General features: G+C 51.0%; 1 protein-coding gene across 3 annotated transcripts; it reads left to right on the forward strand.

The window, feature by feature from the left end:
* Positions 1–46,031: 46,031 nt before the first annotated feature.
* On the forward strand, positions 46,032–107,871 carry KIF3C (kinesin family member 3C). Of its 3 annotated transcripts, XM_083178905.1 has the most exons (9): positions 46,036–46,515; positions 46,599–48,075; positions 94,862–94,963; positions 100,535–100,657; positions 103,768–103,886; positions 104,310–104,426; positions 104,624–104,735; positions 104,925–105,100; positions 105,380–107,871. In XM_083178905.1, the coding sequence occupies exons 2-9, from the start codon at positions 46,663–46,665 to the stop codon at positions 105,471–105,473; spliced, it is 2,256 nt and encodes a 751-aa protein (XP_083035031.1). In that variant the 5' UTR covers positions 46,036–46,515; positions 46,599–46,662; the 3' UTR covers positions 105,474–107,871. The 3 variants fall into 3 exon arrangements, with proteins under 3 accessions (XP_083035032.1, XP_083035031.1, XP_083035030.1); XM_083178906.1 differs by having other exon boundaries at positions 46,032–48,075; positions 104,627–104,735; XM_083178904.1 differs by having other exon boundaries at positions 46,037–48,075.
* Positions 107,872–144,179: the final 36,308 nt, after the last annotated feature.

Here is a 144,179-nt window from a genome sequence, read left to right on the forward strand (position 1 = left end):
ATATATTGTTGGATAGCCTGGTTGTAGCTATGCAGGGTGTAATATATTGTTGGTAACTCCGGTTGTAGCTATTTAGGGTGTAATATATTGTTGGTTAGTCCGGTTGTAGCTATGCAGGGTGTATTATATTGTTAGATAGCCCGGTTGTAGCTATGCAGTGTGTTATATATTGTGGGTTACTCCGGTTGTAGCTATGCAGGGTGTAATATATTGTTGGTTAGCCCGGTTGTAGCTATGCAGGGTGTAATATATTGTTGGTTACTCCAGTTGTAGCTATACAGGGTGTAATATATTGTTGGTTAGCCCGGTTGTAGCTATGTAGGGTGTAATATATTGTTGGTTAGTCCGGTTGTAGCTATGCAGGGTGTAATATATTGTTGGTTACCTCGGTTGTAGCTATGTAGGGTGTAATATATTGTTGGCTAGCCCGGTTGTAGCTATGCAGGGTGTAATATATTGTTGGATAGCCTGGTTGTAGCTATGCAGGGTGTAATATATTGTTGGTAACTCCGGTTGTAGCTATTTAGGGTGTAATATATTGTTGGTTAGTCCGGTTGTAGCTATGCAGGGTGTAATATATTGTTGGTTAGTCCCGTTGTAGCTATGCAGGGTGTAATATATTGTTGGTTAGCCCAGTTGTAGCTATGTAGGGTGTAATATATTGTTGGTTAGCCCAGTTGTAGCTATGCAGGGTGTAATATATTGTTGGTTAGTCCCGTTGTAGCTATGCAGGGTGTAATATATTGTTGGTTACTCCGGTTGTAGCTATGCAGGGTGTAATATATTGTTGGTTACTCCGGATGTAGCTATGCTGGGTGTAATATATTGTTGGATACCCCGGTTGTAGGGTGTAATATACTGTTGGTTACTCCGGTTGTAGCCATGCAGGGTGTAATATATTGTTGGTTACTCCAGTTGTAGCTATGCAGGGTGTAATATATTGTTAATTAGCCCGGTTGTATCTATGTAGGGTGTAATATATTGTTGGTTAGCCCGGTTGTAGCTATGTAGGGTGTAATATATTGTTGGATAGCCCGGTTGTAGCTATGCAGGGTGTAATATATTGTTGGTTAGCCTGGTAGTAGCTATGTAGGGTGTAATATATTGTTGGATAGCCTGGTTGTAGCTATGCAGGGTGTAATATATTGTTGGATAGCCCGGTTGTAGCTATGTAGGGTGTAATATATTGTTGGATAGCCCGGTTGTAGCTCTGTAGGGTGTAATATATTGTTGGTTAGTGCTGTTGTAGCTATGCAGGGTGTAATATATTGTTGTTTACTCCGGTTGTAGCTATGCAGGGTGTAATATATTGTTGGTTACCCCGGTTGTAGCTATGCAGGGTGTAATATATTGTTGGATAGCCCGGTTGTAGCTATGTAGGGTGTAATATATTGTTGGTTACTCCGGTTGTAGCTATGTAGGGTGTAATATATTGTTGGTTAGTGCGGTTGTAGCTATGCAGGGTGTAATATATTGTTGGATAGCCCGGTTGTAGCTATGCAGGGTGTAATATATTGTTGGATAGCCCAGTTGTAGCTATGTTGGTGTAATATATTGTTGGTTACTCCGGTTGTAGCTATGTAGGGTGTAATATATTGTTGGTTACTCCGGTTGTAGCTATGTAGGGTGTAATATATTGTTGGTTAGCCCGGTTGTAGCTATGCAGGGTGTAATATATTGTTGGATAGCCCAATTGTAGCTATGCAGGGTGTAATATATTGTTGGATAGCCCGGTTGTAGCTATGTTGGTGTAATATATTGTTGGTTACTCCGGTTGTAGCTATGTAGGGTGTAATATATTGTTGGTTACTCCGGTTGTAGCTATGCAGGGTGTAATATATTGTTGGTTACCCCGGTTGTAGCTATGCAGGGTGCAATATATTGTTAGTTACTCCGGTTGTAGCTATGTAGGGTGTAATATATTGTTGGTTACTCCAGTTGTAGCAATGTAGGGTGTAATATATTGTTGGATAGCCCAGTTGTAGCTATGCAGGGTGTAATATATTGTTGGTTTCTCCGGTTGTAGCTATGCAGGGTGTAATATATTGTTTGTTACTCCGGTTGTAGCTATGCAGGGTGTAATATATTGTTGGTTACTCCGGTTGTAGCTATGCAGGGTGTAATATATTGTTGGTTACCCCGGTTGTAGCTATGTAGGGTGTACTATATTGTTGGTTACTCAGGTTGTAGCTATGCAGGGTGTAATATATTGTTGGTTTCTCCAGTTGTAGCTATGCAGGGTGTAATATATTGTTGGTTATTCCGGTTGTAGCTATGCAGGGTGTAATATATTGTTGGTTAGCCCGGTTGTAGCTATGCAGGGTGTAATATATTGTTGGTTACTCCGGTTGTAGCTATGCAGGGTGTAATATATTGTTTGTTACTCCGGTTGTAGCTATGCAGGGAGTAATATATTGTTGGTTACTCCAGTTGTAGCTATGCAGGGTGTAATATATTGTTGGTTACCCCGGTTGTAGCTATGCAGGGTGTAATATATTGTTGGATAGCCCGGTTGTAGCTATGCAGGGTGTAATATATTGTTGGTTACTCCGGTTGTAGCTATACAGGGTGTAATATATTGTTGGTTAGCCCGGTTGTAGCTATGTAGGGTGTAATATATTGTTGGTTAGCCCAGTTGTAGCTATGTAGGGTGTGATATATTGTTGGTTAGTCCGGTTGTAGCTATGTAGGGTGTAATATATTGTTGGTTAGTCCGGTTGTAGCTATGTAGGGTGTAATATATTGTTGGTTAGCCCAGTTGTAGCTATGTAGGGTGTAATATATTGTTGGTTAGTCCGGTTGTAGCTATGTAGGGTGTAATATATTGTTGGTTAGTCCGGTTGTAGCTATGTAGGGTGTAATATATTGTTGGTAACTCCTGTTGTAGCTATGTAGGGTGTAATATATTGTTGGTTAGCCCAGTTGTAGCTATGTAGGGTGTAATATATTGTTGGATAGCCCGGTTGTAGCTATGCAGGGTGTAATATATTGTTGGTCACTCCGGTTGTAGCTATGCAGGGTGTAATATATTTTTGGTTACTCCAATTGTAGCTATGCTGGGTGTAATATATTGTTGGATAGCCTGGTTGTAGGGTGTAATATATTGTTGGTTACTCCAGTTGTAGCTATGCAGGGTGTAATATATTGTTGGTTAGCCCGGTTGTATCTATGTAGGGTGTAATATATTGTTGGTTAGCCCGGTTGTAGCTATGCAGGGTGTAATATATTGTTGGATAGCCCGGTTGTAGCTATGCTGGGTGTAATATATTTTTGGATAGCCCGGTTGTAGCTATGCAGGGTGTAATATATTGTTGGTTATTCCGGTTGTAGCAATGTCGGGTGTAATATATTGTTGGATAGCCTGGTTGTAGCTATGCAGGGTGTAATATATTGTTGGATAGCCCGGTTGTAGCTATGTAGGGTGTAATATATTGTTGGATAGCCCGGTTGTAGCTATGCAGGGTGTAATATATTGTTGGTTACTCCGGTTGTAGCTCTGTAGGGTGTAATATATTTTTGGATAGCCCGGTTGTAGCTATGCAGGGTGTAATATATTGTTGGTTAGTCCGGTTGTAGCTATGCAGGGTGTAATGTATTGTTGGTTACCCCGGTTGTAGCTATGCAGGGTGTAATATATTGTTGGTTACTCCGGTTGTAGCTATGTAGGGTGTAATATATTGTTGGATAGCCCGGTTGTAGCTATGTAGGGTGTAATATATTGTTGGATAGCCCGGTTGTAGCTATGCAGGGTGTAATATATTGTTGGATAGCCCGGTTGTAGCTATGCAGGGTGTAATATATTGTTGGTTAGCCCGGTTGTAGCTATGCAGGGTGTAATATATTTTTGGTTACTCCAATTGTAGCTATGCTGGGTGTAATATATTGTTGGATAGCCTGGTTGTAGGGTGTAATATATTGTTGGTTACTCCAGTTGTAGCTATGCAGGGTGTAATATATTGTTGGTTAGCCCGGTTGTATCTATGTAGGGTGTAATATATTGTTGGTTAGCCCGGTTGTAGCTATGCAGGGTGTAATATATTGTTGGATAGCCCGGTTGTAGCTATGCTGGGTGTAATATATTTTTGGATAGCCCGGTTGTAGCTATGCAGGGTGTAATATATTGTTGGTTATTCCGGTTGTAGCAATGTCGGGTGTAATATATTGTTGGATAGCCCGGTTGTAGCTATGTAGGGTGTAATATATTGTTGGATAGCCCGGTTGTAGCTATGCAGGGTGTAATATATTGTTGGATAGCCCGGTTGTAGCTATGCAGGGTGTAATATATTGTTGGTTAGCCCGGTTGTAGCTATGTAGGGTGTAATATATTGTTGGTTATTCCGGTTGTAGCTATGCAAGGTGTAATATATTGTTGGTTACTCCGGTTGTAGCTATGCAGGGTGTAATATATTGTTGGTTATTCCGGTTGTAGCTATGTAGGGTGTAATATATTGTTGGTTACTCTGGTTGTAGCTATGCAGGGTGTAATATATTGTTGGTTACCCCGGTTGTAGCTATGCAGGGTGTAATATATTGTTGGTTACTCCGGTTGTAGCTATGCAGGGTGTAATATATTGTTGGTTACTCCGGTTGTAGCTATGCAGGGTGTAATATATTGTTGGATAGCCCAGTTGTAGCTATGCAGGGTGTAATATATAGTTGGATAGCCCAGTTGTAGCTATGCAGGGTGTAATATATTGTTTGTTACTCCGGTTGTAGCTATACAGGATGTAATATTATGACTGTGCTATTAGCTTCATGGTGATTGAATACAGCACTGTGTATAATTTATAATAAAATAAAAGGCTTGTCCAGACCTGTGAAAGGTGTGGGCGCTCCCTGATGGTAATTTGTCCCATTGATGATGGATTCTTCCCCGGAGCGGAGTATGAATGTTATCTTAGCTCTCTTGTTAATGTCTGCTTTCTGTATATTACATGGCAATGTAAGAACTACTGAGAGAACAGCAGTAAGCTGAGAGCACACACATCTATCGCTTCTCCCCAGATTTCACACTTATTCCATCACATTCTCTACCTGGATGACCCAACATTACCTGCAGCTCAGTTTTTCCAAACAGAGAGATAGTAACTAGGTGGTGGCGGCTTACAACATGAGTTAAAGATAAAGCATCGATAACTCTGAAAGTGTACAGAAAATGTACCTTCAGCTAATTTTGGGACGTTGTCTTATATAAACCAAGTACAGACACGAGAAGCAGGGAGGTAGCACCTGTGACTTAAAACGTCATTACACAGGAAGACTATGGGGCGCATTTATCATTCTATAGCGATCCCGGCGTGATGACAACGCCGGGCATCACTTTGCGGTATCATGTGTTACCGCAAGAATTTATCATTCTGGGGGCGCAGGGACAGGGCTCCGATAGGAGCCGTTCCCTGCGAAGCCCTAACCCGGAAGCCGGGGAGTCAGCGCATGCGCGGTTATGCCATAGGCTACAATGGGCTATCGCCACATTAGAATGGCGATAGCCCAGGGGTGCGATACCGGGCTGCCCGATGTTGATACATCGGGCAGCTTCGCATCCCCCATAGAAACCTATGGGGGATGCGGCCCGCGGCGCTGCAGGGAGGATCGCAGCAGGGATCGGAGATTCCTGCTGCGGTCCCCTTTAATACATTTCAGGGATACATAATATTTGCGGTTAACCCCCGAAAACGGGTGTTTTCGGGGGTTTAGCCGCAAATCTTACTTGATAAATGGGCCCCTATGGGTCTAATTCAGAGCGCACATAATGTCTGGCGTAGTGGGGAGATTGTTGGCCACTGGGCATGCATAAGAGCCATGATGACGGTGGATGTAGAGACCGATTGTGGGAGGTAACATGGGGGGGGAGAACAGGCGTGTTGCCGCTGTTTACTAGGCGAATTTGCCATTGTATTGGCCCTGGCATCCTATTAGAGAGAGATGTCCAGAGACGCCCTAGGGTTACTTGTAATATCGATGGTGGGACCGATTGTGCATCTTTTGTATGTAAGTGGCAGATCTGAGATGCCATAGGAGGGTGCCCTACATCCAAACTATATGACAACAGAAATATGAACAGAGGTGAATCAGTGCCACGCTGGTGGTGCCAGGGTATCATTGGCTGCCTGCTCCAGGCCCTGTAAAAGGGGCGAAACCCTTCAGGGGCACAAGCTCCCGCAGCTAACACAATGTCCAGATATACACCTCTGAATCAAGCGCTCAGGGCATATACAATTGTGCGATCATATTTATAAGAAAAAAGAGAAAAATCATCGGGACCTGTTCTGGCAAACCCGTAATAATCCAACATTCGGCACAAGGCTTTTCAACAGGTGAAACAGTCTGTATGAAGTCCTACTACTCGCACCTTACATGTATCCACCCTCACACCTTACATGTATCCACCCTCACACCTTACATGTATCCACCCTCGCTGCTCACACCTTACATGTATCCACCCTCACACCTTACATGTATCCACCCTCACTGCTCACACCTTACATGTATCCACCCTCACACCTTACATGAATCCACCCTCGCTACTCGCACCTTACATGTATCCACCCTCGCTGCTCACACCTTACATGTATCCACCCTCGCTACTCACACCTTACATGTATCGACCCTCACACCTTACATGTATCCACCCTCGCTGCTCACACCTTACATGTATCCACCCTCACACCTTACATGTATCCACCCTCACTGCTCACACCTTACATGTATCCACCCTCACACCTTACATGAATCCACCCTCGCTACTCGCACCTTACATGTATCCACCCTCGCTGCTCACACCTTACATGAATCCACCCTCGCTACTCGCACCTTACATGTATCCACCCTCGCTGCTCACACCTTACATGTATCGACCCTCACACCTTACATGTATCCACCCTCGCTGCTCACACCTTACATGTATCCACCCTCAGGATAATGAGTGGTAAAATAAGAAATATTTATTTTTGAATGTTACAATAAAGAGCGGGTGTTCCGCTGGAGCTGGTGTCGACACAGTCAAAAGAGCGGTGTCGATGAATGTCGATACACACCTTACTGTCCCTATAGGAGCCCTTGTGGGGATTGGGATGCCAACAGGTTCCCTTTTACCATATGTCCTAAGGGGACATATGTCTCCTATTGAGATACAGTGGGGTGTGGAGTCTCTATGATAATTGACAGCGTGCTGATGGTGAGGAGTCCCTTGGGAATCAGGGTGCCAACAGGTACCTTTATACCATAAGTCCAGCGGACTTATGTCTCCTATAGTGTTTGTGTGCTGTTCAATTGAAAGTCTGTTGGTGCAAAAACAGTTCTGCAGGGATGAAAGCAGGCAAGTAGCGGCGTCCCGCACCTTGCTCCTTACCCTGTTTGCTGTCGTTGTGCGGACGTCCTGGGCTCACTGGGAGTGCCGCTGGGTCCTGTGGATAGTGCGGCTGATGCGGCGTTTGTGTGCGGTCTTTCTCCGCTCCTAGCGGGTACCGGGTTGCCGGTCTGTCGGACGCGGCGTGTCCCGGCGCGCTGTTGTGACGTCAACGTATCGTGCTGACACGGAGGATACGGAGGTTGATAAAGATGTGTGTGGTAGGCAGCAAAGCCTGTTGATGCTGTGTTGGTCCAACGCGTTTCAGCTGTGAGACAGCCTTTGTCAAGGATAATTCTTGGAGATGTTGAATGGGTTTAAATAGGGTGTGGGGGTGGGTCCAGTCCTTGGCGCTAGTGGGAGTGTCTCCCGTCTTGCGTGCTGTCATGGTGATAACGTAGCTGGTCGGTTAAAGATCAGTGGTACAGTCTAATGGTCTAGGGGATCATAGTATTCTACTGTTTGGAGGGTAAGGATGTCGACATAGGGTTCAATTGAATAATGTCAGCGGATGGTGTCATTACTGAGGGGTTATAAAAAAAAGGTTGAGTGTCATTTGCGGTGTATCAGGGGTTAGTGAACACTGTCCGGGCATATTTAAGGGGGGTCATGGTTGGGTCGTCCATTATAAAATATCTAATGGGAAAGGGGGTTCTGAGATAGGGACGGGGGGAGTATAGATGGATGGGGTAGATGGGAATGGGGAAAAGAGGATGGGGTGGAATTGGGTGGGGAACCAGGTGATGAGTACGATAAGTTTCGATTATCTAAGTGATGCTGCTGATATTGAACTCTATGTTGTGTCCTTTAGGTTGCATTGTTTTTAAGGTATAAATCCATTTCATTTCCTCCTTGTTAATTTTCTTATTGAAGTCACCCCCTCGCCAGTTGGGGGTTACCTGTTTGATTCCTATGTAAGTCATGAGTGCTGGATTTTTATTGTGTTTTTCTTTGAAGTGTTGTGACACACTATGTTGCTCGTATCCAATTCTAATGTTACGTATATGTTCGTAGATGCGGTTTTTGAGTGGTCTGATAGTCCTCCCTATATATTGAGTGCCACAGGGGCATGCAATCAAATATATAATCCCCTTGGTGTGGCAGGTGATCTCTTCCTTGATTGTATAGGTTTGGCCTGTGGTGTGTGAACTGAAGGTTTTCTTGGTTTTGTTTCCCCTATTTGAGACTTTACAGCCCATGCATGTGCCACAATGGTGAAACCCTGGGTTAAGTGTACTGCCATCAATTTTGCGTTGTATTTTTTGTGTTGGGGGGATGTGGTTACATACTAACTGTTTTTTAATGTCAGGTGCTTTTCTAAAAAACACTTTTGGTTGTGGAGGTAAAATGTCCGTTAATGTATCGTCTTCCAGGAGGATGTGCCAGTGTTTTTTGACTATGTGTTTGATTTGGTTTGCTGAATTGTTGTATTGTGTGATGAAGTAGGGGCCATCCTTATTCTCTTTGGTGTCGGTATTTTTGTTCATTAGTAGTGTGTCCCTATCAGTCTCTTGTATTCTGTCATATGCGTCATCCACTGTTTTTGTGTTGTAGTTCTTTTCTCTGAATTTTTGTTTGAGGTCTTGTCCTTGTGTTTGGTAGTCTTTTATCGTGGTGCAATTTCTCCTAATTCTGGTGAATTTCCCTAGTGGAATGCTTTTAATCCAGTTGGGGTGGTGACTGCTGGTGGATAGAATGTAGCTGTTTATGTCAACGGGTTTATGGAAAGTACGGGTGTTGAGTTGGTTATTCTCTATGTATATTTCCAAATCTAGGAATTCTACTTTTTCTGTGCTGTAATTTGTGGTGAATTTGAGGTTGCGGTTGTTGGAGTTAATGTGAGAGAGGAATTGTGTGAGTGTTGATTCAGGTCCTTCCCATATGAATAGGATATCGTCAATGTATCTCCGCCAGAGGACCAGGTTCGCCCCAAAGCCATGCCCCCCCCATATGTTCTCTCTCTCCCAGTTACTCATAAAGAGATTTGCATAGCTTGGGGCGAACCTCGTCCCCATGGCGGTACCTGTTGTCTGTAAATAGAACTGATCTTGAAACCAGGTGTAATTATGTTCCAAAATGTACTGAATTGAGTCTATGATGAAGGTGGCCTGTGTGGGTTGCATGTCCAAGAAACACTACAGAGACATCTCGACAGAGGCTTAGAACTGTGCATTCTCAACAAACAGGAACACGAATACATATCACCAAAGAACCCTGTCATAACAGTTTTTTGCCAATTACCTAAAGTACACAAGGACACCACCAACCCACCAGTCAGACCAATCATTTCCGGCATAGACTCAATCTCATCCAATTTATCACGGTACATAGATCATTTCCTGCAAAAATACGTCACCACACAAAAATCCTTTCTCAGAGACACCACATCATTAATCACCAACACGGGTTAGACAGCATCAAACACTATCTAGAAACTGACCCAGACATGCAACCCACACAGGCCACCTTCATCATAGACTCAATTCAGTACATTTTGGAACATAATTACACCTGGTTTCAAGATCAGTTCTATTTACAGACAACAGGTACCGCCATGGGGACGAGGTTCGCCCCAAGCTATGCAAATCTCTTTATGAGCAACTGGGAGAGAGAGAACATATGGGAGGGGCATGGCTTTGGGGCGAACCTGGTCCTCTGGCGGAGATACATTGACGATATCCTATTCATATGGGAAGGACCTGAATCAACACTCACACAATTCCTCTCTCACATTAACTCCAACAACCGCAACCTCAAATTCACCACAAATTACAGCACAGAAAAAGTAGAATTCCTAGATTTGGAAATATACATAGAGAATAACCAACTCAACACCCGTACTTTCCATAAACCCGTTGACATAAACAGCTACATTCTATCCACCAGCAGTCACCACCCCAACTGGATTAAAAGCATTCCACTAGGGAAATTCACCAGAATTAGGAGAAATTGCACCACGATAAAAGACTACCAAACACAAGGACAAGACCTCAAACAAAAATTCAGAGAAAAGAACTACAACACAAAAACAGTGGATGACGCATATGACAGAATACAAGAGACTGATAGGGACACACTACTAATGAACAAAAATACCGACACCAAAGAGAATAAGGATGGCCCCTACTTCATCACACAATACAACAATTCAGCAAACCAAATCAAACACATAGTCAAAAAACACTGGCACATCCTCCTGGAAGACGATACATTAACGGACATTTTACCTCCACAACCAAAAGTGGTTTATAGAAAAGCACCTGACATTAAAAAACAGTTAGTATGTAACCACATCCCCCCAACACAAAAAATACAACGCAAAATTGATGGCAGTACACTTAACCCAGGGTTTTACCATTGTGGCACATGCATGGACTGTAAAGTCTCAAATAGGGGAAACAAAACCAAGAAAACCTTCAGTTCACACACCACAGGCCAAACCTATACAATCAAGGAAGAGATCACCTGCCACACCAAGGGGATTATATATTTGATTGCATGCCCCTGTGGCACTCAATATATAGGGAGGACTATCAGACCACTCAAAAACCGCATCTACGAACATATACGTAACATTAGAATTGGATACGAGCAACATAGTGTGTCACAACACTTCAAAGAAACACACAATAAAAATCCAGCACTCATGACTTACATAGGAATCAAACAGGTAACCCCCAACTGGCGAGGGGGTGACTTCAATGAGAAAATTAACAAGGAGGAAATGAAATGGATTTATACCTTAAAAACAATGCAACCTAAAGGACACAACATAGAGTTCAATATCAGCAGCATCACTTAGATAATCGAAACTTATCGTACTCATCACCTGGTTCCCCACCCAATTCCACCCCATCCTCTTTTCCCCATTCCCATCTACCCCATCCATCTATACTCCCCCCGTCCCTATCTCAGAACCCCCATTCCCCCCCTTTCCCATTAGATATTTTATAATGGACGACCCAACCATGACCCCCCTTAAATATGCCCGGACAGTGTTCACTAACCCCTGATACACCGCAAATGACACTCAAACTTTTTTTCATAACCCCTCAGTAATGACACCATCCGCTGACATTATTCAATTGAACCCTATGTCGACATCCTTACCCTCCAAACAGTAGAATACTATGATCCCCTAGACCATTAGACTGTACCACTGATCTTTAACCGACCAGCTACGTTATCACCATGACAGCACGCAAGACGGGAGACACTCCCACTAGCGCCAAGGACTGGACCCACCCCCACACCCTATTTAAACCCATTCAACATCTCCAAGAATTATCCTTGACAAAGGCTGTCTCACAGCTGAAACGCGTTGGACCAACACAGCATCAACAGGCTTTGCTGCCTACCACACACATCTTTATCAACCTCCGTATCCTCCGTGTCAGCACGATACGCTGACGTCACAACAGCGCGCTGGGACACGCCGCGTCCGACAGACCGGCAACCCGGTACCCGCTAGGAGCGGAGAAAGACCGCACACAAACGCCGCATCAGCCGCACTATCCACAGGACCCAGCGGCACTCCCAGTGAGCCCAGGACGTCCGCACAACGACAGCAAACAGGGTAAGGAGCAAGGTGCGGGACGCCGCTACTTGCCTGCTTTCATCCCTGCAGAACTGTTTTTGCACCAACAGACTTTCAATTGAACAGCACACAAACACTATAGGAGACATAAGTCCGCTGGACTTATGGTATAAAGGTACCTGTTGGCACCCTGATTCCCAAGGGACTCCTCACCATCAGCACGCTGTCAATTATCATAGAGACTCCACACCCCACTGTATCTCAATAGGAGACATATGTCCCCTTAGGACATATGGTAAAAGGGAACCTGTTGGCATCCCAATCCCCACAAGGGCTCCTATAGGGACAGTAAGGTGTGTATCGACATTCATCGACACCGCTCTTTTGACTGTGTCGACACCAGCTCCAGCGGAACACCCGCTCTTTATTGTAACATTCAAAAATAAATATTTCTTATTTTACCACTCATTATCCTGACTGTTATTTAGAGATCATTACCACCCACCCTGCACCTCTCCACCACCCAGTCCCTACCCTCCCTCCTCCTGTCTCCCAATCCCCACCCCCCTCCCACCCTCCCTTCCTTCCCTCCAACTGATTCGCCATACATATCACACATAGAGTGCGCTATCCATCCATCTAACCAATCTGTACTTAAGGGGTTCTGGACAACCCCTAGGATTAGCAGCACCACGCACACTAAGTAGGTAGAGCGCAATATACCCCCACTTCTGCATGTATCCACCCTCGCTACTCGCACCTTACATGTATCCACCCTCGCTACTCGCACCTTACATGTATCCACCCTCGCTGCTCACACCTTACATGTATCCACCCTCGCTACTCACACCTTACATGTATCCACCCTCACACCTTACATGTATCCACCCTCACACCTTACATGTATCCACCCTCGCTACTCGCACCTTACATGTATCCACCCTCACACCTTACATGTATCCACCCTCACACCTTACATGTATCCACCCTCACACCTTACATGTATCCACCCTCACACCTTACATGTATCCACCCTCACACCTTACATGTATCCACCCTCACATGTATCCACCCTTGCTACTCGCACCTTACATGTATCCACCCTCACACCTTACATGTATCCACCCTCACACCTGACATGTATCCACCCTCACACCTTACATGTATCCACCCTCACACCTTACATGTATCCACCCTCACACCTTACATGTATCCACCCTCGCTGCTCACACCTTACATGTATCCACCCTCACACCTTACATGTATCCACCCTCACACCTTACATGTATCCACCCTCACACCTTACATGTATCCACCCTCGCTGCTCACACCTTACATGTATCCACCCTCACACCTTACATGTATCCACCCTCACACCTCCTCTCCGTGACGGACGGATCCACCTCCTCTTCGTGACTGACGGCCGGATCCACCTCCTCTCCGTGACTGACGGCCGGATCCACCTCCTCTCCGTGACTGATGGCCGGATCTACCTCCTCTCCATGACTGACCCCTGGATCCACCTCCTCCCCATGACTGACGCCTGGATCCACCACCCCCCCATGACAGACAGCCGGATACGCCTCCTCCCCATGACTGCCGACTGGATACGTCTCCTCAGCCTGACAGGCCGGATCCACCTCCTCTCCGTGACTGATGGCCGGATCCACCTCCTCTCTATCACTGACGGCCGGATCCACCTCCTCTCCGTGACTGACGGCCGAATCCACCTCCTCTCCGAGACTGACGGCCGGATCCACCTCCTCTCCGTGACTGACGCCTAGATCCACCTCCTCTCCGTGACTGACGGCCGGATCCACCTCCTCTCCGTGACTGACGGCCGGATCCACCTCCTCTCCGTGACTGACCCCTGGATCCACCTCCTCCCCGTGACTGACGCCTGGATCCACCTCCTCTCAGTGACTGACGGCCGGATCCACCTCCTCTCCGTGACTGACGCCTAGATCCACCTCCTCTCCGTGACTGACGCCTAGATCCACCTCCTCCCTGTGACTGACGGCCGGATCCACCTCCTCCCCGTGACTGACGGCCGGATCCACCTCCTCCCCGTGACTGACGTCCGGATCCACCTCCTCTCCGTGACTGACGGCCGGATCCACCTCCTCCCCGTGACTGATGGCCGGATCCACCTCCTCTCCGTGACTGACGGCCGGATCCACCTCCTCTCTATGACTGACGGATCCACCTCCTCTCCGTGACTGACGGCCGGATCCACCTCTTCCCCGTGACTGACCCCTGGATCCACCTCCTCTCCGTGACTGACGCCTAGATCCACCTCCTCTCCGTGACTGACGGCCATATCCACTTCCTCTCCGTGACTGATGGCCGGATCCACCTCCTCTCCGTGACTGACGGCCGGATCCACCTCCTCTCCGTGACTGACGGCCGTATCCACCTCCTCTCCGTGACTGACGGCCGGATCCACCTCCTCTCCGTGACTGACGGCCGGATCCACCACCCCCCCCATGACAGACAGCCGGATACGCCTCCTCCCCATGACTGCCGACTGGATACGTCTCCTCAGCCTGACAGACAGCTAGGGATGGACATCGGAAGCCCACCATCAAATGATGGCTGGGCTTCCACCATCAAATCTTTCGACGCAATTGTAACTCGGCATTGCATCAAAAAAATTTGAATAAAAAAAAAACAAGCATTTATTTGATTTGCACATGACCAAAAAAAAAAAGTTGTGGATGAGCAAAGCATCTGAGCATGGTCACCTTCAGGTGGACTGAGGGGGCGGGACCCAGTATAACCAGTGCAACGCCACCGAATGATAACCGTTCACAATGGTGGCGAACAACAGAATGCCACCATCAAATGGTAAAAACACTACCATCAGTTCAACAATATCGATGTTTGGGAAACATTGTGTTGTGATGTCAATCCTTACAGACGTCCCGGTCGGAACCGCCGCCACACCCTGACGCCTGGATCCACCTCCTCTCCATGACTGACGGACGGAAACGTCTCCTCAGCCTAACTCACGCCCGAATCATGTGCCTATTCACATTGGACCAGATGTACTGTGCCTTTTAATGTGATAAAATGGAGAGATAACGCAGCAGCAAACATAGCCTGCAACAGCTTGTGACTGGCTATTACTTTATCTCTCTCCGCATGCATTATCTCTCTGCAATGCATATATAAACCATACAGACGCCCGGATCCGCCTCCTCACTCTGACAGACGGCCGGACGCCCTCCCCCGGCATCGCTGCACATGGTACGATCCGCCCGATGGGATGGGCGGCTGTGTCACTGATCGGGCGAGAGCGCGCGCGAAGGGCGGGGATGTGACGCCGCGGCGCATGGTGACATGGTGGATTCGGCCGCGAGTGGACGTTACGTGACGTCACGTAGGACGCTCACTGCACGCAGCGTCCCCAGTTGTAACGCCGCTCCGTGTTAGGCGGGGCAGCCAGGTGAAAGCTGCACTTCTGGTTCTGTGCGCTGCGTGACATAATGCTGAAGTAGTCTGGTAACATGTAATGTAAAGGCGATATTCTGCGAGTACAATGTCCTCCTCTTATATACAGGGGCAGGAGGGTCTCTGAGGACTATAATGGGGCATGGAGGTGTCTGAGGCATATAATGGGACATGGAAGTGTCTGAGGCATATAATGGGGCATGGAGGTGTCTGAGGCATATAATGGGGCATGGAGGTCTCTGAGGACTATAACGGGACATGGAGGTCTCTGAGGCATATAATGGGGCATGGAGGTGTCTGAGGCATATAATGGGACATGGAGGTGTCTGAGGCATATAATGGGGCATGGAGGTCTCTGAGGACTATAACGGGACATGGAGGTCTCTGAGGCATATAATGGGGCATGGAGGTGTCTGAGGCATATAATGGGTCATGGAGGTGTCTGAGGCATATAATGGGGCATGGAGGTGTCTGAGGCATATAATGGGGCATGGAGGTGTCTGAGGACTATAATGGGGCATGGAGGTGTCTGAGGCATATAATGGGGCATGGAGGTGTCTGAGGCATATAATGGGGCATGGAGGTGTCTGAGGCATATAATGGGGCATGGAGGTGTCTGAGGCATATAATGCGGCATGGAGGTGTCTGAGGCATATAATGTGGCATGGAGGTGTCTGAGGCATATAATGGGGCATGGAGGTGTCTGAGGACTATAATGGGGCATGGAGGTGTCTGAGGCATATAATGGGACATGGAGGTGTCTGAGGCATATAATGGGGCATGGAGGTGTCTGAGGCATATAATGGGACATGGAGGTGTCTGAGGATTATAATGGGGCATGGAGGTCTCTGAGGCATATAATGGGGCATGGAGGTCTCTGAGGCATATAATGGGGCATGGAGGTCTCTGAGGCATATAATGGGACATGGAGGTGTCTGAGGCATATAATGGGGCGTGGAGGTCTCTGAGGCATATAATGGGGCGTGGAGGTGTCTGAGGCATATAATGGGACGTGGAGGTGTCTGAGGCATATAATGGGGCGTGGAGGTGTTAGGCATATAATGGGGCATGGAGGTGTCTGGCATATAATGGGGCATGGAGGTGTCTGAGGACTATAATGGGGCATGGAGGTGTCTGAGGACTATAATGGGGCATGGAGGTCTCTGAGGCATATAATGGGGCATGGAGGTCTCTGAGGCATATAATGGGACATGGAGGTGCCTGAGGCATATAATGGGGCATGGAGGTCTCTGAGGACTATAATGGGGCATGGAGGTGTCTGAGGCCTATAATGGGACATGGAGGTGTCTGAGGCATATAATGGGACATGGAGGTGTCTGAGGCATATAATGGGGCATGGAGGTGTCTGAGGCATATAATGGGGCATGGAGGTCTCTGAGGCATATAATGGGACATGGAGGTCTCTGAGGACTATAATGGGGCATGGAGGTCTCTGAGGCATATAATGGGGCATGGAGGTCTCTGAGGCATATAATGGGACATGGAGGTGTCTGAGGCATATAATGGGACATGGAGGTGCCTGAGGCATATAATGGGGCATGGAGGTCTCTGAGGACTATAATGGGGCATGGAGGTGTCTGAGGCATATAATGGGACATGGAGGTGTCTGAGGCATATAATGGGACATGGAGGTGTCTGAGGCATATAATGGGGCATGGAGGTGTCTGAGGACTATAATGGGGCATGGAGGTGTCTGAGGACTATAATGGGGCATGGAGGTGTCTGAGGCATATAATGGGGCATGGAGGTGTCTGAGGCATATAATGTGGCATGGAGGTGTCTGAGGACTATAATGGGGCATGGAGGTGTCTGAGGCATATAATGGGGCATGGAGGTGTCTGAGGACTATAATGGGGCATGGAGGTGTCTGAGGCATATAATGGGACATGGAGGTGTCTGAGGCATATAATGGGGCATGGAGGTGTCTGAGGCATATAATGGGACATGGAGGTGTCTGAGGATTATAATGGGGCATGGAGGTCTCTGAGGCATATAATGGGGCATGGAGGTCTCTGAGGCATATAATGGGGCATGGAGGTGTCTGAGGCATATAATGGGACATGGAGGTGTCTGAGGCATATACAGGGGCAGGAGGGTCTCTGAGGCATATAATGGGACATGGAGGTGTCTGAGGCATATAATGGGGCATGGAGGTGTCTGAGGACTATAATGGGGCATGGAGGTGTCTGAGGACTATAATGGGGCATGGAGGTGTCTGAGGCATATAATGGGACATGGAGGTGTCTGAGGCATATAATGGGGCATGGAGGTGTCTGAGGCATATAATGGGGCATGGAGGTGTCTGAGGCATATAATGGGGCATGGAGGTGTCTGAGGCATATAATGGGGCATGGAGGTGTCTGAGGACTATAATGGGGCATGGAGGTGTCTGAGGCATATAATGGGACATGGAGGTGTCTGAGGCATATAATGGGGCATGGAGGTGTCTGAGGCATATAATGGGGCATGGAGGTGTCTGAGGACTATAATGGGGCATGGAGGTCTCTGAGGACTATAATTGGGCATGGAGGTGTCTGAGGCATATAATGGGACATGGAGGTACCTGAGGCATATAATGGGGCGTGGAGGTCTCTGAGGCATATAATGGGGCGTGGAGGTCTCTGAGGCATATAATGGGACGTGGAGGTGTCTGAGGCATATAATGGGCAATGGAGGTGTCTGAGGCATATAATGGGGCATGGAGGTGTCTGAGGCATATAATGGGGCATGGAGGTGTCTGAGGACTATAATGGGGCATGGAGGTGTCTGAGGCATATAATGGGACATGGAGGTGTCTGAGGCATATAATGGGGCATGGAGGTGTCAGGCATATAATGGGGCATGGAGGTGTCTGAGGACTATAATGGGGCATGGAGGTGTCTGAGGCATATAATGGGACATGGAGGTGTCTGAGGCATATAATGGGGCATGGAGGTGTCTGAGGCATATAATGGGGCGTGGAGGTCTCTGAGGCATATAATGGGGCGTGGAGGTCTCTGAGGCATATAATGGGACGTGGAGGTGTCTGAGGCATATAATGGGACGTGGAGGTGTCAGGCATATAATGGGGCGTGGAGGTGTCTGAGGCATATAATGGGGCGTGGAGGTGTCTGAGGACTATAATGGGGCATGGAGGTGTCTGAGGCATATAATGGGACATGGAGGTGTCTGAGGCATATAATGGGGCATGGAGGTGTCAGGCATATAATGGGGCATGGAGGTGTCTGAGGACTATAATGGGGCATGGAGGTCTCTGAGGCATATAATGGGGCATGAAGGTCTCTGAGGACTATAATGGGGCATGGAGGTCTCTGAGGCATATAATGGGGCATGGAGGTCTCAGGCATATAATGGGGAATGGAGGTCTCTGAGGCATATAATGGGACATGGAGGTCTCTGAGGCATATAATGGGGCATGGAGGTCTCTGAGGCATATTATGGGGCATGGAGGTCTCTGAGGCATATACAGGCACAGGAGGGTCTCTGAGGACTATAATAGGGCAGGAGGGTCTCTGAGGCATATACTGGGGCATGGAGGTGTCTGAGGCATATAATGGGGCATGGAGGTCTCTGAGGCATATAATGGGGCGTGGAGGTCTCTGAGGCATATAATGGGGCATGGAGGTGTCTGAGGCATATAATGGGGCATGGAGGTGTCTGAGGCATTTAATGGGGCATGGAGGTCTCTGAGGCATATAATGGGGCATGGAGGTCTCTGAGGACTATAATGGGGCATGGAGGTCTCTGAGGCATATAATGGGGCATGGAGGTGTCTGAGGCATATAATGGGGCATGGAGGTGTCTGAGGCATATAATGGGGCATGGAGGTCTCTGAGGCATATAATGGGGCATGGAGGTCTCTGAGGACTATAATGGGGCGTGGAGGTGTCTGAGGACTATAATGGGGCGTGTAGGTGTCTGAGGACTATAATGGGGCATGGAGGTCTCTGAGGCATATAATGGGGCATGGAGGGGTCTGAGGCATATAATGGGGCATGGAGGTGTCTGAGGACTATAATGGGGCATGGAGGGTCTCTGAGGCATAAAATGGGGCATGGAGGTCTCTGAGGACTATAATGGGGCATGGAGGTCTCTGAGGCATATAATGGGGCATGGAGGTCTCTGAGGACTATAATGGGGCATGGAGGTCTCTGAGGACTATAATGGGGCGTGGAGGTGTCTGAGGACTATAATGGGGCATGGAGGTGTCTGAGGACTATAATGGGGCATGGAGGTCTCTGAGGCATATAATGGGTCATGGAGGTGTCTGAGGCATATAATGGGGCATGGAGGTGTCTGAGGCATATAATGGGGCATGGAGGTGTCTGAGGCATATAATGGGTCATGGAGGTGTCTGAGGCATATAATGGGGCATGGAGGTGTCTGAGGACTATAATGGGGCATGGAGGGTCTCTGAGGCATATAATGGGGCATGGAGGTCTCTGAGGACTATAATGGGGCATGGAGGTCTCTGAGGACTATAATGGGGCATGGTGGTCTCTGAGGCATATAATGGGGTGTGAAGGTCTCTGAGGCATATAATGGGGTGTGAAGGTCTCAGGCATATAATGGGGCGTGGGGGTCTCAGGCATATAATGGGGTGTGAAGGTCTCTGAGGCATATAATGGGGCGTGAAGGTCTCTGAGGCATATAATGGGGCGTGGAGGTCTCTGAGGCATATAATGGGGCGTGGAGGTCTCTGAGGCATATAATGGGGCATGGAGGTCTCTGAGGCATATAATGGGGCATGGAGGTCTCTGAGGCATATAATGGGGCATGGAGGTCTCTGAGGCATATAATGGGACAGGAGGGTCTCTGAGGCATATAATGGGACAGGAGGGTCTCTGAGGCATATAATGGGGCGTGGAGGTCTCTGAGGCATATAATGGGACGTGGAGGTCTCAGCATATAATGGGGTGTGAAGGTCTCTGAGGCATATAATGGGGTGTGAAGGTCTCTGAAGCATATAATGGGGTGTGAAGGTCTCTGAAGCATATAATGGGGGCGTGAAGGTTCTCTGAGGCATATAATGGGACGTGAAGGTCTCTGAGACATATAATGGGGCGTAAAGGTCTCTGAGGCATATAATGGGGTGTGGAGGTCTCTGAGGCATATAATGGGGCATGGAGGTGTCTGAGAACTATAATGGGGCAGGAGGGTCTCTGAGGCATATAATGGGACATGGAGGTGTCTGAGGCATATAATGGGGCATGGAGGTCTCTGAGGCATATAATGGGGCGTGGAGGTCTCTGAGGCATATAATGGGGCATGGAGGTCTCTGAGGCATATAATGGGGCATGGAGGTCTCTGAGGCATATAATGGGGCATGGAGGTCTCTGAGGCATATAATGGGACAGGAGGGTCTCTGAGGCATATAATGGGACAGGAGGGTCTCTGAGGCATATAATGGGGCGTGGAGGTCTCTGAGGCATATAATGGGACGTGGAGGTCTCAGCATATAATGGGGTGTGAAGGTCTCTGAGGCATATAATGGGGTGTGAAGGTCTCTGAAGCATATAATGGGGTGTGAAGGTCTCTGAAGCATATAATGGGGGCGTGAAGGTTCTCTGAGGCATATAATGGGACGTGAAGGTCTCTGAGACATATAATGGGGCGTAAAGGTCTCTGAGGCATATAATGGGGTGTGGAGGTCTCTGAGGCATATAATGGGGCATGGAGGTGTCTGAGAACTATAATGGGGCAGGAGGGTCTCTGAGGCATATAATGGGACATGGAGGTGTCTGAGGCATATAATGGGGCATGGAGGTCTCTGAGGCATATAATGGGGCGTGGAGGTCTCTGAGGCATATAATGGGGCATGGAGGTCTCTGAGGCATATAATGGGGCATGGAGGTCTCTGAGGCATATAATGGGACAGGAGGGTCTCTGAGGCATATAATGGGACAGGAGGGTCTCTGAGGCATATAATGGGACAGGAGGGTCTCTGAGGCATATAATGGGGCGTGGAGGTCTCTGAGGCATATAATGGGACGTGGAGGTCTCAGCATATAATGGGGTGTGAAGGTCTCTGAGGCATATAATGGGGCATGGAGGTGTCTGAGGACTATAATGGGGCATGGAGGTGTCTGAGGCATATAATGGGACATGGAGGTGTCTGAGGCATATAATGGGGCATGGAGGTGTCTGAGGCATATAATGGGACATGGAGGTGTCTGAGGATTATAATGGGGCATGGAGGTCTCTGAGGCATATAATGGGGCATGGAGGTCTCTGAAGCATATAATGGGGGCGTGAAGGTTCTCTGAGGCATATAATGGGACGTGAAGGTCTCTGAGACATATAATGGGGCGTAAAGGTCTCTGAGGCATATAATGGGGTGTGGAGGTCTCTGAGGCATATAATGGGACAGGAGGGTCTCTGAGGCATATAATGGGACAGGAGGGTCTCTGAGGCATATAATGGGGCGTGGAGGTCTCTGAGGCATATAATGGGACGTGGAGGTCTCAGCATATAATGGGGTGTGAAGGTCTCTGAGGCATATAATGGGGTGTGAAGGTCTCTGAAGCATATAATGGGGTGTGAAGGTCTCTGAAGCATATAATGGGGGCGTGAAGGTTCTCTGAGGCATATAATGGGACGTGAAGGTCTCTGAGACATATAATGGGGCGTAAAGGTCTCTGAGGCATATAATGGGGTGTGGAGGTCTCTGAGGCATATAATGGGGCATGGAGGTGTCTGAGAACTATAATGGGGCAGGAGGGTCTCTGAGGCATATAATGGGACATGGAGGTGTCTGAGGCATATAATGGGGCATGGAGGTCTCTGAGGCATATAATGGGGCGTGGAGGTCTCTGAGGCATATAATGGGGCATGGAGGTCTCTGAGGCATATAATGGGGCATGGAGGTCTCTGAGGCATATAATGGGACAGGAGGGTCTCTGAGGCATATAATGGGACAGGAGGGTCTCTGAGGCATATAATGGGACAGGAGGGTCTCTGAGGCATATAATGGGGCGTGGAGGTCTCTGAGGCATATAATGGGACGTGGAGGTCTCAGCATATAATGGGGTGTGAAGGTCTCTGAGGCATATAATGGGGCATGGAGGTGTCTGAGGACTATAATGGGGCATGGAGGTGTCTGAGGCATATAATGGGACATGGAGGTGTCTGAGGCATATAATGGGGCATGGAGGTGTCTGAGGCATATAATGGGACATGGAGGTGTCTGAGGCATATAATGGGACATGGAGGTGTCTGAGGATTATAATGGGGCATGGAGGTCTCTGAGGCATATAATGGGGCATGGAGGTCTCTGAGGCATATAATGGGGCATGGAGGTCTCTGAGGCATATAATGGGACATGGAGGTGTCTGAGGCATATACAGGGGCAGGAGGGTCTCTGAGGCATATAATGGGACATGGAGGTGTCTGAGGCATATAATGGGGCATGGAGGTGTCTGAGGACTATAATGGGGCATGGAGGTGTCTGAGGACTATAATGGGGCATGGAGGTGTCTGAGGACTATAATGGGGCATGGAGGTGTCTGAGGCATATAATGGGACATGGAGGTGTCTGAGGCATATAATGGGACATGGAGGTGTCTGAGGCATATAATGGGGCATGGAGGTGTATGAGGCATATAATGGGGCATGGAGGTGTCTGAGGCATATAATGGGGCATGGAGGTGTCTGAGGCATATAATGGGGCATGGAGGTGTCTGAGGACTATAATGGGGCATGGAGGTGTCTGAGGCATATAATGGGACATGGAGGTGTCTGAGGCATATAATGGGGCATGGAGGTGTCTGAGGCATATAATGGGGCATGGAGGTCTCTGAGGACTATAATTGGGCATGGAGGTCTCTGAGGACTATAATTGGGCATGGAGGTCTCTGAGGCATATAATGGGGCATGGAGGTCTCTGAGGACTATAATGGGGATGGAGGTCTCTGAGGCATATAATGGGGCATAGAGGTCTCAGGCATATAATGGAGAATGGAGGTCTCTGAGGCATATAATGGGACATGGAGGTGTCTGAGGCATATAATGGGGCGTGGAGGTCTCTGAGGCATATAATGGGGCGTGGAGGTCTCTGAGGCATATAATGGGACATGGAGGTGTCTGAGGCATATAATGGGGCGTGGAGGTCTCTGAGGCATATAATGGGGCATGGAGGTGTCTGAGGCATATAATGGGGCATGGAGGTGTCTGAGGCATATAATGGGGCATGGAGGTGTCTGAGGCATATAATGGAAATGGAGGTGTCTGAGGACTATAATGGGGCATGGAGGTGTCTGAGGCATATAATGGGACATGGAGGTGTCTGAGGCATATAATGGGGCATGGAGGTGTCAGGCATATAATGGGGCATGGAGGTGTCTGAGGACTATAATGGGGCATGGAGGTGTCTGAGGCATATAATGGGACATGGAGGTGTCTGAGGCATATAATGGGGCATGGAGGTGTCTGAGGCATATAATGGGGCGTGGAGGTCTCTGAGGCATATAATGGGGCGTGGAGGTCTCTGAGGCATATAATGGGACGTGGAGGTGTCTGAGGCATATAATGGGACATGGAGGTGTCAGGCATATAATGGGGCATGGAGGTGTCTGAGGCATATAATGGGGCATGGAGGTGTCTGAGGACTATAATGGGGCATGGAGGTGTCTGAGGCATATAATGGGACATGGAGGTGTCAGGCATATAATGGGGCATGGAGGTGTCTGAGGACTATAATGGGGCATGGAGGTCTCTGAGGCATATAATGGGGCATGGAGGTCTCTGAGGACTATAATGGGGATGGAGGTCTCTGAGGCATATAATGGGGCATGGAGGTCTCAGGCATATAATGGAGAATGGAGGTCTCTGAGGCATATAATGGGGCATGGAGGTCTCTGAGGCATATAATGGGGCATGGAGGTCTCTGAGGCATATTATGGGGCATGGAGGTCTCTGAGGCATATACAGGCACAGGAGGGTCTCTGAGGACTATAATTGGGCAGGAGGGTCTCTGAGGCATATACAGGGGCATGGAGGTGTCTGAGGCATATAATGGGGCATGGAGGTCTCTGAGGCATATAATGGGGCGTGGAGGTCTCTGAGGCATATAATGGGGCATGGAGGTGTCTGAGGACTATAATGGGGCATGGAGGTCTCAGGCATATAATGGGGCATGGAGGTCTCTGAGGCATTTAATGGGGCATGGAGGTCTCTGAGGCATATAATGGGGCGTGGAGGTCTCTGAGGCATATAATGGGGCGTGGAGGTCTCTGAGGCATATAATGGGACATGGAGGTGTCTGAGGCATATAATGGGGCATGGAGGTGTCTGAGGCATATAATGGGGCATGGAGGTGTCTGAGGCATATAATGGGGCATGGAGGTGTCTGAGGCATATAATGGAAATGGAGGTGTCTGAGGACTATAATGGGGCATGGAGGTGTCTGAGGCATATAATGGGACATGGAGGTGTCTGAGGCATATAATGGGGCATGGAGGTGTCAGGCATATAATGGGGCATGGAGGTGTCTGAGGACTATAATGGGGCATGGAGGTGTCTGAGGCATATAATGGGACATGGAGGTGTCTGAGGCATATAATGGGGCATGGAGGTGTCTGAGGCATATAATGGGGCGTGGAGGTCTCTGAGGCATATAATGGGGCGTGGAGGTCTCTGAGGCATATAATGGGACGTGGAGGTGTCTGAGGCATATAATGGGACATGGAGGTGTCAGGCATATAATGGGGCATGGAGGTGTCTGAGGCATATAATGGGGCATGGAGGTGTCTGAGGACTATAATGGGGCATGGAGGTGTCTGAGGCATATAATGGGACATGGAGGTGTCAGGCATATAATGGGGCATGGAGGTGTCTGAGGACTATAATGGGGCATGGAGGTCTCTGAGGCATATAATGGGGCATGGAGGTCTCTGAGGACTATAATGGGGATGGAGGTCTCTGAGGCATATAATGGGGCATGGAGGTCTCAGGCATATAATGGAGAATGGAGGTCTCTGAGGCATATAATGGGGCATGGAGGTCTCTGAGGCATATAATGGGGCATGGAGGTCTCTGAGGCATATTATGGGGCATGGAGGTCTCTGAGGCATATACAGGCACAGGAGGGTCTCTGAGGACTATAATTGGGCAGGAGGGTCTCTGAGGCATATACAGGGGCATGGAGGTGTCTGAGGCATATAATGGGGCATGGAGGTCTCTGAGGCATATAATGGGGCGTGGAGGTCTCTGAGGCATATAATGGGGCATGGAGGTGTCTGAGGACTATAATGGGGCATGGAGGTCTCAGGCATATAATGGGGCATGGAGGTGTCTGAGGCATTTAATGGGGCATGGAGGTCTCTGAGGCATATAATGGGGCATGGAGGTCTCTGAGGACTATAATGGGGCATGGAGGTGTCTGAGGACTATAATGGGGCATGGAGGTCTCTGAGGCATATAATGGGGCATGGAGGTGTCTGAGGCATATAATGGGGCATGGAGGTCTCTGAGGCATATAATGGGGCATGGAGGTCTCTGAGGACTATAATGGGGCGTGGAGGTGTCTGAGGACTATAATGGGGCATGGAGGTGTCTGAGGACTATAATGGGGCATGGAGGTCTCTGAGGCATATAATGGGTCATGGAGGTGTCAGGCATATAATGGGGCATGGAGGTGTCTGAGGCATATAATGGGGCATGGAGGTGTCTGAGGACTATAATGGGGCATGGAGGTGTCTGAGGCATATAATGGGGCATGGAGGTGTCTGAGGCATATAATGGGACATGGAGGTGTCAGGCATATAATGGGGCATGGAGGTGTCTGAGGACTATAATGGGGCATGGAGGTCTCTGAGGCATATAATGGGGCATGGAGGTCTCTGAGGACTATAAAGGGGATGGAGGTCTCTGAGGCATATAATGGGGCATGGAGGTCTCAGGCATATAATGGAGAATGGAGGTCTCTGAGGCATATAATGGGGCATGGAGGTCTCTGAGGCATATAATGGGGCATGGAGGTCTCTGAGGCATATTATGGGGCATGGAGGTCTCTGAGGCATATACAGGCACAGGAGGGTCTCTGAGGACTATAATTGGGCAGGAGGGTCTCTGAGGCATATACAGGGGCATGGAGGTGTCTGAGGCATATAATGGGGCATGGAGGTCTCTGAGGCATATAATGGGGCGTGGAGGTCTCTGAGGCATATAATGGGGCATGGAGGTGTCTGAGGACTATAATGGGGCATGGAGGTCTCTGAGGCATATAATGGGGCATGGAGGTGTCTGAGGCATTTAATGGGGCATGGAGGTCTCTGAGGCATATAATGGGGCATGGAGGTCTCTGAGGACTATAATGGGGCATGGAGGTGTCTGAGGACTATAATGGGGCATGGAGGTCTCTGAGGCATATAATGGGGCATGGAGGTGTCTGAGGCATATAATGGGGCATGGAGGTCTCTGAGGACTATAATGGGGATGGAGGTCTCTGAGGCATATAATGGGGCATGGAGGTCTCAGGCATATAATGGAGAATGGAGGTCTCTGAGGCATATAATGGGGCATGGAGGTCTCTGAGGCATATAATGGGGCATGGAGGTCTCTGAGGCATATTATGGGGCATGGAGGTCTCTGAGGCATATACAGGCACAGGAGGGTCTCTGAGGACTATAATTGGGCAGGAGGGTCTCTGAGGCATATACAGGGGCATGGAGGTGTCTGAGGCATATAATGGGGCATGGAGGTCTCTGAGGCATATAATGGGGCGTGGAGGTCTCTGAGGCATATAATGGGGCATGGAGGTGTCTGAGGACTATAATGGGGCATGGAGGTCTCAGGCATATAATGGGGCATGGAGGTGTCTGAGGCATTTAATGGGGCATGGAGGTCTCTGAGGCATATAATGGGGCATGGAGGTCTCTGAGGACTATAATGGGGCATGGAGGTGTCTGAGGACTATAATGGGGCATGGAGGTCTCTGAGGCATATAATGGGGCATGGAGGTGTCTGAGGCATATAATGGGGCATGGAGGTCTCTGAGGCATATAATGGGGCATGGAGGTCTCTGAGGACTATAATGGGGCGTGGAGGTGTCTGAGGACTATAATGTGGCATGGAGGTGTCTGAGGACTATAATGGGGCATGGAGGTCTCTGAGGCATATAATGGGTCATGGAGGTGTCAGGCATATAATGGGGCATGGAGGTGTCTGAGGCATATAATGGGGCATGGAGGTGTCTGAGGACTATAATGGGGCATGGAGGTGTCTGAGGCATATAATGGGGCATGGAGGTGTCTGAGGCATATAATGGGACATGGAGGTGTCAGGCATATAATGGGGCATGGAGGTGTCTGAGGACTATAATGGGGCATGGAGGTCTCTGAGGCATATAATGGGGCATGGAGGTCTCTGAGGACTATAAAGGGGATGGAGGTCTCTGAGGCATATAATGGGGCATGGAGGTCTCAGGCATATAATGGAGAATGGAGGTCTCTGAGGCATATAATGGGGCATGGAGGTCTCTGAGGCATATAATGGGGCATGGAGGTCTCTGAGGCATATTATGGGGCATGGAGGTCTCTGAGGCATATACAGGCACAGGAGGGTCTCTGAGGACTATAATTGGGCAGGAGGGTCTCTGAGGCATATACAGGGGCATGGAGGTGTCTGAGGCATATAATGGGGCATGGAGGTCTCTGAGGCATATAATGGGGCGTGGAGGTCTCTGAGGCATATAATGGGGCATGGAGGTGTCTGAGGACTATAATGGGGCATGGAGGTCTCTGAGGCATATAATGGGGCATGGAGGTGTCTGAGGCATTTAATGGGGCATGGAGGTCTCTGAGGCATATAATGGGGCATGGAGGTCTCTGAGGACTATAATGGGGCATGGAGGTGTCTGAGGACTATAATGGGGCATGGAGGTCTCTGAGGCATATAATGGGGCATGGAGGTGTCTGAGGCATATAATGGGGCATGGAGGTCTCTGAGGCATATAATGGGGCATGGAGGTCTCTGAGGACTATAATGGGGCGTGGAGGTGTCTGAGGACTATAATGGGGCATGGAGGTGTCTGAGGACTATAATGGGGCATGGAGGTCTCTGAGGCATATAATGGGTCATGGAGGTGTCTGAGGCATATAATGGGGCATGGAGGTGTCTGAGGCATATAATGGGGCATGGAGGTGTCTGAGGCATATAATGGGTCATGGAGGTGTCTGAGGCATATAATGGGGCATGGAGGTGTCTGAGGCATAAAATGGGGCATGGAGGTCTCTGAGGCATATAATGGGGCATGGAGGTCTCTGAGGCATATAATGGGGCATGGAGGTCTCTGAGGCATATAATGGGGCATGGAGGTCTCTGAGGCATATAATGGGACAGGAGGGTCTCTGAGGCATATAATGGGACAGGAGGGTCTCTGAGGCATATAATGGGGCGTGGAGGTCTCTGAGGCATATAATGGGACGTGGAGGTCTCAGCATATAATGGGGTGTGAAGGTCTCTGAGGCATATAATGGGGTGTGAAGGTCTCTGAAGCATATAATGGGGTGTGAAGGTCTCTGAAGCATATAATGGGGGCGTGAAGGTTCTCTGAGGCATATAATGGGACGTGAAGGTCTCTGAGACATATAATGGGGCGTAAAGGTCTCTGAGGCATATAATGGGGTGTGGAGGTCTCTGAGGCATATAATGGGGCATGGAGGTGTCTGAGGACTATAATGGGGCATGGAGGGTCTCTGAGGCATAAAATGGGGCATGGAGGTCTCTGAGGACTATAATGGGGCATGGAGGTCTCTGAGGCATATAATGGGGCATGGAGGTCTCCGAGGACTATAATGGGGCATGGAGGTCTCTGAGGACTATAATGGGGCATGGTGGTCTCTGAGGCATATAATGGGGTGTGAAGGTCTCTGAGGCATATAATGGGGTGTGAAGGTCTCAGGCATATAATGGGGTGTGAAGGTCTCTGAGGCATATAATGGGGCGTGGAGGTCTCTGAGGCATATAATGGGGCGTGGAGGTCTCTGAGGCATATAATGGGGCATGGAGGTCTCTGAGGTATATAATGGGGCATGGAGGTCTCTGAGGCATATAATGGGGGCATGGAGGTCTCTGAGGCATATAATGGGACAGGAAGGTCTCTGAGGCATATAATGGGACAGGAGGGTCTCTGAGGTATATAATGGGACAGGAGGGTCTCTGAGGCATATAATGGGACAGGAGGGTCTCTGAGGCATATAATGGGGCGTGGAGGTCTCTGAGGCATATAATGGGACGTGGAGGTCTCAGCATATAATTGGGTGTGAAGGTCTCTGAGGCATATAATGGGGTGTGAAGGTCTCTGAAGCATATAATGGGGTGTGAAGGTCTCTGAAGCATATAATGGGGGCGTGAAGGTTCTCTGAGGCATATAATGGGACGTGAAGGTCTCTGAGACATATAATGGGGCGTAAAGGTCTCTGAGGCATATAATGGGGTGTGGAGGTCTCTGAGGCATATAATCGGGTGTTGAGGTCTCTGAGGCATATAATGGGGTGTGGAGGTCTCTGAGGCATATAATCGGGTGTTGAGGTCTCTGAGGCATATAATGAGGTGTGGAGGTCTCTGAGGCATATAAAGCGACATGAAGGTCTCAGGCATATAATGGACCATGGAGGGCCTCTGAGGAATATAGAGGGACATGAAGGTCTCTGAGGCATATAAAGCGACATGAAGGTCTCTAAGGCATATAATGGGGCATGAAGAAGCTATGAGGCATATAGGGCACAGGTTGATTTGAATGGGGCATTCAGTCTGAAAAATAAAATGGTTGTAACACGGTTACTGTTTGCTTCATTCCCATGCACAAATCTCAGAATGAATAAGTAGATGGCAACCCTACCTAACTCCTCCCATGGGACACTGCAGGCTACAGGAAGGACAGCTTGAGAGGGACCAAAAACCATCATTGTCCCTTCAAAAACAGGTCTGTTTGGACATATGGAATTCGGTACTTATATGTTTGTTGGGCGCCCCTTACGTAGTTTGCATAGTGGTGTATTGAGAATACCAATACACCACTATGATGGCGACATAAATTACGTAACTTACGCAAATTACGTAACTGGAGCCCTGCATAGTGCACACATAAAGGATTATATGCCCTCTATCCACGTCATAACCTCAGTGTCCACGTGGGCGTGGAGTTAATTTTCGAAAGTGTGGCTAGCCACATAGGTGCCGATTTATGTTTTTGCTGGTGGGTGCTCAAGCCAAAAATATAGAGTAGTGGCTTCATTGGGAAGGGGTGTGGCCACAAAATAATACCAATTTATATTACGGAGCACAGTTGGCTCCAATATTCAAATTACGGCAACAGAGTTCCACATCCTTAAATGCCCCCACAGTGCAGGTACAAAAATGCCCCCACAGTGCAGGTACAAAAATGCCCCCACAGTGCAGGTACATAAATGCCCCCACAGTGCAGGTACATAAATGACCCCACAGTGCAGGTACATAAATGGCCCCACAGTGCAGGTACATAAATGGCCCCACAGTGCAGGTACTCTACGGACAGAATACACTCTCTTCCCGGCATACTGTTTCCCAGGTGGCGGCAGCGGTGTAGCTAGGCGCCACGGTGCCTGGAGCAAGGGCATGCTTTGCGCCCCCCCCCCTCCTCCGGCACCTGGGGCAAACAAGTAATTTGGTGCCCTGCTCTCTCTCTCTCTATGCCCCCCCACACACACACACACACACCACACACATACAAAAAAACCCCACTATTAACAGGTCTTAATAGATCCTGTTTGGAATAAAGGTTGCCCATAACTCATGTGATTGGCTCCATCCCCCCCCCCCCCCCCCCCCCGTGCAATCGTGTGGGGGGCGCCATTAGGAGGTGCCTGTGCACCACTGGCACCCCCCTGCACATGCCTATGTACTAACTACTGCTGCCGTGGAAAGTGTCCTCCAGATATTTGCATAACTTACCACCTCCCCACTGCCCGTGCTGGCCGTCTGCAGGTCCTCTATATTCAAGGCAGTGTCTCTGCTACCGCCTCCTCTCCGCAGCGTACCAGTCTGCTGCTGCCGTGCACGATGTGACATGACTAGCGCACGAGAGGGGTCTACTCCATGTCAAGCGCCGGGCCAGAGTGCGCATGTCTGGACGGAGTTCAGGACTTCCGCGCATGTGGCCCACACGCTACATGGCAGCAGCAGACTGGTACGCTGCGGAGAGGAGGCGGTAGCAGCAGAGACGCTGCCGTGACTATAGAGGACCTGCAGACAGTTAGCACGGGCGCGGACGTAGGCTTTCCACAGCAGGGGGCGCCCTGCAAACGGTTTGCGCCCGGAGCACAAGCTCCACCGGAGCCACCCTAGCTACGCCTCTGGGTGGCGGGTCCGGCAATGTGGGTGCTGCAGACGCAAATTAGCAAGTTAATATGGCGGCCCAGCAGCGGGACTCGGGCCCGTGGGTGCTCATCAATTTCCGTGAATCGGCACCTATGGCGAGCCACCGAGCCCGAAGCGTGGCAAGCGGACGCAGATACGCGTCCCCTCGTCACGTTTCAGGCTCGGTGGCTCGCTACGCGCACCACACTTTCTAAAGTTGACTCCACGCCCACGTGGACACTGGGGTTATGACGTGGATAGAGGTCATATGATTGTGTAAGTGCGTGTGTAATGTGTGTGTGTGTAGTGTACATGATACTTACCATCCTGGCGGCTCCTGCACTCGGCTCCCCGCAGTCCCGCCCGCCATGACAGCTCAGCATGTACTATATGTACGCTATTAGCATAGTGCCGCTGGGGGAGCTGGGAAACCATGTGATGCTCCCTGCCTCCTAGAGGCTTCACGCCCGGCCGCTGCTGATTCCCCGCCACCCTCCCCGTCGCTAGGACGATGTAAATTAACCCAACCCCCCCCCCCTGTCTGCCTGGCCACCACGGCCCGCCACACAATCCCTGCCCGAGATTAGCCGGCCGCCTGGCAATGGCTACGCTGATAACGTAGCAAAAGCTACGTTGTCAGCGTAGCGTAGCCGGGTGCCTGGCTAACATATAAGTACCTAGAATTCATTGTGTGTCTACTGCATAATGACCAGTTGGATTAGGCCAACAACTAATGTAGAAAAATGGGCTCAGCACAGGAGTGGGGAACCCCCAGCACAGGAGTGGTATACAGGTATCACATCACTCAGCGCTGTCTGCTCTGTATACAGCCTCACTCAGGCTCTGAGGAGACGAGTCACACAACAAAGACGCAGGCTCTGAGGAGACGAGTCATACAACTCAGGCTCTGAGGAGACGAGTCACACAACAAAGACTCAGGCTCTGAGGAGACGAGTCACACAACTCAGGCTCTGAGGAGACGAGTCATACAACCCAGGCTCAGGCTCTGAGGAGACGAGTCACACAACAAAGACTCAGGCTCTGAGGAGACGAGTCACACAACCCAGACTCATGTGCTGAGGAGACGAGCCACACAACAAAGACTCAGGCGCTGAAGAGACGAGTCACACAACCCAGACTCATGTGCTGAGGAGACGAGCCACACAACAAAGACTCAGGCTCTGAGGAGACGAGTCACACAACCCAGACTCATGTGCTGAGGAGACGAGTCACACAACAAAGACTCAGGCTCCGAGGAGACGAGTCACACAAACCAGACTCAGGCTCTGAGGAGACGAGTCACACAACCCAGACTCAGGCTCCGAGGCGACGAGTCACACAACCCAGACTCAGGCTCTGAGGAGACGAGTCACACAACCCAGACTCAGGCTCTGAGGAGACGAGTCATACAACCCAGACTCAGGTGCTGAGGAGACGAGTCACACAACAAAGACTCAGGCTCTGAGGAGACGAGACACACAACCCAGACTCAGGCGCTGAGGAGACGAGTCACACAACCCAGACTCAGGTGTAGAGGATACGAGTCACACAACAAAGACTCAGGCTCTGAGGAGACGAGTCACACAACCCAGACTCAGGTGCTGAGGAGACGAGTCACACAACCCAGACTCAGGCTCTGAGGAGACCTGTCACACAACCCGGACTCAGGCTCTGAGGAGACGAGTCACACAACCCGGACTCAGGCTCTGAGGAGACGAGTCACACAACCCAGACTCAGGCTCTGAGGAGACGAGTCACACAACCCAGACTCAGGCTCTGAGGAGACGAGTCAAACAACCCAGACTCAGGCACTGAGGAGTCGAGTCACACAACCCAGACTCAGGCGCTGAGGAGACGAGTCACACAACCCAGACTCAGGCGCTGAGGAGACGAGTCACACAACCCAGACTCAGGCGCTGAGGAGACGAGTCACACAACCCAGACTCAGGCGCTGAGGAGACGAGTCACACAACCCAGACTCAGGCGCTGAGGAGACGAGTCAAACAACCCAGACTCAGGCCCTGAGGAGACGAGTCACACAACCCAGACTCAGGCGCTGAGGAGACGAGTCAAACAACCCAGACTCAGGCGCTGAGGAGACGAGTCACACAACCCAGACTCAGGCTCTGAGGAGACGAGTCACACAACCCAGACTCAGGCTCTGAGGAGACGAGTCACACAACCCAGACTCAGGTGATGAGGAGACGAGTCACACAACAAAGACTCAGGCTCTGAGGAGACGAGTCACACAACCCAGACTCAGGCGCTGAGGAGACGAGTCACACAACCCAGACTCAGGTGCAGAGGAGACGAGTCACACAACAAAGACTCAGGCTCTGAGGAGACGAGTCACACAACCCAGACTCAGGTGTTGAGGAGACGAGTCACACAACAAAGACTCAGGCTCTGAGGAGACGAGTCACACAACCCAGACTCAGGTGCTGAGGAGACGAGTCACACAACCCAGACTCAGGCTCTGAGGAGACGTGTCACACAACCCGGACTCAGGCTCTGAGGAGACGAGTCACACAACCCAGACTCAGGCTCTGAGGAGACGAGTCAAACAACCCAGACTCAGGCTCTGAGGAGACGAGTCAAACAACCCAGACTCAGGCACTGAGGAGTCGAGTCACACAACCCAGACTCAGGCACTGAGGAGTCGAGTCACACAACCCAGACTCAGGCGCTGAGGAGACGAGTCACACAACCCAGACTCAGGCGCTGAGGAGACGAGTCACACAACCCAGACTCAGGCGCTGAGGAGACGAGTCACACAACCCAGACTCAGGCGCTGAGGAGACGAGTCACACAACCCAGACTCAGGCTCTGAGGAGACGAGTCACACAACCCAGACTCAGGCCCTGAGGAGACGAGTCACACAACCCAGACTCAGGCGCTGAGGAGACGAGTCAAACAACCCAGACTCAGGCGCTGAGGAGACGAGTCACACAACCCAGACTCAGGCGCTGAGGAGACGAGTCACACAACCCAGACTCAGGCTCTGAGGAGACGAGTCACACAACCCAGACTCAGGCTCTGAGGAGACGAGTCACACAACCCAGACTCAGGCGCTGAGGAGACGAGTCACACAACCCAGACTCAGGCTCGGAGGAGACGAGTCACACAACCCAGACTCAGGCTCGGAGGAGACGAGTCACACAACCCAGACTCAGGCTCTGAGGAGACGAGTCACACAACCCAGGCTCAGGCTCTGAGGAGACGAGTCACACAACCCAGACTCAGGCGCTGAGGAGACGAGTCACACAACCCAGACTCAGGCTCTGAGGAGACGAGTCACACAACCCAGACTCAGGCGCTGAGGAGACGAGTCACACAACCCAGACTCAGGCGCTGAGGAGACGAGTCACACAACCCAGACTCAGGCGCTGAGGAGACGAGTCACACAACCCAGACTCAGGCTCTGAGGAAGCAGGATGTGCAGACAATGATCAAGAAGACCTGCATAGATTAATGTAATAGAGATGTGACATCACAGCATTCATGTCACAATGTGCATTACATAACGGACTGTGCCTGAGTGTAGAATTCTGTATTACGACCACATCATTATTATAGCTCCCCCCAAGCCTCTGGAACATTACCACAACCATTTGGCTGATAATAATACATTACTCCAGCTTGTGTAGAGAGTCATTTGTGTTATTATTGCTGCATAATGGGCTACAGACAGAATAGCTCTTTCAGATGTTTCCAATTATCACCAGTTCTTCATTAGATCGGAGTAAACACCCTCATCTTACACAACAATGGCCATTCATTAGCAGGAAGACAAGTGTAACTGAATGTGGTTCCCACAGTTACGGCGCACTGATTCCCCTTTCTGTAGCATTGCCATTAGTAACCATGACACAGCTAATGCAGGACCCTTATACACGTCGGTAATGAGTGCATCAACCAGTCACCAATATGGCATGATCCGGCATATACTCTGGATAGTGCTGTGCCTCAATTGGTACTGTGCCTTGTTTCGCCTAGGTCCCTGTCTGAGCTTTGGGTAGGGGGGCATAAGTCAGGGCAGAGGATGGATGAACCACCTGCATCTAGGGTTGCATGGTTGTATACTCCGATACAGCGGCAGTTGGAGGCGGCAGGGAGGAGATAGAGTGCAGGAGCTATGGGCACTGTGCGGTAACTGTCTGCCCTAGCTGCTACGGGGAAAAAAAAGATACCCCAGAGTCGGACTACAGGGAGCCATTGTAGGAAGGAGCCACCTTCTACAACTTCCAGCGGCCACGGCTGTGAGCAGGGGAGTGAGGCACGGACAGGAAGCCAATGAAATTAAGCTGCCACTGCCTTTCCGCCCAGTGACAGCCACACAGCCCGTGGACCAGTGCCTCCCAGCCGGGGAGAAGCCACTGACTGACTGCTTTATTTTTACACGGCAATATAGATCTCACTTTGAAGTAAAACCCCACCCAAATCTAATGCTGTATTCACAAGTAACATCTGCCCCACCTGCAGTGCACATGGTTTTGTCCATCTAAGAAGGAATTTGTCAGAAGGAGTGAACCAGAATAACCTCCTAAAGGGGCCCTTACACGGTCCGTTAAACGGATCCGTTTGGGTCTTAATTAGCATGCATCGTATCGGATCACATGCCTAGTGCATGCCTAGTGCATGCAATGCGATCCGATACGATGTTTAGCTAGTACAAATAGTATTTGCAGCACATACGTTTTGTACCGTACTATGTGATGCGCGGGAGCGCGCATCGCATAGTACAAAACGGACGGTCCGGGAACGGACCGTCTATGGGTACCTTTAGTCATTAAATGAACAATGCATCACACAAAAACTAAATCTGGTTGTGCGCTGTAGACATACTTGCCTACCTGGCCCTCTCCATGCGGGAGAAAATGCTCTGTTCCTGGACTTCCCTGGTAATGTATGATTGCCATCACCTGTGGTGAAACACCTTTACCTAGCTCCCCAGAAGTGATGGTGATCATACATTACCAGGGAAGTCCAGGAACAGAGCATTTTCTCCCACATGGAGAGGGTCAGGTGGGCAAGTATGGCTGTGGGTAGAAGTCAATAAAACTATATATAATTCAGGCCTTATATCAGGCATTCCCAACCACGGTCCTCAAGGCACACCAACAGTGCAGGTTTTTGTGATATCCAGGCTTCAGCACAGATGGTTTCATCAGAATTCCTCGGCTACTAATTAAGTCACCTGTGCTCAAGCCTGGATATCACTAAAACCTGCACTTTTAGTGTGCCTTGAGGACTGTGGTTGGGAATGCCTGTTTTATAATATTTAAGAACCTTATTTTCTATGAGAGTAGCAATCAGGAGTTGGCATACTCAACCCTGACAATAAAGGCACCAAAAAAGAAATCAGAGTTGAATGCGTTAAACAGAAAATATGGTACTTGTTTCCTAGCACGGTGCCACCGATTTATATTGTGTCATCGGGTCGGAAAAAAACGGTCGCTTCGCATCACATGCGATGCGACCGATTCGACCCGATTTTTAATTGTACAGCCACCCTGATGGCTGATTACAATGTTAAATGCCCCCCCAGACCCGATTTTTAATTGTATACCCACCCTGATGGGTAATTACTATGTCAAATGCCCCCCATTGTTAACGCCACGCCACGATCAACGCCAACCCGAAGCATGGCGAGCGCAGTGAGCTCACGAGGGGCGGCTGTACGCGTCCTCCGACCTTTTCATACCCCACTATCCACGTCGGCGTGGAGTTGATATCATATTGTCCCTTATTCTGATCGGTGCGGATTTTTCCGCATGCGGTCGTACCGCCGATGGTTGTCGACTGCGCATGTGCAGAGGTCACTCTGCGCATGTGCAAGCGGTTTCGCCGAACGTATTCTTTAGCCGCCGCACAGGGGGCGGAGAGGGGCGTGAAGGGCTACTTAGCCTCATTACCCTATGCATACGCCCCGCGTTTCATGGGCGTTCCCATGCAAACGCAGGGCGTATGCATGGTAATGAAGCCGTGACGCATGTGTAGGGGGCGGGCATCTGACATCCCCGGATGTCAGCTGCCCGCCCCCATACATGATTTCATACGGACAAGTGTCCGTGTGGTCTAGGGTGGCGGGCGCTGGTGGAGCGTGCGGCCCTGCATTCGATGTTCGGCGACCATCGAATGCAGGGGCTGCTCCCAAGATGGAGGAGGCGTATCCCCGTCCACTTTCATGCGGACCGCCACATATCCGCGTACGGACGGAGGTGGCGATCCGTATGGAAGGCGGGGATTCGCTTGCACGGTCCTGGCCGCATATTCTGATCGGGCCGCACCGATCAGAATAAGGGCCATAGTGTGGCGAGCGCAGCGAGCCACCGAGCCTGAAGCGTGGCGAGTGGACGTGCATTACTTCACATGTATTCCGCGTGCGCTCGCCACGCTTTGGGCTCGGCACTATGTAAAGTCAACTCTACGCCGATATGGATAGTGGGGGTATGAAAAGGTCGGAGGACGCGTACTGGGTTGACGTTTATCGTGGCTTTGCGTTAACAAAGGGGGGGCATTTGACGTAATAATTAACCATCATGTGGGTATACAATTAAAAATCGGGTCTGGGGGGGGCATGTAACATTGGGTACAATGTAAAATCGTGTCAGTCGCGTCGCATCGCATCACATGTAATGCGAGGCGACCGATTTTTAAATTGTATGGGAAGGTCTTTAAAACCCAAAAATCGGGTTGGTCGGGGCTGATCGGGTCCCATCGCATACCTTAAGTTATGGTATGCGATGGGACCCGACGGGCGCTGTGCTAGGAAACAAGTACCGAAAATATATAAAAAATATATATTTAAAATTCTAGCTACGACGCAATTTATCCCAATAAAACAATATAGTAACGTATATAGCCATATATGCACACTGCCTTGATTTGCCACATCCTTTGTATTAGGCATGTATGTAGAATCTATAATTCCTGCTACAATATTTCTGCTTTTATACGCAGTTGGATCCCCCATCAGAGCTGGAAAATTGTTACACCGCCAGTCAGGTGGGTCAAAATTACCCTACAATATTTATCCCCACATTTCTTTTTTTTTTTTTTTAAGATTTGTAAATCCATGGGTATATTTTTGTTAAAAGTTATTTATGTGACATAAAACACCTTAGAAATCACCTTAGGAACCTTATTTTACTATTATGAAAAACTCTGAAAATAATTATCAAAAATAGACATCCTTAGTCTCACTGTTATTAAACTGGATAAAAGTAAACTTTTTGGCATAAATTTGATGTAAGTGAATACGAGATCTGTATAAATGCAAAGTCTGATACCACTCACTCCTTACAGAATATCAGCAACAATATGTTGTATGGGGCAAATAAACGTATTTATCTCCCTGCGTAGTCGCACGTCAGCTAGGCTGTGGTGAAAAACAAGAAGTGTGTGTGGGGGGGCATGAGAGCTGCGCTGTGCCCCTGCATCCCCCTTCTCTCTGTTACAGCCCATCTCTCCATTATAGCTGTGGGGGACCCCTTAATGTAGATTTTCCTGTGCCTTGACACATACAAACATCTGCTAGGTGTGGGAAGCAGCTGCTGTTGTGCAAGCTGCTGCCACAAGGGGGAGCCATCCCATCTGTGTATAAATACTGTACATACTATAGGCATAAGACCCAAAGTAGCGATAGCATAGGACCACCAAAACCTTTACGGTACTGGTTTCCTAGCACGGCCACAATCGCGGCCATCGGGGGTAAATTTTAGTGGCCTGCGACGCGACCGACGCCCCCGATTTTTCCATTGAAATGCATTGAAAACAGTGAAAAATCGGGTCGGTCGCGTCGTGTGCACCTAAAAATGCTTAAATGGTCCACCCGCGATGGCATAGGGAACAATGTTAAATGCCTCAATTTACCCGCGATGACCACGATTTCCCATAGGAAACAATGTTAAATAGATCAATTTACCCAAATCAGCATAGGGAACAATGGTAAATGGGCCAGAAACCCCCCAAAAACCCACACAGCAGTGGAATGTCCCCCCAAAAGTAGTTGACGCCACCCCGCGATCAACGTGAACCCGAAGCGTGGCGAGCGCAGCGAGGCCGCGAGGGGCGGCGGTGCGCGTCCTCCGACCTTTTCATGCCCTACTATCCACTAGGGCGTGGAGTGAGAACAGAATAGTGTGGCGAGCGCAGCGAGCCACCGAGCCCGAAGCGTGGCGAGCGCAGCGAGCCCCGCGAGGGGACGCGGATACCTTCACAGGTAAACGCGTCCCTTTGCGGGCTTCCCAGGTGTCCGCGTCGCCATGGACACCTGGGAAGCCCGCGAGGGGACGCGTATAACTGTGAAGGTATCCGCGTGCGCTCGCCACGCTTCGGGCTCGGTGGCTCGCTGCGCTCGCCACACTATTCTGTTCTCACTCCACGCCCTAGTGGATAGTAGGGCATGAAAAGGTCGGAGGACACGTACCGCCGCCCCTCGCGGGCTCGCTGCGCTCGCCACGCTTCGGGTTCACGTTGATGGCGGGGTGGCGTCAACTACTTTTGGGGGGACATTTTTATGTTCAGGGGTGTTTTTGCCCCATTTCCCATTGTTCCCTATGATAATTTGGGGAAATTGATCCATTTAACATTGTTTCCTATGGTAAATCGTGGTCATCGCGGGTAAATTGAGCCATTTAACATTGTTCTCTATGGGAAAATCGCGGGCATCGTGTCTGGCCCATCGCACCCGATTTTTTAGCGGCCGCGATGCCCGTGATGGCCCCGATTTTACCCCCGATGACCGCGATTAAGATCGTTGTGGCCGTGCTAGGAAACAAGTACCCCATTTACTATCATTATATAGGAGCTAAATCTCATGCACAAGGTTGCCAGTGACAAAAGGTCAACAAAAGCAAATGGTCGACATAGAAAAGGTTGACACATGAAAAAGTCAACATGAGTTTTTTTATGTTTTTGTATTAATTTTGACACCGCAGCCTATATACTCCAAATGAGTGTACTGGATAGCTCTGTAATGTGCCCAGCTCATTATGTGGCCCCAACCGGACAGCAGCAAGGCGACAAATGACATGTGAGCTCATTAACATGACAATTACATAACAAGCTGTCCTCGCATCACAGCGACTGTCACATGACCTTCTGCACAATGGCCACAATTCATCAGACGCTTCCACATTGATGGGATGAGCACCCCCCCCCCCCCATTACCTTGCAGCTCAGAGACCACCAAGGCGTTTGAAGGAGAGCTCAGATGGCCAATGCTAAATATATCATCTGCAGATGACAAGTACCCCAATATTGCCAGGCGTGGGCACGTGATAAGTATCTCCCAATTGACAGAGGGGAGGTGATAGGTCATACTTGCCGACTTTTGAGCTCCCCTCTCCGGTAGTGATGGGTCGTTCGCGAACGAAGCGGGTCTTTTGAACGGATTCCATAAAAGACTGAGGGGCCCATTTATCAAACCATATTTGCGGCTAAATCCCCGAAAACACACTTTTTCGGGGTTTAGCCGCAAATATTAAGTATCACCTAAATGTATCATAGGGGGACCGCAGCAGGAATCTCTGATCCCTGCTGCGATCCTCCCTGCAGCCCCGACGGCCGCATCCCCCATAGGTTTCTATGGGGGATGCTGGGCTGCCCGATGTATCCCTGGGCTATCGCCATTCTGATATGGCGATAGCCCATTGTAGCCTATGGCTACACATCGCACTGCCCGAGCAGGGCAGTGCGGTAGGAGGGGTCGGCGGGGGGTCAGCGCTTAACCGCGCATGCGCTGACCCCCCAGCTTCCGGGTTAGGGCTTCGCAGGGACGGGCTCCTTTCGGAGCCCTGTCTCGGTGCCCTTAAAATTGATACATTCCCCCGGTATGATCGCATTTTACAATGCGATCCTGGGCGGTAATATTCCGCCCAGATCGCATTGTAAATGCGATCATGATAAATGGGCCCATGAGGGTGCTGCTGATCCCAAAAAGGTGAACCGTCATTCTTTTACTTTCACTTTCGTTTTTGATTACAATGCATTTGCCTGATATCAGCACTGCCACCTATGGCAGCTGACATGTACTGACTCCAGAGACTAAAGGCCCATACAGACACTACGATGATTCCTTAATGATGATGAACGACCCCATTATAAATCACCTCCTGAACAACTCAGAACGACTTCGTTCAGGGTCGTTCAGGAGGTGAATCTTTCAACATCGTCTAGTGTTTATACTGTGAATGATGGACGACTACAAACGATGCGCGTACCCGAGGGTCGTTAAAGACCATAGCTATCGTCCATGCATGCAGGTCAATTTGGCTATGGTCGTTAACAATGTTTGTTTTTTCAATAGAAAAAGAACCTGCATCGTTTGTGGTCGTTTCTCATCTGTCGTGCACCAGTAATCACTGCAATGCTGAGGTCTTTCATTTTCACTTCAAGGGTGAAAATGAACGATGGTAGTTAAGATGTGACACATCGTAGTGTCTGTATGGGCCTTGAGTTCAGTGCTGCTACTGCAAGTAAAAGAAAGAATAACAAGGCTGCTGCTAGGGATGGCCATCGGTGCAGATGCCATTGATGGTTGCCATCGATGGCGATTCTGCACCCAGCCATCGATCAGTGTTTTACTCGGTCATGTATGTTCTTATTTGTTCAGCTCACTGTTTAAAAAAAAAAAAAAGTAAAATAAATGTCAATAATTGATTGTAAAACAAATTATGCTTCGTTATTATCAAATTACCCCTTCTTTCAAAGTGAACCGTTGACCCGCCTAGAAGATACAGATCTTTTCCCTGACTGATCTGCTGGATCCCAGCTCTCGCTAGTGACCCTTTTTGCCCATCTCTACTCTCCCGGAGAGGGCAACCAGCTCTGTTAGGCAGGGCCATATCCGGGAGTGAAAAAGAGGCGGTTCAGGGGCATGGCCACAGAGATGCTGCCCTGTTGGGGGGCGTGGCTACAGCGTCACATCATTTTAACCCCGCCCCCCGCCGTGCAATGCCGGTATTTCAGGCATTGCACTGCGGGGGGTGGGGCTAAAATGCAGCGATCGCGGCATTTTACCCGTGACCCCGCCGCGGAGGGACACATCGCGGGAGCTGGGGGGGATATGCGGGAGGATTGCCACCCTTTCCGGGGGGCCGGGAGAGGGACCCGATTTCCGGGACCCTCCCGGCCATTCCGGGAGGGTAGGAAGCCGATAATTAGTGGGCGTATATTACACACGGCTGCTTAGTAAATTAGGAATCACCATTCGAATGAATGGTGATTACTTGTCGTATTCTTTCGATTGCATATACCTTTGTATACGTAAATACGAATGTGCCATGAATACAAACACAAATCCATAGTAAATGCCGAAAATATGAATATGAATAAAATAGGTGAATTTTCGAATACCAAAACGCCTATTTTAATGCTTATTTACCTTAGTAAATTTCCCCCACTGTATCCAGAGACAAATTATTAGTATAGGAAATGATATCTGGCTAATGAGGCTCATTCTGATGATATCAGTAGCCAGATTTATAAACCACACGGCAATAGCATTCAGAGATCTGGGTTACTTATATTTGCAAATACATGGGCAAGCCTCAAAGCCATCCGTCAATTCTTCTCTGAATATTGGGGGTCCTTATGGTTATATCTAGGTGCGGGGTGCGGCACCCCAAAAACCAGCTTATGCCAGAAATCTCAGCGCAGCGCACAGGTGAGAAAACTGAAGCGTTAGTAAGTGTAAGAAGCCGGAGCTATGTACAAAGGTGCTGCATAGAGTCAGTGATGAGAGTATCAGTAAGTGTAAGAAGCCGGAGCTATGTACAAAGGTGCTGCATAGAGTCAGTGATGAGAGTCTTAGTAAGTGTTAGATAGAATGTAATAGTGCGCCACCTCAGTGCCACCCAACCACACCTATCCAGGGGCACCGCACCAATCCGGGGACACCACACCAATCCGGGGGCACCGCACCAAACCAGGGGCACCGCACCAATCCGGGGGTACCGCACTAATCCAGGGGTACCGTACCTATCCAGGGGCACTGCACCCCACACTCATGTGACCCAAGCTGGGTCCTGTAATATGTGCAATGATAACAATACACATAACTCCATAACATCACTGTACAATGCACGACACAATAACACCAATGTCATTCCTGGGCCCGCAGCCAGGGGGCAGTCTGCCACTGATATCTGAGGCTTCCATTGATTTACAGCTGGTCACATCAGCATCTGACTGGGAGGGAGGAATATTACCAGCACAATGGTGTTTTATTATTACTGTACACACAAAAAGGGCCCGATACAGACCTGTAAGAGGCCCCATCTATAGTGGTGGGGGATGGCGCATGTGCAAACCACCGGGGCGGACGCCTTCAGCGACTTTTTTACTCGCCGGGACGTTCGCAAATTAAGTGACAGACAGGGGGTGGTCGCTGGGCGTGGCTACAACAACAATGGGCGTGCCCTTGCCTGCTTGGGGTGGGCGGATGACATCACATGACGAGCAAAGAGTCCATCAGAAACGTTAGTATACCGTGAGCTGACTTTTATTAACGGACAACTCATACGATGGTGAGCGCACGCAGGCAAGCGGATGTGTAAGAGCGGAACGTCCACTCGCATCGTACTGCGGAGATTGGAACAGCAGGGAGACGCTTACCTGCGCGCATGGTAGTAATATATGCAGCCTAACGAACAGGCCTGAATTACCCCCTTATTGTGTACATTGTAATTATGGCTAGTAATAGGGGGCTATTCGGGCACCTCCCCGTGCAGAGTAATAGGGGGCTATTCGGGCACCTCCCCGTGCAGAGTAATAGGGGGCTATGCGGGCACCTCCCCGTGCAGAGTAATAGGGGGCTATGCGGGCACCTCCCCGTGCAGAGTAATAGGAGGCTATGCGGGCACCTCCCCGTGCAGAGTAATAGGAGGCTTTGCGGGCACCTCCCCGTGCAGTGTAATAGGGGGCTATGCGGGCACCTCCCCGTGCAGAGTAATAGGAGGCTATGCGGGCACCTCCCCGTGCAGAGTAATAGGAGGCTATGCGGGCACCTCCCCGTGCAGAGTAATAGGAGGCTATGCGGGCACCTCCCCGTGCAGAGTAATAGGCGGCTATTCGGGCACCTCCCTGCGCAGAGTAATAGGCCGCTATGCGGGCACCTCCCCGCGCAGAGTAATAGGGGGCTATGCGGGCACCTCCCAGTGCAGAGTAATAGGGGGCTATGCGGGCACCTCCCCGTGCAGAGTAATAGGGGGCTATGCGGGCACCTCCCCGTGCAGAGTAATAGGAGGCTATGCGGGCACCTCCCTGTGCAGAGTAATAGGAGGCTATGCGGGCACCTCCCCGTGCAGAGTAATGGGAGGCTATGCGGGCACCTCCCCGCGCAGAGTAATAGGAGGCTATGCGGGCACCTCCCCGCGCAGAGTTATAGGAGGCTATGCGGGCACCTCCCCGTGCAGAGTAATAAGGGGCTATGCGGGCACCTCCCCGTGCAGAGTTATAGGAGGCTATGCGGGCACCTCCCCGTGCAGTGTAATAGGAGGCTTTGCGGGCACCTCCCCGCGCGGAGTAATAGGGGACTATGCGGGCACCACCCCGTGCAGAGTAATAGGCGGCTATGCGGGCACCTCCCCGTGCAGAGTAATAGGAGGCTATGCGGGCACCTCCCCGTGCAGAGTAATAGGAGGCTATGCGGGCACCTCCCCGTGCAGAGTAATAGGAGGCTTTGCGGGCACCTCCCCATGCAGAGTAATAGGAGGCTTTGCGGGCACCTCCCCGTGCAGAGTAATAGGAGGCTATGGGGGCACCTCCCTGTGCAGTGTAATAGGAGGCTTTGCGGGCACCTCCCCGCACGGAGTAATAGGGGACTATGCGGGCACCTCCCCGCCCAGAGTAATAGGCGGCTATGCGGGCACCTCCCCGTGCAGAGTAATAGGGGGCTATGCGGGCACCTCCCCGCGCGGAGTAATAGGGGACTATGCGGGCACCACCCCGTGCAGAGTAATAGGAGGCTTTGCGGGCACCTCCCCGTGCAGAGTAATAGGAGGCTATGCGGGCACCTCCCCCTGCGGAGTAATAGGAGGCTATGCGGGCACCTCCCCCTGCGGAGTAATAGGGGACTATGCGGGCACCACCCCGTGCAGAGTAATAGGGGCCTATGCGGGCACCTCCCCGTGCAGAGTAATAGGGGGCTATGCAGAGTGGCACTGGGGGCTGCGGTGCCATTCCTCTGCCCTCTGCCCTGTATCTCTGAGCAGCTGATCTAGGCTGCGGGGCTTCCAGCCTTGTACAGAGCCTGGTTAATCATGCAGATATTTCTCTGCTCTTAGATCTTATCAGCGGAGAACTACAGCCCCCAGAATTCCCATGCATGGGAACATTACACCTCCCCTGGGGCTGTCTCTGATATGGAAGCTGCTGCTGCTGCTGTATGTTATTGTGTTATCCTGCTGCCAGTGCAGGCATCTCCCCCTCCCCAGCATCATTCCCAGAGCCCGCCCCCAGTCCTCGGTCTCTGTTTTTCCCTGTCATCCTCACACACAGACAGCGGCTGCACTGCAATGAATGAGCATCCATAGCTGGCAGAGGACTAGGCGTTTCCAGCTGTCCCTCAGGACCATCACAGAAGGTTACAAGAGATGAATCTGTGAGTGACACCAGCACCCGGCATCACCACTGCCCATAATGTCCTTTATGTCATTCAGCCATCGCTGACGGTGGTGACCTAGCCCTGGGGATACAGGCTTTGTACCCGATTCCTGCATCTAATGGAAGGATGTGCAATGGATGACCTGCTATCTACAGGGAGCTGCTGCCTGGAGATTACTGGGCCCGCTTAATCCAGGTCAGAAGAGAGAAGGTGAGGAGGCATCTGCCAGAGTTGGTGTATTCCAGATCTACTCATGACGACGAGTGCCTGAGGATATTTCTGTGTGTTCCTAGGTGTGCTGCCTGGAATAATCAACATCACTGAAGAGGAGACGTAGGAGGAGAGACCATCGCTAAGATGTGCAGCAAGGGCAAGACCAGCGAGGCGCTCAAGGTGGTGGTAAGATGCCGCCCCGTCAACAGGAAAGAGGAGGCAGCTGGGTACGACAGAATAGTGTCTATGGATGTGAAACTGGGGCAGGTGACCATCCGGAATCCCAGGGCAAATCCTGGGGAGCTGCCAAAGACATTCACGTTTGATGCAGTCTACGATGCCAACTCAAAGCAGGCAGACTTGTACGATGAGACTGTAAGGCCCCTTATAGATTCTGTCTTACAAGGATTCAACGGGACCATGTTTGCTTATGGACAGACGGGCACAGGCAAGACCTACACCATGCAAGGCTTCTGGGCTGAGCTGGATAAAAGAGGGGTTATCCCCAACTGCTTTGATCACATTTTCACCCATATCTCCCGGTCTCAGAATCAGCAATATTTGGTAAGGGCTTCTTACCTGGAGATCTACCAGGAGGAGATCAGAGACCTTTTGTGCAAAGACCAATACAAGAAACTAGAACTGAAAGAGAACCCAGACAGTGGGGTCTACATCAAGGACCTCTCTTCGTTTGTGACCAAGAATGTGAAGGAGATTGAACATGTCATGAATCTAGGCAACCAGGCCCGATCGGTCGCCTGTACCAACATGAACGAGCACAGTTCTAGGTCTCACACTATTTTTGTCATAACAATAGAGTGCAGTGAACTGGGTGTGGATGGGGAGGAACATATTCGAGTGGGCAAACTCAACTTGGTGGACTTGGCTGGCAGTGAGCGGCAAAGCAAAACAGCGGTGAATGGAGAGCGGCCCAAAGAGGCCTCAAAAATCAACTTGTCTCTGTCAGCGCTGGGTAACGTCATATCAGCCCTGGTGGATGGCAGGAGCACCCACATCCCGTACAGAGACTCCAAACTCACCCGCCTACTGCAGGACTCTCTTGGTGGCAATGCCAAGACCATCATGGTCGCCACCCTAGGCCCCGCTTCCCACCACTTTGACGAGACCTTGTCCACACTCAGGTTTGCCAACAGGGCTAAAAACATCAAAAACAAGCCAAGGATTAACGAGGACCCCAAGGACACTCTACTGAGGGAGTTTCAGGAAGAGATCGCCAGGCTGAAGGCCCAGCTGGAGAAACGCGGGATGCTGAGTAAGAAACGCAGGAGAAACAGTCGCAGGAAAAAGTCGCTGGATGGTGAGAGTCTTCAGGATACAGAGGCCGAGGAGGAGAACGATGATAACCTCATCGAGAAGAACGTAGGGTGTTACCTGAAGGAGCAGGCTGAGAGGCTTCAGCAGGAGAAGGCAGCCATCCAGGATGACCACAGTCTGCTCGCAGAGGAGAAACTTAAGCTCATCGAGGAAAAGGAGAAGATGATGGAGGATCTGACCAAGGAGCAAAAAGCCACCGAGATGCTGGCTGTGAAATTTAAGGTAATTCATCCTTATGTCTTGGGATATATAATGTTACAAATATTAGACAGAATGGTTAATAATCCAGAACGCTGGTACAGATGTGATTTGTCCTACTGCAGTCATGCCAGTCATTAGGTTATACCCGAGCAGTGATGGGAGGGGAGATGATTATCAGCTGTCCACTCTGCTCAGACAGTGTGCCCACCAAGGTGCAACTGGTACCCTACTTGCATCAGCGGGTGAGTAGCCCTTCTGTATCAGACTGGTACCCTACTGGCATCAGTGGGTGAGTAACCCTTCTGTATCAGGCTGGTACACACTGGCATCAATGGGTGATTAACCCTTCTGTATCAGGCTGGTACACACTGGCATAAATAGGTAATTAACCCTTCTCTATCAGACTGTACACATTGTCACTGGTGTATCAAGGTGGTTCCCACACTTATCGATTATTGATACAATTAACCCTTCAGTGTCAGGCTTAGACATTATCGCAGCTGTGCGACTCACCCATAAGACTGATAGCTAATATCACAAGTGTGTGATTAACTCTTCAGTGTCAGGCTGGTAAAACACTATCACAGGTGTGTGATTAACCCTTCAGCATCTGTGCTGTTATCTACCTGCAAACCTCCACGCTCACATATTCCCCATCACTCTTCCCATCTACCTGTGCTGCTATCTACCTGCACACCTCCCCATACACCTGTGCTGTTATCTACCTGCACACCTCCACGCTTACATATTCCCCATCCCTCTCCCCATACACCTGTGCTGCTATCTACCTGCACACCTCCACGCTCACATATTCCCCATCCCCCTCCCCATACACCTGTGCTGCTATCTACCTGCACACCTCCACGCTCACATATTCCCCATCCCCCTCCCCATACACCTGTGCTGCTATCTACCTGCACACCTCCACGCTCACATATTCCCCATCACTCTCCCCATACACCTGTGCTGCTATCTACCTGCACACCTCCACGCTCACATATTCCCCATCCCTCTCCCCATACACCTGTGCTGCTATCTACCTGCACACCTCCACGCTCACATATTCCCCATCCCTCTCCCCATACACCTGTGCTGCTATCTACCTGCACACCTCCACGCTCACATATTCCCCACCCCCCTCCCCATACACCTGTGCTGTTATCTACCGGCACACCTCCACGCTCACATATTCCCCATCACTCTCCCCATACACCTATGCTGCTATCTACCTGCACACCTCCACGCTCACATATTCCCCATCACTCTCCCCATCACTCTCCCCATACACCTGTGCTGCTATCTACCTGCACATCTCCACGCTCACATATTCCCCATCCCCCTCCCCATACACCTGTGCTGCTATCTACCTGCACATCTCCACGCTCACATATTCCCCATCCCCCTCCCCATACACCTGTGCTGTTATCTACCTGTACACCTCCACGCTCACATATTCCCAATCACTCTCCCCATACACCTGTGCTGCTATCTACCTGCACACCTTCACGCTCACATATTCCCCATCCCCCTCCCCATACACCTGTGCTGCTATCTACCTGCACACCTCCACGCTCACATATTCCCCATCCCCCTCCCCATACACCTGTGCTGTTATCTACCTGTACACCTCCACGCTCACATATTCCCCATCACTCTCCCCATACACCTATGCTGCTATCAACCTGCACACCTCCACGCTCACATATTCCCCATCCCTCTCCCCTTACACCTGTGCTGCTATCTACCTGCACACCTCCACGCTCACATATTCCCCATCCCTCTCCCCATACACCTGTGCTGCTATCTACCTGCACACCTCCACGCTCACATATTCCCCATCCCTCTCCCCATACACCTGTGCTGCTATCTACCTGCACACCTCCACGCTCACATATTCCCCATCCCTCTCCCCATACACCTGTGCTGCTATCTACCTGCACACCTCCACGCTCACATATTCCCCATCCCTCTCCCCATACACCTGCGCTGTTATCTACCTGCACACCTCCACGCTCACATATTCCCCATCCTCCTCCCCATACACCTGTGCTGCTATCTACCTGCACACCTCCACACTCACATATTCCCCATCCTCCTCCCCATACACCTGTGCTGCTATCTACCTGCACACCTCCACGCTCACATATTCCCCATCACTCTCCCCATACACCTGTGCTGCTATCTATCTGCACACCTCCACGCTCACATATTCCCCATCACTCTCCCCATACACCTGTGCTGTTATCTACCTGCACACCTCCACGCTCACATATTCCCCATCCCTCTCCCCATACACCTGTGCTGTTATCTACCTGCACACCTCCACGCTCACATATTCCCCATCCCTCTCCCCATACACCTGTGCTGTTATCTACCTGCACACCTCCACGCTCACATATTCCCCATCCCCCTCCCCATACACCTGTGCTGTTATCTACCTGCACACCTCCACGCTCACATATTCCCCATCCCCCTCCCCATACACCTGTGCTGTTATCTACCTGCACACCTCCACGCTCACATATTCCCCATCCCTCTCCCCATACACCTGTGCTGTTATCTACCTGCACACCTCCACGCTCACATATTCCCCATCCCCCTCCCCATACACCTGTGCTGTTATCTACCTGCACACCTCCACGCTAACATATTCCCCATCCCCCTCCCCATACACCTGTGCTGCTATCTACCTGCACATTTCCACGCTCACATATTCCCCATCCCCCTCCCCATACACCTGTGCTGTTATCTACCTGCACACCTCCACGCTCACATATTCCCCATCCCTCTCCCCATACACCTGTGCTGCTATCTACCTGCACACCTCCACGTTCACATATTCCCCATCCCTCTCCCCATACACCTGTGCTGCTATCTACCTGCACACCACGCTCACATATTCCCCATCCCTCTCCCCATACACCTGTGCGGTTATCTACCTGCACACCTCCACGCTCACATATTCCCCATCACTCTCCCCATACACCTGTGCTGTTATCTACCTGTACACCTCCACGCTCACATATTCCCCATCACTCTCCCCATACACCTGTGCTGCTATATACCTGCACACCACGCTCACATATTCCCCCTCCCCATACACCTGTGCTGCTATCTACCTGCACATCTCCACGCTCACATATTCCCCATCCCTCTCCCCATACACCTGTGCTGCTATCTACCTGCACACCTCCATGCTCACATATTCCCCACCCCCCTCCCCATACACCTGTGCTGCTATCTACCTGCACACCTCCACGCTCACATATTCCCCATCCCTCTCCCCATACACCTGTGCTGCTATCTACCTGCACACCTCCATGCTCACATATTCCCCACCCCCCTCCCCATACACCTGTGCTGCTATCTACCTGCACACCTCCAGGCTCACATATTCCCCATCCCTCTCCCCATACACCTGTGCTGCTATCTACCTGCACACCTCCACGCTCACATATTCCCCATCCCTCTCCCCATACACCTGTGCTGCTATCTACCTGCACACCTCCACGCTCACATATTCCCCATCCCTCTCCCCATACACCTGTGCTGCTATCTACCTGCACACCTCCACGCTCACATATTCCCCATCACTCTCCCCATACACCTGTGCTGTTATCTACCTGCACACCTCCACGCTCACATATTCCCCATCCCCCTCCCCATACACCTGCGCTGTTATCTACCTGCACACCTCCACGCTCACATATTCCCCATCCCCCTCCCCATACACCTGTGCTGCTATCTACCTGCACACCTCCACGCTCACATATTCCCCATCAATCTCCCCATACACCTGCGCTATTATCTACCTACACACCTCCACGCTCACATATTCCCCATCCCTCTCCCCATACACCTGTGCTGCTATCTACCTGCACACCTCCACGTTCACATATTCCCCATCCCCCTCCCCATACACCTGTGCTGCTATCTACCTGCACACCTCCACGCTCACATATTCCTCATCCCTCTCCCCATACACCTGTGCTGCTATCTACCTGCACACCTCCACGCTCACATATTCCCCATCCCTCCTCCATATACACCTGTGCTGCTATCTACCTGCACACCTCCACGCTCACATATTCCCCATCCCCCTCCCCATACACCTGTGCTGCTATCTACCTGCACACCTCCACGCTCACATATTCCCCATCCCCCTCCCCATACACCTGTGCTGCTATATACCTGCACACCACGCTCAAATATTCCCCCTCCCCATACACCTGTGCTGCTATCTACCTGCACACCTCCACGCTCACATATTCCCCATCCCTCTCCCCATACACCTGTGCTGTTATCTACCTGCACACCTCCACGCTCACATATTCCCCATCCCCCTCCCCATACACCTGCGCTGTTATCTACCTGCACACCTCCACGCTCACATATTCCCCATCCCCCTCCCCATACACCTGTGCTGCTATCTACCTGCACACCTCCACGCTCACATATTCCCCATCAATCTCCCCATACACCTGCGCTATTATCTACCCACACACCTCCACGCTCACATATTCCCCATCCCTCTCCCCATACACCTGTGCTGCTATCTACCTGCACACCTCCACGCTCACATATTCCCCATCACTCTCCCCATACACCTGTGCTGCTATCTACCTGCACACCTCCACGCTCACATATTCCCCATCAATCTCCCCATACACCTGCGCTATTATCTACCTGCACACCTCCACGCTCACATATTCACCATCCCCCTCCCCATACACCTGTGCTGCTATCTACCTGCACACCTCCACGCTCACATATTCCCCATCCCTCTCCCCATACACCTGTGCTGCTATCTACCTGCACACCTCCAGCCTCACATATTCCCCATCCCTTTCCCCATACACCTGTGCTGCTATCTACCTGCACACCTCCAGGCTCACATATTCTCCATCCCTCCTCCATATACACCTGTGCTGCTATCTACCTGCACACCTCCACGCTCACATATTCCACATCCCTCTCCCCATACACCTGTGCTGCTATCTACCTGCACACCTCCACGCTCACATATTCCCCATCACTCTCCCCATACACCTGTGCTGCTATCTACCTGCACACCTCCATGCTCACATATTCCCCATCCCTCTCCCCATACACCTGTGCTGCTATCTACCTGCACACCTCCAGGCTCACATATTCCCCATTCCTCCTCCATATACACCTGCGCTGTTATCTACCTGCACACCTCCACGCGCACATATTCCCCATCCCTCTCCCCATACACCTGTGCTGCTATCTACCTGCACACCTCCACGCTCACATATTCCCCATCCCTCTCCCCATACACCTGTGCTGCTATCTACCTGCACACCTCCACGCTCACATATTCCCCATCCCTCTCCCCATACACCTGTGCTGCTATCTACCTGCACACCTCCACGCTCACATATTCCCCATCCCTCTCCCCATACACCTGTGCTGTTATCTACCTGCACACCTCCACACTCACATATTCCCCATCCCCCTCCCCATACACCTGTGCTGCTATCTACCTGCACACCTCCACGCGCACATATTCCCCATCCCTCTCCCCATACACCTGTGCTGCTATCTACCTGCACACCTCCACGCTCACATATTCCCCATCCCTCTCCCCATACACCTGTGCTGCTATCTACCTGCACACCTCCACGCTCACATATTCCCCATCCCTCTCCCCATACACCTGTGCTGCTATCTACCTGCACACCTCCACGCTCACATATTCCCCATCCCCCTCCCCATACACCTGTGCTGCTATCTACCTGCACACCTCCACGCTCACATATTCCCCATCCCCTTCCCCATACACCTGTGCTGCTATCTACCTGCACACCTCCACGCTCACATATTCCCCATCCCTCTCCCCATACACCTGCGCTATTATCTACCTGCACACCTCCACGCTCACATATTCCCCATCCCTCCTCCATATACCTGTGCTGCTATCTACCTGCACACCTCCACGCTCACATATTCCCCATCCCTCTCCCCATACACCTGTGCTGCTATCTACCTGCACACCTCCACGCTCACATATTCCCCATCCCCCTCCCCATACACCTGCGCTGTTATCTACCTGTACACCTCCACGCTCACATATTCCCCATCCCCCTCCCCATACACCTGTGCTGCTATCGATCTGCACACCTCCACGCTTACATATTCCCCATCACTCTCCCCATACACCTGTGCTGTTATCTACCTGCACACCTCCACGCTCACATATTCCCCATCCCCCTCCCCATACACCTGTGCTGCTATCTACCTGCACACCTCCACGCTCACATATTCCCCATCCCTCCTCCATATACACCTGTGCTGCTATCTACCTGCACACCTCCACGCTCACATATTCCCCATCCTCCTCCCCATACACCTGTGCTGCTATCTACCTGCACACCTCCACGCTCACATATTCCCCATACACCTGTGCTGTTATCTACCCGCACACCTCTACGCTCACATATTCCCCATCCCTCTCCCCATACACCTGTGCTGCTATCTACCTGCACACCTCCACGCTCACATATTCCCCATCCCTCTCCCCATACACCTGTGCTGCTATCTACCTGCACACCTCCACGCTCACATATTCCCCATCCCTCTCCCCATACACCTGTGCTGCTATCTACCTGCACACCTCCACGCTCACATATTCCCCATCCCCCTCCCCATACACCTGTGCTGCTATCTATCTGCACACCTCCACGCTCACATATTCCCCATCACTCTCCCCATACACCTGTGCTGCTATCTATCTGCACACCTCCACGCTCACATATTCCCCATCCCCATACACCTGTGCTGCTATCTACCTCCACGCTCACATATTCCCCATCCCTCCTCCATATACACCTGTGCTGCTATCTACCTGCACACCTCCACGCTCACATATTCCCCATCCCCCTCCCCATACACCTGTGCTGCTATCTATCTGCACACCTCCACGCTCACATATTCCCCATCCCCCTCCCCATACACCTGTGCTGCTATCTACCTGCACACCTCCACGCTCACATATTCCCCATCCCTCTCCCCATACACCTGTGCTGCTATCTACCTGCACACCTCCGCGCTCACATATTCCCCATCCCCCTCCCCATACACCTGTGCTGCTATCTATCTGCACACCTCCACGCTCACATATTCCCCATCACTCTCCCCATACACCTGTGCTGCTATCTACCTGCACACCTCCACGCTCACATATTCCCCATCACTCTCCCCATACACCTGTGCTGCTATCTACCTGCACACCTCCACGCTCACATATTCCCCATCACTCTCCCCATACACCTGTGCTGTTATCTACCTGCACACCTCCACGCTCACATATTCCCCATCCCTCTCCCCATACACCTGTGCTGCTATCTATCTGCACACCTCCACGCTCACATATTCCCCATCCCCCTCCCTATACACCTGTGCTGTTATCTACCTGCACACCACGCTCACATATTCCCCCTCCCCATACACCTGTGCTGCTATCTACCTGCACACCTCCAGGCTCACATATTCCCCATCACTCTCCCCATACACCTGTGCTGCTATCAACCTGCACACCTCCACGCTCACATATTCCCCATCCCCCTCCCCATACACCTGTGCTGCTATCAACCTGCACACCTCCACGCTCACATATTCCCTATCACTCTCCCCATACACCTGTGCTGCTATCTATCTGCATACCTCCACGCTCACATATTCCCCAACCTCCTCCCCATACACCTGTGCTCTGCACACCTCCACGCTCACATAATCCCCATCCTCCTCCCCATACACCTGTGCTGCTATCTACCTGCACACCTCCACGCTCACATATTCCCCATCCCCATCCACCTGTGCTGCTATCTACCTGCACACCTCCACGCTCACATATTCCCCATCCCTCTCCCCATACACCTGTGCTGCTATCTACCTGCACACCTCCACGCTCACATATTCCCCATCCCTCTCCCCATACACCTGTGCTGCTATCTACCTGCACACCTCCACGCTCACATATTCCCCATCCCCCTCCCCATACACCTGTGCTGCTATCTATCTGCACACCTCCACGCTCACATATTCCCCATCACTCTCCCCATACACCTGTGCTGCTATCTACCTGCACACCTCCACGCTCACATATTCCCCATCACTCTCCCCATACACCTGTGCTGCTATCTACCTGCACACCTCCACGCTCACATATTCCCCATCACTCTCCCCATACACCTGTGCTGTTATCTACCTGCACACCTCCACGCTCACATATTCCCCATCCCTCTCCCCATACACCTGTGCTGCTATCTATCTGCACACCTCCACGCTCACATATTCCCCATCCCCCTCCCTATACACCTGTGCTGTTATCTACCTGCACACCACGCTCACATATTCCCCCTCCCCATACACCTGTGCTGCTATCTACCTGCACACCTCCAGGCTCACATATTCCCCATCACTCTCCCCATACACCTGTGCTGCTATCTACCTGCACACCTCCACGCTCACATATTCCCCATCCCCCTCCCCATACACCTGTGCTGCTATCTACCTGCACACCTCCACGCTCACATATTCCCCATCCCCCTCCCCATACACCTGTGCTGCTATCTACCTGCACACCTCCACGCTCACATATTCCCCATCCCCCTCCCCATACACCTGTGCTGTTATCTACCTGCACACCTCCACGCTCACATATTCCCCATCCCCCTCCCCATACACCTGTGCTGCTATCTACCTGCACACCTCCACGCTCACATATTCCCCATCCCCCTCCCCATACACCTGTGCTGCTATCTACCTGCACACCTCCACGCTCACATATTCCCCATCCCTCTCCCCATACACCTGTGCTGCTATCTACCTGCACACCTCCATGCTCACATATTCCCCATCCCTCTCCCCATACACCTGTGCTGCTATCTATCTGCACACCTCCACGCTCACATATTCCCCATCCCCCTCCCCATACACCTGTGCTGCTATCTACCTGCACACCTCCACGCTCACATATTCCCCATCCCTCTCCCCATACACCTGTGCTGCTATCTACCTGCACACCTCCACGCTCACATATTCCCCATCCCCCTCCCCATACACCTGTGCTGCTATCTATCTGCACACCTCCACGCTCACATATTCCCCATCACTCTCCCCATACACCTGTGCTGCTATCTACCTGCACACCTCCACGCTCACATATTCCCCATCACTCTCCCCATACACCTGTGCTGCTATCTACCTGCACACCACGCTCACATATTCCCCCTCCCCATACACCTGTGCTGCTATCTACCTGCACACCTCCAGGCTCACATATTCCCCATCACTCTCCCCATACACCTGTGCTGCTATCTACCTGCACACCTCCACGCTCACATATTCCCCATCCCCCTCCCCATACACCTGTGCTGCTATCTACCTGCACACCTCCACGCTCACATATTCCCCATCCCCCTCCCCATACACCTGTGCTGCTATCTACCTGCACACCTCCACGCTCACATATTCCCCATCCCCCTCCCCATACACCTGTGCTGTTATCTACCTGCACACCTCCACGCTCACATATTCCCCATCCCCCTCCCCATACACCTGTGCTGCTATCTACCTGCACACCTCCACGCTCACATATTCCCCATCCCCCTCCCCATACACCTGTGCTGCTATCTACCTGCACACCTCCACGCTCACATATTCCCCATCCCTCTCCCCATACACCTGTGCTGCTATCTACCTGCACACCTCCATGCTCACATATTCCCCATCCCTCTCCCCATACACCTGTGCTGCTATCTATCTGCACACCTCCACGCTCACATATTCCCCATCCCCCTCCCCATACACCTGTGCTGCTATCTACCTGCACACCTCCACGCTCACATATTCCCCATCCCTCTCCCCATACACCTGTGCTGCTATCTACCTGCACACCTCCACGCTCACATATTCCCCATCCCCCTCCCCATACACCTGTGCTGCTATCTATCTGCACACCTCCACGCTCACATATTCCCCATCACTCTCCCCATACACCTGTGCTGCTATCTACCTGCACACCTCCACGCTCACATATTCCCCATCACTCTCCCCATACACCTGTGCTGCTATCTACCTGCACACCTCCACGCTCACATATTCCCCATCACTCTCCCCATACACCTGTGCTGTTATCTACCTGCACACCTCCACGCTCACATATTCCCCATCCCTCTCCCCATACACCTGTGCTGCTATCTACCTGCACACCTCCACGCTCACATATTCCCCATCCCCCTCCCCATACACCTGTGCTGCTATCTATCTGCACACCTCCACGCTCACATATTCCCCATCCCTCTCCCCATACACCTGTGCTGTTATCTACCTGCACACTTTCACGCTCACATATTCCCCATCCCCCTCCCCATACACCTGTGCTGTTATCTACCTGCACACCACGCTCACATATTCCCCCTCCCCATACACCTGTGCTGCTATCTACCTGCACACCTCCAGGCTCACATATTCCCCATCACTCTCCCCATACACCTGTGCTGCTATCTACCTGCACACCTCCACGCTCACATATTCCCCATCCCCCTCCCCATACACCTGTGCTGCTATCAACCTGCACACCTCCACGCTCACATATTCCCTATCACTCTCCCCATACACCTGTGCTGCTATCTATCTGCACACCTCCACGCTCACATATTCCCCATCCTCCTCCCCATACACCTGTGCTCTGCACACCTCCACGCTCACATAATCCCCATCCTCCTCCCCATACACCTGTGCTGCTATCTACCTGCACACCTCCACGCTCACATATTCCCCATCCCCATCCACCTGTGCTGCTATCTACCTGCACACCTCCACGCTCACATATTCCCCATCCCTCTCCCCATACACCTGTGCTGCTATCTACCTGCACACCTCCACGCTCACATATTCCCCATCCCTCTCCCCATACACCTGTGCTGCTATCTACCTGCACACCTCCACGCTCACATATTCCCCATCCCCCTCCCCATACACCTGTGCTGCTATCTATCTGCACACCTCCACGCTCACATATTCCCCATCACTCTCCCCATACACCTGTGCTGCTATCTACCTGCACACCTCCACGCTCACATATTCCCCATCACTCTCCCCATACACCTGTGCTGCTATCTACCTGCACACCTCCACGCTCACATATTCCCCATCCCTCTCCCCATACACCTGTGCTGCTATCTATCTGCACACCTCCACGCTCACATATTCCCCATCACTCTCCCCATACACCTGTGCTGTTATCTACCTGCACACCTCCACGCTCACATATTCCCCATCCCTCTCCCCATACACCTGTGCTGCTATCTATCTGCACACCTCCACGCTCACATATTCCCCATCCCCCTCCCTATACACCTGTGCTGTTATCTACCTGCACACCTCCACGCTCACATATTCCCCATCCCTCTCCCCATACACCTGTGCTGTTATCTACCTGCACACCTCCACGCTCACATATTCCCCATCCCTCTCCCCATACACCTGTGCTGCTATCTACCTGCACACCACGCTCACATATTCCCCCTCCCCATACACCTGTGCTGCTATCTACCTGCACACCTCCAGGCTCACATATTCCCCATCACTCTCCCCATACACCTGTGCTGCTATCTACCTGCACACCTCCACGCTCACATATTCCCCATCCCCATACACCTGTGCTGCTATCTACCTGCACACCTCCACGCTCACATATTCCCCATCCCCCTCCCCATACACCTGTGCTGCTATCTACCTGCACACCTCCACGCTCACATATTCCCCATCCCCCTCCCCATACACCTGTGCTGTTATCTACCTGCACACCTCCACGCTCACATATTCCCCATCCCCCTCCCCATACACCTGTGCTGCTATCTACCTGCACACCTCCACGCTCACATATTCCCCATCCCCCTCCCCATACACCTGTGCTGCTATCTACCTGCACACCTCCACGCTCACATATTCCCCATCCCTCTCCCCATACACCTGTGCTGCTATCTACCTGCACACCTCCACGCTCACAAATTCCTTATCACTCTCCCCATACACCTGTGCTGCTATCTATCTGCACACCTCCACGCTCACATATTCCCCTTCCTCCTCCCCATACACCTGTGCTGCTATCTACCTGCACACCTCCACGCTCACATATTCCCCATCCCCATCCCCATACACCTGTGCTGCTATCTACCTGCACACCTCCACGCTCACATATTCCCCATCCCTCTCCCCATACACCTGTGCTGCTATCTACCTGCACACCTCCACGCTCACATATTCCCCATCACTCTCCCCATACACCTGTGCTGCTATCTACCTGCACACCTCCACGTTCACATATTCCCCATCCCTCTCCCCATACACCTGTGCTGTTATCTACCTGCACACCACGCTCACATATTCCCCCTCCCCATACACCTGTGCTGCTATCTACCTGCACACCTCCACGCTCACATAATCCCCATCCTCCTCCCCATACACCTGTGCTGCTATCTACCTGCACACCTCCACGCTCACATATTCCCCATCCCCATCCCCATACACCTGTGCTGCTATCTACCTGCACACCTCCACGCTCACATATTCCCCATCACTCTCCCCATACACCTGTGCTGCTATCTACCTGCACACCTCCACGCTCACATATTCCCCATCCCTCTCCCCATACACCTGTGCTGCTATCAACCTGCACACCTCCACGCTCACATATTCCCCATCACTCTCCCCATACACCTGTGCTGTTATCTACCTGCACACCTCCACGCTCACATATTCCCCATCCCTCTCCCCATACACCTGTGCTGCTATCTACCTGCACACCTCCACGCTCACATATTCCCCATCCCTCTCCCCATACACCTGTGCTGCTATCAACCTGCACACCTCCACGCTCACATATTCCCCATCCCTCTCCCCATACATCTGTGCTGTTATCTACCTGCACACTTTCACGCTCACATATTCCCCATCCCCCTCCCCATACACCTGCGCTTTTATCTACCTGCACACCTCCACGCTCACATATTCCCCATCCCCCTCCCCATACACTTGTGCTGCTATCTACCTGCACACCTCCACGCTCACATATTCCCCATCCCTCTCCCCATACACCTGTGCTGCTATCTACCTGCACACCTCCACGCTCACATATTCCCCATCCCCCTCCCCATACACCTGTGCTGTTATCTACCTGCACACCTCCACGCTTACATATTCCCCATCACTCTCCCCATACACCTGTGCTGTTATCTACCTGCACACCTCCACGCTCCCATATTCCCCATCACTCTCCCCATACACCTGTGCTGCTATCTACCTGCACACCTCCACGCTCACATATTCCCCATCCCTCTCCCCATACACCTGTGCTGTTATCTACCTGCACACCTCCACGCTCACATATTCCCCATCCCTCTCCCCATACACCTGTGCTGCTATCTACCTGCACACCTCCACGCTCACATATTCCCCATCTCTCCCCATACACCTGTGCTGCTATCTACCTGCACACCTCCACGCTCACATATTCCCCATCCCTCTCCCCATACACCTGTGCTGTTATCTACCTGCACACCTCCACGCTCACATACTGTATTCCCCATCCCTCTCCCCATACACCTGTGCTGCTATCTACCTGCACATTTCCACGCTCACATATTCCCCATCCCTCTCCCCATACACCTGTGCTGCTATCTATCTGCACACCTCCAGCCTCACATATTCCCCATCCCTCTCCCCATACACCTGTGCTGCTATCTACCTACACATTTCCAAGCTCACATATTCCCCCTCCCCATACACCTGTGCTGCTATCTACCTGCACACCTCCACGCTCACATATTCCCCATCCCCCTCCCCATACACCTGTGCTGCTATCTGCCTGCACACCTCCATGCTCACATATTCCCCATCCCCCTCCCCATACACCTGTGCTGCTATCTACCTGCACACCTCCACGCCCACATATTCCCCATCCCCCTCCCCATATACCTGTGCTGCTATCTACCTGCACACCTCCATGCTCACATATTCCCCATCCCTCTCCCCATACACCTGTGCTGCTATCTACCTGCACACCTCCACGCTCACATATTCCCCATCCCTCTCCCCATACACCTGCGCTGTTATCTACCTGCACATTTCCACGCTCACATATTCCCCATCCCTCTCCCCATACACCTGTGCTGCTATCTACCTGCACACCTCCACGCTCACATATTCCCCATCCCCCTCCCCATACACCTGTGCTGCTATCTACCTGCACACCTCCACGCTCACATATTCCCCATCCCCCTCCCCATACACCTGTGCTGCTATCTACCTGCACACCTCCACGCTCACATATTCCCCATCCCCCTCCCCATACACCTGTGCTGCTATCTACCTGCACACCTCCACGCTCACATATTCCCCATCCCCCTCCCCATACACCTGTGCTGCTATCTACCTGCACACCTCCACGCTCACATATTCCCCATCACTCTCCCCATACACCTGTGCTGCTATCTACCTGCACACCTCCACGCTCACATATTCCCCATCCCTCTCCCCATACACCTGTGCTGCTATCTACCTGCACACCTCCACGCTCACATATTCCCCATCCCCCTCCCCATACACCTGTGCTGCTATCTACCTGCACATTTCCACGCTCACATATTCCCCATACACCTGTGCTGTTATCTACCTGCACACCTCCACGCTCACATATTCCCCATCCCTCTCCCCATACACCTGTGCTGTTATCTACCTGCACACCTCCACGCTCACATATTCCCCATCCCTCTCCCCATACACCTGTGCTGTTATCTACCTGCACACCTCCACGCTCACATATTCCCCATCCCTCTCCCCATACACCTGTGCTGCTATCTATCTGCACACCTCCACGCTCACATATTCCCCATCCCCCTCCCCATACACCTGTGCTGCTATCTACCTGCACACCTCCACGCTCACATATTCCCCATCCCTCTCCCCATACACCTGTGCTGTTATCTACCTGCACACCTCCACGCTCACATATTCACCATCCCCCTCCCCATACACCTGTGCTGCTATCTACCTGCACACCTCCACGCTCACATATTCCCCATCCCCCTCCCCATACACCTGTGCTGCTATCTACCTGCACACCTCCACGCTCACATATTCCCCATCCCTCTCCCCATACACCTGTGCTGCTATCTACCTGCACACCTCCATGCTCACATATTCCCCATCCCTGTCCCCATACACCTGTGCTGCTATCTACCTGCACACCTCCACGCTCACATATTCCCCATCCCCCTCCCCATACACCTGTGCTGCTATCTACCTGCACATTTCCACGCTCACATATTCCCCATCCCCCTCCCCATACACCTGTGCTGTTATCTACCTGCACACCTCCACGCTCACATATTCCCCATCCCTCTCCCCATACACCTGTGCTGTTATCTACCTGCACACCTCCACGCTCACATATTCCCCATCCCTCTCCCCATACACCTGTGCTGCTATCTACCTGCACACCTCCACGCTCACATATTCCCCATCCCTCTCCCCATACACCTGTGCTGCTATCTATCTGCACACCTCCACGCTCACATATTCCCCATCCCTCTCCCCATACACCTGTGCTGCTATCTACCTGCACACCTCCACGCTCACATATTCCCCATCCCTCTCCCCATACATCTGTGCTGCTATCTATCTGCACACCTCCACGCTCACATATTCCCCATCCCCCTCCCCATACACCTGTGCTGCTATCTACCTGCACACCTCCACACTCACATATTCCCCATCCCTCTCCCCATACACCTGTGCTGCTATCTATCTGCACACCTCCACGCTCACATATTCCCCATCCCCCTCCCCATACACCTGTGCTGCTATCTACCTGCACACCTCCACGCTCACATATTCCCCATCCCCCTCCCCATACACCTGTGCTGCTATCTACCTGCACACCTCTACGCTCACATATTCCCCATCCCCCTCCCCATACACCTGTCCACACCTCCACGCTCACACATTCCCCATCCCCCTCCCTATACATCAAAGATGAGAAATTGGGTAATAGTGCACACTGCTCAAGTGCAGCAGCAAAACTATGACTGCTATGATGAGGGTTGATGGTGCTGGGAAAGGGGGTCAGAGGCAGAAAGAGTGGCGTTGCTAGGGGGCACCAACCAAAATCTTGCCTAGGGCATCATTTAGGCTAGGGCCGGCTCTGACTAAGGGAACCCTATAGATATGACTCACGTCAGTAGTTACGTTAGGATGGACTAACGTCTGTTTTCAGCCTTAATCACTATTTTGCTATGTGTGCTACCTGTGACTATTTGCCTGCTCCATACACTGTGTGCGTTTGTGAGTGTGTTTGAACGTACTGAAGCAGTTTATTTGTATTTGATATTTATTATTTCCAGACAGAGTAGTTCTGGCATCTGTCATCTCATCTGGTCGTTATACAGCATGGTGGCTAGAGTCATATCCGGGTACTATATAACAACTGATGTGCTGCCAGCGGCTCCCGGCCTGTGCTGGCTCCAGTCGCTGGAAGGTCTGGCGGGAGCCACATCACTAGGATTCGTGGCAAAACAGGTCTATGTACTAAGGCTGGGAGAGAGATAAAGGGGAAAGAGAGAAAGGGGTCTATAGTCCCGATTCAGGGAGCCCATAAACGCTACACGCCGCTCGCATTATTTCTGTCACCTTTGGAAATAAAAGTCTCAGTCTAATCCAGGGGTGGCCAACTCCAGTCCTTGCAGGTGCACAGGTGCACTCATTACTCACTGCCAAATTACAAAACATCCACAGGTGGAGATAATGATTTAACGCATGATTCTGTGAGGAGACCTGGAAAATGAGAACTGTTGGTAGCTCTGGAGGACGCCGGGTCTAATCAGTCTGTGGTGGATACACAATAAGTAGCGCTCTCAGAATATCCGCAACGTGCATTAGTGACCAGGTACGGATGGATAGAGTCCAGTTCCGATAACGAGTGACAGAGTGGATCAGACCTATGGAGACAATCTCCCATAGTACATGACCGCCGTCCTAGTAACACATGGGAGACGTAGAGACAAAGCCATAGTGCCAATAACTTCTTGTACAGAAGAATTCAATAATACAAATACACTTAGAATACAGTGTAATCGCAGATGTCCCAGGCAACACAGCAGCAGAGGGGCAACACAGCAGCAGAAGCAGCAGAGGCAACACAGCAGCAGAGGCAACACAGCAGCAGAGGGGCAACACAGCAGCAGAGGTAACACAGCAGCAGAGGGGCAACCCAGCAGCAGAGGGGCAACACAGCAGCAGAGGTAACCCAGCAGCAGAGGGGCAACACAGCAGCAGAGGGGCAACACAGCAGCAGAGGGGCAACACGGCAGCAGAGGGGCAACACGGCAGCAGAGAGGCCACCCAGCAGCAGAGGGGCAACACAGCAGCAGAGGGGTAACACAGCAGCAGAGGGGTAACACAGCAGCAGAGGGGCAACACGGCAGCAGCAGAGGCAACACGGCAGCAGAGGCAACACGGCAGCAGAGGCAACACAGCAGCAGCAGAGGGGCAACACAGCAGCAGCAGAGGTAACACAGCAGCAGAGGCAACACGGCTGCAGAGGCAACACAGCAGCAGCAGAGGCAACACAGCAGCAGCAGAGGCAACACAGCAGCAGAGAGGCAACACGGCTGCAGAGGCAACACGGCTGCAGAGGCAACACAGCAGCAGCAGAGGCAACACAGCAGCAGAGAGGCAACACAGCAGCAGAGGGGCAACACAGCAGCAGAGGGGCAACACAGCAGCAGAGGCAACACAGCAGCAGAGGCAACACGGCAACAGAGGCAACACGGCAGCAGAGGCAACACGGCAGCAGAGGCAACACAGCAGCAGAGGGGCAACACAGCAGCAGAGAGGCAACACAGCAGCAGAGGGGCAACACAGCAGCAGAGGCAACACAGCAGCAGAGAGGCAACACAGCAGCAGAGGGGCAACACGGCAGCAGAGGCAACACGGCAGCAGAGGCAACACGGCAACAGAGGCAGCAGAGGCAACACGGCAGCAGAGGCAACACGGCAACAGAGGCAGCAGAGGCAACACAGCAGGAGAGGTAACACAGCAGCAGAGGAGCAACACGGCTGCAGAGGCAACACGGCTGCAGAGGCAACACAGCAGCAGAGGGGCAACGCAGCAGCAGAGGGGCAACGCAGCAGCAGAGGGGCAACACAGCAGCAGAGGCAACACAGCAGCAGAGGCAACACAGCAGCAGAGGGGCAACACGGCTGCAGAGGCAACACAGCAGCAGCAGAGGCAACACAGCAGCAGAGAGGCAACACAGCAGCAGAGGGGCAACACAGCAGCAGAGGGGCAACACAGCAGCAGAGGCAACACAGCAGCAGAGGCAACACGGCAACAGAGGCAACACGGCAGCAGAGGCAACACGGCAGCAGAGGCAACACGGCAGCAGAGCCGATCACGTGGATGCCCAGTTAGTGTAGCGCACACCCTCGCATGGCCCCGCTGCACTCGGCGCATTTTACCGTTCCCAATCGGAGATCACGTGGACGCCCAGTTAGTGTAGCGCGCACCCTCGCATGGCCCCGCTGTGCTCGGCGCACTGCACCGTTCCCAGTCGGAGATCAGGTGGACGCCCAGTTAGTGTAGCGCGCACCCTCGCATGGCCCCGCTGTGCTCGGGCGCATTTTACCTTTCACAGTCGGAGTTTACGTGGCACCCAGTTAGTGTAGCGCACACCCTCGCATGGTCCCGCTGCACTCGGCGCATTTTACCGTTCCGAGTCGGAGATCACGTGGAAGCCCAGTTAGTGTAGCGCACACCCTCGCATGGCCCCGCTGTGCTCGGCGCACTGCACCGTTCCCAGTCGGAGATCAGGTGGACGCCCAGTTAGTGTAGCGCGCACCCTCGCATGGCCCCGCTGTGCTCGGGCGCATTTTACCTTTCACAGTCGGAGTTTACGTGGCACCCAGTTAGTGTAGCGCACACCCTCGCATGGTCCCGCTGCACTCGGCGCATTTTACCGTTCCGAGTCGGAGATCACGTGGAAGCCCAGTTAGTGTAGCGCACACCCTCGCATGGCCCCGCTGTGCTCGGCGCACTGCACCGTTCCCAGTCGGAGATCAGGTGGACGCCCAGTTAGTGTAGCGCGCACCCTCGCATGGCCCCGCTGTGCTCGGCGCACTGCACCGTTCCCAGTCGGAGATCAGGTGGACGCCCAGTTAGTGTAGCGCGCACCCTCGCATGGCCCCGCTGTGCTCGGGCGCATTTTACCTTTCACAGTCGGAGTTTACGTGGCACCCAGTTAGTGTAGCGCACACCCTCGCATGGTCCCGCTGCACTCGGCGCATTTTACCGTTCCGAGTCGGAGATCACGTGGAAGCCCAGTTAGTGTAGCGCACACCCTCGCATGGCCCCGCTGCGCTCAGCGCATTTTACCTTTCACAGTCGGAGATCATGAGGACGCCCAGTTAGTGTAGCGCACACCCTCGCATGGCCCCGCTGCGCTCGGCGCATTTTACCGTTCCCAGTCAGCAATCACGAGGACGCCCAGTTAATGTAGCGCACACCCTCGCATGGCCCCGCTGCGCTCGGCGCATTTTACCGTTCCCAGTCGGAGATCACGAGGACGCCCAGTTAGTGTAGCGCAGACCCTCGCATGGCCCCGCTGCGCTCGGCGCATTTTACCATTCTCCCAGTCTGAGATCACGTGGAGGTTAAAGTTTGAAAAAGTCCAAAAAAAGAAAAAAAATGTGTGTCGACCATTTTCATGTCGACCTTTTGTTTGTGTTCACCTTGTGTCAATGTTGCCCATATATACCGGCGTCTATATACCGGCCCCATCTAAACCTACAGACATATATACCGGCATCTATATACTGGTCCCATCTAAACCTACAGACATATATACCGGCGTCTATATACCGGCCCCATCTAAACCTACAGACATATATACCGGCATCTATATACCGGCCCCATCTAAACCTACAGACATATATACCGGCATCTATATACCGGCCCCATATAAACCTACAGACATATATACCGGCATCTATATACCTGCCCCATCTAAACCTACAGACATATACCGGCATCTATATACCGGCCCCATCTAAACCTACATACATATATACCGGCATCTATATACCGGCCCCATCTAAACCTACAGACATATACCGGCATCTATATACCGGCCCCATCTAAACCTACAGACATATATACCAGCATCTATATACCGGCCCCATCTAAACCTACAGACATATACCGGCATCTATATACCGGCCCCATCTAAACCTACAGACATATATACCGGCATCTATATACCGGCCCCATATAAACCTACAGACATATATACCGGCATCTATATACCATCCCCATCTAAACCTACAGACTTATATACCGGCATCTATATACCATCCCCATCTAAACCTACAGACATATATACCGGCATCTATATACCGGCCCCATCTAAACCTACAGACTTATATACCGGCATCTATATACCATCCCCATCTAAACCTACAGACATATATACCGGCATCTATATACCGGCCCCATCTAAACCTACAGACATATATACCGGCATCTATATACCGGCCCCATCTAAACCTACAGACATATATACCGGCATCTATATACCGGCCCCATCTAAATCTACAGACATATATACCGGCATCTATATACCGGCCCCATCTAAACCTACAGACATATATACCGGCATCTATATACCGGCCCCATCTAAACCTACAGACATATATACCGGCATCTATATACCGGCAGCTGAAACGCGTAGGATGAGCCGAGCTGCAGATGAAATGTCAGCTCTGTTGTGAGGCCTCTCCTGCCCCCAGTGACCCAGCCGCCCCCAGGGAATCTGCATGGTGTGCAGATGCAGGCGCTTGCCCGGGGGTAATGAAGGTCGCACAGGGCGTAGGACAAGTGGCAGCCATTACTAATGTGTCCCAACAATGAGGCTATTGAGCCTCACACAAAACATCTCTGTTCTTTATCTGCTCACAATCTGCTCCCTGATGTATCGTTTCATCACATATACACACTGTCCTGTCCTCTACTACCACAGTGCAGGCACACCCTGAAGTACACAGTGTAGAGTCACCCTGCAGTACACAGTGCAGCGACACCCTGCAGTACACAGTGCAGCGTCACCCTGCAGTACACAGTGCAGTGACACCCTGCAGTACACAGTGTAGAGTCACCCTGAAGTACACAGTGTAGAGTCACCCTGCAGTACACAGTGCAGCGACACCCTGCAGTACACAGTGCAGCGACACCCTGCAGTACACAGTGCAGCGACACCCTGCAGTACACAGTGCAGCGACACCCTGCAGTACACAGTGCAGCGTCACCCTGCAGTACACAGTGCAGCGACACCCTGCAGTACACAGTGCAGTCACACCATGCAGTACACAGTGCAGCGACACCCTGCAGTACACAGTGCAGGCACACCCTGCAGTACACAGTGCAGCGACACCCTGCAGTACACAGTGCAGCGACACCCTGCAGTACACAGTGCAGCGACACCCTGCAGTACACAGTGCAGCGACACCCTGCAGTACACAGTGCAGCGTCACCCTGCAGTACACAGTGCAGCGACACCCTGCAGTACACAGTGCAGGCACACCCTGCAGTACACAGTGCAGCGACACTCTGCAGTACACAGTGCAGCGACACCCTGCAGTACACAGTGCAGCGACACCCTGCAGTACACAGTGCAGCGACACCCTGCAGTACACAGTGCAGGGTAACCCTGCAGTACACAGTGCAGTGACACCCTGCAGTACACAGTGCAGTGACACCCTGCAGTACACAGTGCAGTGACACCCTGCAGTACACAGTGCAGTGACACCCTGCAGTACACAGTGCAGTGACACCCTGCAGTACACAGTGCAGTGACACCCTGCAGTACACAGTGCAGTGACACCCTGCAGTACACAGTGCAGTGACACCCTGCAGTACACAGTGCAGTCACACCCTGCAGTACACAGTGCAGTCACACCCTGCAGTACACAGTGCAGTCACACCCTGCAGTACACAGTGCAGTCACACCCTGCAGTACACAGTGCAGTCACACCCTGCAGTACACAGTGCAGTCACACCCTGCAGTACACAGTGCAGTCACACCCTGCAGTACACAGTGCAGGGTAACCCTGCAGTACACAGTGTAGTGTCACCCTGCAGTTCACAGTGCAGCGACACCCTGTAGCACACAGTGCAGTCACATCCTGCAGTACACAGTGCAGTGACACCCTGCAGTACACAGTGCAGTGACACCCTGCAGTACACAGTGCAGTGACACCCTGCAGTACACAGTGCAGTGACACCCTGCAGTACACAGTGCAGTGACACCCTGCAGTACACAGTGCAGTGACACCCTGCAGTACACAGTGCAGGGTAACCCTGCAGTACACAGTGTAGAGTCACCATGAAGTACACAGTGTAGCGTCACCCTGAAGTACACAGTGTAGCGACACCCTGCAGTACACAGTACAGCGACACCCTGCAGTACACAGTGCAGCGACACCCTGCAGTACACAGTGCAGCGACACCCTGCAGTACACAGTGCAGTGACACTCTGCAGTACACAGTGCAGTCACACCCTGCAGTACACAGTGCAGTCACACCCTGCAGTACACAGTGCAGTGACACCCTGCAGTACACAGTGCAGGGTAACCCTGCAGTAAACAGTGTAGTGTCACCCTGCAGTACACAGTGCAGTGACACCCTGCAGTACACAGTGCAGGCACACCCTGCAGTACACAGTGCAGCGACACCCTGCAGTACACAGTGCAGCGACACCCTGCAGTACACAGTGCAGCGACACCCTGCAGTCACACTCTGCAGTACACAGTGCAGTGACACCCTGCAGTACACAGTGCAGGGTAACCCTGCAGTACACAGTGCAGTGACACTCTGCAGTACACAGTGCAGTGACACCCTGCAGTACACAGTGCAGTGACACCCTGCAGTACACAGTGCAGTCACACCCTGCAGTACACAGTGCAGTGACACCCTGCAGAACACAGTGCAGTGACACCCTGCAGTACACAGTGCAGTGACACCCTGCCGTACACAGTGCAGTGACACCCTGCAGTACACAGTGCAGGGTAACCCTGCAGTACACAGTGTAGTGTCACCCTGCAGTTCACAGTGCAGCGACACCCTGTAGCACACAGTGCAGTCACATCCTGCAGTACACAGTGCAGTGACACCCTGCAGTACACAGTGCAGTGACACCCTGCAGTACACAGTGCAGTGACACCCTGCAGTACACAGTGCAGTGACACCCTGCAGTACACAGTGCAGTGACACCCTGCAGTACACAGTGCAGTGACACCCTGCAGTACACAGTGCAGTGACACCCTACAGTGCAGTGACACCCTGCAGTACACAGTGCAGTGACACCCTGCAGTACACAGTGCAGTGACACCCTGCAGTACACAGTGCAGTGACACCCTGCAGTACACAGTGCAGTGACACCCTGCAGTACACAGTGCAGTGACACCCTGCAGTACACAGTGCAGTGACACCCTGCAGTACACAGTGCAGTGACACCCTGCAGTACACAGTGTAGAGTCACCCTGAAGTACTACAGTGTAGCGTCACCCTGAAGTACACAGTGTAGCGACACCCTGCAGTACACAGTGCAGTCACACCCTGCAGTACACAGTGCAGTCACACCCTGCAGTACACAGTGCAGTCACACCCTGCAGTACACAGTGCATTGACACTCTGCAGTACACAGTGCATTGACACTCTGCAGTACACAGTGCAGTCACACCCTGCAGTACACAGTGCAGTCACACCCTGCAGTACACAGTGCAGTGACACCCTGCAGTACACAGTGCAGGGTAACCCTGCAGTACACAGTGTAGTGTCACCCTGCAGTACACAGTGCAGCGACACCCTGTAGCACACAGTGCAGTGACACCCTGCAGTACACAGTGCAGTGACACCCTGCAGTACACAGTGCAGTGACACCCTGCAGTACACAGTGCAGTCACACCCTGCAGTACACAGTGCAGTCACACCCTGCAGTACACAGTGCAGTCACACCCTGCAGTACACAGTGCAGTCACACCCTGCAGTACACAGTGCAGTGACACCCTGCAGTACACAGTGCAGTGACACCCTGCAGTACACAGTGCAGGGTAACCCTGTAGCACACAGTGTAGTGTCACCCTGCAGTACACAGTGCAGCGACACCCTGTAGCACACAGTGCAGTCACATCCTGCAGTACACAGTGCAGTCACACCCTGCAGTACACAGTGCAGTGACACCCTGCAGTACACAGTGTAGTGTCACCCTGCAGTACACAGTGTAGAGTCACCCTGCAGTACACAGTGTAGAGTCACCCTGAAGTACACAGTGTAGCGTCACCCTGAAGTACACAGTGTAGCGTCACCCTGAAGTACACAGTGTAGCGACACCCTGCAGTACACAGTGTAGCGACACCCTGCAGTACACAGTACAGCGACACCCTGCAGTACACAGTGCAGTACAGTGCAGTGACACCCTGTAGTATACAGTGCAGGATAACCCTGTAGCACACAGTGCAGTGACACCCTGCAGTACACAGTGTAGGGTAACCCTGCAGTACACAGTACAGTGACACCCTGTAGTACACAGTGTAGGGTAACCCTGCGGGCACTGGTTAGATTACTGCAGGTTTATGATACAGGGGTTAGTACAGTGGATGGTGAGGCGGCCAGGATGTGAGGAGAGGGATGAGGCACAGGGCACGTGTGTGATATTGTGTCCTAATATCCTGTCACACTTCAGCTGTTTCCCTGGAGTTTCCGGATCCCTGCCCTATATCTCTGTCCTGCCACCAGCCCTGGACCGTCCTCTGAGACACCCCTTCTACAATGCAGCCCCATCCTCTTATCCTGCGCCACACATGACCCCAATCACCAAGCTTCCCGCTCATAATTACCTCAGAAAAATCAGGATTTGTATCATTTTGGCTTCCAAATAATTCACCTGGTTGGTACCCCACTATATCACCCAGCTTGTACCCCAATATATCGCCAAGCTCATACCCCAATAAATCACCCAGCTCGTACCCCAATAAATCACCCAGCTTGTACTGCTGAGGGCACATCTGTCACAGGGCAGAAAGCTGCAGAAAATTAGTGTTTTTGTGGCCCTGGGGTATTGAATCTAACTAGTGTCATGGCATGCCAAGATGGCGATCACAGCATATATACCAAGGCTAGCTATGTATCAGAATGTGTAACTAACAGGCCAAAGCTGTGGACATCTGTTATACGCACTGTATGTAAGGGGGGAGGGTTTGTATGTTAGGAGACACGTGTGTGCAATGCTGTAAGCAGAAGCTACCGTACGTATCATCACAGGGGCCTGAGAGGGGCCGCTATCGTACCCCCAGTCTCTCTCCTGTGTGTGACGTGTGATTATTATCATGTATACAGCTGTGCGCCTTCCTGGAGGATTTCCCATCTGCAGCTGGCCTGTGTATATCCTTCCCTCAGCACGCTACCCAGACATTGCCGACGTGTCCAGCATGCAGAGCGTGTCACTGGCGTGTCCTGTGAGTCAGCAAACGTGGACACTGCCTTGTGGCACTTGCTGGTTTCCACCTTTGGTGAATCTGGGGTATAGCCCTACGGTGCTGCACCCCCTTATGTGGCCGGGTGGGAACAGGCGTACGGTACCCCCAATAGTGTCAGCTTTAAAGGAGTAAAAGAGGTTTGCGGCCTGGTCAGGTTGAGACCGTGCCATGTCCCCCCGAGGACTCCTCTGCTGCTTCAGAAGCAATACACCATATAAAATACCCTTCCCTCCAAAAACAAGCGCCAGTGAATGGCCTGGATGAGCTCCGCTGTCAGCTGACGGACAGCCATTATCCTGGGGTGAGAAGTCTCTGGGATATAAGTTGGATAGCTGACCCTGCAGCACATGCCCCTCTGCTGTTCAGAATGTAGGTGCCAAGCAGCGCCTGAGAGGCTGCCATCTTGGCGCACAGTTGGATGCCTCCTACTCCATTGTATTATGTGCCATGGCTGCATACTATGCTTATAATGGAAATCCCTGTCCATCTTCCCCAGTGTATTATACAGCTCCCCACCGTCGGTTGTGTCATGTTCCTAGTATCAGGGAGACTGGAATCCCAGCAGGGATATCTGCAGACACAGGTCACTGAGCAATGATTGTATAATGTAACCACCTAGGACTCGCTGAATACGGTCCCGAAGCCTTCGCTTCCCCTTCTGCTCCAGCTTGTTGGCAATCATTCCGCGGGCACAGAGCCGCCCCTTCACAGAATCTGTGCCACACTCTGTCTAGCGCTGGCAGAGGGCTCGGGAGACTGAGGGATGTTCCAGGCCTGGGACTGCTTGCCCTAGTTACAGCGGGAGGCGGTCACTGGATAGAGAATGTCGACATGAAAAAAAGTCAACATGATTTTTTTCTCTTTTTCTAAAAAAAATTGCTTTTTCCTACTTTACTATCCAGGTGGGAGTATAACAGTGTGCTGAGCGTAGCAAGGCCCCGTGCCTGAAGCATGGCGAGTGCAGCGAGGGGGCGCAGTACACTTATACATGTCATCGTATGTCAACACTGACACACAAAAAACGTGAAAAACTCCCATGGATCTTATACTTGTCGACCATGTCTATGTTGACCATACACTTGTGTCAACCTTTTGGCAATCTGACCTTGGATATGTTGACCATTTCAAGGTGTCGACCTAGTGACTGTTGACCTAGACATTGTTTGACATTTGTACCGTAACACAGTAGTTCCCAAACTTTTTTGAATCAAAATATTTTCAAGGCAGCCCTAGGCCAAATGCTTCTTATCAAGACATTCAGGAAATAAATATTAAAGTAAGTGCATTGTGTCTATATGTCACAGTTATCTGGTGAGGGACAGGATTTGCTTCTGTTTGTCCACATATATTATGATTGGCAGCCACCAGCACTGGTTTTGCCTGGTACATTGACCATTAATAATATGAATTGATCCTGGTCCACTAACCCAAGGCACCCCTGTAAGTGTCCTGATGCACCCCAGGGTGCCTAGGCACACAGTTTGCGAACCACTGCCGTAACGGTTACAGCTGTGCCGCTCCGATGTAAGGGGGATGGTCTATACAGAAATACTGACAGGCAGGACTCAGGACTAGTGATGGGACTTACAATGTGCACTACATGGTCATTGACTACACCTACCACCATGCGCTGTCACCCATGAAACTGTCCCACTTAAAGTAACTCATCTCCTTCCAATCCTCCAACTGTCACCATATCTCTACAACCTCCATCACCCTCAGCTCCTCCCAATCCTCCGACTGTCACCATATCTCCACAACCTCCATCACCCTCAGCTCCTCCCAATCCTCCGACTGTCACCATATCTCCACAACCTACATCACCCTCAGCTCCTCACAATCCTCCGACTGTCACCATATCTCCACAACCTACATCACCCTCAGCTCCTCCCAATCCTCCGACTGTCACCATATCTCCACAACCTCCATCACCCTCAGCTCCTCCCAATCCTCCAACTGTCACCATATCTCCACAATTTCCATCACCCTCAGCTCCTCCCAATCCTCCGACTGTCACCATATCTCCACAACCTCCATCACCTTCAGCTCCTCCCAATCCTCCAACTGTCACCATATTTCCACAATTTCCATCACCCTCAGCTCCTCCCAATCCTCCGACTGTCACCATATCTCCACAACCTCCATCACCCTCAGCTCCTCCCTCTCTGCACTTTAATGTACCACTCACTGTACCTACAGCAATGAGTCCATCCACTGTGATACCTGCTGCCTAAATGCCCCCCTCCCCCTCATCCACCTCAAAAGACTAAACATTTTGTCTTCCTTCTCCCTACCTTAGGGGGAGATGTTGTGCCCTTCTTTCCTCCTTACCGTCCATTACCTGTGCCCCCACCATATCTCCAATCTCTGATGGACCCTGATACCCGTTCCTACATCGCCCACCCTATCATTCTATCCATCTCCCCTGGTACCTTCCTCTCACACGTCATACATGCCCTGGTCTACTGCCACATCTCTCTCCTTCCATGTGCTTACAGGTTGCCTAGCATGCCCTCACCACCCACACCTTCCCAGACTCTCAGTCTCTCCATTCAACTGAAAGAGGACCCACCAAGGTTCCAGAGAACCGCCTCACAGAGAAACCTAAGGACCACTTGTCCATTTGAACCCTTCCTGGTGGCACAGTGATATTTCACGCTGTAGATCGCCATCCTCCTCCCCTTCCACTGCCTCAGTCTCTGAGGCATAGCACATTCATGGGTCACCTCCTACTTATCCAACCGCTTCGTCCATGTCTCCACACCTGCCTCTTGACCATGTCCTTCTAGGTTGGTCCCCTTCTCTATTCTCAACCCCCCTTCCATGAGTTTGCTTATTGGCATACTGAGCCTACCCTGACCTTTCTTCCCACCGTCTTCTCCCACTGTTGAATATTGTCTGTGAGACATCTCTTCTAAGTTGACGTAATGCTTCCTCAAACTCTTCTTCTCTAAATCCTTAGTCATTGTCTTTCCCCAAAGTCTCCTCAGATTCCAATTCTTCTCACTCATCAACAAAGCCCTCAACAGCCCTTCTTCTCCCTACATCTCCATCCTTATCTCCACACACTCCCACCCATGATGGCCACCTCACCTCCTTCATAACCTGTTTTAAATCTGGTACAGTTCCGTGCTGATCCCAACCTTTGGAATCCAACACCACCACCCTCAGTGACACTTTCTTCCAGACCCCCAGATTTAGACATGTACTTAAAACTCACTTTCTTTGCCCCTATAACTGCCCCTCTATGGCCCCTATTTATCCTAGCCATAGACACCCAGTAACTTGCATGTTTTCTGGCTTTGAGCTGGTCATGACCACCGAATTTGAGCAATGAGTGGAAACCAGTAGGGCATGTCTAATCTCACAGGGAAGGTACAATATGGTCCAGTCCTTACCACCCACCACACCCATCCCACTCAATTAGTGGCTTCTTCAGCCAGCCTGTTCTCCATTCCACCAGGCCATGTCATGTAGCGCAGATAGGATCACAGAATGTCCTCCTGTGGAGAAGACACTGAGCAGGTTCGCGAAGGAACCATCAGAGGTTGCCAGAAGAGCAGGTGGTTTTGTAGGGTGATGGACCAGGAACATCAGGACCTCTGGGTCTCTACCGCACAGGGTGTTGGGACTGCATACATCACAGGGCTGCATATATGGTAGAATGGCACAGTAGGTTAGAGGATATGGTGTGACAGAGTGGGGCACAGTGTAAGGCCACCCTACATGATCACTCCGACGTGCCACTATCTGCGTCCGGTTGCCACTTTGAGGCCTGAGATGTGTAGTATGCACCCCCAATAACTCTCACCCAGATAATTAGCGGCTCATGTCACTGGGTTACCTCAGCTTGGTGGCACCTGGGATAGGGGCATCAGTTCTGTGGTGGGCGCACAGGATGCCTCCTGCCATTTTGAAGTTAGGACATTAAGGGAAATAATCTGTCTTGGTGACATCTCTGCTCCCAGTGTGTCAGCAGCTGCAGCCTAATATATACAGCCGCGTAGTATATACACAGGGCCATTCTCTGTATACACGGCCGGTATCATTTCCCCTGCTGTGCTGTGTATGTCATCCTGCATTCTTTCCATATCCTGAGCCGTGAGCGTGACAGAAGAACCTACAGTATGTAACGGTGCGAGCAGCATAAACCCCACCAAACGCCTGCTGTCACTATTCCTGATACACAGCACCTCGTGCCTCACTGATGTGGTCACTGCTGCTGAACAGCGCCTCGTGCCTTACTGATGTGGTCACTGCTGCTGAACAGCGCCTCGTGCCTCACTGATGTGGTCACTGCTGCTACTGCTGCTGAACAGCGCCTCGTGCCTCACTGATGTGGTCACTGCTGCTAAACAGCGCCTCGTGCCTCGCTGATGTGATCACTGTTACTGCTAAACAATGCCTCATGCCTGACTGGTGTCACTATTCCTCATATACAGCACCTCACTCCTATTGTTGAACAGTGCCTCATGCCTCACAGAGGCTCCTCGGGGCAGTGACTGATACAGCACTGCAGAACATGTGTGTGCTATATATAGAGTTATTAATAAGTAATGATTCCGTCACCCTAGCATTGTGTGGTGAGCAGGCTTCATCACCAACACTAGGCCGGAAACCCATCTTGTTGCTATGGCGACCCATCTCTGCCTCAATAACTGCCCTCAGGGGGGTGAGACAAAGACATGGAGGCGGCTGGAGCTTTTATCTCTGACTGCTAAGCACTATGATATCATCAGTGACCCCTTAGTCCTGACATCACCCATCTGCACTGGGAGCAGGGACACAGAAGAGCAGCATTATGTGTGGCGGGGGGGGGGGGTCAGGGACAAATGAGGCTAAGTGGCACTTTAGTCAGCACAGTCATCAGGACACGGATCTTGTAGCAGCGTCTGATTGTACAATATAGATCTTGTAGCAGCGTCTGATTGTACAATATAGATCTTGTAGCAGCGTCTGATTGTACAATATAGATCTTGTAGCAGCGTCTGATTGTACAATATAGATCTTGTAGCAGCATCTGATTGTACAAAATAGATCTTGTAGCAGCCTCTGATTGTACAATATAGATCTTGTAGCAGCGTCTGATTGTACAATATAGACATTGTAGCAGCGTCTGATTGTACAATATAGATCTTGTAGCAGCGTCTGATTGTACAATATAGATCTTGTAGCAGCGTCTGATTGTACAATATAGACATTGTAGCAGCGTCTGATTGTACAATATAGATCTTGTAGCAGCGTCTGATTGTACAATATAGATCTTGTAGCAGCGTCTGATTGTACATAATATACTGAGCCACACACACTCATTAGTTGCACTCTATGCTGCAGATATTACACATACAGTACATGCATAGGCCTATATACATAATGGGCCTAATTCTGGGTGACTTGCTTAGCGAGCCATCTAATGCCGCCCATCTGACAAGCGAGTGCCTGCCGCCGTGCGAATACGCTGGGGACCGATCCAACTAGAATCACCCCCCAATATACCTATAGATCAGTGATTTTCAACTCAACCAAGATTTTAAAATTGCCAAGGCGCACCATCGGACCACTGCAGTGAAAAACAAATGCCCCCCAGAAAAAAACAAACCCATTGGCCCCATATGAAAAAACAATCCCACTGGTCCAGACAGGCAACTACAATAAAATACACTGTCCCTCATATGAAAACAAGAGGAGAATGTATAACGGATGTTCTGGTGTAACGTCTGGATACTGGTGTGGAACTGTCTAGATCTAGTGGCACCCTGGTGAACAGCTCGAGGCACGATAGTGTACCGCGGCACAGGGGTTGTTTGCTATAGACTGGCGCAGAATAAACCAAACAGACATAGGCAGAGGTAATAACATGGTACAGGAGGCAGGGTGGCAAGTGGTGTAGTTATGGGTATAGGGTAATAACTGCACCCACGCTCTGCCATGCTCACGCCTGCAAAGAGGAATAATATAATATACGAGTAAGGTTGGCAGGATTGTGAATAATCATATTGGGCAGGGGGAGTGTGGCAAACATATGGGCACAGCAGCTGTCACCAAGGACCACAGAGCGGCCTATTTTTAGCAATAAAGATGGCAGATAACGGATAACCCCCAGAGATGCAAAGGATTCTGGTCTCGTGCCACGCAGAAATGACGCCAGTGTAATCGGGCAATCTGGTGCTATCTGCCAGCTTCTTGCCGCGTCAGATAGCTTTGTGCATTCGCAGTCATTCCCCGGACATGCGCATATCAGTAATGATTTTCAGCATCATATGCGGTGATACATGCGATAGTTATCACCGTCCCGCTGTCACCGGTGATAAATAGACCCCAATAGCGGCAGAAAGCTCGTTCTACGTAGTTTCCCCGCCTACTTGTGGCAGAGCCATGTGGCAGCCTTCCCTGACGTCGGTGCACTACAATCACCAGGCCCAGGTTTATTATTACATCTCTCAGTACATGAATGCATGAGAGCCACAGACTGCGCCGTACAGGGTGGGACTGGCTGCAGGAAGTTATACTGTGCAGATAATGAGCATTGCTGGTTTTCGGGGATATGGGAACAGATGGCTGCAGGAATTTATACTGTGCATTGGCAGATTGTTAGTATTGGGAATATGGGTGCGGGAAGTTATACTGTGCGTTGGCAGATTGTTAGCATTGGGGATATGGGAACAGATGGCTGCGGGAAGTTATACTGTGCGTTGGCAGATTGTTAGTATTGGGGATATGGGAACAGATGGCTGCGGGAAGTTATACTCTGCGTTGGCGGATTGCTAGTATTGGGGATATGGGAACAGATGGCTGCAGGAAGTTATACTGTGCGGTGGCAGATTGTTAGTATTGGGGATATGGGAACAGATGGCTGCAGGAAGTTATACTGTGCGTTGGCGGATTGTTACTATTGGGGATATGGGAACAGATGGGTGCGGGAAGTTATACTGTGCGTTGGCAGATTGTTAGTATTGGGGATATGGGAACAGATGGCTGCAGGAAGTTATACTGTGCGGTGGCAGATTGTTAGTATTGGGGATATGGGAACAGATGGGTGCGGGAAGTTATACTGTGCGTTGGCAGATTGTTAGTATTGGGGATATGGGAACAGATGGCTGCAGGAAGTTATACTGTGCGGTGGCAGATTGTTAGTATTGGGGATATGGGAACAGATGGCTGCAGGAAGTTATACTGTGCGGTGGCAGATTGTTAGTATTGGGGATATGGGAACAGATGGGTACATCCAGGCTCGGATGGGTTCTGTAAGGTTATGCAGCCACATGTTACTGATCAGTGATCAGCTGGGATCCATTATTCCACACAGGACGTTTCCCATTGTTTTATGATCTGTTGCCAAATCTCCCTGATGTGCGAGGACAGTGATCTGTACATAGCGCACCCGGGAATGTACTGCAGGAGGGGCCCATATGTGCTACTGTGATCCAAAGGACTGTTCTGTATGCTGGGCTGAGCTGTATCCTGCAGCCCACTGCACAGTACTACTGCTTCTGTTATATGTATGCTGAGCTGTATCCTGCAGCCTACTGCACAGTACTACTGCTTCTGTTATATGTATGCCAAGCTTTATCCTACAGCCCACTGCACAGTACTAATGCTTCTGTTATATGTATGCTCAGCTGTATCCTACAGCCCACTGCACAGTACTACTGCTTCTGTTATATGTATGCTGAGCTGTATCCTGCAGCCCACTGCACAGTACTACTGCTTATGTTATATGTATGCTGAGCTTTATCCTGCAGCCTACTGCACAGTACTACTGCTTCTGTTATATGTATGCCGAGCGTTATCCTGCAGCCTACTGCACAGTACTACTGCTTCTGTTATATGTATGCCAAGCTTTATCCTACAGCCCACTGCACAGTACTAATGCTTCTGTTATATGTATGCTGAGCTTTATCCTGCAGCCCACTGCACAGTACTACTGCTTATGTTATATGTATGCTGAGCTTTATCCTGCAGCCTACTGCACAGTACTACTGCTTCTGTTATATGTATGCCGAGCGTTATCCTGCAGCCTACTGCACAGTACTACTGCTTCTGTTATATGTATGCCAAGCTTTATCCTACAGCCCACTGCACAGTACTAATGCTTCTGTTATATGTATGCTGAGCTTTATCCTGCAGCCCACTGCACAGTACTACTGCTTCTGTTATATGTATGCCGAGCTTTATCCTGCAGCCTACTGCACAGTACTACTGCTTCTGTTATATGTATGCTGGGCTGTATCCTGCAGCCCACTGCACAGTACTACTGCTTCTGTTATATGTATGCCGAGCTTTATCCTGCAGCCTACTGCACAGTACTACTGCTTCTGTTATATGTATGCCGAGCTTTATCCTACAGCCCACTGCACAGTACTACTGCTTCTGTTATATGTATGCTGAGCTGTATCCTACAGCCCACTGCACAGTACTACTGCTTCTGTTATATGTATGCTGAGCTGTATCCTACAGCCCACTGCACAGTACTACTGCTTCTGTTATATGTATGCTGAGCTGTATCCTGCAGCCCACTGCACAGTACTACTGCTTCTGCTATGTATACCGGACATTCTCTGTCTGCACAGTACCACTTCTCCTGCTATGTATACTGGACATTCTCTGTCTGCCCAGTACCACTTATCCTGCTATGTATACTGGACATTCTCTGCCTGTGCACAGTACCACCTCTCCTGCTATGTATACTGGACATTCTCTGTCTGTGCACAGTACCACTTCTCCTGCTATGTATACAGGACATTCTCTGTATGTACACTATACCACTTCTCCTGCTACTGTATGTATACTGGACATTCTCTGTCTGCACAGTACCACTTATCCTGCTATGTATACTGGACATTCTCTGTCTGCACAGTACCACTTATCCTGCTATGTATACTGGCCATTCTCTGCCTTTGCACAGTACCACCTCTCCTGCTATGTATACTGGACATTCTCTGTCTTTGCACAGTACCACTTCTCCTGCTATATATACAGGACATTCTCTGTCTGTGCACAGTACCACTTCTCCCGCTATATATTCCGGACATTCTCTGCCTGTGCACAGTACCACTTCTGCTATGTATACAGGACATTCTCTGTCTGTGCACAGTTCCACTTCTCCCGCTATATATTCCGGACATTCTCTGCCTGTGCACAGTACCACTTCTCCTGCTATGTATACCTACATTCTCTGTCTGTGCACAGTACCACCTCTCCCGCTATGTATACCTACATTCTCTGCCTGTGCACAGTAACACTTCTCCCGCTATGTATACGGACATTCTCTGCCTGTGCACAGTACCACCTCTCCCGCTATGTATATTGGCCATTCTCTGCCTGTGCACAGTACCACTTCTCCCGCTATGTATACCTACATTCTCTGCCTGTGCACAGTAACACTTCTCCCGCTATGTATACCGGACATTCTCTGCCTGTGCACAGTACCACTTCTCCTGCTATAAGTGCTGGCCATTCTCTGCCTGTGCACAGTACCACCTCTCCTGCTATGTATACCGGACATTCTCTGTCTGTGCACAGTACCACTTATCCCGCTATGTATACCGGACATTCTCTGTCTGTGCACAGTACCACTTCTCCCGCTATGTATTTTGGCCATTCTCTGTCTGTGCACAGTACCACTTCTCCCGCTATGTATACCGGACATTCTCTGCCTGTGCACAGTACCACCTCTCCCGCTATGTATACCGGACATTCTCGGCCTGTGCACAGTACCACTTCTCCTGCTATGTATACTGGACATTCTCTGCCTGTGCACAGTAACCCCTCTCCCGCTATGTATACCGGACATTCTCTGCCTGTGCACAGTACCACTTCTCCTCCTATGTATACCGGACATTCTCGGCCTGTGCACAGTACCACTTCTCCCGCTATGTATACCGGACATTCTCTGTCTGCACAGTACCACTTCTCCTGCTATGCGTGCTGGCCATTCTCTGCCTGTGCACAGTACCACTTCTCCCGCTATGTATACCGGACATTCTCTGTCTGTGCACAGTACCACTTCTCCCGCTATGTATACCGGACATTCTCTGCCTGTGCACAGTACCACTTCTCCTGCTATGTATACCTACATTCTCTGCCTGTGCACAGTACCACTTCTCCCGCTATGTATACCGGACATTCTCTGCCTGTGCACAGTACCACTTCTACCGCTATGTATACCGGACATTCTCTGCCTGTGCACAGTACCACCTCTCCCGCTATGTATACCTGACATTCTCTGTCTGTGCACAGTACCACCTCTCCCGCTATGTATACCGGACATTCTCTGTCTGTGCACAGTACCACCTCTCCCGCTATGTATACCGGACATTCTCTGCCTGTGCACAGTACCACCTCCCGCTATGTATATTGGCCATTCTCTGCCTGTGCACAGTACCACCTCTCGCTATGTATATTGGCCATTCTCTGCCTGTGCACAGTACCACCTCTCCCGCTATGTATACCGGACATTCTCTGTCTGTGCACAGTACCACCTCTCCCGCTATGTATACCTACATTCTCTGCCTGTGCACAGTACCACTTCTCCCGCTATGTATATTGGCCATTCTCTGCCTGTGCACAGTACCACTTCTCCCGCTATGTATACCGGACATTCTCTGCCTGTGCACAGTACCACTTCTCCCGCTATGTATACCGGACATTCTCTGTCTGTGCACAGTACCACCTTTCCCGCTATGTATACCGGACATTCTCTGCCTGTGCACAGTACCACCTCTCCCGCTATGTATACCGGACATTCTCTGTCTGTGCACAGTACCACCTCTCCCGCTATGTATTCCGGACATTCTCTGCCTGTGCACAGTACCACCTCTCCCGCTATGTATACCGGACATTCTCTGTCTATGCACAGTACCACCTCTCCCGCTATGTATACCTACATTCTCTGCCTGTGCACAGTACCACCTCTCCCGCTATGTATACCGGACATTCTCTGCCTGTGCACAGTACCACTTCTCCCGCTATGTATACCTACATTCTCTGCCTGTGCACAGTACCACCTCTCCTGCTATGTATACCTACATTCTCTGCCTGTGCACAGTACCACTTCTCCTGCTATGTATACCGGACATTCTCTGTCTGTGCACAGTACCACCTCTCCTGCTATGTATACCGGACATTCTCTGCCTGTGCACAGTACCACTTCTCCCGCTATGTATACCGGACATTCTCTGCCTGTGCACAGTACCACCTCTCCCGCTATGTATACCTACATTCTCTGCCTGTGCACAGTACCACCTCTCCCGCTATATATATTGGCCATTATATGCCTGTGCACAGTACCACTTCTCCCGCTATGTATACCGGACATTCTCTGCCTGTGCACAGTACCACTTCTCCCGCTATGTATACCGGACATTCTCTGCCTGTGCACAGTACCACTTCTCCCGCTTTGTATACCGGACATTCTCTGTCTGCACAGTACCACCTCTCCCGCTATGTATACCGGACATTCTCTGCCTGTGCACAGTACCACTTCTCCCGCTATGTATACCGGACATTCTCTGCCTGTGCACAGTACCACCTCTCCCGCTATGTATACCGGACATTCTCTGCCTGTGCACAGTACCACCTCTCCCGCTATGTATATTGGCCATTCTCTGCCTGTGCACAGTACCACTTCTCCCGCTATGTATACCTACATTCTCTGCCTGTGCACAGTACCACTTCTCCCGCTATGTATACCGGACATTCTCTGCCTGTGCACAGTACCACCTCTCCCGCTATGTATACCGGACATTCTCTGCCTGTGCACAGTACCACTTCTCCCGCTATGTATATTGGCCATTTTCTGCCTGTGCACAGTACCACTTCTCCCGCTATGTATACCTACATTCTCTGCCTGTGCACAGTACCACTTCTCCCGCTATGTATACCGGACATTCTCTGCCTGTGCACAGTACCACCTCTCCCGCTATGTATACCGGACATTCTCTGCCTGTGCACAGTACCACCTCTCCCGCTATGTATACCGGACATTCTCTGCCTGTGCACAGTACCACCTCTCACGCTATGTATACCGGACATTCTCTGCCTGTGCACAGTACCACTTCTCCCGCTATGTATACCGGACATTCTCTGCCTGTGCACAGTACCACCTCTCCCGCTATGTATACAGGACATTCTCTGCCTGTGCACAGTACCACCTCTCCCGCTATGTATACCGGACATTCTCTGCCTGTGCACAGTACCACCTCTCCCGCTATGTATACCGGACATTCTCTGCCTGTGCACAGTACCACTTCTCCCGCTATGTATACCGGACATTCTCTGCCTGTGCACAGTACCACCTCTCCCGCTATGTATACCGGACATTCTCTGCCTGTGCACAGTACCACTTCTCCCGCTATGTATACCGGACATTCTCTGCCTGTGCACAGTACCACTTCTCCCGCTATGCGTGCTGGACATTCTCTGCCTGTGCACAGTACCACCTCTCCTGCTATGTATACCGGACATTCTCTGCCTGTGCACAGTACCACCTCTCCCGCTATGTATACCTACATTCTCTGTCTGTGCACAGTACCACCTCTCCCGCTATGTATACCGGACATTCTCTGCCTGTGCACAGTACCACTTCTCCCGCTATGCGTGCTGGACATTCTCTGCCTGTGCACAGTACCACCTCTCCTGCTATGTATACCGGGCATTCTCTGCCTGTGCACAGTACCACCTCTCCCGCTATGTATACCGGACATTCTCTGCCTGTGCACAGTACCACCTCTCCCGCTATGTATACCGGACATTCTCTGCCTGTGCACAGTACCACCTCTCCCGCTATGTATACCGGACATTCTCTGCCTGTGCACAGTACCACTTCTCCCGCTATGTATATTGGCCATTCTCTGCCTGTGCACAGTACCACCTCTCCCGCTATGTATACCTACATTCTCTGCCTGTGCACAGTACCACCTCTCCCACTATGTATACCGGACATTCTCTGCCTGTGCACAGTACCACCTCTCCCGCTATGTATACCGGACATTCTCTGCCTGTGCACAGTACCACTTCTCCAGCTATGTATACTGGACATTCTCTGCCTGTGCACAGTAACCCCTCTGCCGCTATGTATACCTACATTCTCTGCCTGTGCACAGTACCACTTCTCCTGCTATGCGTGCTGGCCATTCTCTGCCTGTGCACAGTACCACCTCTCCTGCTATCTATACCGGACATTCTCTGTCTGTGCACAGTACCACCTCTCCCGCTATGTATACCGGACATTCTCTGCCTGTGCACAGTACCACCTCTCCCGCTATGTATACCGGACATTCTCTGCCTGTGCACAGTACCACCTCTCCCGCTATGCGTGCTGGCCATTCTCTGCCTGTGCACAGTACCACCTCTCCCGCTATGCGTGCTGGCCATTCTCTGCCTGTGCACAGTACCACCTCTCCCGCTATGCATGCTGGATGTAATGGAGCTGTGTATGAGGTCCTGTGTCTGTATAACCCCCCTCCCCCGTATGACTGGCTGAGTCCCAGTGCGTCTTATCACGCTCATTTCCCTGAGCTCTGCATTAGCCTCTCATCATGAGAGAATTTCCCGTGCGTCCTGCGATGTGAGATAAGTCATCCTGCGGTTCTCCTCCTGGCACAGTATCACACACCGTGCGACCGCTGGATCCCGCCGAGACACTGAGCAGATACAATCTGGAATGTTCCGGCGCCTTGCAGTTCCCACACTTTCTCCTCTGCTCCTAAACCTTCCGTGCGAACGCTTCTCCCATCAGCACGGTGCGATCCTTACTCCCCGACACCCTGCCCATGTCTGCTCGGTGGTGCGGCCCATGTCTGCTCGGTGGTGGGGCCCATGTCCGCTCGGTGGTGGGGCCCATGTCCGCTCGGTGGTGGGGCCCATGTCCGCTCGGTGGTGTGGCCCATGTCCGCTCGGTGGTGTGGCCCATGTCTGCTCGGTGGTGTGGCTCATGTTCTCCCGGTGGTGCGGCCCATGTCCGCTCGGTGGTGCGGCCCATGTCCGCTCGGTGGTGCGGCCCATGTCCGCTCGGTGGTGTGGCCCATGTCCGCTCGGTGGTGTGGCCCATGTCCGCTCGGTGGTGTGGCCCATGTCCGCTCGGTGGTGTGACTGCAGCATCACAGAGGATTACAGCAGCGCTCACCGCTGAATATTACATGCTGCAGTAGCAGCACCAAGGATTACAGCAGCAGTAGCAGCACAGAGGATTAAAGCAGCTGTAGCAGCACAGGGTCAGTGACGGTACTGAGCTGCTTGGTGACAATGCCGTGATACAGTCACTGTGAGACCTATGACCTCCGTCATTGTCACTGACTCGTGCATTAGTAACTGGCAGCATTCCAGGCCTCCCCAGCATCATACGCACTGCACCGTACCCTCCTCTCCTCCTATTAGATACCCGAGCGAGCGGCACTGGCGGGCCATGTCTCCCGGCCAATCATTGACTCTCTGACTCACTGCCCTCATGCAGGCACAAGATGGCGGTGTGTACAGTGAGGCCATATACGTAGCCGGGATATAGAGTGGGGAAACAGGGTTAATTTCACCAGAGACTGGTAGATTTTCTGGTCACAGCTGCCCTGTAACGGGTTAAGGATCCGTCCAGCATCAGAGAGAGTGCTGCAGTCAGGTAACAGGGGGCCGCATTTATCAAATAATATTTGCGGCTAAATCCCTGAAAACACCCGGGGGTTAGCCGCAAATATTAAGTATCACCCTAATGTATCACAGGTGACCGCAGCAGGAATCTCCGATCCCTGCTGCGATCCCCCCTGCAGCGCCGCCGGCCGCATCCCCCATAGGTTTCTATGGCGGATGCTAAGCTGCCCGATGATACATCGGGCAGCCCGGCTTCGCACCCGTGGACTATCGCCATTCTGATATGGCGATAGCCCATTGTAGCCTATGGCGGCAGTGCGGTCAGCGTGGTCGCGGGCGGGGGCATGCTGAAACCCCCCGACTTCTGGCTCCGGGAATCGCAGGGACAGGCTCTTTTCGGAGCCCTGTCCCTGTGCCCTGGCAGGTGATACATTCAGGTGATATGATCGCGTTTTACAATGCGATCCTGGGCAGTAATATTCCGCCCAGATCGCATTGTAAATGTGATCAATGGTAAATGGGGCCCAGAACCTGTGTGCCAAGCCAGGAATGGGCCTCTGAGGTGTGTCTGGGGGAGAGATAGGTGGGCTCCCAAACATTCGGCTCCAGTCCAGGTTTTCTGACCTGCACAGCCGCAGGTGGGAACTGGGCTGATTGCAGGAGAAGGGAAAGGGATTTATACCTTGTTCTGTGTGGTGCACATGCAGTAGCGCACGCAGGGGGGGTTTCTGGGTACCCAGAAACCCCCCCAGGAGTCTAAGGGCCCTAGGCTGAAAGCTGAGGGTCCCCTCTTTCCATGGGTACAAGAATTTTAAAAATCGACCCTTGGGAACCGGAGATATCTGACTTCAAAGCAGTGGTCCCCATCCAAGCCTGTTAATTGCTCTTCCCAGTCAGATATTTCAGGTTCTGTCTGACTTAGCGTTTTTCTGAGGGTATACTCCAAAAGCTGGGACTCTCCCCATTTGAAGGACACTAGTAGCTTGTCTCTACTCTTCCCAGAACCATAGATATCAGCCTTCTAGCAGATGGTTACTGCTCCAGCTCCACACACCTGGTATGTAGTTTTATATACTCGTTTGCAGATTGCTCTGCCTCCTGAACTCTGATCACCTAGTCCCCAATACTATTTGGTAGGTGGAATTCTCTAGTTTTTAATTCCATTAAAATCTTAGAAATCTATTTCCGGGAACTGGAGATATCTGCAGTCAAGCAAGCTGTCCTCCCACCAGAAAATTATGAATAATAAGCCCACTCCACTATACACATACCTCCCAACTGTCACGATTCCGTCGGGACAGTCCCGATTTTCGGGTCCTGTCCCGACGTCCCACCCGCGGCAGGCATTGTCCCGCTGCGGGGGGTGGCAGTTGGGAGACCCCCCAATCTAGTAGAATAGACGCTGTGCGCATGCGCACAGCGTCTATTCTCGTATGAAAATGAGGTCGCGGCTAATTAGCATAAGCCGCGCCCTCATTTGCATACGCCCCGCCCCCTTTTCGGGCGAGTGTCCCTATTTCATCCGGACACAAGTTGGGAGGTATGCTATACACCCCTCCTCTGTATATTAAACATCCTCTACCACCCTGGAAGTTATGTATCAGGGCCCCTTTATTCAGCCCAATGCCCCCTTCTCCCACCCCATCTCCCACCATATGTGCAGTAAAGGGGAAATTAGTGGAAATTACTGATCCAGGCCCTACATGCTGAGCGGCTGATATAATACCCCCTACCACCCGTGGGACATCAAAGCTTCCCCCGCCCCTACCACTGGAGGATCGGTAGGGGCCCCAATACATTGCTATTCCCAGGGGCCTACACTGCTGTTGATGCCCCTGTATGTATATATATATATATGTATGTATATGTATATATATATATATATATATATATAGAGGCAGGAAGAAGGCGGCACTCGTCAGGCTTGTAGAAAAAGGTCCTTTTTCTACGAACATGATGAGTGCCGCCTTCTTCCTGCCTCTATATTTGCTGCCCCTTGTGGACTTCAATTGGAGGGCACCGCAGCCCAACCCCAGCTAACAGTAAGCTGTATCATTTTCCATTTACCTATGAGTGCCGGATTCTTGCTACATATATATATATATATATTTTATTATTATTATTATTTATATACATTTGGTCTATCTATAATACTTTAACTGACCCGGCATATACTGGGTCACCTAAGTGTCCATCTCCGTGCTTTGCTCCGCCCCTCTGGAAACCCCCTTCTGAAAATCCTGCGTTTGCCACTGACATGGCGCGCGCGGATGCCCGATAGGAGCCAGTAAGGCAGCAGAGACAAGTGTTAGGGCCCCCATACATTAGGCCCCGACTTCCCCCGAGCTCCGCCGGCGGGATGCAGTTAAAATCCCGGCGGTCGGGATCCCGGCGTTCAGAATCCCGACGCCGGAATCCCGACCGCCGAGGGAAAATAAATTAGTGTGCCGAGCGTAGCGAGGCACCGGGCCCGCTGCGTGGCGAGCGCAGCGAGCCCGCAAGGGGGGGCGATCCACGTCCCCCCCTTGTCGGCATTTCGGCTGTCGGGATTCCGGCGTCGGGATTCTGAACGCCGGGATCCCGACTGCCGGGATTCAATACTGAATCCCCGCCGGCAGCTCCCCGGGAGAGCTTGATAACATTTGGCACTTGATCTGACATTTTTTACATGTGATAAATCGGATGCGATTTATCACATGTAAACCCGGGGGAGCTGCAGGGGGGTGGGGGGGTAGCGGCAGGAGAGGTAGCGGCAGGGTCCGTGGCGGGGGCAGGTAGCAGGGACCGCAGAGCAGAGTCCGGGGGAGCGGCGAGTGGCGGGAGAATAGAAAAAAATCTGATTCAAATGACTGGACGGCCGCTGATTGGCTGAGAGCCCCAGTTGCCTACCTCGATATATAAAATTACGCCTTACCACTATGAGGTGAAGTACCGCCACTGACCTCTAGAGGCCACTCCTATATGTGCTAAAAGATGTGAAAGCAATTTTTGCAGGGACACTGATCTGTTTCAAACTTGCTGGATATGGAGAGGGAGCTGTGAAGACAGGGACTGGAGGTAGCAGCAGATAGGGACTGGGGGTGGGGTGGAGAGTTTGGGCTAAACACTGTCACAGCTTGAAGTGAAAATAAAAACTGTCACAGCGTAAAGTGAAAGTACATTTCAGAAACCGGCCATTTTGATGGGCATTTAACTAGTGTGTATATAGCCCATTACACTGAGCCCCTGATGGTCTTCTCGGTAGATGTGATGGGCAATGTCTTCTGTCACCCTCTGTTTTATATAATAGGTATATTCTGCTAAAGCATTCATACCATACAAGAGAAAGCGATCTGATGAAGTCAGAGGTGAAACGCGTTAGTGTAATGAATGCAATGAGGGAGATCATTGCTGGGGACTCTGATGCAGCGTATTTCTGTTTGCGTAGTATCCTGTTATATCTGTCTCTGTTGTTACTTTTCAGTATATACTGTACATGTAAGGACTCTTTTACCTTTAGATAGAAATTCTGCAATACTGTAGATCACAGGTGTTCAACCTGTGGCCCTCCAGATGTTGTGGAACTACATGTCCCAGAATGCCCTGACTGATTTGACCTTATAGGAAAAAATGTGGCAATGCATGATGGAACATGTAGTTTCACAACATCTGGAGGGCCACAGGTTGAAGACCCATGCTGTAGATTCTATACGTATCTCATAGTCCAGTCCAGGGGATGATAGCGTTTTTTACAATTCTCACTATGCACGTTTCTGTTTAAGTGTGTGTGTGGGGGGGAGGTTTATCATTGAGAGACAAAGGTCTGTACAATCAGCTCCCAACTGTCATTTTTCAATCACAGGATGTAACATGGCAGTTAGGAGTTGGTTGGTTGGTACATTATCTCTCTCCTGGCTTTGATACATCACCCACACAGTTCTCTCTGCCACACAATAGGTATAGTATGTAATAAATACACTTTGGGCCTGATTCGGCAAGGCTCGCTAAGGAGAGAACTAGCCCTGAAACGCGGCCTTCTGCGCTGCCGTACTCGGTAATACGAGCGATTCTGAATCGGCCCCTCTGTCTCTATATACTCTGCAGCTAGTAGGTAACATCCTGTATGGATTCAGACTATCCTGCACTGATTGTATTTATTACCAGTTTGTATGTTCTCCCCGTGCTTGCGTGGGTTTCCTCCATGTACTCCGGTTTCCTCCCACAATCCAAAAATATACTGGTAGGTTAATTGGCTCCCAACAAAATTAACCCTAGAATGTCTGTGTGCGTGTACATGTGGTAGGGAATATAGATTGTAAGCTCCACTGGGGCAGGGACTGCTGTGAATGTTCTAATATTCTCTGTACAGTGCTGCGGTATATGTGTGCGCTATATAAGAAACTGTTAATAAATCAATAAATATAGCGCAGCATATTCCGTTGCGCTTTACAAAAGGAGACAGCGATACAACAAGCAGGGTATTTACAGACAGTCAGAGGTAGGAGGGCCCTGCTCGCAAGCTGATGAAACCTCACAAAGCAGAAACAGGCTGCCTGTAAGTGGGGGTTCTGTGACACTGAGTCTCTGATACCCTGCTAGCTGCAGGAAGGCAGTAATGAAGGTGTAGGTATTATACATCCGCAAACATGGAATGTGTAGCTGAGCGGTGACCCTGTCACATTCAGAGCCCTGTGCTAATAATCTGCAGAACATCTCCCTTACCCTGTCGCACTCAGAGCCCTGTGCTAATAATCTGCAGAACATCTCCCTGACGCTGTCGCACTCAGAGCCCTGTGCTAATAATCTGCAGAACATCTCCCTGACCCTGTCGCACTCAGAGCCCTGTGCTAATAATCTGCAGAACATCTCCCTGACCCTGTCGCATTCAGAACCCTGTGCTAATAATCTGCAGAACATCTCCCTGACCCTGTCGCACTCAGACGCCTGTGCTAATAATCTGCAGATCATCTCCCTGACCCTGTCGCACTCAGAGCCCTGTGCTAATAATCAGCAGAACATCTCCCTGACCCTGTCGCACTCAGAGCCCTGTGCTAATAATCTGCAGATCATCTCCCTGACCCTGTCGCTCTGGCAGCCATTGTGGGCTCATTATCCTGCAGTGAGAAATCACACGAACCCCTGGTCCCCATTATCCCCCCGCCATGCAGCTCACAGCATGTGGATGGTTATTTTATGGGCCTGCTGATTGGAGCGTGAAGGAGCTCCCGTGCCAGCTGCAGCGCTCTCCGTCACGCAGACTTTGTTTATCTGGACCTGGCCTCGGGGCTGTCTCTGAAGGGCCGACGCTGCTGGAGCCATGAGAGACGCAGCAGCTGCAGGCAGCATTGTACATGGAATTGTATTAGCCATGCTGAGAATAATATATAATAGTCCAGGGCACGATGAGCTGCCTGCTGCGTGACCATGGTGCGGTGTGAATGAGCCCCATCAGCTGTAGGGTGTGGAGCGCGCTAGTTGGGTGTGAGCTTCTGTTCAGTAGAATGTTTTATAGTAGTAAGTGGTCTGGGGGCTCCGTGGTCCATCGCATGGTACTGAGGATTATTGACCAGGTGCTTCCTGCACGTCTTCCATAGCGGTAACTCATGCTGACTGGCACATCATAGAGGAGAATAGAAACGTGCAGCAATAAACCCCGGGGGTAATTCAGACCTGCTCGCCGAAGGCACCCCCCGCCGTTGACCGCCGCCACTGCACAGATGAAAACTCTTTTGGTGGTTGCGCCCCAGCGAAGGATTTTTCCTCTGCGCGCAGCCGAAAGGAAGCCCAGGACTTACTATTCAGCTGCACAGTCTCCTGAGAATTGGGGGCGGGTGCTGTTGTCAGCCGTCCGCCCGAGCAGGAAGGGAACACCCGCGTAGCCTGGGGCCCGCCCTGCATGTCTAGGGGCACGCCCACCGTTTTTGTGGGCACGCCCATGAAGCACCGGGTGTCCACCCCAGATTGCCTCCTGGCTGCCAATCACTATGCGAGCACCCCAGTAATTGAAAATATTGGCGAAGGCGCGCGTAGCGGGGGTCGGCACACGTGCAGATCCCCAGCGTCGACAGAAGGGCCGAATTCCCTGCTGCAGGTCTGAATCAGGCCCCAATGTGTCCACAGTGGCGGGTGACGTATGTATCTCCCGTTACTTATTCCTCACATTTTTGGGATGCGGGTGTGACTGTAAACCCTAATTGTAAACCTAGGCACTACCATACTGGGACTTGTAGTGCCACTCAGAAAAAGAGTGCACGCTGAAAGTGCTAATAATCTTAATAGTATTAGTTAACAATATCGGCTGTGCCGCAAATCGGCCAGTGTGTGCCCAGCACTGGAACGGGCACCGGCATTTACTCTTTCTCCTTCATCATTGCAATCACGTTGGTAAATGGGGATTTGCGTATAAAATAGTCACACAAATGGCAGTTACGTTTTATTGTTATTTTATAGATGGCTGTGTCCTACTCAGGGCTGTTACATAGGGAAATCAGCTCCTAACTGCCACATTACAGGCTGGGTTTGAATAATGACTGTGTACGTCACAGGAGGTTCCTTGCCCTGTACAATACTTATCTGGGAGCTGTCAGAGGGCGTGTCCCCCGATTGACTATTCTTCTCTTCTCGTTGAGACACAGGCGATGGAGAGCAAGCTTCTGATTGGAGGAAAGAACATCATGGACCACACGAATGAGCAGCAGAAGATGTTGGAGATAAAGAGACAGGAGATCGCAGAGCAGGTGAGACAGGAGATCGTAGAGCAGGTGAGACAGGAGATCGCAGAGCAGGTGAGATAGGAGATCGCATAGCAGGTGAGACAAGAGATCACAGAGCAGGTGAGACAGGAGATCGTAGAGCAGGTGAGACAGGAGATCGCAGAGCAGGTGAACAGGCGAACGCAGAGCAGGTGAGATAGGAGATCGCAGAGCAGGTGAGACAGGAGATTACAGAGCAGGTGAGACAGGGTATAGCATCAGGTAGTCTATTATAATACTGAGTCCACAAGGGCTTCCTAGCTGTGCGCTATCAGCGTACTGTCTGTGGTATACATTCGTATCACAGACTGACATCTCTCTGTGCTAATGGCTAATGGCACTAATTAGCATGTCATTTCCTGTCTCAGCTGCAGACAATGCATGGTCACATAACTATATATAGCAACACTGTGCTCATACTATGCATAAATGGAAAAAAACTTTAGGCTATTTCTCACCATTCTCATCCAAGAAAGCTGTATACAACCACAGACTTCTATTACTGGTATTATCCCATTATTTACAAAATGTGAAACGCGTCAATATATCCTATATTCCAACCCCAAGGTTTCAGGTCTTCCGTGTATAAATGTGAAACACGTCAATTCCTATTCTGTATTTCAAGACCAAGGTTTTAAGTCTTCCTAGTATAAATGTGAAACGCGTCATTTCCCATCCTGTATTCCAACCCCAAGGTTTCAGGTCTTCCGTGTATAAATGTGAAACTCGTCTGGCCCTATCCTGTATTCCAACCCCAAGGTGTCAGGTCTTCCGTGTACAAAAAATGTGAAACGCGTCAGTGTATACTGTATTCCAACCCCAAGGTTTCAGGTCTTCCGTGTATAAATGTGAAACGCATCAGTCCCTATCCTGTATTCCAACCCCAAGGTTTCAGGTCTTCCGTGTATAAATGTGAAGCGCGCCAGCCCTATCCTGTATTCCATCCCCAAGGTTTCAGGTCTTCCGTGTATAAATGTGAAAGTCATCAAGCCCTATCCTGTATTCCATCCCCAAGGTTTCAGGTCTTCCGTGTATAAATGTGAAACTCGCCAGCCCTATCCTGTATTCCAACCCCAAGGTTTCAGGTCTTCCGTGTATAAATGTGAAACGCGCCAGCCCTATCCTGTATTCCATCCCCAAGGTTTCAGGTCTTCCGTGTATAAATGTGAAACGCATCAGTCCCTATCCTGTATTCCATCCCCAAGGTTTCAGGTCTTCCGTGTATAAATGTGAAAGTCATCAAGCCCTATCCTGTATTCCATCCCCAAGGTTTCAGGTCTTCCGTGTATAAATGTGAAACTCGCCAGCCCTATCCTGTATTCCAACCCCAAGGTTTCAGGTCTTCCGTGTATAAATGTGAAACGCGCCAGCCCTATCCTGTATTCCATCCCCAAGGTTTCAGGTCTTCCGTGTAAAAATGTGAAAGTCGTCAAGCCCTATCCTGTATTCCAACCCCAAGGTTTCAGGTCTTCCGTGTATAAATGTGAAACGCATCAGTCCCTATCCTGTATTCCAACCCCAAGGTGTCAGGTCTTCCGTGTATAAATGTGAAACGCGTCAGACCTATCCTGTATTCCAACCCCAAGGTGTCAGGTCTTCCGTGTATAAATGTGAAAGTCGTCAAGCCCTATCCTGTATTCCAACCCCAAGGTTTCAGGTCTTCCGTGTATAAATGTGAAACGCATCAGTCCCTATCCTGTATTCCAACCCCAAGGTGTCAGGTCTTCCGTGTATAAATGTGAAACGCGTCAGCCTATCCTGTATTCCAACCCCAAGGTTTCAGGTCTTCCGTGCATAAATGTGAAACGCGTCAGCCCTATAATGTATTCCAACCCCAAGGTTTCAGGTCTTCCATGTATAATTGTGAAAGACCTCAATCTCATATCCTATATTCCAAGCCAAAGGTTTTTAGGTCTTCAGTGTATAAATGTGAAATGCCCCCAGCGGACATATCCATAATTGAGAGGCCAAACAGAAGTGGTGTGTGGCTGTCACCTGTATATGAGCAGCCATATCTACCCTCTATGTGACCCTGGGCACCTACCTGTATGTAGGACACACTAATAAGGGTGGAGTGGGAAGCAGCTATAGCACCTATGTAGGACACACTAATAGGGGGTGGAGTGGGAAGCAGCTATAGCACCTATGTAGGACACACTAATAGGGGGTGGAGTGGGAAGCAGCTATAGCACCTATGTAGGACACACTAATAGGGGGTGGAGTGGGAAGCAGCTATAGCACCTATGTAGGACACACTAATAGGGGGTGGAGTGGGAAGCAGCTATAGCACCTATGTAGGACACACTAATAGGGGTGGAGTGGGAAGCAGCTATAGCACCTATGTAGGACACACTAATAGGGGGTGGAGTGGGAAGCAGCTATAGCACCTATGTAGGACACACTAATAGGGGGTGGAGTGGGAAGCAGCTATAGCACCTATGTAGGACACACTAATAGGGGGTGGAGTGGGAAGCAGCTATAGCACCTATGTAGGACACACTAATAGGGGGTGGAGTGGGAAGCAGCTATAGCACCTATGCAGGACACACTTATAGGGGGTGGAGTGGGAAGCAGCTATAGCACCTATGTAGGACACACTAATAGGGGGTGGAGTGGGAAGCAGCTATAGCACCTATGTAGGACACACTAATAGGGGGTGGAGTGGGAAGCAGCTATAGCACCTATGTAGGACACACTAATAGGGGGCGGAGTGGGAAGCAGCTATAGCACCTATGTAGGACACACTAATAGGGGGTAGTGTGGGAAGCAGCTATAGCACCCGTGTAGGACACACTAATAGGGGGTGGAGTGGGAAGCAGCTATAGCACCTGTGTAGGACACACTAATAGGGGGTGGAGTGGGAAGCAGCTATAGCACCTATGTAGGACACACTAATAGGGGGTGGAGTGGGAAGCAGCTATAGCACCTATGTAGGACACACTAATAGGGGGTGGAGTGGGAAGCAGCTATAGCACCTATGTAGGACACACTAATAGGGGGTGGAGTGGGAAGCAGCTATAGCACCTATGTAGGACACACTAATAGGGGGTGGAGTGGGAAGCAGCTATAGCACCTATGTAGGACACACTAATAGGGGGTGGAGTGGGAAGCAGCTATAGCACCTATGTAGGACACACTAATAGGGGGTGGAGTGGGCAGCAGCTATAGCACCTATGTAGGACACGCTAATAGGGGGTGGAGTGGGAAGCAGCTATAGCACCTATGTAGGACACGCTAATATGGGGTGGAGTGGGAAGCAGCTATAGCACCCATGTAGGACACGCTAATAGGGGGTGGAGTGGGAAGCAGCTATAGCACCTATGTAGGACACACTAATAGGAGTGGAGTGGGAAGCAGCTATAGCACCTATGTAGGACACACTAATAGGGGGTGGAGTGGGAAGCAGCTATAGCACCTATGTAGGACACACTAATAGGGGGTGGAGTGGGAAGCAGCTATAGCACCTATGTAGGACACACTAATAGGGGGTGGAGTGGGAAGCAGCTATAGCACCTATGTAGGACACACTAATAGGGGGTGGAGTGGGAAGCAGCTATAGCACCTATGTAGGACACACTAATAGGGGTGGAGTGGGAAGCAGCTATAGCACCTATGTAGGACACACTAATAGGGGGTGGAGTGGGAAGCAGCTATAGCACCTATGTAGGACACACTAATAGGGGGTGGAGTGGGAAGCAGCTATAGCACCTATGTAGGACACACTAATAGGGGGTGGAGTGGGAAGCAGCTATAGCACCAGTGTAGGACACACTAATAGGGGGTGGAGTGGGAAGCAGGTATAGCACCCGTGTAGGACACTCTAATAGGGGGTGGAGTGGGAAGCAGCTATAGCACCTATGTAGAACACAATAATAGGGGGTGGAGTGGGAAGCAGATATAGCACCTATGTAGGACACACTAATAGGGGGTGGAGTGGGAAGCAGCTATAGCACCTATGTAGGACACACTAATAGGGGGTGGAGTGGGAAGCAGCTATAGCACCTATGTAGGACACACTAATAGGGGGTGGAGTGGGAAGCAGCTATAGCACCTATGTAGGACACACTAATAGGGGGTGGAGTGGGAAGCAGCTATAGCACCTATGTAGGACACACTAATAGGGGGTGGAGTGGGAAGCAGCTATAGCACCTATGTAGGACACACTAATAGGGGTTGGAGTGGGAAGCAGCTATAGCACCTATGTAGGACACACTAATAGGGGGTGGAGTGGGAAGCAGCTATAGCACCTATGTAGGACACACTAATAGGGGGTGGAGTGGGAAGCAGCTATAGCACCTATGTAGGACACACTAATAGGGGGTGGAGTGGGAAGCAGCTATAGCACCTATGTAGGACACACTAATAGGGGGTGGAGTGGGAAGCAGCTATAGCACCTATGTAGGACACACTAATAGGGGGTGGAGTGGGAAGCAGCTATAGCACCTATGTAGGACACACTAATAGGGGGTGGAGTGGGAAGCAGCTATAGCACCTATGTAGGACACACTAATAGGGGGTGGAGTGGGAAGCAGCTATAGCACCTATGTAGGACACACTAATAGGGGGTGGAGTGGGAAGCAGCTATAGCACCTATGTAGGACACACTAATAGGGGGTGGAGTGGGAAGCAGCTATAGCACCTATGTAGGACACACTAATAGGGGGTGGAGTGGGAAGCAGCTATAGCACCTATGTAGGACACACTAATAGGGGGTGGATTGGGAAGCAGCTATAGCACCTATGTAGGACACACTAATAGGGGGTGGAGTGGGAAGCAGCTATAGCACCCGTGTAGGACACACTAATAGGGGGTGGAGTGGGAAGCAGCTATAGCACCCGTGTAGGACACACTAATAGGGGGTGGAGTGGGAAGCAGCTATAGCACCTATGTAGGACACACTAATAGGGGGTGGAGTGGGAAGCAGCTATAGCACCTATGTAGGACACACTAATAGGGGGTGGAGTGGGAAGCAGCTATAGCACCTATGTAGGACACACTAATAGGGGGTGGAGTGGGAAGCAGCTATAGCACCTATGTAGGACACACTAATAGGGGGTGGAGTGGGAAGCAGCTATAGCACCTATGTAGGACACACTAATAGGGGGTGGAGTGGGAAGCAGCTATAGCACCTATGTAGGACACACTAATAGGGGGTGGAGTGGGAAGCAGCTATAGCACCTATGTAGGACACACTAATAGGGGGTGGAGTGGGAAGCAGCTATAGCACCTATGTAGGACACACTAATAGGGGGTGGAGTGGGAAGCAGCTATAGCACCTATGTAGGACACACTAATAGGGGGTGGAGTGGGAAGCAGCTATAGCACCTATGTAGGACACACTAATAGGGGGTGGAGTGGGAAGCAGCTATAGCACCTATGTAGGACACACTAATAGGGGGTGGAGTGGGAAGCAGCTATAGCACCTATGTAGGACACACTAATAGGGGTGGAGTGGGAAGCAGCTATAGCACCTATGTAGGACACACTAATAGGGGTGGAGTGGGAAGCAGCTGGACCACATTATGACACCTGTCCCCTGTGTCTCCCTCTGTGCAGAAGTGGCGGGAGCGGGAGATACAGCAGCAGGTTCTCCTGAGGGACGAGGAGACGGTGGAGCTGAGAGGAACGTACACATCTCTGCAGCAGGAGGTGGAGATGAAGACCAAGAAGCTGAAAAAGGTGGGAGACGGGAATGTGTCCCCTCATTGTATGTACCGCACATATTGGGTATGGTATATAAGATCGACACAGTCTAGGTCGACAGTCAAAAGGTTAAATGTCAAAAGGTCGACCTGAAATAGTCAACAAAGGTTGTCTTTAGTGTCTTTAGTGTCTATGCAGGTGTACGGGCAGTGCAAATCTGCACACAGTCATCTGTGCAATGCTGAATTAGGCCCCATATACAGCATTATAATATGGTATTATATACAGGGTTATATACAGGATTATATACAGGATCATATACATATACAGGATTATATAATATATACAGGGTTATATACAGGATTATATACAGGATTATATGTAGGATTATATACAGGATCATATACAGGATCATATACAGGATTATATACAGGATTATATACAGGATTATATGTAGGATCATATACAGGATTATATAATATATACAGGATTATATACAGGGTTATATGCAGGATTATATACAGGATTATATGCAGGATTATATACAGGGTTATATGTAGGATCATATACAGGATTATATACAGGATTATATGCAGGATTATATACAGGGTTATATGTAGGATCATATACAGGATTATATACAGGATTATATACAGGATTATATGTAGGATCATATACAGGATTATATAATATATACAGGATTATATACAGGATTATATGCAGGATTATATACAGGGTTTATATGTAGGATCATATACAGGATTATATAATACAGGATTATATACAGGGTTATATACAGGATTATATACAGGATTATATAATGTATACAGGATTATATGCAGGATTATATACAGGATTATATGGAGGATTATATACAGGATCATATACAGGATTATATGTAGGATTATATAATATATACAGGATTATATGCAGGATTATATACAGGATTATATGTAGGATCATATACAGGATTATATACAGGAATATATACAGGATTATATACAGGATTATATGCAGGATTATATACAGGATTATATGCAGGATTATATACAGGATTATATGTAGGATCATATACAGGATTATATACAGGATTATATACAGGATTATATACAGGATTATATGTAGGATTATATGCAGCGTTATATGTAGGATCATATACAGGATTATATACAGGATTATATGTAGGATTATATGCAGGGTTATATACAGGATTATATACAGGGTTATATACAGGGTTATATACAGGGTTATATACAGGATTATATACAGGATTATATGCAGGATTATATACAGGATTATATGCAGGATTATATACAGGATTATATACAGGGTTATATACAGGATTATATGCAGGATTATATACAGGGTTATATACAGGGTTATATACAGGATTATATGTAGGATCATATACAGGATTATATACAGGATCATATACAGGATTATATACAGGATTATATACAGGATTATATGCAGGGTTATATACAGGATTATATACAGGATTATATAGAGGGTTATATACAGGATTATATACAGGGTTATATACAGGGTTATATACAGGGTTATATACAGGGTTATATACAGGGTTATATTCAGGATTATATGCAGGATTATATATAGGATTATATACAGGGTTATATACAGGATTATATACAGGATTATATACAGGGTTATATACAGGATTATATGCAGGATTATATACAGGGTTATATGCAGGGTTATATACAGGATTATATACAGGATTATATGTAGGATCATATACAGGGTTATATGCAGGATTATATGTAGGATTATATACAGGATTATATACAGGATTATATACAGGATTATATGCAGGATTATATACAGGATTATATACAGGATTATATGTAGGATCATATACAGGATTATATACAGGATTATATGTAGGATCATATACAGGATTATATACAGGATCATATACAGGATCATATACAGGATCATATACAGGGTTATATACAGGATTATATACAGGGTTATATACAGGATTATATACAGGATTATATGTAGGATCATATACAGGATTATATACAGGATCATATACAGGATCATATACAGGATTATATACAGGGTTATATACAGGATTATATACAGGGTTATATACAGGGTTATATACAGGGTTATATACAGGGTTATATGCAGGATTTTTTTACAGGGTTATATACAGGGTTATATACAGGATTATATGCAGGATTATATACAGGGTTATATGTAGGATTATATACAGGATTATATACAGGATTATATACAGGATTATATACAGGGTTATATACAGGGTTATATGCAGGATTATATACCGGATTATATACAGGGTTATATGTAGGATTATATGTAGGATTATATGCAGGGTTATATACAGGGTTATATACAGGATTATATACAGGATGGTGTATGGGATTATATGCAGGATTATATAATATATGTAGGATTATATACAGGATTATATACAGGATTATATGTAGGATTATATACAGGGTTATATACAGGATTATATACAGGATGGTGTATGGGATTATATACAGGATCATATGCAGGATTATATAATATATACAGGATTATATGCAGGATTATATGAATGATTATATACAGGATTATATACTGGATACAAATTTCTGTATAAAGCCACTAACAATGTTCCTGTGGTATAGTAATGTAATAATCCATGTGAACAGCAGGTGATGCTGGGCAATCAGCCAATCAGAGGCAGCTACATATTACTGCCGCTCTCCCCAGCCCCTGTTCTGTAGGATACAGGAAGGACAGACACCTACACGTATGGCCACCATTACACCATCCATACTGCCCAGGTACATGAGGCAATGGAGCCCGGCACATGACAGCTCAACTAACCAACCACATGCTGTGTGTTTGGGAAACTTGCACTAGAGAATGAAAGCGGCTTGCTCATTGGCTGCTGTCAGCCAGTGCATATTTTGCACTCCCAGCAGTGGTAGTGACTGAGGGAGGGATGTACCAAGCCTTCCAATAAGGATTATGAAGACGTTGCCCCTGGAAACCAATCGTCTAGTTTTCATTGACCCAGTACATTCTAGAAAATGACAGGCAGAGTGAGGCTTCTCATTGGCTGGGAGAAGGTGGGCAGATTATAACTCGTCTCTCTCCTCTTCCAGCTCTACGCCAAGCTGCAGGCGGTGAAGGGGGAGATCCAAGACCAGCACGATGAGTATGTGCGGGTGAGACAAGACCTGGAGCAGGCGCAGAACGAGCAGACGCGGGAACTGAAATTCAAGTGAGTGCCAGAGACCAGGTCCAGTGGCGGAACCCTCAGCCGTACTGTGATCAATGCTGGGAGCTGCTGTATAACAGCACAAATACTGTATGCAGCCAACTGTCTTCCAATGATGACCAAGTGTTTGACGGGTACCTCCGCTGAGACCACTACGCTGCCCATCTTTCTACAGCTTTGGTCTGAGTGGAGGTAGCTGTCCATCACTTGTAGTTTCCCGCCTTGCTTTGTTCTGAGTGAGACATGCTTGCTCACGCCTCTCCGGTGGCAGAAAAGGGTATTGCAGGGCGCAGAAGATGAAGCCAATCGCCAGGCAATAGAAGCCCATTTGCTGCCTGTTGCGTTCTGTATGTAACACTGCTTTAGCGCAGGTCTATTACGGCGACTGAGACGCAGGATTGAACCTCTTGGTTTTATTACCCTCAGGTATTTGATCATTGAAAACTTTATCCCTCCGGAAGAAAAGAACAAGATCATGAACCGGCTTTCCTATGATGCCGATGAGGACCAGTGGAAGTTTCAGCCTCTCGTGCCTCCGGGAAAGTAAGTAAATGGGCAATGGGCCGCCATTATTGGCCGTGGGAGTGTGACATACTGTATAGTAGGAGAATAGAATGGAATTTGTTGTTGTGAATGGGGGGGGGGGGGTCTGAAATCAGCTACTGTATAAAAGTGGGGAGCACTGATGACATATGGGGTGTCTAGCCTTTTAGTGACATGTTACCGGTTGTCCTTCCCAGCGGAGGCGGCAGCACGATGAAGAGACGCCCGTCCTCGGCTGTTGGATATAAGAGGCCTATCAGCCAGTATGCTCGGGTTGCCATGGTGATGGGCTATCATCCGAGGTACCGAGTAAGTAAATTATGGGTTCCACTATACATTTCCCATTACATTGTATTAACCACTATGTCATTCTGAGACTAGTCTAACATGTATAGCTGCTACCAGTAGTCACCAGCCTGTAGGATCTCCAGTGAGGAACATTATCGCTGGCCTGCACTGAACACCTGTAGTAACTTTACCCTGGTTCTTCTCTCAAAGGCTGAGAACATCATGTTCCTCGAGCTGGACCTGACACCTCCGGCTGTGTTTGAGATAGACTTCTCTAAGGACCGGGTTGACCAGGACCCGCGAGCTCTGCACCTTGAGCGGCTCACTCGTCTGGACAGTCTGTTGGAGCGCCCGGCTGCTGCGCGGGTCAGGAAGTCCAGATCTTGGTAAGCCTTGCACTGAGATGTACTGTTAGATATGGGATATTTGGCCCAATAGCCACATATTCGTAAATCCAGAATCATCAAACTTCTGCCATCAATGCTGGTTCATCCTGCTCAGTAGACTCTCCCTAATTTCCTTAGCACGTTGTTCTGATTGGGGTACTAATGGAACAGGAGATTTATAATCAGGAACTAGGAACTAGGTTGATAATATTGTTGTACTTTCTTCTGGGACTGTAGGACTGTGGTCACCACCACTTACAACTGTGTTTCTGTCTACAGGTGTCAGCAGCCTAGACCTCTGCCATCGTCAACCACTCACATCTCCTTGTCCTCGAGCAGCCAAAGGCACGCCCTGTCCCCTACCCACGAGTGACAGCCGTCTGACTTGGCAGCTCCACCCACGCACATTACCCTTTATGCCAGGCTTCGCTTCCAACAAGATGAGGAGTGGACACTGGGTTGTCCCCACTATCGTTTCTCTGCCTAATCTCTGCCTGGAGATGAGACCTCAGCCGTGGAAGATGTAAAATCTTTTATTTAACAAATTAACATATTTATTTATTTATTATTTCCGTGGAAAGTCCACATCTCCTGGATTTCCAGCACATTTTAGCTTGGAAAGTTTATCCTAATGAATCTGGGAGTTTGCTTGGAGGAGACAAATAAGGACATTTTGCCACTTGCTTGAAGTACAATGTTCTGCTACCTGGATGCAATCACAATGGTTTTGTACGTCACTTTACCTGATAGAGGACTCAATAGAAATTTTAATTATTGATTCAGTGCTCCGGCATTTAAGCCTCTGTCTTTTAGCTGTTCACCGGTGTCTCTCTGCTCACCAGGATTGGTCGTTTCCATTCCCTTCTCCAATAGGATTTGTCGTCCAGTTTATGAGGCACAATTATTTCTACCTTGAATTTATCTGAGGCGTACCACTTCAAACAACAGTGCCTTAACACAAAGGCTTCACGCACCCCCACCTCTTGTCTTCTAATAAAGGCCTTCAGGTACCAGATTTCAGAACTGTGGATAGAAAAGATGTCATTCTCTAGGGACAAGTCTTTCTTCTCCATCATGGAACGTCAGTACTGGTTGGATTTCATATGTCGTTTCGAGAAGACGTCAGTCCCGATGGACAGGTCATTCTTCTCCATCTTGGAATGTTAGTACTGGCTGGATTTCGTATGTCATTTAGAGAAGACATCTGGACTAAAAGACAGGTTATTCTTTTCCATTGGAGTGTTAGTACTGGTTGGATATCGTAGGTTGTTAAGAGAAGATGTTAGTCCCAACAGACAGGCCTTTCTTCTCCGTCATGGAACATCATTTTGAAGAGTAGATGGAAGCGCTCAAGGACAAGGCCTCCGTATCCATCGTGGAAAGGTTTAATGGGTTGAATATCCCAGGTCATTTAGAATAGATCGCAGTTCCCATGGACGGGTCTTTCTTCTCCATTCTGAAAAGTTATTTATTGGTTGGATATCACTGGTCATGTTTAGTCATCAAGCTTTAGACCAAATGGAATGTTGGCAATGCAAGTTTTTATCATCTCGCTTTTCGTCATGTGGTTGTAATCAGTAACCACTGTTGGGTGGTCAAAGGGTGCGAGATGGGGGTATCTCAGTGTTGGAGTTAAAGATCTGCTGTCCTTACTATCAGGCACCAAGTGGGATCATACTATGAACATGGGGACACCTCAGCAGAACTGGACAATGCTGTATTAGGAAGAAGGAACTGAGGAGGTCACCTATCCAACAGAGCGCAATGTTCAATGTATAGTTCTAATGGTCTGTAGCACAGCAAGGAGATACAGAGCTGTACGCACTCTCAAAGCAGAATTGTTTCAACAACTTTATCATTTTTTTACTACTTGAAATGAATGGGGTTCTTTGTTGCACTTTGTACGGCATAACCACTATAGGGGGCAGAGTGCGCACTGTACAGGGCATGTTGTGTTTCCATAATATAGTGTAAGCTCACGCGGGATGTCTCCAATCATACGGGAATTAGTGCGACACTGTGCAATAATCTGACTATTTCTATGCAGTAACAAATGACGGTGGAGCTAGGCAATGTGCTGCTCTCCAATGCTGGTAGGACTACAAGTCCCAGCAGCTCCCACAACAGCCGGCAAGGGCGGGTTGCCTACCTATGCCCTATTGCCCAGATGTGTATATACAAAGTTCCCAAAACACCCCATGTTTTCCAGCCTCTCTGGGGGAGGGGGGGGGGGGGTGGGGGAGACTTGGTTCTGCACCCATGAAACGCGTGGTGTTCGTACATTTCATAGCTTAGCTGGAGCATGCGCCCTTCATGTAACTATTCCTCCCCATCAGTAAATCACTATAACGCACCGGCCGCTTCATACTAAAGCCAACGCATACTGTTATCAGATCCACAGAGTAGGAGCCAAGGACCAGATCTGGTGACGATGGACAGCAGGATCCCTAGAGGGGGCAGTAAGACACAACCTGCGCACTTTCAGAACGCCGCAGCCTGATGTGAGGTGTATCGCTAGCATACACTGTCATGGTGTGGACTTATAGGATGTCTTATCATATTGGGTTAGGTTGTGTTTATGGTTTAGTGCAATACTGTGTGTTGTAAGTTATCCAAAACCTTACATAGGGCATCCATCAAGCTATATACCTATATACAAAGTAACAGGCCTTCTACCCCAACCGTTCCAGCATGACCAGGCTGGATGGTCTACACACCGGGTGGTACTGAGCTTATAGATATATGTGGAATAAAACTATATGACAATGTAATTGCTTTGCTGTGGATGACTAATTAAAGGACTACTAAACCCCAACTTAGGTCATTATAAGTTACGGCTCACGGGAACGGCGGCAAAATACGCCGCTCATTGTCTGTCTGCGTCTCACTCCACCTCTGGCATAAAGTGTTACAGACAGGTCTAACTCCTCCCACAGCCTGAGGTGGGGAACATTGAAACGGTCGTCAGCTGACTTCTGTGTCCCCCACACTCTATACAGGAAACTTGCCACAGGGATGTCAGAGAAGTTGTGGCAGCCATATTTGGTGTACGTACTAGTGCTCTGTCCTTGGGGCAGCCCAGCGTCATAGGGGGGGGGGGCAGAGCTGTGAAGGTGCATGGTCTCTGCTGGTCTCTGCAGATTCCATTGGGGATGGCCATCCGTATGGAATCTGTGTCCCTCCAAAAATGGCCGCCGCCTTAGAGGAGACAGATGCTAGAGGTCCTAATGGCTAGCGTATAGTACTACCTGGAAGTTACAGATTTCAGGTAGTGATATATATATGTGCACGAAAAAGAGATATAGAGAGCGCTAGTTAAAGAAACCTCCACCTTGGTGTATTGGTGCAATAGTGAGGTACAGGATTTTTGCAGTTTGTAAAATAGTTTTATTAAAACATAAATGTTATGGTCAATGTCAGACACAGTTTACAGCATAATTTGTACATTTTTAGTACATAGATAACAGATGAGTCGAGACCCAACGCGTTTCGTCGCTATACGACTTCTTCAGGGGTGATGAACTTGAGTTTCCTGAGCTTTAAAAGGTTTGGGTAGTTTTTAAAAAAACTTTTATTCTGATGTTATGATGACGTCCATAGGTGACGGGAAGTGAGATTCTGCAGAAAGGCTGGATTCGCTGTCCCAGGTTATGGTAAATACCGGTGGACTACCGCTGTGTAGTTCCTAGTGTCTGACTGCCTTGGGATGGGACAGCGAATCCAGCCTTTCTGCAGGATCTCACTTCCCGTCACCTATGGACTATATATATATATATATATATATATATATATATATATATATATATATATATATATATATATATATATAGTTGAAAGAAGACAATGGCACTCGTGGGACTTTTCAAAATATCAAGTGTATTCACAGGAAGATGACCAACGTTTCGGGGTGCTTACACCCCTTTGTCAAGGTACAAACAGTGAGAAAACAGTGCATAACGGGTGTCTTACCTTAAATAAGGTGGATGGTGGGACGTCTCCTCTCATGTTCGCGCGCGTTAAGCCCGCTCCTAGGCGACGCTGTCTGATGACGGAGGTAACTTGCCCGGAAGTTCTCCTGTTTCCTGTGGTGCTGAACCGCAGCGTGAATCGCACGCTGCGTGGTAGCCATGGATACGGCTGTGCTCAGACAGCAGTTCCCGAGCCGGGCTGGACGCCTGGAATCACAAAGTGGTGATGTGTACACGTAAAGTGACTTGGTGCATACCAATACATATACATGTGATGTAAATACATTACTGGGTGTTTCAATAGAGGACACATTGCTGTTAAGTGATGTGATCCTACTGGTGCGGTCGACATGGGTGTGTCGACATGGTGCATTTAGTGGAAACATAAAGGTTAAAATGATGTGCAGTTAAAAGCAGGTTCAACAACGATAGCTCCTGAGCATTAAGTCTGTCTACAACGATATAGATATATATATATATATATATATATAAAATCTTTGTCCCCGGCACTCTGTTGCCCCAAATAGGGGTGTCTTGCCCAAGTGCCCTCCAGATCCTCCTCGTTGCTGGCAGCACTCAGGGACCCAAAAGTCAAGTTAATCAAAGTTTCACCAAAGTTAACTTTACTTTTGGGTCCCTGAGGGCCAATGAGGACTGTGTATATATATATATATATATATATATATATATATATATACATACATACACAGACACATATATATATATTGCCCCTGGCAATATGCATTTAACCCTCTGGCAATGGGCATGTGTCTCCCTGGCAATAAATAAGAAACCTCTGGAGATGAGCAGGTAATCCCTGGCAATGAGCATAAAACCTCTAGCAATGAGCAGGTAACCCCTGGCAGAAAGCATGTAACTACTGTCAATGGGCATGAAACCCCTGGCAACGAGCATTTAGGTAATCCATTTTTAATAAGTATATGGCAGGGTGCCAGAATGTTTTTGCCAGGGGGTGCACAATTTCTAGATACACCACTGGATGCAGTCCTGATAAATAACGGAGCGCCCCGTCCTTGCCGCCATATTCTGCCTTGTGTACTGTGCACAGCCTATAACATATATATGTGTAGTATACCAGCTGTAATTATACTGACTGCATCGTCTGTCCCTACTATCAGTCCCTGTGACACCGGACTGCCATCGCTGACGCTTCCGAGTGCTTCCTCCCAATCTCATGTAACACTAAGTGCTGGGATCGAGCACTTGGTGTATTTATAGCACCTTATCAGCCGCCCGGCGCACGCCTCCTGCTGCGCTCTGCCATCCGTCTCACGGGCACAGCCTGATCCGCCAGCCCCACACTCAGGAGAGGTCTGAGGGAGGCCACATCCAGCCAATCAGCTCCTAACTGCCATGTTACGGGAGGACAGTTCAGAGCTACTTGGCTGGTACTTTATTACTATACAAGGGCTGTACTGGTGGTATGGGACCAGTGATAGGTCCTAGTGCTTGTGTTATGTACACGTGTACCGGCACTGTACCTGGGGACAGTATGTATGTACTGACCTGATCCGCCATATGCTTAGGGTGTTACCGCCGTATATTACACTACAGTGATCTATACTCCACCAACCACTTGTCCTGTGATGGCTATTACCCAAGCAGAAAGCGGAGGCACCCAGACAGAGGGGTTCCCTGTGTTATGTGCACATCCATCATCCAGGCAAGAGGATGTATCACACTAGGGATATCCCTGGAGTAATGATGGCTTCATTTCCCACAGCCTGACAGGTAAGATCGTGCACAGGACACTGTATGAGCCGGAGACTGCGGGGGTTATGGTATAGGTGCACCAGTAACCTCACCGCAGAGCAGTAACAACCTGCCATGTACATACAGGCGAGTATGTGTGCAGTGACCATGAGACAATGTCTGCACCTACACCCATACACACTACGTCCATACACACCGGTCTAATTACATAAACACCTACACCCATACACACTACTTCCATACATACCCGCCTACTTACATACACACCTACACCCATACACACTACTTCCATACATACCCGTCTACTTACATACACACCTACACCCATACACACTTCTCTCATACACACCCGCCTACTTACACACACACCTACACCCATACACACTTCTCTCATACACACCCGCCTACTAACACACACACCTACACCCATACACACTTCTCTCATACACACCCGCCTACTTACATACACACCTACACCCATACACACTACTTCCATACATACCCGTCTACTTACATACCCATCTACACCCATACACACTTCTCTCATACACACCCGCCTACTTACATACACCATACCTCCCAACAGTCCAGATTTTATCGGGACAGTCCCGATTGTCAGGGCCTGTCCCGATGTCCCACCCGCGGGTGGCAGTGTCCCGCGGTGTGAGGGGGCTGTTGGGAGTCCCCCCTGTCAGCTGCTAAGCAGCGGGGAATAAACGCTGTGCGCACGCGCACAGCGTCTATTCCCGCAGCCAGGGGACTGGGGGCATGGCTAGAGGCTCACAGAGCCTCTGGGTCATGCCCCCATAGCGACAAAATGGGGGCGTGGCCTCGCGGAAGAGCCGCGAGTATAGGCCATGCCCCCAAATTAGGCCACGGCCCCAAAAATTTCGGCACGCAGGAGCTTCGTCCCGCCTGCAGTACTTCAAAAGTTGGGAGGTATGCATACACACCTACACCCATACACACTACGTCCATACACACCGGTCTAATTACATAAACACCTACACCCATACACACTACTTCCATACATACCCGCCTACCTACATACACACCTACACCCATACACACTACTTCCATACATACCCGCCTACTTACATACACATCTACACCCATACACACTTCTCTCATACACACCCGCCTACTTACATACACACCTACACCCATACACACTACGTCCATACACACCGGTCTAATTACATAAACACCTACACCCATACACACTACTTCCATACATACCCGCCTACTTACATACACATCTACACCCATACACACTTCTCTAATACACACCCGCCTACTTACATACACACCTACACACATACACACTACTACCATACACACCCGCCTACTTACACACACACCTACACCCATACACACTTCTCTCATATACACCCGCCTACTTACACACACACCTACACCCATACACACTTCTCTCATACACACTCGCCTACTTACACACACACCTACACCCATACACACTTCTCACATACACACCCGCCTACTTACACACACACCTACAACCATACACACTTCTCTCATATACACCCGCCTACTTACAGACACACCTACACCCATACACACTACTACCATACACACCCACCTACTTACACACACACAAACCTACACCCATAAACAATACTTCCATACACACCAGCCTACTTACACACACACCTACACCCATACACACTTCTCTCATACACACCCGCGCCTACTTACATACACACCTACACCCATAAACACAACTTCCATACACGCCCGTCCACTAACATACACACCTACTCCAATATGCACTACTTCCATACACGCCCGACTAATTACATACACACTTACACCCATACACACCCACCTACTTACACACCTACACCCATACACAATACTTCCATACACACCCGCCTACTTACATACACACCTACACCCATACACACTTCTCTCATACACACCCACCTACTTACATACACACCTACACCCATACACACTTCTCTCATACACACCCACCTACTTACATACACACCTACACCCATACACACCTCTCATACACACCCACCTACTTACATACACACCTACACCAATATGCACTTCTTACATATACACCTACACCCATCCACACCAGGGCCGTCTTTTCATATGGGCTTAATGGGCACTTGCGCAGGGGCCCCAGGTGTATGAGGACCCTACTCTGATAGCTGAGGATCCCCTTTTTCCAGGGATACCAGAATTTTGAAAATCGGCCCTGGGGAACTGGAGATATCCAACTTCAAAGCAGCAGCCCACATCTGACCTGTTAATTGCAATTCCCAGTCATATTTCTCAGGTTTTCTCTGACTTTGAGTTTTTCTGAGAGTATACTCCAAAAGCTGCGACTCTCCCCTTTCTGACGACACTAGCGGCTTGTCTCTATCATGCCCAGAACCAGAGATATCAGCCTTCCAGCAGCCGGTCCCTGCTCCAGCTCCAAACGTCTGGTGTACAGTTTTATATTTTTGTCAATGGATTGCTCAGGCTCCTGATCTCTGATCCCCAAGTTCCCAGCACCTCCTGAAAGTTGGGACTCTAGGTTTTTATACTATTGAAGGCTAAGAAATCTATTTCCAGAAAATGGCGATATCTGCAGTCAAACAAGCTGCCCTTCCAAGGCAAAATGATGAATATTAAGCCCACTCCATTATCTAAACACCCCCTACCTCCCTGGAAGTCATTTACAAGGGACCCTTCATTCAGCTCAGTGCCCCCTCCACACGTTAGTGTTCTCCCTCCCACCACCTGTGCAGTAAAGGAGTAATTAGCAGAAGTTACTGCTCCAGGTCCTACACATTGAGTGGAAGATAGAGCACCCCCTGCCACCCGTGGGACATCACATCTGCTGCTGATAGCACCCTCCACCCCTAATAGGGGAGAATGGGTAAGGGCCCCAGTGCATTGCTTTGCCCAGGGGCCCACACTGCTGTTAAGATGGCCCTGATCCACACTACTTACATAAACGCCCGCCTACTAACATACACACCTACACCAATATGCACTACTTCCATACACGCCTGCCTACTTACATACACACCTGAACCCATACACACTACTTGAATACAGACCTGCCTACTTAAACACACCTACACTTATACACACTGCTCCCATACACACCCGCCTTCTTACATACACACCTGCACCCATACACACTACTTACATACACACCCGCCTACTTAAATACACACCTGCACCCATACACACTACTTACATATACACCTGCACCCGTACACACTTTGTCCATACACACCCGCCTACTTACATACACACCTGCACCCATACACACTGCTCCCATACACACCTGCCTACTTACATACACACCTGCACCCAAACACACTACTTACATACACACCCGCTTACTTACATACACACCTGCACCCATACACACCTGCCTACTTACATACACACCTGCACCCAAACACACTACTTACATACACACCCGCTTACTTACATACACACCTGCACCCATACACACTACGTCCATACACACCTTCACCCATACACACTACTTACATACACACCTGCCTACTTACATACACACCTGCCTACTTACATACACACCTGCACCCATACACACTACTTACATACACACCCGCCTACTTACATACACACCTGCACCCAAACACACTACGTCCATACACACCTGCACCCATACACACTACTTACATACACACCTGCCTACTTACATACACACCTGCACCCATACACACTACGTCCATACACACCTGCACCCATACACACTACTTACATACACACCTGCCTACTTACATACACACCTGCACCCATACACACTACTTACATACACACCGGTCTAATTACATAAACACCTACACCCATACACACTACTTACATACACACCTGCCTACTTACATACACACCCGCCTACTTACATACACACCTGCACCCATACACACTACTTACATACACACCTGCACCCATACACACCTGCACCCATACGCACTACTTACATACACACCTGCCTACTTACATACACACCTGCACCCATACGCACCTTTTTACTGTCCATGTTGACATTCGGGACAAAAAAGTGAAAAACCTCATGTCGACCTTTTGACTGTTGAACTTCCCCATGTCGACCTAATGTCTGTCTATCCTGTGATCCCCACCAGGTCTAGTGCACTATGCAGTTCTGACTTATGGGGCGATTCAGACCTATTGGCAGCACAAGCAGTTATCAGATGACCGTGTATGTGCCCAGTATACTCTGTACCATGCTGGCCGCAGTTATCTGCACAGGTAACCTCGGAATATATGCAGCCTAGCGTGCAGGTCTGAATCAGGCCCCGTGTATACACCCCTTAGGGCAAACGGCATTGTCCATTACCTGGCATGTAGGAGGTAACAGGACACAAATCAGTATGGGGGTGCTACACAGTATGGGGGTGCTACACAGTATGGGGGTGAGCAGTAACACGCTATGGGGCGCATCTCCCACACTGTATGATCCCCATAGTGTCCAGGCTACCCGGACAGCGACTCTGTACCAGGCCTGGGAAGCTCATCAGCTGCACCTCATTCTTTATGACTGTCCCAACTTGTGGGATCCCCACATCTATGGTTCCTATGTCCAAAGCACCCCAGACGTCTGAAACTGAGCAGTGCTATCGCCCGGATTGGGGTACAAGGACCATGCTACCTCAGGGGTCTAGTGCATGGCCTGTGGGGTCTGGTCAGTCCTCCACCAGATTCCTGTCCCTGGTACCAAATACCTATGGGTCCAAACACACTTGGACATGGCCGCCCCTCGCCCTCTCGTTCCCAGCTCAGAACAAGCAAATAGTGGCATGTTGGCTGGGAGCAGGTCCCATCATGGTGGTGTATACATCTCTCGTCTCTGGTGCTTCAGGAGCGTACATAAATCTGCCCGTTCCATGCCGGCTGGGAGCAGGTCCCATCATGGTGGTGTATACATCTCTCGTCTCTGACGCTTCAGGAGTGTACATAAATCTGCCCGTTCCATGCTGGCTGGGAGCAGGTTCCATCATGGTGGTGTATACATCTCTCCTCTCTGGCACTTCAGGAGGGTACATAAATCTGCCCGTTCCATGCTGGCTGGGAGCAGGTCCCATCATGGTGGTGTATACATCTCTCGTCTCTGACGCTTCAGGAGGGTACATAAATCTGCCCGTTCCATGTTGGCTGGGAGCAGGCTCCATCATGGTGGTGTATACATCTCTCCTCTCTGGCGCTTCAGGAGTGTCCATAAATCTGCCCGTTCCATACTGGCTGGGAGCAGGTCCCATCATGGTGGTGTATACATCTCTCGTCTCTGGCGCTTCAGGAGGGTACATAAATCTGCCCGTTCCATGCCGGCTGGGAGCAGGCTCCATCATGGTGGTGTATACATCTCTCGTTTCTGGAGCTTCAGGAGGGTACATAAATCTGCCCGTTCCATGCTGGCTGGGAGCAGGTCCCATCATGGTGGTGTATACATCTCTCGTCTCTGATGCTTCAGGAGTGTACATAAATCTGCCCGTTCCATGCTGGCTGGGAGCAGGTTCCATCATGGTGGTGTATACATCTCTCCTCTCTGGCACTTCAGGAGGGTACATAAATCTGCCCGTTCCATGCTGGCTGGGAGCAGGTCCCATCATGGTGGTGTATACATCTCTCGTCTCTGACGCTTCAGGAGGGTACATAAATCTGCCCGTTCCATGTTGGCTGGGAGCAGGCTCCATCATGGTGGTGTATACATCTCTCCTCTCTGGCGCTTCAGGAGTGTCCATAAATCTGCCCGTTCCATGCTGGCTGGGAGCAGGTCCCATCATGGTGGTGTATACATCTCTCGTCTCTGGCGCTTCAGGAGGGTACATAAATCTGCCCGTTCCATGCCGGCTGGGAGCAGGCTCCATCATGGTGGTGTATACATCTCTCGTCTCTGGAGCTTCAGGAGGGTACATAAATCTGCCCGTTCCATGCCGGCTGGGAGCAGGTCCCATCATGGTGGTGTATACATCTCTCGTCTCTGGCGCTTCAGGAGGGTACATAAATCTGCCCGTTCCATGCCGGCTGGGAGCAGGCTCCATCATGGTGGTGTATACATCTCTCGTCTCTGGAGCTTCAGGAGGGTACATAAATCTGCCCGTTCCATGCTGGCTGGGAGCAGGTCCCATCATGGTGGTGTATACATCTCTCGTCTCTGGTGCTTCAGGAGTGTACATAAGTCTGCCCGTTCCATGCCGGCTGGGAGCAGGCCCCATCATGGTGGTGTATACATCTCTCGTCTCTGGTGCTTCAGGAGCGTACATAAATCTGCCCGTTCCATGCTGGCTGGGAGCAGGTTCCATCATGGTGGTGTATACATCTCTCCTCTCTGGCACTTCAGGAGGGTACATAAATCTGCCCGTTCCATGCTGGCTGGGAGCAGGTCCCATCATGGTGGTGTATACATCTCTCGTCTCTGACGCTTCAGGAGGGTACATAAATCTGCCCGTTCCATGTTGGCTGGGAGCAGGCTCCATCATGGTGGTGTATACATCTCTCCTCTCTGGCGCTTCAGGAGTGTCCATAAATCTGCCCGTTCCATACTGGCTGGGAGCAGGTCCCATCATGGTGGTGTATACATCTCTCGTCTCTGGCGCTTCAGGAGGGTACATAAATCTGCCCGTTCCATGCCGGCTGGGAGCAGGCTCCATCATGGTGGTGTATACATCTCTCGTTTCTGGAGCTTCAGGAGGGTACATAAATCTGCCCGTTCCATGCTGGCTGGGAGCAGGTCCCATCATGGTGGTGTATACATCTCTCGTCTCTGACGCTTCAGGAGTGTACATAAATCTGCCCGTTCCATGCTGGCTGGGAGCAGGTTCCATCATGGTGGTGTATACATCTCTCCTCTCTGGCACTTCAGGAGGGTACATAAATCTGCCCGTTCCATGCTGGCTGGGAGCAGGTCCCATCATGGTGGTGTATACATCTCTCGTCTCTGACGCTTCAGGAGGGTACATAAATCTGCCCGTTCCATGTTGGCTGGGAGCAGGCTCCATCATGGTGGTGTATACATCTCTCCTCTCTGGCGCTTCAGGAGTGTCCATAAATCTGCCCGTTCCATGCTGGCTGGGAGCAGGTCCCATCATGGTGGTGTATACATCTCTCGTCTCTGGCGCTTCAGGAGGGTACATAAATCTGCCCGTTCCATGCCGGCTGGGAGCAGGCTCCATCATGGTGGTGTATACATCTCTCGTCTCTGGAGCTTCAGGAGGGTACATAAATCTGCCCGTTCCATGCCGGCTGGGAGCAGGTCCCATCATGGTGGTGTATACATCTCTCGTCTCTGGCGCTTCAGGAGGGTACATAAATCTGCCCGTTCCATGCCGGCTGGGAGCAGGCTCCATCATGGTGGTGTATACATCTCTCGTCTCTGGAGCTTCAGGAGGGTACATAAATCTGCCCGTTCCATGCTGGCTGGGAGCAGGTCCCATCATGGTGGTGTATACATCTCTCGTCTCTGGTGCTTCAGGAGTGTACATAAGTCTGCCCGTTCCATGCCGGCTGGGAGCAGGCCCCATCATGGTGGTGTATACATCTCTCGTCTCTGGTGCTTCAGGAGCGTACATAAATCTGCCCGTTCCATGCTGGCTGGGAGCAGGTCCCATCATGGTGGTGTATACATCTCTCGTCTCTGGTGCTTCAGGAGTGTACATAAATCTGCCCGTTCCATGCCGGCTGGGAGCAGGCCCCATCATGGTGGTGTATACATCTCTCGTCTCTGGCGCTTCAGGAGCGTACATAAATCTGCCCATTCCATGCTGGCTGGGAGCAGGTCCCATCATGGTGGTGTATACATCTCTCGTCTCTGGTGCTTCAGGAGCGTACATAAATCTGCCCGCTCCATGCCGACAGGGAGCAGGTCCCATCATGGTGGTGTATACATCTCTCGTCTCTGGTGCTTCAGGAGCGTACATAAATCTGCCCGTTCCATGCCGGCTGGGAGCAGGTCCCATCATGGTGGTGTATACATCTCTCGTCTCTGGTGCTTCAGGAGGGTACATAAATCTGCCCGTTCCATGCCGGCTGGGTGCAGGTCCCATCATGGTGGTGTATACATCTCTCGTCTCTGGTGCTTCAGGAGCGTACATAAATCTGCCCGTTCCATGCCGGCTGGGAGCAGGTCCCATCATGGTGGTGTATACATCTCTCGTCTCTGGTGCTTCAGGAGCGTACATAAATCTGCCCGTTCCATGCCGGCTGGGAGCAGGTCCCATCATGGTGGTGTATACATCTCTCGTCTCTGGTGCTTCAGGAGCGTACATAAATCTGCCCATTCCATGCCGGCTGGGAGCAGGTTCCATCATGGTGTTGTATACATCTCTAGTCTCTGGCGCTTCAGGAGGGTACATAAATCTGCCCGTTCCATGCCGGCTGGGAGCAGGTCCCATCATGGTGGTGTATACATCTCTCGTCTCTGACACTTCAGGAGGGTACATAAATCTGCCTGTTCCATGCTGGCTGGGAGCAGGCTCCATCATGGTGGTGTATACATCTCTCGTCTCTGGAGCTTCAGGAGTGTACATAAATCTGCCCCTTCCATGCTGGCTGGAACCAGGTCCCATCATGGTGGTGTATACATCTCTCGTCTCTGACGCTTCAGGAGCGTACATAAATCTGCCCGTTCCATGCTGGCTGGGCGCAGGTTCCATCATGATGGTGTATACATCTCTAGTCTCTGGAGCTTCAGGAGGGTACATAAATCTGCCCGTTCCATGCCGGCTGGGAGCAGGTCCCATCATGGTGGTGTATACATCTCTCGTCTCTGACGCTTCAGGAGGGTACATAAATCTGCCCGTTCCATGCTGGCTGGGCGCAGGTTCCATCATGGTGGTGTATACATCTCTCGTCTCTGGCGCTTCCGGAGGGTACATAAATCTGCCCATTCCATGCTGGCTGGGCGCAGGCTCCATCATGGTGCTGTATACATCTCTCATCTCTGATGCTTCAGGAGCGTACATAAATCTGCCCGTTCCATGCTGGCTGGGCGCAGGTTCCATCATGATGGTGTATACATCTCTAGTCTCTGGAGCTTCAGGAGGGTACATAAATCTGCCCGTTCCATGCCGGCTGGGAGCAGGTCCCATCATGGTGGTGTATACATCTCTCGTCTCTGATGCTTCAGGAGGGTACATAAATCTGCCCGTTCCATGCTGGCTGGGCGCAGGCTCCATCATGGTGCTGTATACATCTCTCGTCTCTGACGCTTCAGGAGGGTACATAAATCTGCCCGTTCCATGCTGGCTGGGCGCAGGTTCCATCATGGTGGTGTATACATCTCTCGTCTCTGGAGCTTCAGGAGGGTACATAAATCTGCCCATTCCGTGCTGGCTGGGAGCAGGCTCCATCATGATGGTGTATACATCTCTAGTCTCTGGCGCTTCAGGAGCGTACATAAATCTGCCCGTTCCATGCTGGCTGGGAGCAGGTCCCATCATGATGGTGTATACATCTCTAGTCTCTGGAGCTTCAGGAGGGTACATAAATCTGCCCGTTCCATGCCAGCTGGGAGCAGGTCCCATCATGGTGGTGTATACATCTCTCGTCTCTGATGCTTCAGGAGGGTACATAAATCTGCCCGTTCCATGCTGGCTGGGCGCAGGCTCCATCATGGTGCTGTATACATCTCTCGTCTCTGACGCTTCAGGAGGGTACATAAATCTGCCCGTTCCATGCTGGCTGGGCGCAGGTTCCATCATGGTGGTGTATACATCTCTCGTCTCTGGAGCTTCAGGAGGGTACATAAATCTGCCCATTCCGTGCTGGCTGGGAGCAGGCTCCATCATGATGGTGTATACATCTCTAGTCTCTGGCGCTTCAGGAGCGTACATAAATCTGCCCGTTCCATGCTGGCTGGGAGCAGGCTCCATCATGGTGGTGTATACATCTCTAGTCTCTGGCGCTTCAGGAGCGTACATAAATCTGCCCGTTCCATGCTGGCTGGGAGCAGGCTCCATCATGGTGGTGTATACATCTCTAGTCTCTGGCACTTCAGGAGGGTACATAAATCTGCCCGTTCCATGCCGGCTGTGAGCAGGTCCCATCATGGTGGTATATACATCTCTCGTCTCTGACGCTTCAGGAGGGTACATAAATCTGCCCGTTCCATGCCGGCTGGGAGCAGGTCCCATCATGGTGGTGTATACATCTCTCGTCTCTGACGCTTAAGGAGCGTACATAAATCTGCCCGTTCCATGCCGGCTGGGAGCAGGTCCCATCATGGTGGTGTATACATCTCTCGTCTCTGGCGCTTCAGGAGCGTACATAAATCTGCCAGTTCCATGCCGGCTGGGAGCAGGTCCCATCATGGTGGTGTATACATCTCTCATCTCTGGTGCTTCAGGTGCGTACATAAATCTGCCCGTTCCATGCTGGCTGGGAGCAGGTCCCATCATGGTGGTGTATACATCTCTCATCTCTGGCACCTCAGGAGCGTACATAAATCTGCCCGTTCCATGCCGGCTGGGAGCAGGTCCCATCATGGTGGTGTATACATCTCTCGTCTCTGGCGCTTCAGGAGCGTACATAAATCTGCCCGTTCCATGCCGGCTAGGAGCAGGTCCCATCATGGTGGTGTATACATCTCTCGTTTCTGGAGCTTCAGGAGCGTACATAAATCTGCCCGTTCCATGCCGGCTGTGAGCAGGTCCCATCATGGTGGTGTATACATCTCTCATCTCTGGCACCTCAGGAGCGTACATAAATCTGCCCGTTCCATGCCGGCTGGGAGCAGGTCCCATCATGGCGGTGTATACATCTCTCGTCTCTGACGCTTCAGAAGGGTACATAAATCTGCCCGTTCCATGCCGGCTGTGAGCAGGTCTCATCATGGTGGTGTATACATCTCTCGTCTCTGGAGCTTCAGGAGCGTACATAAATCTGCCTGTTCCATGCCGGCTGGGAGCAGGTCCCATCATGGTGGTGTATACATCTCTCGTCTCTGACGCTTCAGGAGGGTACATAAATCTTCCCGTTCCATGCTGGCTGGGAGCAGGTCCCATCATGGTGGTGTATACATCTCTCGTCTCTGACGCTTCAGGAGCGTACATAAATCTGCCCGTTCCATGTTGGCTGGGAGCAGGCTCCATCATGGTGGTGTATACATCTCTCCTCTCTGGCGCTTCAGGAGTGTCCATAAATCTGCCCGTTCCATACTGGCTGGGAGCAGGTCCCATCATGGTGGTGTATACATCTCTCGTCTCTGGCGCTTCAGGAGGGTACATAAATCTGCCCGTTCCATGCCGGCTGGGAGCAGGCTCCATCATGGTGGTGTATACATCTCTCGTTTCTGGAGCTTCAGGAGGGTACATAAATCTGCCCGTTCCATGCTGGCTGGGAGCAGGTCCCATCATGGTGGTGTATACATCTCTCGTCTCTGACGCTTCAGGAGTGTACATAAATCTGCCCGTTCCATGCTGGCTGGGAGCAGGTTCCATCATGGTGGTGTATACATCTCTCCTCTCTGGCACTTCAGGAGGGTACATAAATCTGCCCGTTCCATGCTGGCTGGGAGCAGGTCCCATCATGGTGGTGTATACATCTCTCGTCTCTGACGCTTCAGGAGGGTACATAAATCTGCCCGTTCCATGTTGGCTGGGAGCAGGCTCCATCATGGTGGTGTATACATCTCTCCTCTCTGGCGCTTCAGGAGTGTCCATAAATCTGCCCGTTCCATGCTGGCTGGGAGCAGGTCCCATCATGGTGGTGTATACATCTCTCGTCTCTGGCGCTTCAGGAGGGTACATAAATCTGCCCGTTCCATGCCGGCTGGGAGCAGGCTCCATCATGGTGGTGTATACATCTCTCGTCTCTGGAGCTTCAGGAGGGTACATAAATCTGCCCGTTCCATGCCGGCTGGGAGCAGGTCCCATCATGGTGGTGTATACATCTCTCGTCTCTGGCGCTTCAGGAGGGTACATAAATCTGCCCGTTCCATGCCGGCTGGGAGCAGGCTCCATCATGGTGGTGTATACATCTCTCGTCTCTGGAGCTTCAGGAGGGTACATAAATCTGCCCGTTCCATGCTGGCTGGGAGCAGGTCCCATCATGGTGGTGTATACATCTCTCGTCTCTGGTGCTTCAGGAGTGTACATAAGTCTGCCCGTTCCATGCCGGCTGGGAGCAGGCCCCATCATGGTGGTGTATACATCTCTCGTCTCTGGTGCTTCAGGAGCGTACATAAATCTGCCCGTTCCATGCTGGCTGGGAGCAGGTCCCATCATGGTGGTGTATACATCTCTCGTCTCTGGTGCTTCAGGAGTGTACATAAATCTGCCCGTTCCATGCCGGCTGGGAGCAGGCCCCATCATGGTGGTGTATACATCTCTCGTCTCTGGCGCTTCAGGAGCGTACATAAATCTGCCCATTCCATGCTGGCTGGGAGCAGGTCCCATCATGGTGGTGTATACATCTCTCGTCTCTGGTGCTTCAGGAGCGTACATAAATCTGCCCGCTCCATGCCGACAGGGAGCAGGTCCCATCATGGTGGTGTATACATCTCTCGTCTCTGGTGCTTCAGGAGCGTACATAAATCTGCCCGTTCCATGCCGGCTGGGAGCAGGTCCCATCATGGTGGTGTATACATCTCTCGTCTCTGGTGCTTCAGGAGGGTACATAAATCTGCCCGTTCCATGCCGGCTGGGTGCAGGTCCCATCATGGTGGTGTATACATCTCTCGTCTCTGGTGCTTCAGGAGCGTACATAAATCTGCCCGTTCCATGCCGGCTGGGAGCAGGTCCCATCATGGTGGTGTATACATCTCTCGTCTCTGGTGCTTCAGGAGCGTACATAAATCTGCCCGTTCCATGCCGGCTGGGAGCAGGTCCCATCATGGTGGTGTATACATCTCTCGTCTCTGGTGCTTCAGGAGCGTACATAAATCTGCCCATTCCATGCCGGCTGGGAGCAGGTTCCATCATGGTGTTGTATACATCTCTAGTCTCTGGCGCTTCAGGAGGGTACATAAATCTGCCCGTTCCATGCCGGCTGGGAGCAGGTCCCATCATGGTGGTGTATACATCTCTCGTCTCTGACACTTCAGGAGGGTACATAAATCTGCCTGTTCCATGCTGGCTGGGAGCAGGCTCCATCATGGTGGTGTATACATCTCTAGTCTCTGGCGCTTCAGGAGGGTACATAAATCTGCCCGTTCCATGCTGGCTGGGCGCAGGTTCCATCATGGTGGTGTATACATCTCTCGTCTCTGGCGCTTCCGGAGGGTACATAAATCTGCCCATTCCATGCTGGCTGGGCGCAGGCTCCATCATGGTGCTGTATACATCTCTCATCTCTGATGCTTCAGGAGCGTACATAAATCTGCCCGTTCCATGCTGGCTGGGCGCAGGTTCCATCATGATGGTGTATACATCTCTAGTCTCTGGAGCTTCAGGAGGGTACATAAATCTGCCCGTTCCATGCCGGCTGGGAGCAGGTCCCATCATGGTGGTGTATACATCTCTCGTCTCTGATGCTTCAGGAGGGTACATAAATCTGCCCGTTCCATGCTGGCTGGGCGCAGGCTCCATCATGGTGCTGTATACATCTCTCGTCTCTGACGCTTCAGGAGGGTACATAAATCTGCCCGTTCCATGCTGGCTGGGCGCAGGTTCCATCATGGTGGTGTATACATCTCTCGTCTCTGGAGCTTCAGGAGGGTACATAAATCTGCCCATTCCGTGCTGGCTGGGAGCAGGCTCCATCATGATGGTGTATACATCTCTAGTCTCTGGCGCTTCAGGAGCGTACATAAATCTGCCCGTTCCATGCTGGCTGGGAGCAGGTCCCATCATGATGGTGTATACATCTCTAGTCTCTGGAGCTTCAGGAGGGTACATAAATCTGCCCGTTCCATGCCGGCTGGGAGCAGGTCCCATCATGGTGGTGTATACATCTCTCGTCTCTGATGCTTCAGGAGGGTACATAAATCTGCCCGTTCCATGCTGGCTGGGCGCAGGCTCCATCATGGTGCTGTATACATCTCTCGTCTCTGACGCTTCAGGAGGGTACATAAATCTGCCCGTTCCATGCTGGCTGGGCGCAGGTTCCATCATGGTGGTGTATACATCTCTCGTCTCTGGAGCTTCAGGAGGGTACATAAATCTGCCCATTCCGTGCTGGCTGGGAGCAGGCTCCATCATGATGGTGTATACATCTCTAGTCTCTGGCGCTTCAGGAGCGTACATAAATCTGCCCGTTCCATGCTGGCTGGGAGCAGGCTCCATCATGGTGGTGTATACATCTCTAGTCTCTGGCGCTTCAGGAGCGTACATAAATCTGCCCGTTCCATGCTGGCTGGGAGCAGGCTCCATCATGGTGGTGTATACATCTCTAGTCTCTGGCACTTCAGGAGGGTACATAAATCTGCCCGTTCCATGCCGGCTGTGAGCAGGTCCCATCATGGTGGTATATACATCTCTCGTCTCTGACGCTTCAGGAGGGTACATAAATCTGCCCGTTCCATGCCGGCTGGGAGCAGGTCCCATCATGGTGGTGTATACATCTCTCGTCTCTGACGCTTAAGGAGCGTACATAAATCTGCCCGTTCCATGCCGGCTGGGAGCAGGTCCCATCATGGTGGTGTATACATCTCTCGTCTCTGGCGCTTCAGGAGCGTACATAAATCTGCCAGTTCCATGCCGGCTGGGAGCAGGTCCCATCATGGTGGTGTATACATCTCTCATCTCTGGTGCTTCAGGTGCGTACATAAATCTGCCCGTTCCATGCTGGCTGGGAGCAGGTCCCATCATGGTGGTGTATACATCTCTCATCTCTGGCACCTCAGGAGCGTACATAAATCTGCCCGTTCCATGCCGGCTGGGAGCAGGTCCCATCATGGTGGTGTATACATCTCTCGTCTCTGGCGCTTCAGGAGCGTACATAAATCTGCCCGTTCCATGCCGGCTAGGAGCAGGTCCCATCATGGTGGTGTATACATCTCTCGTTTCTGGAGCTTCAGGAGCGTACATAAATCTGCCCGTTCCATGCCGGCTGTGAGCAGGTCCCATCATGGTGGTGTATACATCTCTCATCTCTGGCACCTCAGGAGCGTACATAAATCTGCCCGTTCCATGCCGGCTGGGAGCAGGTCCCATCATGGCGGTGTATACATCTCTCGTCTCTGACGCTTCAGAAGGGTACATAAATCTGCCCGTTCCATGCCGGCTGTGAGCAGGTCTCATCATGGTGGTGTATACATCTCTCGTCTCTGGAGCTTCAGGAGCGTACATAAATCTGCCTGTTCCATGCCGGCTGGGAGCAGGTCCCATCATGGTGGTGTATACATCTCTCGTCTCTGACGCTTCAGGAGGGTACACAAATCTTCCCGTTCCATGCTGGCTGGGAGCAGGTCCCATCATGGTGGTGTATACATCTCTCGTCTCTGACGCTTCAGGAGCGTACATAAATCTGCCCGTTCCATGCTGGCTGGGAGCAGGCTCCATCATGGTGGTGTATACATCTCTCGTCTCTGGAGCTTCAGGAGGGTACATAAATCTGCCCGTTCCATGCCGGCTGGGAGCAGGTCCCATCATGGTGGTGTATACATCTCTCGTCTCTGACGCTTCAGGAGCGTACATAAATCTGCCCGTTCCATGCTGGCTGGGAGCAGGCTCCATCATGGTGGTGTATACATCTCTCGTCTCTGGTGCTTCAGGAGCGTACATAAATCTGCCCGTTCCATGCCGGCTGGGAGCAGGTCCCATCATGGTGGTGTATACATCTCTCGTCTTTGACGCTTCAGGATTGTACATAAATCTGCCCGTTCCATGCTGGCTGGGAGCAGGTCCCATCATGGTGGTGTATACATCTCTCGTCTCTGGTGCTTCAGGAGCGTACATAAATCTGCCCATTCCATGCCGGCTGGGAGCAGGTTCCATCATGGTGTTGTATACATCTCTCATCTCTGGAGCTTCAGGAGGGTACATAAATCTGCCCGTTCCATGCCGGCTGGGAGCAGGTCCCATCATGATGGTGTATACATCTCTCGTCTCTGATGCTTCAGGAGCGTACATAAATCTGCCCCTTCCATGCCGGCTGGAACCAGGTCCCATCATGGTGGTGTATACATCTCTCGTCTCTGGCTCTTCAGGAGCGTACATAAATCTGCCCATTCCATGCTGGCTGGGCGCAGGCTCCATCATGGTGCTGTATACATCTCTCATCTCTGATGCTTCAGGAGCATACATAAATCTGCCCGTTCCATGCTGGCTGGGCGCAGGTTCCATCATGGTGGTGTATACAACTCTCGTCTCTGGAGCTTCAGGAGGGTACATAAATCTGCCCATTCCATGCTGGCTGGGAGCAGGCTCCATCATGGTGGTGTATACATCTCTAGTCTCTGGCGCTTCAGGAGCGTACATAAATCTGCCCGTTCCATGCTGGCTGGGAGCAGGCTCCATCATGGTGGTGTATACATCTCTCGTCTCTGGCGCTTCAGGAGTGTACATAAATCTGCCCGTTCCATGCCGGCTGGGAGCAGGTTCCATCATGGTGGTGTATACATCTCTCATCTCTGACGCTTCAGGAGTGTACATAAATCTGCCCGTTCCATGCTGGCTGGGAGCAGGCTCCATCATGGTGGTGTATACATCTCTAGTCTCTGGCGCTTCAGGAGGGTACATAAATCTGCCCGTTCCATGCCGGCTGGGAGCAGGTCCCATCATGGTGGTGTATACATCTCTCGTCTCTGACGCTTCCGGAGTGTACATAAATCTGCCCATTCCATGCTGGCTGGGAGCAGGCTCCATCATGGTGGTGTATACATCTCTAGTCTCTGGCGCTTCAGGAGCATACATAAATCTGCCCGTTCCATGCCGGCTGGGAGCAGGCTCCATCATGGTGGTGTATACATCTCTCGTCTCTGGAGCTTCAGGAGCGTACATAAATCTGCCCGTTCCATGCCGGCTGGGAGCAGGTCCCATCATGGTGGTGTATATATCTCTCGTCTCTGACGCTTCAGGAGGGTACATAAATCTTCCCGTTCCATGCTGGCTGGGAGCAGGTCCCATCATGGTGGTGTATACATCTCTAGTCTCTGACGCTTAAGGAGCGTACATAAATCTGCCCGTTCCATGCCGGCTGGGAGCAGGTCCCATCATGGTGGTGTATACATCTCTCGTCTCTGGCGCTTCCGGAGGGTACATAAATCTTCCCGTTCCATGTTGGCTCGGAGCAGGCTCCATCATGGTGGTGTATACATCTCTCGTCTCTAATGCTTCAGGAGGGTACATAAATCTGCCCGTTCCATGCCGGCTGGGAGCAGGTCCCATCATGGTGGTGTATACATCTCTCGTCTCTGACGCTTCAGGAGCATACATAAATCTGCCCGCTCCATGCCGGCTGGGAGCAGGTCCCATCATGGTGGTGTATACATCTCTAGTCTCTGGCGCTTCAGGAGCGTACATAAATCTGCCCGTTCCATGCCGGCTGGGAGCAGGTCCCATCATGGTGGTGTATACATCTCTCGTCTCTGGAGCTTCAGGAGGGTACATAAATCTGCCCGTTCCATGCCGGCTGGGAGCAGGTCCCATCATGGTGGTGTATACATCTCTCGTCTCTGACGCTTCCGGAGTGTACATAAATCTGCCCATTCCATGCTGGCTGGGAGCAGGCTCCATCATGGTGGTGTATACATCTCTAGTCTCTGGCGCTTCAGGAGCATACATAAATCTGCCCGTTCCATGCCGGCTGGGAGCAGGCTCCATCATGGTGGTGTATACATCTCTCGTCTCTGGAGCTTCAGGAGCGTACATAAATCTGCCCGTTCCATGCCGGCTGGGAGCAGGTCCCATCATGGTGGTGTATATATCTCTCGTCTCTGACGCTTCAGGAGGGTACATAAATCTTCCCGTTCCATGCTGGCTGGGAGCAGGTCCCATCATGGTGGTGTATACATCTCTAGTCTCTGACGCTTAAGGAGCGTACATAAATCTGCCCGTTCCATGCCGGCTGGGAGCAGGTCCCATCATGGTGGTGTATACATCTCTCGTCTCTGGCGCTTCCGGAGGGTACATAAATCTTCCCGTTCCATGTTGGCTCGGAGCAGGCTCCATCATGGTGGTGTATACATCTCTCGTCTCTAATGCTTCAGGAGGGTACATAAATCTGCCCGTTCCATGCTGACTGGGAGCAGGTCCCATCATGGTGGTGTATACATCTCTCATCTCTGACACTTCAGGAGTGTACATAAATCTGCCCGTTCCATGCTGGCTGGGAGCAGGTCCCATCATGGTGGTGTATACATCTCTCATCTCTGGCTCTTCAGGAGGGTACATAAATCTGCCCGTTCCATGCTGGCTGGGAGCAGGTTCCATCATGGTGGTGTATACATCTCTCGTCTCTGGTGCTTCAGGAGGGTACATAAATCTGCCCGTTCCATGCCGCCTGGGAGCAGGTCCCATCATGGTGGTGTATACATCTCTCGTCTCTGGTGCTTCAGGAGCATACATAAATCTGCCCGTTCCATGCCGCCTGGGAGCAGGTCCCATCATGGTGGTGTATACATCTCTCATCTCTGGCTCTTCAGGAGGGCACATAAATCTGCCCGTTCCATGCTGGCTGGGAGCAGGTTCCATCATGGTGGTGTATACATCTCTCGTCTCTGGAGCTTCAGGAGGGTACATAAATCTGCCCGTTCCATGCCGGCTGGGAGCAGGTCCCATCATGGTGGTGTATACATCTCTCGTCTCTGACACTTCAGGAGTGTACATAAATCTGCCCGTTCCATGCTGGCTGGGAGCAGGCTCCATCATGGTGGTGTATACATCTCTAGTCTCTGACGCTTCAGGAGCGTACATAAATCTGCCCGCTCCATGCCGGCTGGGAGCAGGCTCCATCATGGTGGTGTATACATCTCTAGTCTCTGGCGCTTCAGGAGTGTACATAAATCTGCCCCTTCCATGCTGGCTGGGAGCAGGCTCCATCATGGTGGTGTATACATCTCTCGTCTCGGGCGCTTCAGGAGCGTACATAAATCTGCCCGTTCCATGCCGGCTGGGAGCAGGTCACATCATGGTGGTGAATACATCTCTCGTCTCTGAGGCTTCAGGAGGGTACATAAATCTTCCCGTTCCATGCTGGCTGGGAGCAGGCTCCATTATGGTGGTGTATACATCTCTAGTCTCTGACGCTTCAGGAGGGTACATAAATCTGCCCGTTCCATGCCGGCTGGGAGCAGGTCCCATCATGGTGGTGTATACATCTCTCGTCTCTGGAGCTTCAGGAGGGTACATAAATCTGCCCGTTCCATGCCGGCTGGGAGCAGGTCCCATCATGGTGGTGTATACATCTCTCGTCTCTGACGCTTCAGGAGCGTACATAAATCTGCCCGCTCCATGCCGGCTGGGAGCAGGTCCCATCATGGTGGTGTATACATCTCTCGTCTCTGGTGCTTCAGGAGCGTACATAAATCTGCCCATTCCATGCCGGCTGGGAGCAGGTTCCATCATGGTGTTGTATACATCTCTAGTCTCTGGCGCTTCAGGAGGGTACATAAATCTGCCCGTTCCATGCCGGCTGGGAGCAGGTCCCATCATGGTGGTGTATACATCTCTCGTCTCTGACACTTCAGGAGGGTACATAAATCTGCCCGTTCCATGCTGGCTGGGAGCAGGCTCCATCATGGTGGTGTATACATCTCTCGTCTCTGAAGCTTCAGGAGTGTACATAAATCTGCCCCTTCCATGCTGGCTGGAACCAGGTCCCATCATGGTGGTGTATACATCTCTCGTCTCTGACGCTTCAGGAGCGTACATAAATCTGCCCGTTCCATGCTGGCTGGGCGCAGGTTCCATCATGATGGTGTATACATCTCTAGTCTCTGGAGCTTCAGGAGGGTACATAAATCTGCCCGTTCCATGCCGGCTGGGAGCAGGTCCCATCATGGTGGTGTATACATCTCTCGTCTCTGACGCTTCAGGAGGGTACATAAATCTGCCCGTTCCATGCTGGCTGGGCGCAGGTTCCATCATGGTGGTGTATACATCTCTCGTCTCTGGCGCTTCCGGAGGGTACATAAATCTGCCCGTTCCATGCTGGCTGGGAGCAGGCTCCATCATGGTGGTGTATACATCTCTCGTCTCTGAAGCTTCAGGAGTGTACATAAATCTGCCCCTTCCATGCTGGCTGGAACCAGGTCCCATCATGGTGGTGTATACATCTCTCGTCTCTGACGCTTCAGGAGCGTACATAAATCTGCCCGTTCCATGCTGGCTGGGCGCAGGTTCCATCATGATGGTGTATACATCTCTAGTCTCTGGAGCTTCAGGAGGGTACATAAATCTGCCCGTTCCATGCCGGCTGGGAGCAGGTCCCATCATGGTGGTGTATACATCTCTCGTCTCTGACGCTTCAGGAGGGTACATAAATCTGCCCGTTCCATGCTGGCTGGGCGCAGGTTCCATCATGGTGGTGTATACATCTCTCGTCTCTGGCGCTTCCGGAGGGTACATAAATCTGCCCATTCCATGCTGGCTGGGCGCAGGCTCCATCATGGTGCTGTATACATCTCTCATCTCTGATGCTTCAGGAGCGTACATAAATCTGCCCGTTCCATGCTGGCTGGGCGCAGGTTCCATCATGATGGTGTATACATCTCTAGTCTCTGGAGCTTCAGGAGGGTACATAAATCTGCCTGTTCCATGCCGGCTGGGAGCAGGTCCCATCATGGTGGTGTATACATCTCTCGTCTCTGATGCTTCAGGAGGGTACATAAATCTGCCCGTTCCATGCTGGCTGGGCGCAGGCTCCATCATGGTGCTGTATACATCTCTCGTCTCTGACGCTTCAGGAGGGTACATAAATCTGCCCGTTCCATGCTGGCTGGGCGCAGGTTCCATCATGGTGGTGTATACATCTCTCGTCTCTGGAGCTTCAGGAGGGTACATAAATCTGCCCATTCCGTGCTGGCTGGGAGCAGGCTCCATCATGATGGTGTATACATCTCTAGTCTCTGGCGCTTCAGGAGCGTACATAAATCTGCCCGTTCCATGCTGGCTGGGAGCAGGTCCCATCATGATGGTGTATACATCTCTAGTCTCTGGAGCTTCAGGAGGGTACATAAATCTGCCCGTTCCATGCCGGCTGGGAGCAGGTCCCATCATGGTGGTGTATACATCTCTCGTCTCTGATGCTTCAGGAGGGTACATAAATCTGCCCGTTCCATGCTGGCTGGGCGCAGGCTCCATCATGGTGCTGTATACATCTCTCGTCTCTGACGCTTCAGGAGGGTACATAAATCTGCCCGTTCCATGCTGGCTGGGCGCAGGTTCCATCATGGTGGTGTATACATCTCTCGTCTCTGGTGCTTCAGGAGGGTACATAAATCTGCCCATTCCGTGCTGGCTGGGAGCAGGCTCCATCATGATGGTGTATACATCTCTAGTCTCTGGCGCTTCAGGAGCGTACATAAATCTGCCCGTTCCATGCTGGCTGGGAGCAGGCTCCATCATGGTGGTGTATACATCTCTAGTCTCTGGCGCTTCAGGAGCGTACATAAATCTGCCCGTTCCATGCTGGCTGGGAGCAGTCTCCATCATGGTGGTGTATACATCTCTAGTCTCTGGCACTTCAGGAGGGTACATAAATCTGCCCGTTCCATGCCGGCTGTGAGCAGGTCCCATCATGGTGGTATATACATCTCTCGTCTCTGACGCTTCAGGAGGGTACATAAATCTGCCCGTTCCATGCCGGCTGGGAGCAGGTCCCATCATGGTGGTGTATACATCTCTCGTCTCTGACGCTTAAGGAGCGTACATAAATCTGCCCGTTCCATGCCGGCTGGGAGCAGGTCCCATCATGGTGGTGTATAAATCTCTCGTCTCTGGCGCTTCAGGAGCGTACATAAATCTGCCAGTTCCATGCCGGCTGGGAGCAGGTCCCATCATGGTGGTGTATACATCTCTCATCTCTGGTGCTTCAGGTGCGTACATAAATCTGCCCGTTCCATGCTGGCTGGGAGCAGGTCCCATCATGGTGGTGTATACATCTCTCATCTCTGGCACCTCAGGAGCGTACATAAATCTGCCCGTTCCATGCCGGCTGGGAGCAGGTCCCATCATGGTGGTGTATACATCTCTCGTCTCTGGCGCTTCAGGAGCGTACATAAATCTGCCCGTTCCATGCCGGCTAGGAGCAGGTCCCATCATGGTGGTGTATACATCTCTCGTTTCTGGAGCTTCAGGAGCGTACATAAATCTGCCCGTTCCATGCCGGCTGTGAGCAGGTCCCATCATGGTGGTGTATACATCTCTCATCTCTGGCACCTCAGGAGCGTACATAAATCTGCCCGTTCCATGCCGGCTGGGAGCAGGTCCCATCATGGCGGTGTATACATCTCTCGTCTCTGACGCTTCAGAAGGGTACATAAATCTGCCCGTTCCATGCCGGCTGTGAGCAGGTCCCATCATGGTGGTGTATACATCTCTCGTCTCTGGAGCTTCAGGAGCGTACATAAATCTGCCTGTTCCATGCCGGCTGGGAGCAGGTCCCATCATGGTGGTGTATACATCTCTCGTCTCTGACGCTTCAGGAGGGTACATAAATCTTCCCGTTCCATGCTGGCTGGGAGCAGGTCCCATCATGGTGGTGTATACATCTCTCGTCTCTGACGCTTCAGGAGCGTACATAAATCTGCCCGTTCCATGCTGGCTGGGAGCAGGCTCCATCATGGTGGTGTATACATCTCTCGTCTCTGGAGCTTCAGGAGGGTACATAAATCTGCCCGTTCCATGCCGGCTGGGAGCAGGTCCCATCATGGTGGTGTATACATCTCTCGTCTCTGACGCTTCAGGAGCGTACATAAATCTGCCCGTTCCATGCTGGCTGGGAGCAGGCTCCATCATGGTGGTGTATACATCTCTCGTCTCTGGCGCTTCAGGAGCGTACATAAATCTGCCCGTTCCATGCCGGCTGGGAGCAGGTCCCATCATGGTGGTGTATACATCTCTCGTCTTTGACGCTTCAGGATTGTACATAAATCTGCCCGTTCCATGCTGGCTGGGAGCAGGTCCCATCATGGTGGTGTATACATCTCTCGTCTCTGGTGCTTCAGGAGCGTACATAAATCTGCCCATTCCATGCCGGCTGGGAGCAGGTTCCATCATGGTGTTGTATACATCTCTCATCTCTGGAGCTTCAGGAGGGTACATAAATCTGCCCGTTCCATGCCGGCTGGGAGCAGGTCCCATCATGATGGTGTATACATCTCTCGTCTCTGATGCTTCAGGAGCGTACATAAATCTGCCACTTCCATGCTGGCTGGAACCAGGTCCCATCATGGTGGTGTATACATCTCTCGTCTCTGGCTCTTCAGGAGCGTACATAAATCTGCCCATTCCATGCTGGCTGGGCGCAGGCTCCATCATGGTGCTGTATACATCTCTCATCTCTGATGCTTCAGGAGCATACATAAATCTGCCCGTTCCATGCTGGCTGGGCGCAGGTTCCATCATGGTGGTGTATACAACTCTCGTCTCTGGAGCTTCAGGAGGGTACATAAATCTGCCCATTCCATGCTGGCTGGGAGCAGGCTCCATCATGGTGGTGTATACATCTCTAGTCTCTGGCGCTTCAGGAGCGTACATAAATCTGCCCGTTCCATGCTGGCTGGGAGCAGGCTCCATCATGGTGGTGTATACATCTCTCGTCTCTGGCGCTTCAGGAGTGTACATAAATCTGCCCGTTCCATGCCGGCTGGGAGCAGGTTCCATCATGGTGGTGTATACATCTCTCGTCTCTGACGCTTCAGGAGTGTACATAAATCTGCCCGTTCCATGCTGGCTGGGAGCAGGCTCCATCATGGTGGTGTATACATCTCTCGTCTCTGGAGCTTCAGGAGCGTACATAAATCTGCCTGTTCCATGCCGGCTGGGAGCAGGTCCCATCATGGTGGTGTATACATCTCTCGTCTCTGACGCTTCAGGAGGGTACATAAATCTGCCCATTCCATGCTGGCTGGGCGCAGGCTCCATCATGGTGCTGTATACATCTCTCGTCTCTGACGCTTCAGGAGGGTACATAAATCTGCCCGTTCCATGCTGGCTGGGCGCAGGTTCCATCATGGTGGTGTATACATCTCTCGTCTCTGACGCTTCAGGAGCATACATAAATCTGCCCGCTCCATGCCGGCTGGGAGCAGGTCCCATCATGGTGGTGTATACATCTCTCGTCTCTGACGCTTCAGGAGCATACATAAATCTGCCCGCTCCATGCCGGCTGGGAGCAGGTCCCATCATGGTGGTGTATACATCTCTAGTCTCTGGCGCTTCAGGAGCGTACATAAATCTGCCCGTTCCATGCCGGCTGGGAGCAGGTCCCATCATGGTGGTGTATACATCTCTCGTATCTGGAGCTTCAGGAGGGTACATAAATCTGCCCGTTCCATGCCGGCTGGGAGCAGGTCCCATCATGGTGGTGTATACATCTCTCGTCTCTGACGCTTCCGGAGTGTACATAAATCTGCCCATTCCATGCTGGCTGGGAGCAGGCTCCATCATGGTGGTGTATACATCTCTAGTCTCTGGCGCTTCAGGAGCATACATAAATCTGCCCGTTCCATGCCGGCTGGGAGCAGGCTCCATCATGGTGGTGTATACATCTCTCGTCTCTGGAGCTTCAGGAGCGTACATAAATCTGCCCGTTCCATGCCGGCTGGGAGCAGGTCCCATCATGGTGGTGTATATATCTCTCGTCTCTGACGCTTCAGGAGGGTACATAAATCTTCCCGTTCCATGCTGGCTGGGAGCAGGTCCCATCATGGTGGTGTATACATCTCTAGTCTCTGACGCTTAAGGAGCGTACATAAATCTGCCCGTTCCATGCCGGCTGGGAGCAGGTCCCATCATGGTGGTGTATACATCTCTCGTCTCTGGCGCTTCCGGAGGGTACATAAATCTTCCCGTTCCATGTTGGCTCGGAGCAGGCTCCATCATGGTGGTGTATACATCTCTCGTCTCTAATGCTTCAGGAGGGTACATAAATCTGCCCGTTCCATGCCGGCTGGGAGCAGGTCCCATCATGGTGGTGTATACATCTCTCGTCTCTGACGCTTCAGGAGCATACATAAATCTGCCCGCTCCATGCCGGCTGGGAGCAGGTCCCATCATGGTGGTGTATACATCTCTAGTCTCTGGCGCTTCAGGAGCGTACATAAATCTGCCCGTTCCATGCCGGCTGGGAGCAGGTCCCATCATGGTGGTGTATACATCTCTCGTCTCTGGAGCTTCAGGAGGGTACATAAATCTGCCCGTTCCATGCCGGCTGGGAGTAGGTCCCATCATGGTGGTGTATACATCTCTCGTCTCTGACGCTTCCGGAGTGTACATAAATCTGCCCATTCCATGCTGGCTGGGAGCAGGCTCCATCATGGTGGTGTATACATCTCTAGTCTCTGGCGCTTCAGGAGCATACATAAATCTGCCCGTTCCATGCCGGCTGGGAGCAGGCTCCATCATGGTGGTGTATACATCTCTCGTCTCTGGAGCTTCAGGAGCGTACATAAATCTGCCCGTTCCATGCCGGCTGGGAGCAGGTCCCATCATGGTGGTGTATATATCTCTCGTCTCTGACGCTTCAGGAGGGTACATAAATCTTCCCGTTCCATGCTGGCTGGGAGCAGGTCCCATCATGGTGGTGTATACATCTCTAGTCTCTGACGCTTAAGGAGCGTACATAAATCTGCCCGTTCCATGCCGGCTGGGAGCAGGTCCCATCATGGTGGTGTATACATCTCTCGTCTCTGGCGCTTCCGGAGGGTACATAAATCTTCCCGTTCCATGTTGGCTCGGAGCAGGCTCCATCATGGTGGTGTATACATCTCTCGTCTCTAATGCTTCAGGAGGGTACATAAATCTGCCCGTTCCATGCTGACTGGGAGCAGGTCCCATCATGGTGGTGTATACATCTCTCATCTCTGACACTTCAGGAGTGTACATAAATCTGCCCGTTCCATGCTGGCTGGGAGCAGGTCCCATCATGGTGGTGTATACATCTCTCATCTCTGGCTCTTCAGGAGGGTACATAAATCTGCCCGTTCCATGCTGGCTGGGAGCAGGTTCCATCATGGTGGTGTATACATCTCTCGTCTCTGGTGCTTCAGGAGGGTACATAAATCTGCCCGTTCCATGCCGCCTGGGAGCAGGTCCCATCATGGTGGTGTATACATCTCTCGTCTCTGGTGCTTCAGGAGCATACATAAATCTGCCCGTTCCATGCCGCCTGGGAGCAGGTCCCATCATGGTGGTGTATACATCTCTCATCTCTGGCTCTTCAGGAGGGCACATAAATCTGCCCGTTCCATGCTGGCTGGGAGCAGGTTCCATCATGGTGGTGTATACATCTCTCGTCTCTGGAGCTTCAGGAGGGTACATAAATCTGCCCGTTCCATGCCGGCTGGGAGCAGGTCCCATCATGGTGGTGTATACATCTCTCGTCTCTGACACTTCAGGAGTGTACATAAATCTGCCCGTTCCATGCTGGCTGGGAGCAGGCTCCATCATGGTGGTGTATACATCTCTAGTCTCTGACGCTTCAGGAGCGTACATAAATCTGCCCGCTCCATGCCGGCTGGGAGCAGGCTCCATCATGGTGGTGTATACATCTCTAGTCTCTGGCGCTTCAGGAGTGTACATAAATCTGCCCCTTCCATGCTGGCTGGGAGCAGGCTCCATCATGGTGGTGTATACATCTCTCGTCTCGGGCGCTTCAGGAGCGTACATAAATCTGCCCGTTCCATGCCGGCTGGGAGCAGGTCCCATCATGGTGGTGAATACATCTCTCGTCTCTGAGGCTTCAGGAGGGTACATAAATCTTCCCGTTCCATGCTGGCTGGGAGCAGGCTCCATTATGGTGGTGTATACATCTCTAGTCTCTGACGCTTCAGGAGGGTACATAAATCTGCCCGTTCCATGCCGGCTGGGAGCAGGTCCCATCATGGTGGTGTATACATCTCTCGTCTCTGGAGCTTCAGGAAAGTACATAAATCTGCCCGTTCCATGCCGGCTGGGAGCAGGTCCCATCATGGTGGTGTATACATCTCTCGTCTCTGGAGCTTCAGGAGGGTACATAAATCTGCCCGTTCCATGCCGGCTGGGAGCAGGTCCCATCATGGTGGTGTATACATCTCTCGTCTCTGACGCTTCAGGAGCGTACATAAATCTGCCCGCTCCATGCCGGCTGGGAGCAGGTCCCATCATGGTGGTGTATACATCTCTAGTCTCTGGCGCTTCAGGAGCGTACATAAATCTGCCCGTTCCATGCCGGCTGGGAGCAGGTCCCATCATGGTGGTGTATACATCTCTCGTCTCTGGAGCTTCAGGAGGGTACATAAATCTGCCCGTTCCATGCCGGCTGGGAGCAGGTCCCATCATGGTGGTGTATACATCTCTCGTCTCTGACGCTTCCGGAGTGTACATAAATCTGCCCATTCCATGCTGGCTGGGAGCAGGCTCTATCATGGTGGTGTATACATCTCTAGTCTCTGGCGCTTCAGGAGCATACATAAATCTGCCCGTTCCATGCCGACTGGGAGCAGGCTCCATCATGGTGGTGTATACATCTCTCGTCTCTGGAGCTTCAGGAGGGTACATAAATCTGCCCGTTCCATGCCGGCTGGGAGCAGGTCCCATCATGGTGGTGTATACATCTCTCGTCTCTGACGCTTCAGGAGGGTACATAAATCTTCCCGTTCCATGCTGGCTGGGAGCAGGTCCCATCATGGTGGTGTATACATCTCTAGTCTCTGACGCTTAAGGAGCGTACATAAATCTGCCCGTTCCATGCCGGCTGGGAGCAGGTCCCATCATGGTGGTGTATACATCTCTCGTCTCTGATGCTTCAGGAGGGTACATAAATCTGCCCGTTCCATGCTGGCTGGGAGCAGGTCCCATCATGGTGGTGTATACATCTCTCGTCTCTGATGCTTCAGGAGGGTACATAAATCTTCCCGTTCCATGTTGGCTCGGAGCAGGTCCCATCATGGTGGTGTATACATCTCTCGTCTCTGATGCTTCAGGAGGGTACATAAATCTGCCCGTTCCATGCTGGCTGGGAGCAGGTCCCATCATGGTGGTGTATACATCTCTCATCTCTGACACTTCAGGAGTGTACATAAATCTGCCCGTTCCATGCTGGCTGGGAGCAGGTCCCATCATGGTGGTGTATACATCTCTCATCTCTGGCTCTTCAGGAGGGTACATAAATCTGCCCGTTCCATGCTGGCTGGGAGCAGGTTCCATCATGGTGGTGTATACATCTCTCGTCTCTGGTGCTTCAGGAGGGTACATAAATCTGCCCGTTCCATGCCGCCTGGGAGCAGGTCCCATCATGGTGGTGTATACATCTCTCGTCTCTGGTGCTTCAGGAGCATACATAAATCTGCCCGTTCCATGCCGCCTGGGAGCAGGTCCCATCATGGTGGTGTATACATCTCTCATCTCTGGCTCTTCACGAGGGTACATAAATCTGCCCGTTCCATGCTGGCTGGGAGCAGGTTCCATCATGGTGGTGTATACATCTCTCGTCTCTGGAGCTTCAGGAGGGTACATAAATCTGCCCGTTCCATGCCGGCTGGGAGCAGGTCCCATCATGGTGGTGTATACATCTCTCGTCTCTGACACTTCAGGAGTGTACATAAATCTGCCCGTTCCATGCTGGCTGGGAGCAGGCTCCATCATGGTGGTGTATACATCTCTTGTCTCTGACGCTTCAGGAGCGTACATAAATCTGCCCGCTCCATGCCGGCTGGGAGCAGGTCCCATCATGGTGGTGTATACATCTCTCGTCTCTGACGCTTCAGGAGTGTACATAAATCTGCCCGTTCCATGCTGGCTGGGAGCAGGTTCCATCATGGTGGTGTATACATCTCTCCTCTCTGGCACTTCAGGAGGGTACATAAATCTGCCCGTTCCATGCTGGCTGGGAGCAGGTCCCATCATGGTGGTGTATACCTCTCTCGTCTCTGACGCTTCAGGAGGGTACATAAATCTGCCCGTTCCATGTTGGCTGGGAGCAGGCTCCATCATGGTGGTGTATACATCTCTCCTCTCTGGCGCTTCAGGAGTGTCCATAAATCTGCCCATTCCATGCTGGCTGGGAGCAGGTCCCATCATGGTGGTGTATACATCTCTCGTCTCTGGCGCTTCAGGAGGGTACATAAATCTGCCCGTTCCATGCCGGCTGGGAGCAGGCTCCATCATGGTGGTGTATTCATCTCTCGTCTCTGGAGCTTCAGGAGGGTACATAAATCTGCCCGTTCCATGCCGGCTGGGAGCAGGTCCCATCATGGTGGTGTATACATCTCTCGTCTCTGACGCTTCCGGAGTGTACATAAATCTGCCCATTCCATGCTGGCTGGGAGCAGGCTCCATCATGGTGGTGTATACATCTCTAGTCTCTGGCGCTTCAGGAGCATACATAAATCTGCCCGTTCCATGCCGACTGGGAGCAGGCTCCATCATGGTGGTGTATACATCTCTCGTCTCTGGAGCTTCAGGAGCGTACATAAATCTGCCCGTTCCATGCCGGCTGGGAGCAGGTCCCATCATGGTGGTGTATACATCTCTCGTCTCTGACGCTTCAGGAGGGTACATAAATCTTCCCGTTCCATGCTGGCTGGGAGCAGGTCCCATCATGGTGGTGTATACATCTCTAGTCTCTGACGCTTAAGGAGCGTACATAAATCTGCCCGTTCCATGCCGGCTGGGAGCAGGTCCCATCATGGTGGTGTATACATCTCTCGTCTCTGGCGCTTCCGGAGGGTACATAAATCTTCCCGTTCCATGTTGGCTCGGAGCAGGCTCCATCATGGTGGTGTATACATCTCTCGTCTCTGATGCTTCAGGAGGGTACATAAATCTGCCCGTTCCATGCTGGCTGGGAGCAGGTCCCATCATGGTGGTGTATACATCTCTCATCTCTGACACTTCAGGAGTGTACATAAATCTGCCCGTTCCATGCTGGCTGGGAGCAGGTCCCATCATGGTGGTGTATACATCTCTCATCTCTGGCTCTTCAGGAGGGTACATAAATCTGCCCGTTCCATGTTGGCTGGGAGCAGGTTCCATCATGGTGGTGTATACATCTCTCGTCTCTGGTGCTTCAGGAGGGTACATAAATCTGCCCGTTCCATGCCGCCTGGGAGCAGGTCCCATCATGGTGGTGTATACATCTCTCGTCTCTGGTGCTTCAGGAGCATACATAAATCTGCCCGTTCCATGCCGCCTGGGAGCAGGTCCCATCATGGTGGTGTATACATCTCTCATCTCTGGCTCTTCACGAGGGTACATAAATCTGCCCGTTCCATGCTGGCTGGGAGCAGGTTCCATCATGGTGGTGTATACATCTCTCGTCTCTGGAGCTTCAGGAGGGTACATAAATCTGCCCGTTCCATGCCGGCTGGGAGCAGGTCCCATCATGGTGGTGTATACATCTCTCGTCTCTGACACTTCAGGAGTGTACATAAATCTGCCCGTTCCATGCTGGCTGGGAGCAGGCTCCATCATGGTGGTGTATACATCTCTTGTCTCTGACGCTTCAGGAGCGTACATAAATCTGCCCGCTCCATGCCGGCTGGGAGCAGGTCCCATCATGGTGGTGTATACATCTCTCGTCTCTGACGCTTCAGGAGTGTACATAAATCTGCCCGTTCCATGCTGGCTGGGAGCAGGTTCCATCATGGTGGTGTATACATCTCTCCTCTCTGGCACTTCAGGAGGGTACATAAATCTGCCCGTTCCATGCTGGCTGGGAGCAGGTCCCATCATGGTGGTGTATACATCTCTCGTCTCTGACGCTTCAGGAGGGTACATAAATCTGCCCGTTCCATGTTGGCTGGGAGCAGGCTCCATCATGGTGGTGTATACATCTCTCGTCTCTGGCACTTCAGGAGGGTACATAAATCTGCCCGTTCCATGCTGGCTGGGAGCAGGGTCCATCATGGTGGTGTATACATCTCTAGTCTCTGGCGCTTCAGGAGCGTACATAAATCTGCCCGTTCCATGCTGGCTGGGAGCAGGTCCCATCATGGTGGTGTATACATCTCTCGTCTCTGGCGCTTCAGGAGGGTACATAAATCTGCCCGTTCCATGCCGGCTGGGAGCAGGCTCCATCATGGTGGTGTATACATCTCTCGTCTCTGGAGCTTCAGGAGGGTACATAAATCTGCCCGTTCCATGCCGGCTGGGAGCAGGTCCCATCATGGTGGTGTATACATCTCTCGTCTCTGGCGCTTCAGGAGGGTACATAAATCTGCCCGTTCCATGCTGGCTGGGAGGAGGTCCCATCATGGTGGTGTATACATCTCTAGTCTCTGGAGCTTCAGGAGGGTACATAAATCTGCCCGTTCCATGCTGGCTGGGAGCAGGTCCCATCATGGTGGTGTATACATCTCTCGTCTCTGGTGCTTCAGGAGTGTACATAAGTCTGCCCGTTCCATGCCGGCTGGGAGCAGGCCCCATCATGGTGGTGTATACATCTCTCGTCTCTGGTGCTTCAGGAGTGTACATAAATCTGCCCGTTCCATGCCGGCTGGGAGCAGGCCCCATCATGGTGGTGTATACATCTCTCGTCTCTGGCGCTTCAGGAGCGTACATAAATCTGCCCGTTCCATGCTGGCGTTGGGCCGTGGCTCCTGATACAGCGTGGGGCCCTCCTCCCCACATTGCATTCCCAATGGCAGTGACATGCTGGGTCTCCTGCCCTAGGGCCACAGAGAAGTTGAACTTGGAAGTAGAGATATCCGACAATTTATCTCTCAACTCTGACCCCGCAAAAGGCGCTTCTCCTGTGACCTCAGGCGATCCACCCCATGGCCCGGGGGGGAAGCCGTCAGGACTGACTGAATTTATATAACAAATGTGAGAGACGCTGGCATTTTTAGCAGATAATTTCCATGTTGGCAATCAAAGGGTTAAACCCAGTCCTGTAATTCAGATAATAACCAGCAGTACCCTCAGCTTGTACCCACCAATGGTCACAGCTGGGACCTTTCCGATCGCTGTTTGGGCCCGGTGCAGTTCCTCAGTATAAGAACGTTTGGTAAATGGCTCCGTGGGAAGCAGAAGGACGTGTCAGGTGGAATGAAGCACTGGCACACAGCCGCTAGGTCCACCCTATTTACGCCGACATGCATTGAGTCAACCTCTGAAGGTCTTTAGGGCTTAGGTCGAAAGCTGAAATAGGTCGGCATGGCTAATGTCTACAGGGGTGGAAGGTTGACACAACGGCAAGGTCACCATCAGATTTTCACTTTTTTTGAGCCGACATGTGCCGACAGGCTGTGTCCACTACGGTGTGGTGCGAGAATAAAGCAGTGTGCCGAGTGCAGCGAGCCATGCCAGGGGACGTGGTATGTGTAGACGGTGCCATGTACAGGTGTGTAGCGTGTGCTGTATAATACACGCCCATGTATGAGCACATTAATCCCACATCCTTCTCTTTTTCATTCAGCATTAATGCAATGTGGGTGGTATAGATGAGGACAGGGGAGAGAATAATGTGGTACGTCAGTAATGATGGCCTGCCTGCCATTCCTCTAGTGTAGCCCCGATGGTTACCGCTGAGGTCAGTCACAGCCATAGAGATCAGTCACAGACAGGCCTAACCCGGCTGCAAGTCATTCATTATAAATTAGGCTTAATGAGCAGTTATACGCCACTAGTATACGAGTCCTCCCTATACAGGAAGACGTTACCATGGTAACACACAGTGTCTTTCCAGGGATGCGTCTCTATGGTAACTGTATGAGCATAGGATACACGGGGGACATGGCAGCACCTTTACTTCTAGGTCACATCTTCTGTTCCCAGCAACCACTGATCCGTGTGACAATTCCAGCAGACAAGGGGTTAATAATAATATTAATAACAACAAAAATAATAGAAGTCGTTACGCATAGACTCCTCTACATATGAAGCGTAACAATGGGTGCCAGGTACAGGGTATAACAATCCTCTCCATACATGGTGTAAGTATGGGTCTGCTCTAGATATAGTGGGTGAGATGTAATAGGATGAGAGATTCAGAAAGTCAGAGATTTGGGAAGAAATCTCCAGTTGTTTTAAAGCGGCAATCATTTACACTGCAAAACCAGTTGTAAAACTAGGTGTAAATGATTGCCGCTTTAAAAAAAACTGGAGATTTCGTTACTTGTGTAGTTTCATGGCGCCAGTTATGTAGTTAGCGTAGCATCCATGTCAGTATCAGCGTCGTGTTCCCGCGGCCAGCGTAGGCAGCGTCCTTGTCAGTATCAGCGTCATGTTCCCGTGGCCAGCGTAGGCAGCGTCCCTGTCAGTATCAGCGTCATGTTCCCACGGCCAGCGTAGGCAGCATCCATGTCAGTATCAGCGTCATGTTCCCGCGGCCAGCGT

Source organism: Crinia signifera, chromosome 3 (assembly GCF_055691185.1).
Source record: "Crinia signifera chromosome 3, ASM5569118v1, whole genome shotgun sequence".
NCBI lineage: Eukaryota > Metazoa > Chordata > Amphibia > Anura > Myobatrachidae > Crinia > Crinia signifera.

Bases quoted from the DNA above. Each gene is read 5' to 3' on its own strand.
- KIF3C (XM_083178905.1), top strand. From the start codon at position 46,663: ATGTGCAGCAAGGGCAAGACCAGCGAGGCGCTCAAGGTGGTGGTAAGA. The intron at 103,887-104,309 runs GTGAGTGCCAGA...TATTACCCTCAG, and splicing joins ACGCGGGAACTGAAATTCAA to GTATTTGATCATTGAAAACT. The intron at 105,101-105,379 runs GTAAGCCTTGCA...TTCTGTCTACAG, and splicing joins GTCAGGAAGTCCAGATCTTG to GTGTCAGCAGCCTAGACCTC.